This window comes from Nyctibius grandis, chromosome 1 (assembly GCF_013368605.1).
Source record: "Nyctibius grandis isolate bNycGra1 chromosome 1, bNycGra1.pri, whole genome shotgun sequence".
NCBI lineage: Eukaryota > Metazoa > Chordata > Aves > Nyctibiiformes > Nyctibiidae > Nyctibius > Nyctibius grandis.
Window position 1 is genome coordinate 86,285,693 of NC_090658.1, and position 144,179 is coordinate 86,429,871.

A 144,179-nucleotide genomic window follows, 5' to 3' on the forward strand; every position below is an offset into this window, starting at 1 on the left:
AGACAGAGGCAAAGAAGGCATTCAGTAACTCCGCCTTCTTTTTATCCTCTGTCTCCAGGACCCCCACCTCATTCATCAGTGGGCCTACATTGCCTCTAGTGTTGGCTTTACCTGCAATGTATTTGAAGAAGCCCTTTCTGTTGTCCTTGACCTCTCTTGCAAGGTTTAATTCCAAGGAGGCCTTAGCTTTCCTAGTTGCCTCCCTACATCCTCTGACAACAGACTTATATTCCTCCCAAGTGGCCAGCCCCTCCTTCCACAATCTGTACACCCTCTTCTTCCACTTGAGTTTGCCCAGCAGTTCCCTGTTCAACCATGCAGGTCTCCTGGTACCCTTCCTTGACTTCCTACCTGTTGGGATGCTCTGATCTTGAGCTCGGAAGAAGCAGTCCTTGAACGCTAACCAACTATCTTGGGCCCCCTTACCTTCTAGTACCCTGTCCCATGGGATTTCCCCTAGCAATTGCTTGAAAAGGCCAAAGTTGGCCCTCCTGAAGTTCAGGGTTGTGATTCTGCTAGCTATTCTGTTCCTGCCACATGAGATCCTGAACTCTACCATCTCATGGTCACTACAACCAAGGCTGCCCTCAACCTTCACCTCTTCAACCAGACCCTCCTTGTTAGTGAGGATAAGATCCAGCAGCGCTCCTCTCCTAGTTGGCTCATCCACCATTTGCATCAGAAAGTTATCATCAATGCACTGGAGGAACCTCCTGGACTGGGGATGGCTGGCTGAGTAGGCCTCCCAGCAAATATCAGGGTAGTTGATCAGTTGATCATTGTTGAGCAGTTCATCACTGCTCAGCAGCAGCAGCAGCCATGTAATTTCCAGTTTCCAGTCCTGAGGAGTTTACTTGCCTTTGTTCTTGAATCAAATATAGTCTCTTGGCTTATAGTAGCTGTCTAATCCCCTCCATGATCTACAGTCCTCCAGAGACACACTGTTCCTTCTTGCAGCCCTTCTCTGCACCTATTCAAGTTGGATTTCATCTACCTAAGCATAGGTGACCAAATTGTGCAGAGTATTACTGTATTTATGTTTAGGCATTGGTAGCTGGTGAGAGACTAGGAAATATCAATCTGATGTCTAATATAACTTTTATTCAAACTATTTATAGCAGTCACATTTATTTCTTACTATTACCCTGAAGAGAAAATGCTCAGTTTCAGGTTTGACTGTAGTGTATTTACTGCAGGAGAAATAAATAATTCAGTTGGTATTTCTAAAAATATAATTAGTTGATGAGTCAGAGAAGGATTTAATTTTCCTAAATGTTAAAGCTGGAAGATTTGGATTATCATGATGAGTGTGTCTGACCTGTGAGTCTGTCATGTCTTAGGACTCTGCCTGGTAGTTCTTGCGTCAGTTTGTAATTAAGCTGGAAGATTGTTCAGACAAGACTGAATAAAGGGTCCAAACCACATTCTTGCAATTTGCTGAATGCTATTTCACACAACACAAACAAAAGGTGTGCCCCACAGACAAGCCTGCATCTGGTGATTCATCATTTTCATTTAAAAATTTAAGACAATTAACATTTACTAATGGTCTAATTTCTGATAACTCAGTGCACATTTTTAGAACATCATACATACCTGTGAACCACTATACGTGTGTGTATATATATATATATATACACACATATTTAAGGCAATGAAACATATTTCTATTCATGGGAATCTAAATCTTACCAAGAACCTGTATCAGCCATGTGAAATTTGAAAATAGAAAAGGAAGCAGCTGGGATAAAATGAAAAGGCATAAACTAATCAAACTCTAGACTACAATAAAAGCTGCCATGAAAGAAGAAACTGAAAACCAAAAATGAACACCACGTAGAGCAAAAGATCAATATTTTATTGACTGGAAAACAGACCACTATGTACTTGTTGGTCAGTCATTATCCGTATTGATTTTATGCCACTGCAGTTCAGCTCTGGCTTAGCTATGCACACATATTCTTTTTTTATCTTTTTCTTTTTTTCACTTTTCTACCTAAAGTAATGGCTGTCTTCAGTATGAATAAAGTTCACTCAAGTCAGCCAAATAACTCCATGCACTTAAGGTCAGAGTCTAAAGGAGAACGTATGAGTTAAAGATGTGTGAGTTGAGGACTAAAACAGTGCTGAGTGGTGCAGAATCTGCCATTCTTAATAGCACTGTAGCATTCACAACGGCTCTGTATAGACACTGTAACATGAATCAGGCCACTGTAAAGTACAGTATGGAAGAAGGAAGAAGAGAAATGCTTGTAACTCAGCTCTAGATGACCCTTAATAATAGGCCCTTGAGCGCTGAAGCTCAGCAAGCAGCTATAACCTTCTCAAAGCCAGCTACCTAGAAACTAATACCTGGTACTACAAGCAAGGACTGCCTAACTTGCAATAACATTGCCAGTTCTTGACATAATATTGGCAAATGCATGTGGCACATGGCAAAATGAATTGGGTATTGGTTCTGAAGAGCTTATAGCCTGCTATAGACAAGCAGGCATTTACAAGAAAAGGGGTGGACTGTGAATCAAAGACCTAGCAGGGTGGAAATGTTTAAGGCCATTAACAGTGCTTTGATTGCTGGCAAATGGGTTTTGATGGAAGGAAAACCGCAAGGTTAAAGGGACAAGTATGAGTTGGCTTTTGTGTCTACTAAAAAAAATATATATTTTATGTGTGTTTTTGAAGGTCTAGTGAAGACAATGTCCTAAGGCACATTAGCTATGGGAAAGTGTACATCAGCACTATCCAATCTTGGGCCATCCTCACCTCTTACAGTAGCTCAAAATATGGGTTTATTTATGTCCTAAAGCACTTATGCCTGAAAAATTAGGTACAGTTAACCAATTTTGGGAAAGGACCTGTCAGTTTTTTGGATGACTAAAGACTATGTTTCTGAGGAACAATCTCAGAAAGAAGAGGAAAATGACCTTTTTTTCCCTTTATCTGGCCCTGGAATGCGCCTATCTGGCTCCATGGCCCTCTGTGTAAAAGTACACCCTCCTCCCACTTTCTGCCTGCTTTGTCAGCAGCTTTTTTTCCCGAAGTATGGAGGAAGTTGATATTTACAAGTTGTTATCATCGATGTTATGGTCCAATAGAAAAATGCACATGCCCAGCTTTCCACACCAAGGTCTGCATCTGTGAAGCAGTGCTAATGCTTCATCATTACTCATATGCCATATAGACTTTTCACAATCCTCCTTGGTTCATGGGAGATGAAATGTAAATTTTTAAGCTTCTAACAGCAGAGTGCAGTGTGTTACAAGGAGAAACATACTGTAGTTAGATTTAAAATATATATGAATCTTTTCTGCATTATTTTCTTAACCAGTATGGGGCTGTTTAATTTTTTTTATAAGCCGTTCAGAACTATGATAGAATTAAACTGCTGTTGGAAAGTTACTTGAATGACTAAATAACTGTTATACCTTTTATATGGTTTTCTTACTGCAGAGTAAAGAAGTATATTGTTACAGAGCGAGAATAATGCAGCTGTACAGTTCTCCACAGAACTATGAAGCAGAGCCACATTCATGACAAAGGACATCATCCTGCCGAGTGATGAATCCGTGGCCCACCAGTGAGACAGAGCATTTCGCGCAGTTAAAGCATTCCCCATGCCACTGGCGCTCTTCAAAGGAGATAAATTTAGCACCTCCGAGAGCTGAAAGAGATTATGAGAAAGAAGATGTGAATCCAGTATTTCTGGACATGGTTCAGAAATGCAACAGATTGTTTTCTGATGTGTGATCAGGTTGTCATTTATATAGCAAACAAAGAAATGAACAAAAATACATAGTCTGAAATATCCTATGTTGGCTGAATTGCAAAAAACTTTAAAATTAAATACAGTGAGAAATATTTTACGCAAAGCCACAAGTCACTTGTTTTCCTATCCCATTATGAACTCTGAACAGAATGGGTTTATCAGAATGTCCATTCAGTTTTGCTGATCTTCCCAACAAACTCCCATGAAAATTATTTGCAATGTGTTGATACATAGAGTTTATATACAACACTGAGTGAAATGTAATTATTTCCACCTAAGTTTCTTCAAGATCGAGTCTTTCAGAAATTAACAGATCATGGAGTTCCTGGCATGAGTATCTGAAATAAAATATTGGGTTTTTTTGGGGGGTTGGAGTTTTTGTTTTGTTTTGTTTTTTTGGGGGGGAAAATCACGCCCATTTGATTGGGTGTTCATCATTTTGCATGCACCTATGAGCACGCACCTGTAACAATCAGCAATACTTTTCAACAGTTGAGTCCATACATAATAGAATTACAATGCAGAACATCAGCAAATGCTCTCAGAAAACTTCAGCTATCATAGACTAGTGACATATATGTCTAATTATAAATCATCTAAGTACACAAGGATGCATGCAATAGAGCTCTGTTGCATTTGGCAAGCTTTCTAATTTGACAGGTGTGCCTTATCAGCAGGCAGCTAATTGTGTCCAGTTTGATCACATTTGCATTTAAAAACAAAGCTGAAGAAATTAAAGACACAAGGGACTTGTGTGTACCATCCTGAGAAGAGCCAAAAAGCAGCTTTTCTTACGTTCTTAATGATGAATTTTAGTGCAGAAAGCACTAAATCAAACAATAGAGGAACTCCTTTTGGCACATAAAACAACTCCTCAGCAGTTAGGGAACACCTGTGATCAGTATATACTAGCAAGATACCTTACATGTGGTGGAGGGAGTGTCTCTCTAGTAGTTAACTCCTTCATTCTTTCATTATGATGGGACTATTTTTAATGCTATTTTCTAAAGTAAAGGTCTGCTTTGAGAGGAGAGTGATGATTCATCAGTGTCTAGTCCTCTCTAGAAGATGAGACTCACCTGTAATAGGTTTCTTGCAAGCAGCACACTTCTTAGCATACAATTTGCTGAAACAGTCTACACAATATGGATACTCGTCTTTGGAAATAAACCTTTGTCCAGACAGCTGGATTTTACACCCAGCACACACAAAGCATTCTTTATGCCAAGACTGGTCATGGTAGGTCACTCCCCCAGAAGTTATTACCTAATGTATTGACAAACAAGGACAGAACAATGAAACAAAGGTATGAATTGTGAAGGATTATCCAGTCCTTCATAAATCCTTCCACTTGTTCTCTCTCTTCCCATATGCACAAGAGAAGAGAGTGTGGTCACATCAACTTTTTCATCTGGAATATCAATTTGACTAACTGCAGTTGAGCTGAACATGCCACTGGTTTGTTATTCTCAATTTTCTATCACGGGATAACCTCATGGTTTGTAATACACAAGTTAGCTTCTTATGAAATTTTTCTATTATACATGTGGATAAAGGCTTAGCATCAGGCATGCTCTCAGAAGAGCAATTCTCAGTGATGGACAGTGGATGAGAGAACTGATGCTGAGATTATGGCTAATCTCCAACTGGAACTGGCATTTTGCTGTCTCACCACAGAAACTGTATTTTGAGTAGGAAGAAAGACAGTAAAGCAGCAGAAGTGAGACAGAAAGGAGATCTACACTGCCAGAAGAAATAAAAATGGTGTTTATCAGTGTCATCAGACTTCTCATTCCCTGTAACTCACTCACAGGTCTCCACTGGTTATTTCTGAAGAGAGAGATTTCCAGTTGCTCTATGGCTTCCATATGTGTAGTAAAGAGCTGGTTTCACAGAATTTGTGAGAGACTGTCCAGGGAAACTTACGTAGAGATAAATATGAGGTGTAAGTGTTTCTACTGTCATGTCACATGCATGACACTGAATGAATGAATGAATAAATACAGCTGGAACAGGAGGAGAAAAGTTGGAGAAACTTAATTAAATGAAAATAGTGGCACCATCGAATTTCCCTGGGGAACACAGTTTCAGGGAAATAAAGAATAATACTGGGTGAAGTCAGGCAACAAAAAAAAATTAAATCGTTCCCGATCCCCTTAGCATTCCAGTATTGGGCTACTTCTAACTCTCATTTGCTTTTCCATTAAAATCTCAAAATCTCCGGCACAAAATTCAAGACTCCAGTTTGGTAATTAAATCTCTTTGGGCTCAATTCTTATGTATGGGAACTGATGCAAGTTTAAGTAGTAAAATTGTTTTGGCTATTGTGTAGGGGGACTCTACATTCCTAGAATTTTTAAGAAGCAAATTCTGATTATTTCACATAAGTCCTGCTAACTTCAATGCCTCTAATACACATAGAGCAGAATTACTATATTTGCCATGTGATCATTTAATGCAAATTAAAGGCTAGAGGTAGAGACATGGGAATATATAAAAGTACTTTCTACAGTTTAACTACTAAAGAAAAAAAAAGCAGATTTTTCTTAAATTAAAAGCTTTTGTTAGAGGTAGAGGTTTACAGATAAACATTAAATAACTACAGAAATTGTAAATTATTTGATGAAGTGGAAAAAAAATTGGTTTTGCTTCCAGAGTGATACAGGTACTAAAGAATAAGTTAAATTCTGCCATAAAAAGCAGCTTAAAATGTTTCCCTAGAGAACAGTATCACACCAGAATAGTGTGATATTTCGAGTGTTTTCATCAACCAGAGACAATTTTAAAACATGAGAAATTGAGGGAGGCATGAATTGGTTTATTTGTATTTGGGGTAAAAAAGAAAAACTCATTTGAAATCAAGATTTCTGGTATCCACAGGGGAAGCATCATGTATTGAAACAGTGGGACTCTTGACTAATATTATCACAGTTGAATATACATCATCTGATTATTGCCTGATACGTTTCAGGCAAGACTGAATGCTTTGCTCAGCTTAGGTGGCTTATTATGCGTGTGAATATATCTGAAAAATGTTGGAAAGGGAAGCATGTTTATCAAGGCAAAATCAGAGATTATCAGGAAAGAAAGGTTTTACATAACTTCCAGTGACAAATTCAACCTTTGCTAAAAATCACAATCAATAATAAAAGAACCCCAAAGTATTTGTTTTGGTCAATAAGTTTATTGCAAATATAATCAGGCTTTGACTAATATTAACTAGAGGGGACAGCACACACTGTCGCAGTTGGCTTTCAGCGTCTGACGCCAAAAGGAAGACTCTGCTCTTACTCTTACTTCACCAGACATTTTATATGATCCAGCCCCTTCCCCCATGAACAATATTGCCTCATTAGGGCAATTTTTCCATTGTATGTTTAATTACCTTTTTGCAAGAGTAGCAATGGTGAGCAAATTGCTTCTCAAAACAGGGCACACAGTAATTCTCATTGTCTTTGGTGATCAGTGGTTTTGTTCCCAGTGGTTGTCGGCAATACTGGCAAACGAAACAGGATTCATGCCAGGAACTTCCCTTAAATTCCATTTTACGGGAACCTGCAAAAACCCAAAGCAAAGAAGCCCCCCACATATAGCTTTGTAATATAAGTTTTAAATGTCAGGAATACTTTTGTTTTTAATCTTCTCTCTCAGTATCAGATTACCTAAGAAAGCACTTACCCGCAATTTAATAGAGTTTTTAAGTACGTACTTGAAATTTCAAGTACACATTCAGCGTCGTATGATCACCTGGCAAAGGACGTGCTAAATTGCCTAAGCAGTGATTTTTAGAATCTGTCCTTATATGAATCTTTTAGGGTTACTTCTCTGTGATATGCTTCAGTTGCTCAGTGTCTCTCAGGCCAGCCAACTCAGTGATAATGTTCAGGTACACTGCACTTTTATAAATTAAAGGTAGATTTGTTGGATGTTTAGCACATCTGTTTATGTTCTGTCTTCTGTCTTCCTTGAACTAAGGCTCCTTCACTTATAAAGGCATTATTTATCTTATTCAGTTTAAGATGGCAATTTTTTTAGAAGTAAATATATTTTCTGTGATAAAGCACACTACACTACCTCTTCTTACAGCTCATCATTTCCGTCCTAGATCAGCAGTTCTTTTTATCATATTTAACTAGATGCTTTTGATACAGCTCAAGGACAGAAAGTTGCTCAGTTAAATGTCTGCCAGAGGAGTTTCAGAGCTCTTATCTCTGTGTACAGGTGCCCTGTACACCTTAATGTAGATGTGTAAGTCTAAGATATGCACATATATATGCGAATGATTTTTCCAGTGACTTTCCGCCATAACTTCCTCCCCTGCTGGTACCATCAGACTGCAGAGAGAGGTGCCAGGTGCTTTACCATCCTTTCCATATGAAGAAGAGAATTGCTGATATAACTGATTAGTCCCACAATACCTGTTTCCTGGACTGTGGGGCTAGTGGAGAGAGAAACTACTGGTTGTATTTAAACGTAAAATGTTTGCAGCTTCCTCCCAGTTGATCAGAAGGCTGACTTTGCTGTCTTTGCCTACTGGGTCTTTTCAACACAGAGCTAGCAAGCTGATGATAAAAAGAAGTTAATGATTTAGAAACTGGCTGGCATTCCCATGCCACTTCAGTTATCTGTTTGCACTGTTACTCCTACCCTCAGCACTTGCTGCAAAGATTTAGTCTCCTAGACTCTGGGACAAAATCTGCAAGGTGGATATACACCAGAGGGTAATAATGCAAACTTGAGTACATTCTGGTACTATTTTGATCACATCTAGTAAGGCGTGCCTATTAGACAACATATTTTTAAATTATATAAAATTTAAGCAGTATATCATCCTTAAATTGAACACAACTATACGGCTACAACATTTATTTCCACTAATACAGCTTTTACCCATAACGAAAAGGAAATAAACTGTAAAAATGCAAATCAATATTACAGGTTGAACCACGACACCAGTAACCTAGTATTTGTACTAAGACAATAATTCTGCACAGCCCAGGCCTTATTGTTTGGCATTAAGATCTACTGAAATATAAAATTCCTATGTCACTGCCAAATTTACTGATGTTCTTGGCCAAAGATTGCCAAACTACTAGTCATGATGCCATGGCAGATAGTTTGCAGCTCATATTTGGAGTTATACACGTGATCTGTAAAAAGGTTCAAGCATTGAGGGTAGTTCACTGTTCCAAAAGTTAGGGACCCACTTTCCTAAGCAAGCTGCTTCATTTTGCCACATATGGTGCTATGGCTTCTCTTAGACGCCTCTGAAGAGGCAGCTTTTAGGCAATCTCTCTCCTGTATGAGCTTTACTGGTGTGGCAGCAATGAAAGGCCTAGAGGATGCCCTGAACAGACACAGTCCACGATCAAAAGCTGAGAAGCAGTCTATGGGAAAGTGCATAATTTTCAAGGTTGCTAATGGCAGGAAATAAACCTATTGTACACGCAAATGTACTTGTATTCTTTTTAGTAAAAATGCTGATAATGATTTGAACACAGAAAGTCATGTTTTGACAATTTAAAAAAAATTTTTTTCTGAGTGAAAGAAATCATAGAATCATAGAATCATAGAACGTTAGGGGTTGGAAGGGACCTCTGGAGATCATCGAGTCCAACCCCCCCCTGCCAGAGCAGGACCCATCTAGGGCAGGTTACACAGGAATGCATCCAGATGGGTCTTGAAAGTCTGCAGAGAAGGAGACTCCACAACCTCTCTGGGGAGCTTGTTCCAGTGCTCTGTAACCCTTACGGTAAAGACGTTCTTCCTCATGTTGAGGTTGAACTTCCTGTGCTCTAGCTTGCATCCATTGCCCCTTGTCCTATCGCAGGGCACAAGTGAAATGAGGTTGCACCTTTCCTCTTGACACCCAGCCCTCATATATTTATACACATTAATCAGATCCCCTCTCAATCTTCTCTTCTCCAGACTAAAAAGCCCCAGGTCTCTCAACCTTTCCTCATAAGGCAGGTGTTCCAGTCCCTTAATCATCCTCGTAGCCCTCCATTGGACTCTCTCCAGTAGATCTCTGTCCTTCTTGAGCTGGGGAGCCAAGAACTGAACGCAATACTCCAGGTGAGGTCTCACCAGGGTACAGTAGAGGGGGAGGGAGGACCTCCCTCGATCTGCTGGACACACTCTTCTTAATGCAGGATACCATTGGCCTTCTTGGCCACAAGGGCACATTGCTGTCCCACGGATAACTTGTTGTCCACCAGGACTCCAAGGTTCTTCTCCACAGAGCTGCTCTCTAGCAGATCGTCTCCTAACCTGTACTGGTGCATTTTATTACTCCTTCCCAGGTGCAGGACTCTGCACTTATTCTCATTGAACCTCATTAGGTTCCTTTTTGCCCAGCTCTCCAGTCTGTCCAAATCACGCTGCATGGCCACACAGCCTTCAGGTGTATCAGCCAAACCTCCCAGCTTTGTATCATCAGCAAACTTGCTGAGAAGACACTCTGTTCCTTCATCAAGGTCATTGATGAAGATGTTGAACAGGACTGGACCCAGCACTGATCCTTGGGGGACTCCACTAGTTACAGGTCTCCAGCTGGACTTGGCACCATTGATTACCACTCTTTGGGCTCTATTGCGTAGCCAGTTCTTAATCCATCTCACTGTCTGTTTTTCTACCTCACACTTCCTGAGTGTGCTCATGAGGATGTCATGGGAAACTGTGTCAAATGCCTTGTTGAGGTCAAGGTAGACTACATCCACTGGTCTCCCTGCATCTACCCATTCAGTCACGACATCATAGAATGCTATCAGGTTAGTTAGAAATGGTATAAAGAAAGTGAGAGAGGTCTGATACTTAAGGTCTGGTCAATGTGACAGACAAAATGCAGAAGTCTTATCTAATTTGGCACTCGTGGTAATGATAGCTCTGTTTGTCTACCTACACTCACAGCAGGATATGCTTCCCAAGAACTGCAAGCAGAATCAAGGACTCAAGATGAGCACATTTTACCCTATCTTGAACTCTAATAGTCTTTATAAGGATTCATAAGCCCTGTCAGTGCTAGATCAGAGGTATCTGCCTGCCCTTTCTTCACTGCCGGGAGGGTAATACACACAAAGGAGAAGTAGTCATCTGAAAGCTGTCCTGAAAGTCAAGGACCTTGTAGCTCAGTTACTCAAGAACGTGCTTATAATTAAAAATGCAGTTCCATTTTTACCAAAGGGTCCCTGTTGTCTTACCAGGCATAATGGTCTTCTGGCAGTGGAAACACTTAGATGAATACTCATCAGAGTAGCATTCAGTACACAGCAAGAGCTCATCCTTGGCAGCAAACGGTTTCTCCACCAGCGAGCGACTGCATTTGGCACACTTGAAGCACCCCTCATGCCAGTGGCGGCCTTTGTAGGCCAGATCCTTGGAGAAAGTAAGTCCATGTTAATGGAGACATCTCCTTACAGTGTTTTTATCCCTCAGCTCCTCCCAGAAATAAAGTGAAAAATGGTGAGCATTGCAATGGTGAGTTGAAGACATGACATGTGCACCCGGCAGGAGGTGTGCTCAGAGGTGATATAAGTACATAATGTTACTGTGTCGGGATATTTTGTAGATCTCCTGCAGAGGCCATTAGGAGCTGCTTTGGCACGGGCAATAGTCCTTCCATGTAACTTCAGAGATATGTTTTTATTAGAAGAACTATTTTATATTTTATGGTTGGCCTTCAAGGGGAAACAAGTGATCAACATCTTTAATGTGAGCAGGCCACCTGACAGGAAGTGTGTTCTCTACAGACTTTGAAACGAACTTCATGTATTTTTTAACTTTACTACTTTTTCTTCTAGTTGACACTACATAACACTAAAGAAAGATCATATTATTGCAGAAAAACAGCAATTAAAATCTCATTGAGAACAAAACGATTCTTAGGAAGATTATTAAAAAATCATTGCTTTTGTTTACACCTAATATAACTCCTCCTAAAAACTTGGCAGAAAAATGTTTGTTTAAGACTCAGCAGGCTTAGGGGATGAAAAAGCTAACAGAATATGTATGAGACCTCCACTAAGAATTCCAAAAAAGAGCAAACAGCAGATTTTTTTTTTTCCAAGGTTAAAAAAACAAGGGAAAAATGCACAGTCAACTGTCCCCCCACCCCTGACCTTACAAAATAAACCAGACCCTTCCAGGTCTCCTTTATAAGTAAGAAGCACAAAAGGACACAAATCCAATCTCATTTTTCTCCTTTGTCAGATCCCCAACCTTTAAAGTGCTAAAAATGAAATACATACCATGCTTCATTTCAGGAGGTGCTGAGTGCTAACCACTTTCATTTGCTTCAGTTAGCACTTTGAACCTTTTAGAAAATAGACTATCGCCCGAGAGCAGCCTGAGGCAAAGACTGGATAAGATGGAGAGGAAGAGAGCCAAGCTTTAGCACTTTGGCAGAGGAAGGACAACCAGCTCTAGATCTCTGTGGGATAATTTTCTAGCTGGCTCTGTCCTGTTGCACCCCTTTCTTGTTACTCCTGCTTTTGTTCTCCCAATTTTTCCTTCCATTCAGTCCAAAGACATAATTTTTTGTTAATGATCTTTGACATCGGTGATCCTGCCACTTACTTAATTTTAAATTTTAAAAGTGTAATTACTGAGCTCAGAGCACATTCTCCAGGTGACTCTGACTGGAGCTATGTATGTAAGTTTGCTGTTGAAAAATGCTGATGAGTGTTTGAGAAGAGTCTTCATTCAAATCAGCAATTTCCTTGGATTATTCCTTTACAGTACTGAGCTGTACTCAGACAATGTGCTTTAAAACCATGAAGTGCTTTGGCCGGGGATGCCTATTGAGAGCCTTATTTTAATAACTTTTTGACCTTTTATTTCAAAAGAATGTAAGCAAAGTGAGCATGGGCAGAAGGTGAGTACTACATGCTGAACTTGGCAAAACAAAGACATTTTTACAGGCTTCATCTGAACCTACAATTCAAAGTCAAGTGTACAGGTTGTAAATTGAAGTATGGGGTACTGCAAACCCTGTCAAAGACCACAGAGGAACGCATATTATTAATTAATATTCTAAAAAAGGGGAGGGGTGAAAGGAAAGCCAAACCCAGAAACACTGCCACTAACATGCTGTCTGTGCAAGGTAAGCATGGAATTAAGTTAAAATTAAAATATACTTAATTTCCAAAAGACAGAGAGAATAATATACAAATTATGGTTTCTTTTCAGCTTGACATCGGCATGTCAACAACTGCAGTAAAAGCAATTATGCAAACCTCAAAATATTCTTTTCAATGGATATCTCTCAGAAATTCCAAAGTTCAATTCAACCTGATCCACTGAATTACACCAGCACCCTACCGTCCCTCAAGCCCTGTGCAGTCTCTGCAGCCAGTGAGTGACTGGCAGTGAAGGATGGAGTCTAGTTGTGGTCCACACATACACCACAGCCTTGCTGTACGTTTGAGGTATATCTATGTGCAGCTTTCCTAATCTTTGGCCCCAGAGCTTTCCTATTTTGGGAAAACAGCACTGTTTCTCTCTGCTGTGCGTGGATGTACAACAGCTATGCCTAGGTCTCTTCACCAGTACTGGGATATGCAGAGGGTTGGATATAGAATCTGCCATTAAAGAAATGGGATTCGTGTATAATTTAGCAAAGAACAAGAAGTGACAGCTAAATCTTTACCTTGGAATCACACTCAATAAGTTGTTTGCATTCTTCACAGGGGTTGGCAAACAGGCTGTCATAGCATGTAACACAATAGGCATTTTCTTCTCTTAATGCATACTTCCTTCCACGAAGAGACTGCAGGCAGTAATGACAGTCTGTGTGATTGCTGGCCATTCTGGTGTGGTTCTCCACTTGATCTGGAAAGAGGGAAAAATCGTGTAATTAGGTGGATGACCGTTTGCTTGCTCAAATAATAAGTAATGCTGCTTTATCTGTGCATGTTAGGACAGGTGTTTCTTGGTCATTTGCAGTGCCCTGGATTTCTAATGCTGGGCTGTTCCACAATAAAATGCTAGTCTTTAACAACATATACTATGTATTGTGTTACCTACATAATGGGGATCAAGATGGTTGCTTCAGCTTAATCTAATGGTACTTACACTGATATAGGTCAGATACCTGAAAATGAAGCTGTCTTCACATTCTCTACGTACAACTACCAGCATTATGAGCATTATGTACTGGATTGTGAGGCACGGTTTATCCAGAAATCAGGGAATGGAGATGGAAGCAATAGTTCAAAAATTAAACCAGCTGCGGAGTTAAAATGTCAAAGAGAAGTGGCAAGCACTTTGTAGTGTGTTCCGGCCTTTCTCTTGCCATTCCTGTCTGTCTTCTCATCCTTTTCTTTTCAAAATATCCCCACCTCTACCTGACGGAACAGAAGGAAGATAAGGGACTCCAAGCTATATGGCTGTTTTTTGCATAATCCCAGCTGTACTGCTAACATTTAGTGGCAAAGTAAGGTGACACAAATACTCCTGGATAGCAAAAGAGCAAAATATAAAGAAAAATAAACTAAATCGTAACTCTAACAAAATCATAACTCAGAGCAAGTTTCTCTTGTTGTTATTGGAAAAGATTGTCTTAGACATTTCTGTATTGCCAGGTTCCACGTTGGCAGTGCCAACATACTGTGAGATAGATTATATTTTTGTGCCAGCCAAGTGCAGGAAATACCACAAATCTATTGAGAGCCAATTATATGAGTTTCCCATCCTTCAGTTTTCCAGGCTAAAGAGGCTTGGATAAGCATACAAACCTCAGCTGCTTATAGATCTGCAATGCTGAACATTTCAAGGATTGTGGAGATGAAGACTTATTTCAGTCTTTTGGTTGCTGGTTGGATCATCAGCGCTTTGCTAAAAACGGGTCTTGATTCCTGGGAATGAAGCAAGAAGAATCCAGAAAGTCTGCAGTGAAGCAAACCCAGAAACATCTGCTGGACTCATCGGATTGCACTCTTCATTAAACTCATTGAGTGTCACTGCAGTCAGTGCCAGCAATCATAAATTTTAGAGGATTTTAGAACAACCAGGGAAGGTCTCCTAAAATATTTACGTATCAGTGACTTGAGCAGCTGAAATCTTTGCACTTTGAATAACATCTTAACCAGATGCAAAGCCTGAGAGTAAGGAAGAGAAGCATGTGAAGAACAAGATTCGAGGGAGTACTTGCCATCACAGAGCTTACATCTAGTCCATCCAGAATTACTCCCTCATAGCTGTTTTCATATATTCACTGCCTGTCTTATACCCATGGTTCAGTTTTAAAAAGGCATTTCATATTTTTGTGGGTTTCTGCTTTGTGAGATGTAATTCAAAATGATTGTTTGAACTATGAGAAAGAACAATTACTGCAGGTCTGCACTGGCACCGATGCATAAGGTCAGGCATTTATTAGTCTATTCCTGGAGGGATAGTAGTAAGATAGTGAAAAGGGTCAGGGAGAGAGGCGATAATGGTTATCTCAGACCAAAAGTAATTACTTATTTGTTTGGCACAAGCTATGGAAAACTTGTTCTTCCTGTAAATTGAAAATCTTTTGAGTTGAATTGATTTACTGTATTTCTGACTGCCCTAAATCTTTGTGCTAGCCAAGACAGGGTGTGGTAAGGAAGTCAAATAATCTGTAATCAGATCAGTGGGAAGCATGGTTGCTTAAAAATATTACAGATGTGTTTTATGTGACATACTTGGAATAATAGTATAACAGGGCTTGAACCTGGACTTTCATTTCCCTAATATCAGAGATTTGAATGTGAAACAAATGAACCTGTGTATAGGAGCAAATGACATCCATCAGCTTGTACATTTACACGACATGACATATAAAAACCAGACACAGCACAGTAATTCAGTGCACGATCACTACACAGTCATCACCAAAATCAAGGTTAAGGTTTTCTCATTTTCTTCTATATTGGGGAAGCAGTATAAACTGGTGGCTAGGGAGACAGTTAAGGGATGTTTGTGGTTAACTGGGCTCCATATTCGAGGTCATAGGACAGGCTTGAAACTGAGTTTCAGAGGAACGTTCCTTCATTTTTGTGGGAGGTGGAGTTATGAACTGCCTCTGAGGATAACCCTGAGCAGGCTACCTTTCTGATCTCCTCCCTGCTGAATCAGTACCTCAGCTTCCTAACACAGTTTCATCTCAACCTAATAGTGGTGACAGCAAAATCCTATCAGGGCATGCATAAAGAACTTATATTACTTACAGTGCTTTTTGTTGCACAAAGCTCACCAACAAATAGCTTCAGATATCTGCAGATACATCTTTTTTTTTTCATTCTCATGCAGGCCGATAGGTTTTTGAGCTATCGAAAACTCTGCATACTCAACAATTTTCTTTAAAAAGTGGTTCTCTTGATTTTTTTTTCCACAAGGAAGCCAGTCTGTTCCAGAAGCACAAGGTATGTGCACAGACAAGACCTGCTATTGCAATACCTCAGAACTTCTGAATTTGTAATGTAATTATCCTCCTAAAAACCTATATAGATATGGGAACAAAGTGCTATTATTACTCCTGTTGTACAGATGACAGTGGTTGCTTGAGAACATTTAAAAGAGTATTCTCAAGAACAGAGTCAAAGCCTGGGGGTGTCTTTGAGCTGCTCCTCTAGTAAAATGTTCACGTCACCCAAGGCTTTGCTTCAGAGAAAGTCTCCAGTGTTTGACCATGATGATATACGACCATATTTGGGAATGAAGCAGCGATGGTATGAAAAAGAATGATGATTTTTGTGAATCTCTTGGCAAAGGTCTGGGTAACCTTTGTGAACTACTTTTACCATTAGACAATGCAACAAAAAAAGTGAATCTCGTCTCTCCCAGCACCACTTACCCTCGCTCCAATAAATAAGTAATGGCATGAGCACCACGTAGTTAAGTAGAATGTTTTTCTTGTGCTTTGATCCTAATCTCTAGAGAAATATGTTTACTTCAAGTTTGCTGGAAGCTAGACTTTGTGTTTTGAAGGTCAGTTAAGAAATCCCTGGAGGTCTGATGCTATTCACTCTCATGGAATGAAACGCTGACTCCAGCATTCCAGCTGCTAACTCGTGTCCTAGGCACAGGGAAAGACAGTGCTGTCTTCATTCCTTGGGAAAAGAGGCTTTTGTTATCTAAACTGGAACAAAGCTAAATACCATTGATTTTTATGTACCTAGTAGACATGGATATGTGATACCATTTGTAGTGTTAGGATATTCCAAAGGGGTGCAGAGAGATGCTGCAAAGGATGTGAGGATATTGCAACTGGAGTCCCTGGGGTCAGATTCGAGAACGCGGCAGAATTATAAAGCAGATGATGAAAATAAAACAACAGAGCTGGCTAGTCAGCCCACTGTTCCAGCAGATTAAGATAGAATTTAGCTGCAACATATTAGGAGAGGGACTTTCTGTAGACTCAAATGGTTTCCTATAAAATGCAGAACACTAGAAAACTTACACTGAAGAAAGTCATAAGAAAATGGTTGCGAAGTTGTGAAACCTGATGAATGTGGAACCATGAGGAAAGGAATGCTTGTTTTCTCACTGGAGCTAAAAGCACAGCCACAATGTTAACATATCTTTTAATAATTTATCTTCACATTTTCTATAAATATATGTGAATTTCCCTTGTGATATGTAAGTATAAAAAGCCCAGAAACTTTAATACTACTTAGATGGGAATGAATATACATATGCATGTAGGTGTATATATATGTAAAAATATTGTATCTTTTGCTTTATGGCAATTCTAACAGACTATCTCCCTATCTAAACAAGCCTGCCATTGAACTGCATCATCTTTTTCCTTAAGGATACACAATGATTGGAATAAGGCTCTCTATTAGAGAGGCATTAAGAAAGAAAAAATGATGGCAAAATAAATCATTGCAACAACACTGAATGATAAGAAAAATGAATTGATCTATTATGAGGGGGACACCCCTTCAAGCTGTCCCAGGTACTTGTTCATTTTCAGTGAAGTACATGTTTTTATGTTGGAATATGGTTTTGCTTATTTGCATGAATTTTCTGATTTCATTTTCCCTATTTTGTTTTTTTTGGTGAGAGCTGATGAACAATTAATCACACACATACATTTGCAAAATACATTAGTGACTCAAGGTTACAAATGCATTGTAAAGCTAACAATATCGTTATAAGGAAAAATTTCCAGCAATACCACTATTTAATAAATAAAAGTTTCTAACAAGGTTCTGCAAGGAAATTTTTCCTCACTTCAGAGATCACAGTTTCTTGATTTCTCTGGATGCCTGCTATCCCCAGAAATCTGTTATTTTGTTATTGTGACCTAATAAAAGCCCTGATTCCTCAAAAAAAATGAACTCACAAGACACTTAAGCGTATGCTGTATTTTCAAAACACTGGCAATACCTTTGCTTTGTCTCTTCCCTCCCTTGGAGTAACTGCAATTTTCCCAGTGATACCTTTAAGTTATACTTGAGTGTTTAAGGATTTTTGCTCTTCTAAAAATGACTAGAGAAGCAACAAGAACCAGGGGCATATATTACAGATCAAGTTAAAACAAGTATCTACAGGAAAGTAGAGACACAGGTGCTAACTTTGAACAAGCCGTTTTATCTCCATGGTGCAGCAGAGTAATACAAAGTCAAGTCTTGGAAGCATCTGAATGGGTGCAGAGCTCTCGCTGATAAAGTTCTGCTGTAAGCAGCCAGGATGGATGACAACCAGGACTGTGCTGTAACAATCTGACTGTAATGCTTCAAGGTCCACAAGTGACATGGTTTTGGTGGACTGTCTAGGCAAAGCAGCTCATTTAGAGGCTGATCTGGTAACCGCACCGTAATGCATTGTACTGTTTTTACACCCACCCTTGACCGTGAGCGAAAAGGGCAAGAGCTCTGGCTTAACTAGGGGATCGAGCATCCCAGGAATTCTGTAATTTTCTCCTTAATTGGTATTGCTGTCTGCTTTGTTTACAGCATGCAAACTCAAACATTGGTGTAGTCATCTAAATTCTTCCTTTATCCCAGTACAGAATAATTTGCTGTTTACCTAAACTTCAAACTAGGACAAATTAGAGCAATGAATGCACCTCAACTAAGTGTTCGCAGTGGTGCAGACACACAGAAATGCTGGAAAAGATCTGACTAGCCTATGTCCCTCAAACTCTCTTTACTAGCTACAGAATGGGTTGGAATAGCCTAGCCCCATTGCCTCTACCGCAAGCTGGGTATTTGCTTTAATTCAGCCACAGAACTTTCACCAGCAGCATCCAGCTTGTCCAATACAACTTGGACTTGCTACCGAGGTCACCCTGAGCAATTTAGATGGTGAAATTCAAATTAATGGCTCTGTATGCATCTCTCCTAACAGATATTCTTCCTCTATCGTGAGCCTTTCTAGCAAAGCTCAAGAATTATCATCACAGTAAACCCACTGTACAGAGAAATTAGAGGTCAGAAATAAGCATGTCAAATGTAGTAGCTGAAAGCTGGTTTTTTGGAAGAGGCAGACAGAAAAGTTGCTAACTGGCCACAGAATTAAACCTAGATTATTTGCTGGATTTTTTTTTTTCTTTAACTAATCAACATGTGAGAGTCAGGGGTTGCAATTCATCATTTAATACAAGTACTGCAGCTGTGTCCAGAGATTCCAGTCCAGAATAACTGGCCCTGTTGTTCTGAACACAAGAAGCTCAGCTGATGAGCAGTATTGCTGCTCAGGAATGCAGCATCATGTTTAAGTAGGGACAAACTGTCTGTGGAGTGCTCCATATCGATTCAGGTCTCTCCCAAGCTATTACCCAAGAACACAAATCCTTTTCATCTGCTCATATTCCTGGGTGCTGTCAATATCTTCACCAGCAGTAGTACATGAAAAAAAGTAGAGTTAATGTTATGGCTTAGATAATTTATTTTATTTTTCTGAAATCATTCTTATCCACATTGTTAATAGGTTTTTCACATAGTCTGATAGAGCCAGAATTTTCTCCTGTGTTCATTATGGAGCTCATTCCTTCTGCCCACTGTCAGATTTATAGAATAAAATGAAGCCATGAAATATTTCATCTGTGTATTGGTGTACCTGTTCATGCAAAACCCTGTCAGTATTCTCAGTCATACTTTCTATATTCAACAACAAAACAGATTTGAGGATTGCATCTGGTGCAAAAGGGCCATGTGATACAGTGTACCCAAATTAGCTGTTGAGTTATATATTTAGAAGACACTTAGACAGCTTTGAACTGATTAGCTTCAGCTGCCCAAGTTCCAAAAGCAAAGCAGCCATGAGCCTAAGATGTGGATAAGAAATAATTAGTGAATCCTAGGTACAATGTTAAAGGAGATAATTTAAAGTAATGTCATTAGTGGTGTACCCCAGGGGCTGACACTGGGACCAATACTGTTCAACATCTTCATTAATGACCTGGAGATGGTACAGAGTACACCCACAGCAAGTTGGCAGATGACAAAACTAGGAGGAGTGGCTGATACACCAGATGGGTGTGCTGTCATGCAGAGGGACCTCACCAGGCTGGAGAAGTGGGGTGAGAGGAGTCTTATGAAGTTCAGCAAGGGGAGATGGAAAGTCCTGCCTCTAGGGAGGAATAAGTGCAGGTACCAACACATGCTGGGGGCCAACTAGATGGAAAGCAGCTTTGCAGAGAAGGACCCGGGAGTCGTGGTGGACACCAAGCTGAACATGAGCCAACAATGTGCCCTTGCGGGTAAAAGGGCCAACAGCATCCTGCGGGGCATTAGGAACAGCATTGCCAGCAGGTCGAGGCAGGTGATCCTTCCTTTCTACTCAGCATTGGTGAGACACATCTGGAGTGCTGGATCCAGTTCTGGGCTTCCCAGTACAAGAGAGATATGGAGCTACTGAAAAGAGTCCAGTGAAGGGCCAAAAGGTGATTAAGGAACTGGAGCATCTCTCCTATGAGGAAAGGCTGAGAGAGATGGGTCTGTTCAGCCTGGAGGAGAGAAGGCTCAGAGAGATTCTCATCAATGTGTACAAATACCTGAAGGAAGGGAATGAAGATCTGGAAGTCAAGCTCTTCTCAGTGGTGCCCACTGACAGGAGAAAACGCAATGGGCACAAACTGAAATACAAGGGATTCCATTTAAACAGAATAAAAAAAACCTTTCACTGTGAGAGTGGTTGAACACTGGCACAGGTTGCCCAGAGAGACTGTGTAGTCTCCATCCTTTGATATATTAAAAATCTGACTGGACATAGCCCTGGGCAATCGACTTTCAGTGGTCTTTCTTAAGCAGGACGTTGGACTAGACGATCTCCATGGGTCCCATGCCACCTTGACCATTCTATGATTCTGTGATGGACCGCAGAAAGGTTTATCACTGCTGAATGATAAAAGAGAGGGGATGAAAGAGCCCACAAAACCTCAGTATTGCCTTATGGGCATTTGAGCAGGAGTGGGATTATCCCCATAACAACAACACAGGTCTCCTGCAGATGATTTATTTTGAGTCCCCATCTAAGCTAGACATGCACATAGTCTAAATACGTGAGAAATGCCTTTGCTTTCAGCTGTAATATTTACATGCTTAAAGCTGAATGCACACCTTAGAGTTTTGCTGCCTATATCCTTGGAGCACAGATTTTGAAATATACTTCCAAAGATAATAAAAAAGTGGGATTTAGAAAAGCATATAAGCAATTAGGTTCTTCATTACAATTAATTTAAATGTTTTGTGATATTTCAAATCTGGTAAACATACTCTCTAAATCCTTCTCAATTGAAATACATTCAGTGGAATTGCACAAATTTGATTACAGAGGAAAGAGCAAAGGAAACCAGTGATTCTAGATAATTTCTGTCAAAGAAACAAACAGTTTCAGTAGACTCAGCATTTCCACAGTGAAAAAAACCCTTCCAACATTCCCAAGTCCCAGCCGTTAAGAGAGACACGTATTATTTTCTGTGTTGTCACTGAGTGTGAAACATGATCAGCGTGTCCTTAGTCAACCATTCTGATACTTGGATATGAGCACTGCCCAAAAGCTGGGCCCTTTTTGATGGAAGGGAGTTACTGGCTTGTCTGTGGTATCTGGTTTACCACAGTAAAGAAGATTTTGTTATTTTTTTGTTATTGCAGGCTGGTGCAAGTCAAAACTCCTTTTCTTCACTGATATTGTTTTAAATTTTAAGCCAGTGTTAATTGTTACAGACCAGGCTACAGAAGGGATGTGAAGGTCTGGATGCCTTCAGTAATTGTAACTATTATTTCGATGACTTGGCTCAGAAGGAAATGTAGGCAGTGCTCTGCTCTGCCGCTCAGTCACTGCCTTGTACAGACAATGAGGAATAAAGGAGTATTTGGGGCACTGACAGCTACACTGAATATACTCCTTACCAGGACTCAGCAGAGAAAGCAGATCTAACAATTATTTTGCTATAACTTAAATTGTGCGAAGGAAAATTACTATTACTGCACATATCTTTTTTTCAGTTCAGAAGGCAAAACCATCCTAAGGAAGGTGCAAGAAACCCTACAAGGGATGGCTAGGCAACAACCTACTCATGAGGAAAGTTTCCTAATCCCTTTTAGAGGATTAAATTCATGGTCTGAAACTTGAGCATTTATAAGCTTCCAAAACTAATATAAATTTTAAAAAAAGTTATTGCATCAGGGTATTTTTGGAAGAAAAAGGAGTTTTGTACTAAAAGTTGTCCAAAATGCTCTAACAAACACTTTTATTTTTAAAATTTTGATGTATTTTAATAGAAAACATTTGTGAATATGGAACATGTAAGTTTGTTCTAGAAAATCAGGATTCAGAAAAAGTGAAACGTGACTGAAAAATACTGGTCAAAAAAAGGATCTTAAATTCATAGCAGAAAAATTTCTAGTAAAAACTTAAATTTGATTTTTTATATAAAGTTAAAAATTTCTTTTGAAGAAGCAATTTTATAGCTAATTATGTTTTATTCTAGGAAAAAATATGGGAATCTGAGCTAGAGTGATCTCATTTTGAGAGAAGAACTTTAGTAGTAAAAGAATATTTATGCTGGGTTACAGTTTCTTCAGTTAAAATGGCAGTAATGTAGAGAATAACATATTGTACTTGCATGGAAATATTAATGTATTTTCCTTCTATCAACCTACAACCCAGCAAGTACTAAATGTCTTTGAAAGAGAAAAAGAAACACTAAATATTTGGAGCTGAACTGGTCAGGATGAGAACTGATCACTGAGGTCACAGCTAGTCTCTGGCAATGAATACAGTCTTGCCCACCACCCTTTCTGCCTGGCATTTCCAGTCTCCTTTCCTGTCTCCATCCTCGCCTACAATCCCCTAATCACGGAAAATACTTTTAAAAGTGCCTAAATAAAAAGGATATTACAGTTACAAATGAAGACATGTGCTGAAGTCCTGATCTGAGACTTTTACCAGTGAGTTCATCCCCAGTGTGCAAATCAGAGCAGCACTTCGGAGCCATCTCTGCTACAACAGTGTCTGCACATCAAACGTCTCCCTCCCAATCCCCCTCTATGCAATGCACTAAAGTCAAAATGCCTGCACAGCTGAGCAGAATTCCACCAGGGGAACAGCAGCACCTTAGCAATATACTAACAAACACTACTGAGCAGGGATACATCTACCTGAAAATGAAACAAGCTTGCCTCTGGGACTGAAAGCTTTCCTGGGGAAAACAACTGCAATAGGAAATGATGGCTGTGATACAGCGGGCAGCGAAGTGCTCACAGACAGTGAAACGAAACAGCCCTGCCCCTAACAAGAGGTAACAGAGCTTCAATAGGCAATGCTGATGCTGACTACAATTTTTAAGATCTTAAGAAAAAAACAGGTCATTTCTTGTCTTTGCAGATGCATCACCTGCAGAGACTGGATTTTCCCCACCCTTATATTTTACTTCCGAGACAGAAAGGTGGATGAAGAGTACTGTGGCACATGAGAATGGGTACATCACATGAATTAAAACCCTTTAAAAAAACCCCCAAAACTACAACTGACTATACAGTACAACTTTTTCTAGCTGGGTTCTTTAAAAGCCTGTGACCTACTTCAGAGCTGCTTTAAGAAATAAAATAAGCAACACGAAAAAGATGAGCAGCAACAGCAATGTTAGCAGCAAGCTAAAATTGGAAAGGATTTTCACTACCCAATTTTAAAAAGAAAGACCTCCTTCCCCCAAAACCAAACATAAAACCCCCAAGTGGTAATAAAGCTTTTGCTGCAGCAGCACAGCCTTTTCCTTTTCTCTCCCAACTGCACAATGCCAATCTGACCTAGTTTTCTGTGGAAGAAAACCCCCCGAGCCGCAGCATTTTGTAGTAAAAACATGACTCCTTACCAAAATGAACCAAATCTAAAGATTTCTGATGTCAGCTCAGTTAAAAGATTGTTGTGAGCTAGGTGGCATTAGAGCTTAGGAAAAGCAAAGGCTACTGCAAGGAGTATTGGTATGTAAGATCCCTACCTCAGTTATCATTGTTCCCAGATATTTAGATTTTTTAGGCCCAATGAATGGCCAGTTTTGCTGCTTGCAGAGCTCCATCAGTCTTACTGCCATCTTCTTACCAAACGTTACACTGAAAACAGAGATGACATGGTTCTGCAGACAAGCCTTGGATGGCTTATTATGTCCACAGGAATCATACTTTGTGAAGCCACTGCTGTGTGCAGTCTAAGAAATGCTAGCAACTGCAGATGTAGCACATATGCCCTCTCTTCACATGATATGTGAGCTCTTTAGGGTAACCACAGCTGTGGCAGTCTCCTTTCCGTGGAGAGAAACTCCATGATGTGCCTCCATGGACCTTCCCAAGGGAAAGCAGGCTTCAGGAAGGGTAGTCCTAAGGGGCACCATCAAATAGAGAAGGAATGGGCAGAAACATTGAGTAGAGCTAATAACAGTCTGATCTCAAAGACTACCTACGCACTCTGGATTTTTACTGACAATTAACACAGTAGGCATTGCTACAAGACCTAGTAGTGACGATCATCTGCAATTGCAATGTCTTTGAAATACAAGGATCTAATAATAACACAACCTTATTAAAATACATATGAATAGATTGCATCTGCTAGGTGGATAGACCATGAAAAGCCTAATCTGGTGGAGAAAACCTGAAAGATGTTGTACTCTTTGTATTCTACTGCTTTTATAGTAATGAACTGGTTATACAATATAACAGACAGAGGGCAAGAAAGTTTTCCAGGAAAGCGTGCAACAACCAGCCACCATGAAAATACACTGTGGGTGTTCTAAGGACATCTATTTAACTTCCTTCTGCTTCCCCCTACATGTTACATGAACAACTGCTTTGTCTTCTCTTAAAATAGGACCCCAGGAACACTTGCACATGTATGTAAATTAAAGTAGCTGAATAATTTCACTCAGTTCATGGATGTCAAATCAGGTGATTTAATATTTTCTGGGTTAGGTTTTTAACTTTGCATGTTAGGGCTGGTGTCCTCATATCTATTGGGAAGCGCTAGGCACAATTCACTTTCAAAGTCTCCACAACTGCACCAACGTTGTAGTAATGAACTAGTACAATTTGTTTGTGTGTGCATTTCACTAAAGATGTGGAATTATAGCAGGGTGACTTTTCTCTTTTATCCTTTGCCTTGTATCTGTTTTAAACACACTGTAAATCTGCAGAACCTTATTAGTTTAAATGTGCAGGTGCATCAACGGCTGGCTGCTGGTCTTTGGGCTGGGGGAAAAATGATGTAATACTCAGATATATACATTCTTTTATGACATGACATGTCATATATTCACTGTTGCTAGTAAACCAGCATATTTCATTCCAACACAGCAAAAGGATATATGACTCACAATGTAAAAACTCAGTTCTAGAAGAGAGCTGACAACAAGACTTTTGCAGGCAGTGAACCTCTTTAGGAGCGGGGTTGATAGGAGAAAAGGCAGGAAGTGGAGTTCTTCAGCTTCTTATTCATCCTCTACCAGGGAGGAAAAATAATGGACTGTTACTAGGACTGAGTATAGAAAAGAATGTCCGGTTTGGGTTTTTGTTTTGTTTTGGTTTTTTTTCTCCTTTTCTTTAAATATGTGGCTTTGTGCATCGTCCATTAACCAGAAAAAATGTTAATTGAAGACTTCTCGAGTCTTGAGCAGATGAGTAGATAATGGATTCTAACTTCAATCCTCATGTCCTGTGAGCAGCAACACCGACCAGTCCTTAGAGAGGCTCAGCCCTGGGTTCTGCTCATGACCTGACAGTGACCTTCGCCATGTACTTGAAATCTTTGTGCCTCTTATGTTACCTCTTCTGTCTACTTAGGAGATAAGGTCTGCTGAACAATTATGTGACTGGGTATCCTAACATTTCCCTTAAGCCTTAAAATCTCTGTGCCAGACATTAAACATCATATTTCTATTCTATTCTTCATCATATTTCATTCTATTTTAACATAGTCTATCTTCCTAAAAGTGGCTATGATTTAAAATTAGACCCTGCAATGAGCAGACCGTGGTATTCTGTCTTTCTTTATTATGATGTGAGGTTACTGACCCTTCAGTTACTGCCCTGCTGGGATTTTTGTAATGTCCTGGCACGTGAAAAGATCCTTTTCTTGGTTTTGGCATGATGACTTTCTGAGCAGATTTCTTTTTATGATTATAAATACATACTACCTAAAAGCTGGTTCCAGTGTAGGATTGCCTTCTGATTGAAGGAAAATTAAGGCTAAAGTTTATCCGAACACCCAAGACAGTCAACATTTGACTCAGGCAAATAAAAACCATCAGTAAAGTCTTAGAATTCTGGAAGAAATTTGGTAAGAATGAAGAAATTCCTTTCTAACATTTAGGAACATTTTAACAACATGCTCTTTAACTCAAGGATATTGTGGAACAATGACTCCACTGAAACCACTAAAGTCTATTCAAGTGATGATGTGAAGCCTGACACGTAGCAATCATCTTCGCAAACCTAGAATGGAACTGACGAGTTTCCATACGGGATGATGCTCACAGTCCATAACTCTGACGAGCTGTGAGGGATAAGGTCAGTTTGAGGAGCAGAAGAGTGGTAAGCAGCAGCAGAAACTGCATTAAGCAACAAAACCAGTTTGAGTCCTTTTTGGTAATTTATGTTAAATTTTGTAAATGTTTTCAGTAAAAAGTCTAAGCAAGTGATTAAACAAATCAAGAATTCTGCTACTGTATTAAAAAAAACAAAATGTTTTGAGATTTTAATTTGAAATGTTTGTCAATGCTCTTCAATTTTCAAGCATCAAACTAAACAAGGATTGATAATTAGAAGGCCAGCATGAAACAGTTTTTCCTCTAATCTTTTCCCCTTTTTTTCATGCAAATAGAATCCCAGACTCACAGAACTCTAATTATGCCACAATTTGGCATGTTATAATACAGAAATGAATCATGATGTGGCTGAATTTGAAACCTGAAGAGCTCACTTGAGGAAGGCTGGGCTCCTGATTGATAAACAGATTTACAGCCTAATACTGTTCTGGGCTTCTGACAGAATTACAATCTAATACTCTGAATTATTTTACAGCTTTCCTTTCAAAGGTTTCAGAATGCTTTTCTAACAACAACAACAAAATAATCCTAAAACACAGTTGTGAGTTACTTGTCTACAGAAAAGGTTAATACTTGTCAAAGCCAAGTAATTGACTTGCTCAAGGTCAGAGAGCAAACCTGGAGGAGTGGGAAGAAAAGGAGCCGGTCGCTATGCCTTTGCCATTAGAATGGTCTGCTCATTGGGCTGTATCCACAGCAGTGGCCCGGGATAGTTAAAAACACTGTATGAAGGTTGCCAGCTGGTCAACCTCCAGTGCTAGAGGTAGAAAGCACTTCTAAAATTAGCTGAAGCTATAAAATGTTCCAGTTGTGAACATTGCAATTGTCCTTAATTACTCTGAAGTTATGATTAATATTCTTATACAAAAAGTTCTGGGTGGAATTTTTCCAGTTTTGTGTCAAACCGCTTACAGAATCACTGAATCACAGAATGGTTAGGGTTGGAAGGGACCTCTGGAGATCATCTAGTCCAACCCCCTGCCAAAGCAGGTTCCCCTAGAGCACATTGCACAGGGTCGTGTCCAGGCGGGTTTTGAATATCTCCAGAGAAGGAGACTCCACAACCTCCCTGGGCAGCCTGTTCCAGTGCTCTGTCACCCTCAAACTAAAGAAGTTTTTCCTCATATTGAGATGGAACTTCCCATGTTTCTTGACAACTGCCCTTAAGGTATTCGTAAGCGTTGATAAGATCCCCTCTCAGTCTTCTCTTCTCCAGACTAAACAGACCCAGCTCCCTCAGCCTCTCCTCATAAGGGAGACGCTCCAGTCCTCTAATCATCTTTGTAGCCCTCCGCTGGACTCTCTCCAGTAGTTCCTTGTCTTTCTTTAACTGGGGGGCCCAGAATTGCACACAGTACTCCAGGTTTTCACTAGGGCTGTGTAGAGGGGGAGAATAACTTCCCTTGACCTGCTGGCCACACTCTTCCTAATGCAACCAGGACACCACTGGCCTTCTTGGCCACAAGGCCACATTGTTGGCTCATGGTGAACTTGTCCACCAGAACTCCCAGGTCTTTCTCCACAGAGCTGCTTTCTAGCAGGTCAACAGGTACAATGGTTGAGAGAGTTCCTAATTATGAAGGATTTTCCAGTCAATTTGGATTGTTTCAGACAGGTTTGGATAACATGGGTTTGACCTCATTTTTTTCTCCCCAGCGGAACAAACGCAGTTTACAGATGGGGAACTGAGGCACAGAACAACTTGCTGGAGGTCACTCTGGACTGAATTCTGGTCTTCTGCGTGTGTGCTCTGTCAACAACTACATCATGTTCTGTCACTAGGTCATTCTTTCTATCAATTCTGTTGTCTATGCACGAAGACACATTACAGGAAAATGAATATTTTTCTGAGTTATAAAGCATCCAAGTGTGAGGCCAGCAACGAACTAGCGCAGCCTGTTCAGAGCCATTATCCATAATATGCTGAGATGTGCAAGAATTTACCAGTCCTTACACACAGACTTAGAAAAATTCAAACTCAAATGCAACCATGGCTGAGAAGAAAAGTAACCTACTAGCATGAATGAAGTAGAATAAAAGAAAACTCTTAGTCTAAGAAAGGAAAACAAGAAGGGATGATAGCTGATGTACACTGTACAATATCAGAGAAGAATGGGGCTATTCACAAAAGCTAACACCTAAGCCTACAGAAGCTAAGTAACAAGGCACTTTCTATAGTTCAAAGAGAGAGAGAAAGTCCTCTCCAGGGTGATTTCTAGCAGAAACTTAATTTAGCCATCATTATAAAGGCAACCAAGGGAGATAAATTAGACTTTGTAACAGTCCTGTCCCTCCCTGTATCTCTGCTACAGAATTTTATGTCATGGGGTTTTATAATTTTTAATATATCAGTTCAGTGTTTTTGGAGTAATGTTTGCATATTTCTACAAAACCATCCTCATTTCATCCCTCTTACATTTTACAGGAAAATTCAAACGTACAGAACGAGGGGTTCACAGCCTCCTTCCTCACTAGAGCTGCACGCCCTGTTCCCAGAAGAATGAATTCTGCTGCGGGAGCGCAAGTGGAGCATCAGCAGCATTTCACCATGCCAACTTCCAAACTTGGGGCTCTAGAGATTTTAATAGAAAAGTTGAACTGGAAATGATTAATTTTACAAGCATCCTAGAATTAGACATAAGACATCATCTTACCCTTAACTGGCAGGGAAGCATGCAGAAAAACTCAAGTCAGTGTTGTTCCCCTGGTGATCTAACAGCCTGAACAGCATCTAGAGCTTGTTTAGTCGACAAAGGGCTGCTTATTCAAACAGGGTCAGAATTTCATCCTCTGATTTTGGGCTTGACATTTGGAAGCACGCTGGTTAAGATTTTCACATTTCTTTCTGTCTGTCCATGGTTAGGCAATACTAAAAGTTTTTAACTTTTTTTGAGAAGTAAAACTCAGATATAGAAAAAAATGAAGAAAGCCAGACTTACAGGTATATAGCCCACAGAACATATGTCTTACTAAGTCAAACAAAAATATACGCTTTGTAAAATATGACTGCCTCCAAATAACCTGTAGATACTATAGGTCACAACTGATCAGAATCTCTTTCAAGCAGCTTTTGATTTCATTTTGCTCTAATCCTACAAGAAGGTTAGTATGCCATCTTAAGTTTCTACCAATTACACAACTTTGAATCAAAATGACTCGTGTCATTGCAATAAAATGACACGGCAAGACCATCAGCAATCTGTTATAACATTAAGACATAAACTCCGTTACAGCCTGTTCCGCTAAAATACTCTAGAACTGTCAACTCATCACAGAAGCAGAAGAAAAATGGGTTAAAATATTAACCACAAACAAAAAAAGGCATCTGAAACTTGTTTCCTAAATATAAAAGATTTTGTGCCCAGCTCCAGACATAAAACCTGATCTCTTGAAAACAGGGACAGTTAAAGAAATATATTTTCCAACATTTATATTATTGAAATGGAAATTATATTTGATAGTTTTGTCCAAATTTAATTGTAACCTCATTATCAAAAAGACTGCTGTTACGAAATCAGGTAGCAGTACAATCAATATACACAGACCTTAATTAAGGAATATTTCCACCGTTACCCATACTTCTTTTTTAATTCTGCAATATAGGCACACATTTCCAGCACCATTTCAGTAAACAGTGGCATGTCCTTTCAATACTACTCTTTCTTTTCAAATTCTAAACCAAAATTATGATTCTAAAAATGTGCTAGCTAAAAGATAAAACAAAGTGTCTTATGGAGTGAGAATTTGGAGGTAATGCTTGATTTTTATAACAAGTTGAGATAGTGCTAGAAACACCAGCTTGGAAACCGGTTTTACTTCAAAAAAAAGCAAGAACAAACAACGTTAGGAGTTAAAATTAGTTGTGCCAGAAACAAGCATATTACCTTATCAGAAAAGACACTATGTAGTAAGTTTTCTTGCAATAGCAAATAGCTATGAAAGCTTGCTAAGAGATAAAAATGGTGATTCAAATGTCACAGGAAGCAGCATATACTTTTTTTGTTGGCTTGTTCTTTGGAGTAAACAAAATTAATACTCATCTCATTACAAAGGAAACTCCAAAAAATCTTCCCGTAAATTAATGAATGAGCCAATTAATGAAATTAAAACAATTGCATCCAAAAAAAGTGTGGTATTTGTTTTAGTACACAAAAGAAAAAATTTCTTATATATGTGTAGAATTCTGCATCTAATTTAATTAGCAGTTTTGTGTCTGAAGAAAAAAGTTCCTGCTTACTTGCTCAAAACATTAAATTAGGTACCTTGTATACCACCACATTTAAACATTATGAAATAAAGGAATAATGGAAAAGAGCCTCAATACTCACATTCGGTTTTAAACTGCTTCTCTTGGTAACTTGTGCAGCAAAATAAAGGAAGAAATAATTACACGTCTTCACAGAAACAAGCACTCATGAAGTCCAAAAGAAACAGAACACTTTGCCAGAGCTATTTGAGGGTCCCATCAGAATTTGGCTGGCTGGAGGAAGGCTGAGGGTCAGTTTGTTTCCCTTAGACCTCATGACATGCAAATAGCTGGCTGCCTCACCACTGAATCCAATCATTCCTTGACATACTGTGTTTACAAATTGCAAATACATACCATGTAGGAGGTTCTTAAAGGAACGTATTTCAGACAGTTGTCAAAAGGAAAAAGTCTCTTATTTTAAAAAACTAAAGAGTCAAAACCCCCAAGCCCTAAACTGTTTAGTACAAGGAAAAAGAAAAAAGAAAAAAAAAAAAAGAAAAAAAAAGAAGGATTATCATTCATCCCCAGATACACTTTGGTCCATGCATAATGAATCTGAAAGACCTCACGCAGGCTTGCAATTCAGAAAAGAAATAGAAAAATCGTGATGACTAAAGTCTGACTGCATACAGGAAAGGAGGGGCAGGGGGAAACACTCCTCCAAGTTCAGGCAAGACTTTTGGGGACCCAGCAGAACTCCTCTGACACTACTAAAACAATTTCTGGGCTGGAACAATTTGCCACTCTTCCAGCACGCAGGAACGTGGTCATATGGTGTTACCATCAGAGTTGCAGCAATGGCTCCCTCTAGGTTCTAGGTTGGGGGTTGGACTCGATGACCTTTAAAGGTCATTTCCAACCCAAACCATTCTATGATTCTATGATTCTCACTCAATATTTCTCAGTTCTTGCCTTCTTTGAATTGCAGTCATCTCTTCTACTTTTTGCTTGGACAGAACAGGGGCCAGCTAAATTTCACAGTCTACAGCATGTGTGGAGAATACAGAAATGCTTATACTTTGCATAAGATGCTATGCAGACCTTTAATCAGTTGCAGCTGAAAGTAAGGATATGGTGTCCACTTAAAAATGCAGTCTGAAATTAAGCAGAGTGAAAAAAAAGGATGGCTGCTCATGATATGAAACACGACTGACGTCCAGGCAGATTTTTCCACAACCAAGAGCCAATAGATCTGAATCATTTATCTATAATGTCAAGTGGGTGGGAACTGCTTCATATCACAGACAGAAGAAAGAAGGAAAAATTTAAATAGTTTAAAGATGTATTACATTATCTGAAGACTTTGGTAAAATCGCCAAATCTGGACAACGTGGTCCGGAGGTTATCTGTGTCTAGGTAGTATCTTGCAAGACACAACATCAGACTGATCATTATTGCCAAGAATTCATCATCTCTATTTGTAGCTGACTGGTTTATTAAATCTCTGCAGACACTTATTTTATCATCTACTCAAACTAGATCAAATTCTTTCCTCCTATTGTTATATCATAGAATCATAGAATGGTTTGGATTGGAAGGGACCTTAAAGATCTTCTAGTTCCAACACCCCTGCCACAGGCAGGGACACCTTTCCTCTAGACCAGGTTGCTCAAAGCCTCATCCAACCTGGCCTTAAACATGGCCAGGGAGGGGGCAGCCACAGCTTCTCTGGGCAACCTGTCCCAGTGTCTCACCACCCTCACAGTAAAGAATTTCTTCCTAATATCTAATCTAAATCTACCCTCTTTCAGTTTAAAACCATTCCCTCTCGTCCTGTCACCACTTGTCCTTGTAAAAAGCCCCTCTCCCACTTTCCTGTGGCCCCCTTCACGTACTGGAAGGCTGCTATAAAGTCTCCCCGGGGCCTTCTCTTCTCTAGGCTGAACAGCCCCAACTCTCTCAGCCTGTCTTCATAGGAGAGATGCTCCAGCCCTCTGATCATCTTCGTGGCCCTCCTCTGGACTCGCTCCAACAGCTCCATGTCCTTCTGATGTTGGGGGCCCCAGAGCTGAACACAGTACTCCAGGTGGGATCTCACGAGAACGGAGTAAAGGGGCAGAATCACCTCCCTCGACCTGATGGCCACGCTTCTTTTGATGCAGCCCAGGATGTGGTTGGCCTTCTGGGCTGCAAGTACACATTGGCGGCTCACGTTGAGCTTCTTGTCAACCATCACCCCCCAAGTCCTTCTCCTCAGGGCTGCTCTCAATCCATTCTCCACCCAGCCTGTATTTGTGCTTGGGATTGCCCCGACCCACATGCAGGACCTTGCACTTGGCCTTGTTGAACTTCATGCAATTTGCACAGGCCCAGCTCTCAAGCCTGTCAAGGTCCCTCTGGATGGCATCCCTTCCCTCCAGCGTGTCGACCACACCGCACAGCTTGGTGTCATCGGGAAAATTGCTGAGGGCGTGCTCAGTCCCACTGTCTATGTCACCGACAAAGATGTTAAACAGCACCAGTCCCAACACCAACCCCTGAGGAACCTCACTCGTCACTGGTCTCCACTTGGACATCGAGCTGTTGACTACAACTCTTTCAGTGCAATCATCCAGCCAATTCCTTATCCACTGAGTGGTCCATCCGTCAAGTCCATGTCTCTCCAATTTAGAGACAAGGATGTCGTGTGGGACAGTGTCAAATGCTTTGCACAAGTCCAGGTAGATGACATCAGTTGCTCTTCCCCTATCCACCAGTGCTGTAACCCCGTCGTAGAAGGCCACCACATTTGTCAGGCATGATTTGCTCTTAGTGAAGCCATGTTGGCTGTCACCAATCACCTCCTTGATTTCCGTGTGCCTCAGTATGGTTTCCAAGAGGATCTGCTCCATGATCTTGCCAGGCACAGAGGTGAGACTGTCTGGCCTGTAGTTCCCCGAGTCTTCCTTTTTCCCCTTCTTGAAGATGGGGGTCATGTTTCCCCTTTTCCAGACTGCCACGACTTCTCAAAAATGATGGATAGCAGTTTAGCAACTTCATCTGCCAGTTCCCTCAGGACCCATGGATGCACCTCATCAGGTCCCATGGACTTGTGCACTTTCAGGTTCCTTAGATGGTCTCGAACCTGATCTTCTCCTACAGTGGGTGGTTCTTCATCCTTCCAGTCCCTGCCTCTGCCTTCTGCGACTTGGGTGGTGAGGCTAGAGCTCTTGCTGGTGAAGACTGAGGCAAAAAAGGTGGTCCTTGAATACTAACCAGCTTTCTTGGGCTCCTCTTCCCTCCAGGGCTTTATCCCAAGGGACTTTCCCAAGCAGGTCCCTGAAGACGTCGAAGTCTGCTCTCCTGAAATCCAGGGTGGTGAGCTGGATGCACGCCCTCCTTGCTGCCCTATGGATCTTGAACTCCACCATTTCATGGTCGCTGCAGCCAAGGCTACCCTTGAGTTTCACGTCCCCCACCAGCCTCTCCTTGTTGGTGAGAACAAGGTCCAGCATGGCACCTGTCCTCATCCGCTTCTCTATCACTTGGAGAAGGAAGTTGTCATCCACGCATTCCTGGAACCTCCTGGATTGCTTGTGCCCAGCTGTGTTGTCCTTCCAACAGCTGTCAGGGTGCTTGAAGTCCCCCATGAGGACCAGGGCCTGTGAATGTGAGGCTGCATCTATCTCTGTCTGTGGAGGGCCTCATCCGCTTGGCCATCCTGGTCAGGTGGCCTGTAGCAGACGCCCACTATAATGTCTCCCGTCCCTGCCTGCCCTTTAATCCTGACCCATAAGCTCTCCGTCGGCTCCTCCTCCATCCCCAGACAGAGCTCCATGCACTCAAACTGATCATTGACATAGAGTGGAACACCCCCTCGTCGTCTCCCTGCCTGTCCTTCCTAAAAAGCCTGTATCCCTCCATTCCAACGCTCCAGTCGTCAGAGTCATCCCACCATGTCTCTGTGATGCCAATAAGGTTGTAGCCTTGCAGGTACGCGCACGTCTCTAGTTCCTCGTTTGTTCCCCATGCTCCGTGCGTTTGCATAGAGGCATTTCAGTTGGGCCCTGGATGAAGCTGCCTTGCGGCCTGAAATTAGTATCTGTGGCTCTTCTGGCGCTCTCTGTGCCATAAATATGCTTTATTTATACCAAGCACTTCTACGCTGATTTTTCAAACTTCTGATTTTTTTGAGATTGAGAAGAGAGAGGCCAAGTTAGGTCTGAATTTGAGTTCAAAATGAGAATCACTAATACTTTCCTCTTGCCTTCACTTCCAGAGAAAAAAATGAAAGTACAATTCTTGACGAAGAACCTTTTGAAGATGACAAGACAGAGCAAGACTGAAGGATTAACCAAATGGATTTGACAAAAGAGGTAATGACAATTAGAAATAGTTCTAAGACAGTACCTTCTTTCCAGAAAGGATGAGAAGTACAGACACCTCCTCTAGCATATCATCTTCCTTACACTTCAAAGATTATCCTTAATTTCGTCGAACTGTAGATAGAATTCATAACTATGTTACTAGAAGACATGCCTAGAGAAGCACTTAAAACAGAGTCAGTTTTTGCCAACAGGGGCAAATTGAGTACAACTGAGGAGGACAATAGAAACTCTGCTGCTTCTTCAGAACATCAGTTTGAGGATGTCTCATACAGCTCCTACATCTCTTGCTGACCTTCCTGAAACAGAAAGCACCTTATTTCATCTGTCCCCACACATGACCTGTCTTGACCTAGCTTCCTCTTCACATTGAGGATTTGGGAAATTCATCAACCAAATTATGTTTCTCTTTAAACTTGTCACTCTCCCTGCTTAATTTTTAAATGTAAAAAAGATGCCATTCCTTAACAACTCCTTAAAAATAATTCAATAACTAATTTGTTGTTTTCCTGAGAAAACATCTTTGGCATTTACTGAGTAAATGAGTATGTTCTGTTACTTGGGTCAGCAGAGAAATGAATTCTGCTCTCACAATATTCTGTTTATCCAAAAGCTTCAGATAATTACTGTTTTCTATGTTTAAAGTACAATCATTGTTCAAAAAGTCTGAGTAGCACATATTTGGAGGCTCAAAAAGCACTCAAGGGAAAAATCACTACATGCCTTGTTCTTATATTCCTCCCTAGGCATTCACTTTTGGCCCTTGATGGAGATACAATACTGGGCTACACAGACCTTCAATCTGACCCAGTACAGTCACTCTTGCGTTTTCTGCAAGAGTAATAAACTTCCTATTTAAAGAAAACCAAACAAATCTTCCCAGTTTTGTAGAAATTTCCATTTTCCTGGTCTAAGGAAAATGTAACTGTTATCAGAAAAAAAAATTCCAGGAGCCACCACTGCATCTGTAGCCTACTCATGAGGCTACACAGAGAACAGAAGTACTGTAGTTTTATCTGAACAAGCTGTAAAATGGATTTACACAGACACCAAATCCCAGTGCTATTACTTAGAAACTTGTGCCAAGTTTTTTTTTTTTTTAAGAAGCTGTGAAACAAGAGCATTGGAAAGAAGGCTGCAAGTTCTAACAGCGTAACAGTTTGCTTAATTTCCAGCAGACCTGCAAATAACCAGCTACCGAAGTCACATTTTGCCACTTAAAAACGGGGAAAGGAAAGGCTGTTGCCAAGAAAGGTATTATTCTAACCATGACTAATGCACCTCTTCCAATTTGCTGAGTAGCAGCAAATGAGCCTACAAGATGCATGTTTATAAATACTGGTGTATATATACATACAAGCATATATACACATCAGCTTTATGAGTCTATAAAAATATAATGGTGGTGTTTAAATACCATGGGTGAAGGGCATGAGAGGCTGACACTAAATAATTAAAACCAAGTAAAAGCTTTAATTTGTACACTTCGTATTGCCTTTCATTTTCCTAGATACTCCAAAGGGCAGTTTTGTTTTGTTAACTGAAACTCTGATTGCTAAGACAAGCTTTCTCTTTCTCCTGCATACATTCCTCCTAGGTAGTGGAAAAAAAACAGGAATTCACAAAATATTCAGGAAATTGTGAATATTCCTTTTCTTTCTCTTTCAAAATACTTCTATTTCATAAACTAAAGACTGATTTTCCACATCCTAGAGACAAACATATCTGGGAAGCTTTTCCAACCTGTCTCCTTGAATTGTTAGTAGTCAGAAGATATCTCTGAATTTTTGTTCCTCCCTTGTATCTACTTCAAAGAATATATTTTTTTTATCATTCTTATAACATTTGCTACAATATAGCAAGTCTCACACATGATATAGTAAATTTTATACTAAATATTCATTATTATTCCAGCATAAAACAGTACCAAACAAAAATACCCTCAGAATGGCATGTTAAATCAAATGGTGCATATTACCAATTGCTGTTTGAAAGCTGCAAGTTGCAAGATGATCAACCATTGGTTAAGTCAACAGAATGCATTTTAAATATTTCATCATTTAATGTTAATAAAATAATTTCATATTTGCATACAGAATGTCATATGGCATATTATTTACAAAATAGTTCAATGTCATACAAAATTGTTTACATTCAGTATAGGAACTTAATAATTATTCTGGCTAAATAACAAGAAATCACACCTATTCCCTCTATGCAAACTCTATTTCTTAAACAAAGTTAAACAGCCTGAACATTTTTCATCTCTTACTCCTCACTGTCCTTTACTGTCAGCTACGATAACCTCCCACCAAGGAAAGAGAAACAACTACCTTTGCTTCTGCATTACAACTGACAAACTGTTTTGCCTTAACAGTTGGTAAAAGATCTGCGTTGATGTGAACATTGTTAAACATTACTGCCTTTTATATATGCATAAAATTCAAGTCAACCTTGGTTAACTTGTTACTGAGCTTCCATACTTTGCCTCTTCAACTTCCATTTGTTACAATTTCAGGTTTGGGTATATTTATAATTAACCTTACAGAATATGTGAACTGTTTGAAAACAGAAATATTTGAACAGAGTAGGGCTTGCACAGAATTTGCTTTCTTTCAGCATCAAAGAATTTTGGCAAGAAAGGGTGAATGACATTTTTAGTGAAAAGAACTCTCTCGTCTTCCTACTCAAACTTGATTTTATGCAAAAACCTGAAATTACACATATGAAATCAATAGGCATTACTGAAGTAATACAGCTAAATTTTTTCCGGTTTGAAAATTATCTTCTCTTTAAAATAAGTTAGAAGTATATTTGACATACAAGAATTATGTCATTAATACTGGTAGAACTCTGTTTTACACATTTTTCTACTTCCTGAAGACGTAAAGTACCGCTCATGTAAAAATAAGGCTGGTAAAACACTTAAGGGAAACACTTTAGCCAATATTTAGGACTATAAAGTTCACGTAGAAAGGTCACAAACTAAATTCTTTTCAAGGAACTCAGGATAAACAGAATACCACAAGTTCTCTCAAGGAGCTGACAGAATGTAAGCAAGTGCTTCTAACTGCTATGGGAACTGGAGTAAGAACTCAAGAACTCCCCTGAATGAACATATAGCATGTAAAACATGGCAGGCGTAACAGAATTTATCCACTCCCAAAATACCAAAGCAAAATGGTATCACCTCCTCTGTCCCAATTACAAGTTTTAAATTAACTGCTATTACAGACATGAAGAGAATACATTAATAGCATGGGTGTGCCGATTTTCATAAGCTTTCAGTACATTTAGAAACTCACATTAGTATTGGATCACTTAAGTTTAGCAATATACACTTGTACTCAATGTTTTACTGTTGCAGTCCAGTGAACAGAAGCTGAAAACATCCACTAATGATATGAAAAAGTAAAGATGGCCTTTCATTTGTATACTATTAGGTATCATTATATGTTTCATAACTACTCTTTGAAATTAAGATATACAGGCTTATATACACTTATATGCAATCCTTAGATCACTATAAATCCAAATCAGAGAAGTAAAACTATAAGCCTGTGTGTATATGGAACAGAATACAGTTATCTGAAGAATAACCATTTCTTGAGGTGTTACATGAAGATGCCAATTAAAAACCACGACTTTCATACCCAAAGTGTCCACAGCTGTGCTCTGTTGCATCTACATTTAATGTGTGTTACACATACACTGTAGTAGTAGATAACAACACTCCATTTGCTACCATCACCCAACAACTGTGTTCCCTGGCTGTGATTTGCAATTGTTAGAAGTCAAATTTTAAAGTTTGTCAAGCATTTTCTGCTATCCTTCCCTTCAGGATAAAAAAAATAAAAATCTGACTGTATAATGGATGTGGATGCACTGAATAATTTTATTCCTCTGCTACAGAAGATTTCCTAGGTCTGAGAACAAGATCCTTGATAGAGGTAGTGACTTCCTGGAGCTCTTTTCGAATGGTGTCTGCTACTTCCTCTTCTTCCAGGTTATCTGCTGTGTCACTGTCTCCCTGTTCAGTTTTCTTAGTCTGGCTGATCAACTGTTTCACTACTAATCCCTGGTATTTGACTAACAGAGAATGCTGATCCTGAGGGGAAAAAACAGAACAAAACAAAGGAATGTCAATGTTACAGAGAAGGTACACAGACCTTTAATTAAAGATTAAATTTTTAAAAAAGCATTCTCCCATTCATTCCTAAAGAGGGTTAGTGATGCAAAATACCTTTATGGAAATATATTTCTGTAACTTAAATTCTGAGACACAAAGAGGCAGAAAAACGAAAGTGCATCCATGCTGCAAGAACAGGACAATTAACCAGTGAAGCAGGATAGCAACGAAGTTAGCAAACATCACCAGTTTTGGCAGTTTAGAATATAGATTTTCAACATTTTTACTTTTGAAGAGGTATATCTTTCCTTAAAACTGAATTAGAAAAGTTTTAAAAGCAACCATGCTCTAGCTGGGTGGAAAGAGAGTGTAAATATTTTCAGTTATAAGAATTATAACATCCCCCAATACACATCTGTCTCTATGGATAAAGGCAAATGCTACAGTACTAATAACAGATTGATTTTTAATTTTATTAAAAAATATTGAAGACAGATCCCTGAAATGATAGGTCTGAAATCCAGTACAGATCAGAGAAATTGTATATTCTGTACATAAAGTAATGATTAGACATGAAACACAAAGGTGACAGTCTTATGCAGCAGAAATAGCATAAGACACAACTTTTATGTTCTGCCATACAAAAAAGGTCCTTTCCCCTTAAAAAGCTAGAAAGGAATACCTCTGGGATCTTGCCACTTAGGAAATTAATGATCTGTGGTACTGATCTTCCTGGTGCATGAAGCATACAGTGGGTTGAAAACTGAAATAACAGTACTGATGTCAGGTGCAGAACAAGAGCTGGATCTTCTGTGACTTTTAGCTGTTCAATCAGAGCTTGTCTATGCTGAAACAGGATTTGCCTAAGGAACAGAAACATATTATATAAAAATGTTTCTTGTTCTGTTTTATAGCAGTTGATAACAGACTCTAAAACATACCTAACTTCAATTAATTTTAATTTTCTCCTCTGACTGACCCATTCTTTATGTGAAATTCCACATTAAAAAAAAAAGTGCTAGCGCTGGTGTAGCTCAGATTTTGAAAAGCCCCAAGAGAATTTACAAACTGATACACTGTAGTAAGCAGTGAGTCAAGCAAATTAGCTAAATATGAACCCTTCCCTGCTCCTTCTCCCATGGAATTAGGACTGCTTGGCTTTGTGTTTTTCAGTTTAACAGTCTGGAAAGAAAGACTGCCTCTCACTTACGCATTCTGTGTGACTGCTACCAAATTAACCATCTGACATTTATGCAGCAACAGAGCTACATTTCAGATACTGTGCATAGAATAAATAAAATTAAGGTACCTTTCCTTCTTTTTGTCTCCTTTTTTCACCATAATACCACAAATATCCACTGCAGAATCAAGGCATGAAAGAAAATCTTCTACACTCTATTAAAAATTATATAAATATTTAATCTGTGTTAGCAGATTATAAAAAAGGTTAACTACTGTTCACAATTAATTACACAAACAGATGACTGTGAACACATTTGGAATAAACTATGGAAGAAAAGAGAAAGTAAAAAGTATTTAGTAGAAATTAACTTTATTAATCTTCCAATAGTTCATTTACTTAAATACTAAAAAAAACTATAATCCATTAATCCTAAAAATGGAATAAAAAAAGGGATACATGTTCTACAATTATCTACAGATATATTTTTTCTTAAGAAACATATCAGTATGGCCTTTTGCATAAAATAATTAATAAATTACTTTCCTTTGTATTTCCACTGACATAATCCGAAGGGTTTTTTTTTAAATACCAAGGATTTTACTAGTTAAGAAATACACAGGAGAACAATCAGGAACTTCATGAACAAAATACAAGAAACATCAATCACTTTAAACTGCAGATTCTCTTTCAGCTTTCCTTTTCTCACCTGTACCTAAAGACACACTGGATTCCAGCTGGAAGCAAAGAGCTAGGTGACTATCAGTATCAAAATGTAAGATCGTCTTTTCATCTCTTAAAATCCACAGATACGAAAATGTACTTACTCTCACTGACTTACACAAATTCAAAAGATGACTTTGCCTTCATCCTTCACAGCAGCAGCAGTTATGTACTACACTATGTATGTCAGCTGTTTACTAGCATTCTATCAGCAGAATGGAACATCTGAACTCAAAGATTCTGGATCACTTTACCTTGCCATTCAGAGAAGTATGCAGTTTAGTTAAAGGACCTTTGGTGTCTTCTGGCAATTTACCTAAAATCTTGGCCCGGACCTGTATGAGACAAGAATGGAAATAATCCGTAATATTAATTACCATTTTAGCTGTACGCATATTTAAACAGAAGATAATTAAATATTAAATAAACATCACTGGTCTACTTGAGACTGTTAAAAAGGAACTGTTATCTGTGTACCTCACTTGTGATTGAAGAGTAATTTTCTGTTGTCATCATTGAATCAGATGCTAAGAAGTTGAAAATAAGATTTGTAATGTCTGTACAGACAGTCTTCAACAGGTGTTTGGCAAGGTTAGTCTGAATCTCATCTGTTAAAAGAAATAAGTGATTAAAAGTAATTTTAACAGCACTTGCTAAAACATGAACTCTATCAACCACGAGTAGTATGGAAAGTTATCCGGATACATGACGCTAACATCCCTCATTTGCAGTTGCTTATGGAACATTCTTCAGCGATAAATGTGAGCTTTCAGGTCTGTAAGCGCATTTTAACGCACTGTTAGTATTTCAAAGGTGTATCTATATAAGCAGTAAACCAGTCCCAGTACAATCCTCCTGAACCACTAATGAACAACCTCTGCTATCCATCAACAAGTAAAAAGTGTGTAAAGGAAAAGCCTACAGGATAAGCAGTTAAACAGAAGAGCAGGCACATGACTTAAGACTGAAACAGTAGGATTTTAGAAAAAAGAGGTTACAGAACACATATACAAGAACAGAGGCTAATGAGAAATAAATCCATTTATTCCTAAACATAGGAATATTGGGGGTTTTTGCTAGTGTTTCCTTTTGCTATAAGTTTTCCACAGGGAAAGTTCTAGAAGAAAGCTGAATACAGCAGAGAATCTCGGAAATGCCTACAATATTTTCCTAATGCTACTTTTCTGTCACAAAACATAGGTAGCTAAAGAAGACACCTTACAAAGTAACCCACTGCAAAATGAATCTACACCTTTGTGAAAAACTCCCTTGAGCAGCTACTTTCAGTATCAAACCCAAAAGAGTTTTTAACAGGGGCTTCTTAGAATCAGGTAGTATTCAATTCTTTCAGTAGTGGCACATGTGACAGAATGAAGTAAGCTTACTAGTTTTTTTCTTTTTTTTTCCCCCTGACAATATAAACTGGGAAGGGATGCAAATACTTTGGAAGGAAGGACAAGAACCCACAATTATCTTGACAGAAGACATAACAGACTATGGGTATGAAATAAAGGAAACATATTTCAGTAAGTGTGCAAAGCAATGCACTCCAGCATAAGGTCAGTGTTAGGCAGTGTAAACACATCTCTAAATTTTTCCTTTTAAAATTGTTGCTCTTCTTTGACCTTGAAGGTAGATTCTGGAATAAATTCAACATCCTTGAAGGAGCATATTCATTTTTTAAAGTATATATTTATTGTACCTTGGAAATGCTTTGTTCCCTTTTCAAATAACCGAATGTTGTTGTACAAGTTTGAGAATTCCTCCTGCAAGTCCTTCATAGTCTGTCTTCTGCTAGCTCCAGAGGAAGATGCTGAAGACGTAAAAACTGAACGCACAACTTCCTGATAAGTTTTTGTTAAAGGTCTTAGAACAGGGAAGAAGAAAGGAGAAAAAGGGAACATTAAGCAAAATGTTAAACTGTAGAAGGTTTTTCCAAATACATGAGCAATAGAGAAAGCTACCTATTGCACAGTAAATGAATGGGACGTGAATGCCACAGAATGGTGAGATAAATAAAAAGCAAATAATTGAAATCAGGAAAAAAGCACTAGGAAATTAAAACGTACTTTTGTAATTGCAGAAGTACTATTGGTTACAGTATGCACAGTATGTAAATGCTTGCCAAGGTTTTAACTCATAACAACTCCTTAATGGTAACAAGATGAAAGACAGAAAATATTTCCAGAAGCAACACTATTCACAAACATTTTCAGGGGTCTGTGGACAAATTTCAGATCAATGAGAGCTGTTAGAAGGGAAGACAAATTGCATTAAAATAGCACAGGCCCTTCTAAAGATGCAGTTATCATTGCACTCCAAGTTCATTCAAGCTTGGGCTGTTACAGTCCTGTCGTGTCCTTTTTGCCCTGAATGCACACATTCACATCCTCTCTCTTGTATGGAACATCTTTTAAAAGAAGTTAATAATCTGTGCTGAGACCAGATTGCTGACCTAGCTTACTATGCAGTTTGCACAGGTACCAGTGGAGCCACAAAAGACAGGGAACACGAACATATACCAAGGGCTGTACAGAAGACAGGACTGGTGAAGCCCCAACATGGATCAGTGTCAGGGAGTGCAAATACACCCATAAACCTGAAAATATGCTTGCTGACAAAGGATGCAGAACCACCTACTGCTAAGCAGAAGCATTTTTTCTCATTCCTGTGTCAGCATGGCCTTCCAATACATAAGCAAGTATGTAACATGGAGCTGCATAGAAAAAGAATATTGTGGTTCACTTCCATCAGCAAAACATTTTTTTCTAAGCAAGAAAACAGATTGAAGAGAAGATTCATCTGAAGTGAATCAGACTTTCTAACTCCAGTTGAATTACTGAAATTACCTTATCAGATGTTCAGCAAGTTCTGTAATAAGCTCTTCAGGGCAATCCTGCATGTGGGTCTTTAAAACATCCTGAGTTTCCTCTTGTGACATGAAAGGAAACTCCGGCTGCTTATTCCTACCTATAAGCATGAGCAACATGCATTGAGAAAACATTATATTTAGTTTTTCAGCAGTTACTCTGTGGCATGAGACATTGAAATGCCTCAAAGCCCAAACATCCACAGAAGAAATGCACTGCCAACAATGCAAAAAAAAGGGATGACTACATATGACAATTAAGTTTTACACATGAAAAACTGACAAAATTTCCTTTTGATCACTTAGAAGTTATTGTCTGTAACAGACAACTTAAGTAGTACATGACGACATGCATTTTTTGTAAGAGATTTCAAACTACCTGGCCCATGCATTAGTTTAGAAATGATGACATCACCAAGATCAAATAGTTTTTTTAAAATGCCAAAACTGAACAGAACATTCCTGTTTGAAGGATTTTGCAAGGTTGTTGTGTTTTTTTTAACCTCATTTAGTAAGGTACACAATCATGTAACAGAGAGTATCCTAAACTTGAGATTACAGTATGAAATTTGAGACAGGATAAAGCAAGAATATTAAACCAGACAAGAAGCTCCAGTAATAAAAATCAACTTACATGCTGCTTGCAAATGCATACAAATTACTGGATCTGTATTTTGGTTTTAGACAAAATATGAAGTTTGTTTGCATGCTGCAGAATTTCATTTTTACATCTAAGAATGAAATCAGGATGATGACAGGGAACCAGAAAAGGACAGGCATTCTGCGCTCCAGATGCAGCACAAAACACGTTTATTCTGCACATAAGGTAACTGAATGAATGGAAATTACTGATGCTCCTAGTTGTGCCACAGTAGCAACGACTAACATACAAGGCTATATAAACAGCTGGAAAGGCAGCTTAAATCAGGTTTTGGAAAGGTCTTATTTATATTTGAATGGTTACACCCAAATTTATCTTGGGATTTTGGTTCAATCCTTATTATAATGCAGCAATACAAGCAGCAGCAATCATAAAACATGAAAGGCTACATCAAAAAAAAGGTGATTTAACACTGTTTTACTCAGTAACTGAGCAGTCTTGAAAAATAACTTTATTTATATGAGAATTATAATAATCTATTAGAGTAGTATCATACAAAATTAAGATGCTGTACTTCACAACTTCAAGTATCATGTTTAGAAGTATTTTTCAGTCAGTATTTGAAGTCTACATACTATATATAAAATGGAAGTACACATTTCTGGTACTCCATCGAATAAAAAAAAAAACCCAAACAATTATGATGATTGTTTCATTTGCAACCACTGTTTGCTAAAAGTCTAACAATGTAGGCATTTACTTCTGAGGAATCCATCCATGCTCCTTCTCCTAACAGTAAAGGTAGAGAAATGGGCACCAATAGGGAGTGATTCAAACAGACTAGGTCTTCAAAGTACTTACCTTCCTCCATTACAAAATCAATAGTTATAAAGGTAGCTAGCTCACATGTAGAAGTCTCAGTTAAGAAAGATGAATCTTATTTAAAATACTAAAACTTTATTTTGACTGTATACTTTACCCTTAGGAGGAAAAACATTAACTACTGTTTCACTGCCATGATTTGTTTACTTGAGCTAATTAAGCTTTGGACCTGGATGAGGATGTCTCCATTTATCATATCCTATTCAGCAGGTGTTAAGAAACAAAGTATAATACTCATCCCAAAATCTAAGGCATTTGCTACATAAAATAAAATTTAAAAAAATAAAATGCTCTTATTTAATTTATTTAAATTTCTTTTTTTTAAGACTAAGTTATACTTTTCAATGAATATGGTATGTCCACTTCATTTAAATAGCAACATCATATCCATTGATAAAATTTAACCAAATGGTACTCTCATCTTTGATATTTTACCTGACCTTATCAATACGGTGTGGAAAAACAGAGATGTGGAAAAGCAAGTGATAAAAACTTGTCAGTATGAACAGATAGTTCCCAAAATAGAATGACAAACCTGCGCTAGTTGCTTGCAACTCTTCATCGCTGTCAGCATCCTTTCTTCCTTTTTTCTTGGTTTTCTTAATCTTGATCTCTCTAGCATTACCACCTCCTCCTCCTCTCGCGCTTCCACTGCCCTCTGGTGGAGAATTATGTGCTTAGTACACAGTAAAGTTCTAGCACTTGAAAAGTTTACAATATGGTAATTTATCTGCATTACTTGTTATTGCTGCATTAAAAAAACAAAACCTGATTCTAAACGTAACCTACAATACATCTTCCAGAATCTCAAGGCCATAAGTTTCATTCTTAAGGAAAAAAGCAGCTGAGTCAAGGCTTTGTTTAAGCTAGTGTCATTAACAAACACAAATACTAATCATATCAAATGTACATATCATTAAAAAAAAGAGCAATATCTTTTTGCAGCTGAAAACAGATGAGATACCCGTGTCCATAATGTACTGGGAGAATTTCTGTTGGCTGAAAATAGCATCTTAGCAAGCATTTAGCATTTTTATTCAGTGATGCTGAATAACCTAGCTACTCAAAAATATTCCAGATAATGTAACTTTGTTAACTTTCAGAGAAAGAATCCTACCTACTAAGCATTCTTGGAAGCATGCATTCAATTAACTAGAACACTAATTCTTTTTTTGACAATTCCTAGATGACTATAAAGCAATGAGATGTTCCAGTTCTGACAAACTAACAAATTATTTAGTTCACGGGTCCTGTAATCCATGTGTTCACACTGCAGACAGGATCTCAATTTGCAATACAGTCCCTTTCCACAAGCTAAGCTGCTCTGCTGTTTGTTCCCTTTATCACAGCTTGTTCCCTTCTTTTTTTCACTTGAAATAAATTTAAACTCCAGAATAATTAGTTCTATACAAGCACCAGGTCTTGACAAAGTAGATATTTTTCCATGGAAAAATAAGGACCAAGATTTCAAGTAACTACATTATGTAACAGTAGTATTATTTAAGAAAAGGAAATGCAAAGACAAGATGCTACTACTCACAAAGCTAACCGCACCTGTTATGTGCTATAGATGGATTTTTAAACATTACTTTGCAGGAACAGCAAACTAGTTCACTTGCAGCTAGCAGTGGATGGTGTACTTGTGAGACCTTCTGAGTTTGTGACCTCTCCAAAAAAAAAAAAAAAAGTGTTTTTCACAAGTTTATTTGAAATGTGACTGCATTCAGCTGAGCAGATACAAGCTGTTTGTGAACTGTGCAATATACTAGTTACACTGGAAACAAGCTCCCTTTGTTCTGTATTCCACTTTATAGCCATATAGAAAAAAGCTGCAATCTGCAGTCAAGATCTTATCCAGAGATATGAAGCAGGAGAGACTACTGCCAGAAAAGCCATCCTTTATGACAATAGGATACATGGACTGTAACATACACAAAGGATTACAAGAGTACATGCCTCTACAGATAGTTGTTTGTAACAGACTGTTGCAAATGGTATTATAAATAGATAATAGAGAATTTACCTTGAAAATTCTCATTAATCCAATACATGGCAAATGCATATTTATAATGAACTGCATTAACACTATGCCACGTTAGGTTGCACTTAAACAGTAGATACTGATACAATCATGTGCAGACCTTAAGACAGGAAACATGACATTGGCCACATTCTGCCATTATGCAGTAACAACATTTAATCCTTAAACTGTGATGTCGATTGTTTTAAGGTAATGCACCTAACAGTCCAATAAAAAAAACACTTTAGGGTAGTGCTTGCTGATGGTGCAGCCGACGTTAGCTGTGGATGTGAACGTGGCTAGACACGTAGTACATGCTCAGTAGAGCCTCACTCCACAGAGGGTTGGAAACTGAAGTCATTCTATTTATGACAGTTTAATTAAAGTTCAAGCTTCTCTGCTTCAGCTCTGGCCTAGAAAACTCTGCTGTCTCTTGTGACAAGAATAAGTTTAGATTCCGTGCCAACTCAGTCATGGCCTTTTTAAGAGTAGAACATAATGTTTTATTTTTCAGATGAGTATATTCAATTGAGCTAGATGCATCAGTGCTCTAATCCTGTTACTTTCGGTAGCACATAAAATTCTTCATGTGAGTTCAACATAGATTGTTCAGCTGTGCTGAGGCAACACAAGAGCCACATAAAGTTTTTGGGACTGAATATACAGTCTTTAGTCTGAATAATGTTTTAAAAAACAGAAAGATTTGAAAGGGTTAAACCCACACATTTTTATTCTTCCTCCGATTAAGACCTATTCCAAACAGCCACCATACAAATGGAGTAAGGCTTGGAATTAATCTAACCCAGAACATACTTTAAAGTAAACTGTGTGAATCTCCAAAAAACTGTTATGCGTGCAAACAACAGAAAATTGTCTGGATTGGGATTCTCAGAAAAGATGTGCAATATTCTCCCAAAACCTCCATCTTAATACCACATTTCTCAATTTAGAGTGCTTTTGGAAGTAACTTCTCCAGACTATTAAGAAATATTTTCATTTTCCTGCATCCCTGAAAAGTAGAGAGTAAGAATGTATTTATACTGTGCAATAAAAAACTGCTACAGAGATCCCCGAGCTAATAATGGTTTGGTCAGTCCTCATTGCACAACACAATCTTATGGGACCATACTGTATACACTAATAAATGAAAAGGGATTCCTTACTTCTAAAGCCAGCTGACTTGCGTTTGACTAACTCAAGATACCTTTATGGTACTTCCTCTGCACTTCTAAACGTGAAATTAGTTCTTATGGACATAGCTCAGATACACCTACACCTACAGTATAATGATGAGAAGTGGCTGGATTATTTCTCAAATATCTTCAGCAATGGACTGGAGGCAACTAATGGACTACAAAATACAGTAACTTTATATTTGAATATTTCCATGGCTAAACAAGCCTAATATTGATGCCTTACCTGTTGCTTTCTTTCTTCTTTCATCCTTTTTGTCTTTTTTATTAGCATATGAATTCTCTAAACCATAAGCCTGTTTTAAATCTTCTTCAGTGATTAAATTAACAGGGTTACTTTTCATTTCCTAAGAGGAAGAACATGCACTTCTTAGCAAAAAGATACACAAAGCAACAAAAGATACATATGGAAACATTTAAGCCATTTGGCAATTTTCTTAGTATATTAATCTAACACCATGTTTTCCAAGTGCAACGCATGAAGAGACATTTATTCTTCTCTTCAAAATTCAGCATCTGATCATACAGTTAGTGTCATGGTGTTCCCTGATGGAAACTGAAATATATTAAATTACACTGATTACATGTACAAACCTTTTCTTCATTTTTGCTCTCAAGCTGTATTTCACATGCAATGTAAAGAGACAGTAAGAGCAAATAGAAAGTCACATAAACTATACTCCAACACTCAATGCACATTGCATCTTGACTAATAAGAAAAACTGTACCTTTTCAGCTTTCTGTTGCATCATATCAGAAAAGAGATCAGCACAGCTGCTTAGAAATTTCTCACTAACCACAATGGTGTCACTGAAGACTAGACCTGAAGAATTTTTGTTTAAAGATCTCATCACTTGCTGAAGCAAAATCCCAGCGTCTTCTGCTGACAATGAACTGGGCAGAAGAGTCTAGGGTAAAGAAAATAAAAATAATTTACATACAATATTCTGTTCTAGAATGGACAGACATACTTGTATGTGGATAAAAAATCCACAGACACCCCATTTGACACCCATTAACTATTTAGAATATACTGCACTTTTAAAATTAAACTAGTAATTTAGAAGTTAACACTGTTTTAAATCTTCTAACATCCCAAATCAACATTGCTCCAGAATATGTTACCTCTGGGAAAACACACGGCAACATCTTCAAAATGCAGCTCAACAGATACAGAGTAACACCAAACACAAAACAACAGCAGGCCTCCTTACAAGTGACAAAGTAGTGCTCTGAGGCCTAAAATTAGGTTTTAGCCAGGATGAAATGGCTAATATCCGTCTGCTTACTGAAAATGTCGTAAGAGTTCAGTTTATACTTTTTTCCAAAAAAAAACCCCCACAGAAATATATTGCTCTCCAGCAGAATACATTAGCACTAATTTTGAAATGAATGTTAGTCTTAGGTACCTATCCACCGAATACCGATAGGTCCTTCCCCTGTTTCTGTTCAGACCAACTTAAAGGCAAATAATGCCTTTTTATTTGTTATTTTACTTAAACTAAATATTCTTCCTTGGCAACATAGAATTTTAATTATACATATGTGTAGTTTCAATAAAGTATCATTTGACACAAAAAGAAGACTAAATAAACAAATCCAACAACAACAACTGAAAGGATTGCTTACTGCTACGTCTATCCAGTTTCCAGAGCTGATGGCTTCCTCTACAGAGGCTTCGACTTGATCCACAATTTCTTGACCAACACAAGCTGCTCTCAGAAATAACAGTTGTGTGGACTTATATCTTTTTTTAATGTAGCCTGCTGGGTCGGGGATACCAAGTCTGTACAGCGCATCAAATTCTATAAAATAATTACATGTCTGTTATATTTAAGTACCTTCATATGCATACAGGATCTTATGTGGTAATTTTTTTTGAAAGCAGGAACCGAAGAATTACATATAGTTTTTATACAAGTAAATGTCACCTCAAGCTGATGCTGACTTAGTTCAGTACAAGCTACATCTGAACATAGTTACCAGAAATATGGAGATTAAATCATGGACATGACTTTGGTCTGAGTTTTGGAAAAAAAATGCTTTTTTCAGATTCTTATACCATTAAGTTTATCTTTGCAATTATAACTTTCTAAAGTATTATAATATAACATGAACAATATTTACAATATGTACAATGTCAAAATCTTTTGTTTTCAAAAGTTACTCCAATATACTCACAGAATTGTGCAATGCCTCACAAGCAAAGCATTTCAACTATTTGGCAGTTTACACTTAGACGTGCTCAAAATATTCAAAGACTTTGATAGATACTCTATCAGTCAAGCAATATTACAGAAACACTTACTACTACTACAGTAAATTATGCCGATCCTTTTCAAACTGCAAGACTAACTTATTTAGGGACTGGCCCTTTGGGACCATAAGGGTACATTCCTCTGTTTATTCAGGTCCACATTTTCCCATAGCTCCTGTTTTACAACACCATCATCCAGCACCACCCATCTTTAAGTTAGATAGACTTGTCTGGATTCAAATCAGGAGACTAGTGCTACCCACTTCAGTTATACAAATATTATTTTGGAAAAGGCTCATCCTGTGCACTGCACACTTGGCTATCTGGACTATTAGCAGCCAAAGTGTGATTGTAATCTGGACTCCTGGTCTGAAAATCCAACCATGATCATCTGAAAAGTCTACAATAAGCAGTCTAAGAAATATTTTCAGAACAGTAATAAAAGTAGCATTTCTAATTCTGTTTGTGAGAAATAAAGTTACTGTTTAGCAGTATGGTTCTCTCTGCTGAAATATGGTTCTTTGTGATAAAGCAACACATTATTATAAGCAAGACGCTCTTTTAACAAAGGAGTATCAACTACTGTATTGATTTCCATTTATTCTTGTGAGGCTTCACTCTAGACATCAGCTGTATTAGGGTAAGACCAATTACCTAAACTAGTTTTAGAAAGATATTTTATCTACCAGAATAACGATTAATTACCTAAGTAGCCATTCTGCTTGAAAAAAGAATCCACCCAGTTGCTCTGTGTTCTGGCATAGATGTCTGGAACAAACACAGCCTTATCCTGTCTCCCACCAACCACAGTGCCTTTTAGACGACCAGTGTTAACAAGTTCTTCTAGCACAGCTACAAGAAGAAAATAAATGAAGCAATATTTTCCACTTCAATATATCCATTAATCAAAACATTGCAATTATTTTCCCTGTTTAGTTTCTTCTTTTTTCCCACCTATTAGTTGTTTTTCTTTTTACTATTAATTGAAAGAAACTGAAGACCAAATGACAAGCACTCGTTCTAGTGAAACATTTCTGAGTTCTATCAAATTTTTTATCACTTACAAGAATGTCTTGATAAAAGCCCTGGAAATCATACAATGTTTCAAAAGAGTGAACCACAATGGCAGGATCAAAACACTTTTTATTGAACATATATCTGGATAGTTTGAGCTTTTAATCTAAAAAATATAGCCATAAAGGAATCTTTCTCTGGCCAGACAATAAAATTATGAGCATTTTATTAACAACGTTCTCTTTGAATTCACTGCTTGCGTGATAACCAAGACGGAAAAAAGAAGGATCTGAACACACTAAAATAACATGAAAAACTGCTACCTAAACTGCTAAGTGTGAGCACCTCCTACTGATGACCATCTTCATGGTTTACAATGTTCACACTTGCCAGTAATAACCTCCTGATAATGCACAAATATTGCTGACAAAAAGCGTATTGGTAACTGGTAGTATCAAAGTACTAAGCCTTTCTTGACACTAAATAAGGTATTTTCAATCTACTAAAGGTGCACGGGAATATCTGATTTGCCTTATATGTTCTACTTTTGCCTTTTCACTAGATACATTAAAAAAAATCAGTGACAACAACTGCCAAGCTCTGCTGACTTCCAGAGCTTTGTTAGATGGTCTTTTTTACCTTCAGTCTGTGTTGATTTCTACTTCATTAAAAGACAGATTTTACCCTGCAACAGAAAACTAGACGGTATCATATAGAAGTTTAGCCCACCTACACGGGAAAACCTGGTTCCAGAAGAAATACTACATTTTAAATCATGACTTTTTTTTGTCATATATGCCTATAGTGTAGATAAATCTCTATAAGCTAGCAGCTATTAAACACGACTGCCACTGACATAACTGAACAGTAGTTACACTGAAAAAATGTAGAAGTGAAACTAATTTAAAGAAGATTTTACGTAATCTAAGACAAGAGCTAGAAATTATGTTCTGCCATGGTTCAGTTACCTCATATGAAATGGAGCTTATAAGACAGATTCTAAAAATGAAATTAGATTTTTATACTTCCTAATAGTTTAGTTACCATAGAAAACAGAGTCAATATGCCTATTCTACTTAAAGGATTGTCAGCCAATAGAGTTTGCAATCTCAACTTGCTTTTATTCAAAGTTTTTGGGAAAAGAGTAAAACTTCTATAGGTATTTCAAATCATTTTGTGGGAGCACTAGCAATAAACCAGAGTCTCTATAGAGAAAGGGGCAGAAATAAAGATGCCAATTAATTTTTGTATTATTTCAAGTGCCAGTTCTAAAACTCCAGGGCAGAGAAGGTGCTTTCAGAGGAGGTTTCACAGCCCCCACTACAATTATGCCGACATAGTCTTTTGTTTTAAAAGAAAACAACAGGACCTTTGCAGAACTACTGTAATCTCACATGTATTTTTAAAGGTGATTTGAGTAGTCTGTAGTGTCCTACTGGGTCTCTGTCAAAGTCTGGCAAAGACAACAAGCATCCCTCCATGCCTGTCCTACGTCAGCAACACAATATTCAGAAATGAAGAAGCTTGGTGCTTTCATTATGCTTTGTAATTAGTGTTTTAGTTTCAAAAGTTTCTTATTTCTAAAAGTATTTATTTTCTATCATAAATTCATGTCAGCTTAACAAGAATAGCAGCAGAGCTACGTGACAGAACCAAAGACTATTGTTCATCTTGTCTAACACTAAGTGTTGATTAAATAATTAGCTGTTTGTAAATTACACAAACAGTGCACTGAACTTACTTTTTCTTTTTTTCTGGAAGAGACACAAAACTGGCAAAGACTACTTCAAAACACATTGCTAATTATGACAGACATAAAAAGCAAAGAGTATAAGTAACATAATTAAAAAGATATTTTTCAAGTTTCCAGCATTTGTGGATTTGAAATGGTATCTCCGAAAACGGATAGAATAAAGTCAAACACGCTCTGGCAGTGAGGAAAAAGCTCTTTGAAACTTAAGAAACTGCAGAAGAAATTAAATACACTAAGAAAAACTAAAGAAAAAGATGAACAAACTCACTGAAAAAAAAAAAAACAAAACAAGAAAAAGAAAGTACTAGAAATACACTTAGCCATCATGATGATTACTGGTGACAGGAAAACACCAGAACTTCAATTCACATTAACCCTGTACATGAGCAATACATGATCAGGTACTTGCAGGACCTGTTTGAAAAAGACTGTATCCGCATACTGAAAGTTGTTGGGTACTGCAACATTACTATAATGCAGTCTAGCAGACTTTCCTCTTAATCTATGAATACCTAGATGGTACATTCCAAAAAAAAGAAGAAACCTTAAATTGGTTATGTGAAAGCAGAGTGCTTATATGATTTTATTTAAATGCTAAGATTTTCATTTTCAATGAATAAGCTTGTCGCAAAGAACAAGAAGGTAAGCAGAGAGATACTATAGTGGAGCTAAAGGCAAAAAAGACACAGTCAAACAAAAGAGAAATATTAACTTTCATGAGAAGAGACATAAAACTATTAAAGGATTCTGAAGACCAGCAGCACTTGGTCAGCCAGCATACAAGACTAATGATGCTTGAAGCAGCATTTTGGACAGACGGGAGCGGGTTCCTGGTAGTAAAAGAAAAGCTGCAACATTAGAAGTGAGAAACAATTAAGTACCGTCTAAAAGTTTCAGCAATTGGATAGGAAATCTTTATGAATTTCTATTTTAAAAAGGAACTGCGGAAAATAAAAGCAAACAGTTTAAGGGTATGCTTTATCTCTCAGCACATAAAGACACTTAACCAAGCGCGTAACAGAAGCTCGGCCTCCACTATCACAGAAAGAAGTCAATAAATAAAATCCAGAGCAGTCAATGCCATTTGGCCACATAAAATCTGTCCCCTTTTGTGTGCCTCACTGATAAAACTGCCAGGAGCTAAGGGCAAATAACGAAACATGACAAAATGAGTACTGTACTTCTTGCATCATTCTGCCCCCAGGGGATTTCATCAACATATGCTTTCATTGCTTTAGATACAGAGAACATCTCTTCAGTTATGGATAGCACAGAAGGTTTAACACTTTTTACACCAGAGAGAAACCTGTTGTTCTTTACTCAGAATGAAGGCTATATACTAAAATGCTTCTTTGAAAGCATACTTCTAGTAATGAAGAATCTATGAATTAACCAACAAAAATACAAACCAGTCTGAACGAAACTCACAGTAAAGTAAATGTTCTTGAAATCCATACCGAGTGATCAAGTTACTTACAGGTGTAGGACTTGGAAAAAAAGAAAAGCAAAACAATATAAGTTAATGACCTGAAATTGATGTGGAGAATCTAGAAATAATACCTTAGCCCCAGGATGCTACACTGATGTTTAACACAGCTTACAAGGTTTTAATTTTGAATTACTACGAAGTCATATAACAGAGTTATGACATTTATTGTAAGAAAACTTTTGCTGTCCCAAGTTTTTATCTTCATACAAATTGACACAGAAGATTATCCATTTAATGAGAAAAAATCATCTATAATCACATGTAGTGGGTAGATACAAACATGTAATTGACTGGGAAGCAGTGAAATGACAAAGAGGATAGATAATCTCCAGACAAATAAAAGAACTGCTAATCAACATTTTCTTCAGCCAAACAACTTAAGTGTGTTGTATATGATATATTGCTATACTTCCCTTGTTCTCCTTTCAAAAGAAGGTCCCCATTTCAAAAAAGGGAGTCTAATATAACTAAGTATTTCACCCCAGGAACTGAACTACGCTTGAAGAAATCTATCCACAGGTCTTTCTTTAGTTTCTTTTTCAATTGCAAGTGAATTTGGTCCATAAAGACCTATGGTAAAAATACTTTAGTATGTGATTGCATGTGTTGCAATTTACCGCGTAATCGCAGTGAAGAGACCACGAATACGTGCTCGATGCCGGGACACAAAGGCTTCTGTAAAAATCACCCCACGGTTTTCCTGGTCCAGTTGTCCATGAACGATTCTACCCAAACGCCTGGATAAGGCCTGTAAATAGAAGCTGGGATCACTGTTGAAATTGTATATTAACAACGTTAAACAAAAATCAATCAAAAAATCTGTATTAAAAGATCAGCAAATTAGTTTTGCTAAGACAGACAAAATATTCAGAAATGAGGACTACAAGTGGAAATTATTATTTTAGGTGTATTGAGAACGTGTCTTACTACATGTAAGTTGATGCCATTATGGCCCACACTCCAAGGAATTCAGCTTTCCTAACAATGCCCTCTTCTATCAGATATTTATGTATCTAATGATGAAACAAAACTTTGCAAAAGAAATACCTATGGTTTGGAACCGCACAATGAAAACTAAGATTTAACCTTTGCATTAATTTTGTATGAAACAGTGGCAGAAGAATTCACTATCCATTTTTTCAAACAGTCAGACAAAAATTAGCAATAATAAACACAAAAGAAAGAGGTGCTAACAGTTTATAAATGTGCATCCCTGCAAAGTGAACTAAATCCAGGAAATATTGCCCAGGAAACAAAGAGAAACCATGTAATAATTTTTGTATGTTAGAAATGTTTTTGTGGAAGCTGATGCATGCAACAGATATTAGAGGAAATCTGTTCATAAATTGAGAGTCAACAAGGTTGTCTGTGGTACCCAATATGACTGCTCATAAAACATGCCACAGGATTACCCTTTGAAAAAAATATCTTCTAAACAAAATCCAACCTTGACTGAAAGTCAACGATGGTAAGAGAATTCTCCCTAATCCTTTTAAACACTACAGTAGTCACTAACAAAGGTAAATAGTTTTTTGTTTCTACTCTGAATGTCTGGCTTCAGCTTCTAGAAATGGATGTTTAATTTACCTTTTCTGAAAAAACCAAAAGGTCTCTACCATTGTATTTCTGCTTCCTGGGTAGCTAATGAGACTGGTAAAACTACCCCTACATGTTCTCTCTAATATTTCAAACACATTTTCAGATCTTCCAGTAATCTAACCGGTTCCTAACATTCGTAATCCTAATCTATTCCTAACAGCCATAAAGATTCTGAAGAAATTTTGCCCAAAAGTAAAAGGCAAACATCAACCTCAATCTGTGAATAGCTGTTACACTGCAACCTTTATGTATCTAATACTTTTCTGCTTAGAATGACGAGCAGCTCATCACAATTAAAGCCACGGATATTGCAAAGATGACAAAAGAAGGTGAACACAATCAATTCTACGTTTGCTAGGTTGGTGGCTTGCATCACCTGTATCAGGAAGTCTCCTGGAAGGTCGTATGCCTTGCAGAGTTCCGATATTGTCACCTGGCCAGTTTCCTGTAGTTTATCATTTATTTCTTCTGCTAATTGATCCAGGTAACTCCTTGTTTAAAAACAAGAAAAAAAATCCCAACACATTAAGTGTGAAATTCAAGATCAACCTGTTATCCACATGCTGAATTATTAATTGACCTGGTACTACACCTCTTTCTGTCACATCTTGACAAAAATAAACTGAAAGTTATTTTAAATGAATAAAGGAGAACTATGCCAGAGAAAATGTGGGGGTTTTTTAAAAGCCTGCTAACCAGGTAGCTAGTATTAAAATTGGTCATTTATCTGCTTGTATGAAACTGACAAAAAGCAAGACCAGGAAAACATTATATGTCAATGAGACTTAAAAAAGGGCTTTAGTGAGCCAGATAGGTCTTAATTATTTCAAGAGAGCCAGGAACTTCACATTCTTTGCCAAGAACAAATCCTGCAGTGCAATCAATAAGAGAGACAACCCCATAAGAGTATTACTTCAGTGGTTGTCAGCGTGCTGAATGCCATGGAATAACTTGCTCGTACATCTTAGGCTTGTGAGGTAAAGCAAGAGGTGGGAAAAAATGAGTGGGTTTGTCAATAGCTGAGGCAGACAGCAAAGCCACAGAGCAAATGAGATCTGACTGCTGTACACAAAGACACTGGGTAAAAAATGAAGCCTCTTAAGTGCAGGATACTGGGCAGAGACATCCAGTAAGGCCTTTGCTCCATGGATTCACTGGATGCTCTGCTGAGACAGGCCTCACTCGCCATTTGGAAAAGAAGCACTGATCACCAAGCAGCCCTAGTAGCAGCCAAGAAAAATGTATTTCACCTCAGAAGCAACAAAGGCTGGCCATCACTTTTAGTCTGCGTTTTAAAAAATAAAAGAAGTGTGAATTATCCATGATGCTCCTGAAAGTACTCACTCATTTATAAGCTGTCCCAGTACAAGCTGAATAGTTTTTTCTGATTTAACGATGTCGTTAGCTCTGTTTTCAATGTGCAGAAGGTCCACATTTATTACCTAAAAAAAACCCAACCAACAAAACCTCTTATCAGAACTTTAAATTGAAATTAATTCGCAAACATTGAGATATTATAGTTACACATTCCTATGCCTTGAGGAAATCTGCTTTTATTTTTTTCTACTATTGCATATATATGTAGTTAATTTGTTATTTGGAATAAAGCAGCAAATCTTTTGGGGGAAAAAACTCTCTTTGCAACTGTGACAAGGTTAAAAGAAACCTATATAATAAAAAATTCCAGGAAACTATTAACAGAAAATACTAAATTGTCTTTCAGAAAGGTTTTCTTATTCCAACTAATTTTACTCAAGCCAGAAGGGAAAATTAGTCCCAGAGGAAGACTACTGGAGGATAAAGATTAGTGGAGACAAGAGATTAATGAAGGAAAAGGGAAGATCCAAAGAAGCATGCAAAGTTAATTATGCATGCTCCTGCAGCTTTAAATTTAAATGGGAAACATATTTTCTGTTTGCCCCCCCTTAGTTTATAATGGAAAAATTCAGAAAGAAAATCTCTATATTTTAGTGGTGATTTCAGAGGTTGTAGATTATCATTAAGCAGAGAAGAGCTTTCAATAAAGCAGTAAATGGATGGATTAAGTAATCTGCAATACTCTGACATGAGCTACCAGCTTTTCATAAAGCCTGTTCTCTTTTAAAAAAACAACTTAGCTGGAGTATAGCTAATGAACTCCATATTGACAATATAAACGGTGAAAAAAAGAAAGAAGTATATAGTTCTTTATTACTAAAAAGTTACCTGTTGTAAGTCAACAATGTTTACTCGACCTTCAAAAAAAAGTACAATATACTTTTAGTATATAAAACATGTTTGAACAGATTTAGAATACAGCATAGTCCATTATGTACAAAATATTTCTTCATTACCTTTTTGTAGACCAATTAAACCACTTTCAGCTTTATATATCATCAGATCACAGAAATCACAGCTGGTCACTACAAGATATCCCATATTGTTCTACCCTATGGCCTTGCCGACAATCCAATACAATAACTCCACAAGTACAAATGACGGTTCAAACTCCCTCCCCATTAGTTTTTGCCTTGATGCTGATCTAGATTTGACCACTAGTCCATAAGTATCAAAACAGAGATCGCCAAAACTTTCTATCTTTGCACGATGTTACTAACAAAACCCAGCAACTTTAAATTCAATTCAAGCTATCATACTGATATGATACACAATGGCATAACACAAACTGAGGCATACTTGTGGTAATCGTAAGAAAATGACTAACCTGTACGAACAAAACAAGGAAGTTAATTTTCCAAACATACGAGGCCGTGAAATTCACCCTTAAATATAACTAAAAGTACAAGATACTGTCTTCTCATTGAAACAATTGACAAAAACCAGTTTGAAGCGTATTTGCTTCCTTAGATATCTAAGTCAGCTCTTACAAAGCAGATGGCTCTTCATACTGGTAAAATAAAAAAGACCTGTCAATGACAATTTAAGAATATTATTATTATTACTAATGATGTGAAAGGAGAATGATTTTGAAATTCTGAGTCAATACCAAACATCTGGGCCAGATACTTGATATTTGGCATACTAAAATGCCAAATTTTCTTCAAAAGGGTTCTTCGACCACTTCTACCTTAGAGATTCTGCGTGGGTGTAAATGAAACAAGTAACATATGTTGATATGCTTACCTAAAAGCTTAATACAGAACTGAAGTGAAAATAAAATAATAGTAGGTGAATTCATGTGTAGATGAAGCAATAGGAAGCAAGATCACTTTTTTTTTGCAAGATTAAGGGTACTGAAGAAAACTTTCAAATTCTTTCTGTAGTCTCTAAAATTAACTTCCAAATCCAGAGGAAGAAGGCGAATGCCACACTTACCACCACAAACGTGAAGCTCATCCCGGATCTCCCTACTAATCTGTGCTGGAGTGACATACTCTTTTCCATCAAGTGTGTGCACTACTTCCAACTGCTTTTCTGCAATCAGTTTAGTGACAATTTCTATACAGTTCCGTTCTGACAATCTATCAACAGCATAAAGAATAATGAGTTACTCTAAGTAAGTACTTGGTAAAATTATCTTTAAATTGATGTTTCAAAACCCCTAAATACAGGAAATAAAATGAAGATTACTTGCTCTTCTGTGAGTAAATTTTATGACAAAAAAATAATTTCAGGATCCTAGTTATTGCCCCTCAAATCATCCACATGGCTTCCCTTATGTGGGTCATCTCTGTAAAACTAAAAAAAAAAAAAAAAAAAAAGACTTTTACTCTTCTCCTGAACAGCTGTCAGCCCCTTTTGCTGCAAGACTACACCTGCCCCTCAATGGTTGTGCTTACAGTTTGTCTTTGATCCTTCCATGCTGCTTAATTTTAGTTTGGTGGGTTTTGTTAGGGGTTGGGTTTTTTTTTTAAATAAATAAAAACAAGTTCTGGGCAACAACCTTAACCGCTCAACACCACATAAGGAAGAAAGAGAACACTGGAGCCGTGGCGATGTGTAGCAGCTTGAACTGAACGGCGATTACACCCCCTGCACTTCCGTGGCCCTGCACACACTCTCTGGGGGCCCCAGACGCCCCTTCGGGGCTCACAAGCACTGACACACAGGTCAGCACTGCGGTGCTGCAGAAGGGCAGTGCCCGGTTGAACCCTCCGGGCTCCCGCCGTGTGTCAGGGCCGGGGGCCGCAGCACAGCCCGCCCTGGGGCCCTGCAGGCGGAGTCGGGGAGCGCAGGGCCGCCGGCGCGGAGAGCGGGCGCCGGCCGACGGTACGCAGCGACAGACGGCGGGGTCTGAAGGCCGCGGCGCGTACCGGCGCCGCCCTGCTCACCTGTGGGCCACCTCGGCAAACTGCGCCCGCTGGAAATCGGCCGCCAGGCGCCGAATCTCCTCCCAGGCGGCCGCCATCGCCGCCTCGCCGCTACACGTCAGCCCCGCCGGACGGGCGACGGGCAGCGAGCGGTGCCAAACCTTCTCGCTGCGCCCGTCGTCCGCAGCGCCATCTGTCGGGCGGGAGCCTCCACTGCACTGCTGGGCCTCGCCGCAGCCACGGTCATTGTAAAAAAAAAAAAAAACCAAGAAAGAGAAAAAAGCCGTTTCCCCAGGCGGGCCTGACTCCAGCGGCTGGAGCCCGGCGGACGTATCCGCGAGAGCAGGGAAACCGTGTTGTCAGCAGCGCGGCCCGGCGCGGCGCCGTCGCGGCTGGCAGGGCTGCGGGCTCAGGCCCGGGCAGGGTGCGTCACCCGCTGCCGCGGCGCTGCCAGCCTGAGGGCAGCTCCTCTGACAGGGCGAGGGCTGAAACTCGGTCGGAAATGTAAGCCGAGCTTTCAGTGTATTTGTGGAAATGCGAGCAACGTTAGAAGCTGACATTACTAAATATCGAAATAAAACTTGGTCTGAGTAGACATGGGGTATGAGGTACATGGTGTCGCCATTTCACGGCACTCTGATTATGCAGAGCTGCCGGATCAGAGGTGTATGTTAAAATACAGTTTTAAAGGCCTTTTCGGCTGTTAGATGGGCTTGGCTTGTCTGTGGTAGCTAACGACTGAGAGTCCCATGCACGGGAGTGCTCCCGGCCGAGTGAAGGAAGCACCAGCCACCAGCGCCCGTGACCTCCCACGAAACAGCAGCACGAGACTGTGGCTGCCCGACACGGGGAAGGTGACCCGTGCTGCTGAGGCTGTGCCGTTGGCCTGTATTTCTTACTGGTAAAATTCTCTGTGTGGGTATGGATCCAGCACAGCCACTGTTTTCACTGACGCTGTTTTTTCTGCCTTCCAAAAGTTATGGGAAAATGGCTCTGTCATAGTTCGTGTCATGCTGGGTGCAGTTGAAATAGCATGAACAAATACTTTGCAAGATACAGGCATAGTAAATTATAACAGTATATTTACAGCGGGTTCAGTGTGTGGCTTCAGTTTTACTGCTCATTTTCTTTGTGATGAGCAACTGGGGCAGGATTCGTTTAGCTTAGGCATCTGAAGTTAGCTGTTGAGGTCTAGTCTTGGAGCCCTTCACAGACAGTGAGACAGGCTCCTCAAATTGTTGTTCAGCTCTTCCTATAACATACATCTAAGACAAGTTAACTAATTACTCACTGGAGGTGCCTGTTTTTTTCCATTGCCAAAGAAGACAACAAGAAGATTCCTTAGCCAGATCCTTGATTAAGACAGTTATAAGCATATTGATATTTCTAAATTGCAGGTTCGATTTTGAGTCTGCAAAGAGATTTTATAAGGACCCTTTTCTTTCGAGATGTATGTACATGTGCATGACATGTGAGTTAATTTTTTCTATACCTAATTGTTATTCAAATAACAATTCAGGATTTTTTTAATGTGGAAATCAATGTTTTCTTTAGACGGTATATATATTAATTTAAATCTTCTGTTAAAGATATAGTAAATGATTCATGTTACTGTGCATGCCCCAACCTCTCACAGTTAACTGAACTCTGGTTTTATTAGCATCTATTTTATGCAATAAGTATGTTGCTTAAAAATAGAGTTGATACAATTTATTTTACTGCATTACTCCAAAGTTTACTAATTCCAGAGCCACCACAGTAACAGAAATGTTTTTGCTTCATTGTTGCAGGTATATAAACTAAGTGTGAAGGTAAAAACTATAGCTTTAATGATAGCAAAGCTTTAAATAAACCTTTACATAACAATTATAATATGGATTAGTGGCCACATTTCATTAACACAAAACAAAGCAAGTAATTTCTTATGAAGGCCATGTACAATATTGCACAGATTCATTCTGGGAGTATCAATTACCCTGTCTTAATTGGGAACAATGAAAGAAAATGGTAAGGTTATTAATCCTGTTGTAATGTATCAATGATGCCTGTTTGACATAAAATTATAAAAGTTAATATTGTAATATTCATACATGTTCATATGCACTATTCTGAACTCTCCTTGGGGAACGTGGAACTTCTACCAGTCTGCTGAAGGAGTATGAGTTAAAGGAATGGATTTTCAGTTCTGTGGTTGCTCCTACTTGCTGTTGCAATGCATTAACCACCAAAAGAGCAAAACTTGAAGAAATGGACTGAGTCACTGCTGGCTGCCAAGTATTACAGAAAGTTATATCGAATGGTTCCCCATTCCAGTCAGCTGAAGATACTGTCTTCCAGCTACAAGACCAATAAAGGTTCATACAGTCACTACAACATCTAGAGCAGGAGACAAACATGACACTCAAGTACACAAACTTCTGTCATTATTTGTGTAGAAACACCTAGTTCTGCTTCAGAATTGTGTCAAAAGACTCCAGACACGTGTATTTCCATACTCTGAGGCATTGGCTCCTTAGGCCGAACAGGAGTGTCCTTTAATTTTTTTGAGAACTCTCCTTTCGGCTCTAGAAGCTTTCCTGGAAGAAGGCAAGAGCTCTGAAAAATCTGTGGTTTTCTGTTTTTCATTGTGATCTCTGTGTGCCCACATACTTTGGTTGCGTATTTTATGGTATCTGTCTGTTGCAGATATAGCAATTATCCTGAAAAAGAAATTAATTAATAAAAAATTTGAAAGAAGGCATTGATACAATGTCTGTTTGAAGTGATTAGTGTTCCAGCAAAATGCCTGCTTTACTGTAGAGCAGACTCTTCAAACTTTGATGATCCTGTCTGAAATTGTTAGTATTTGTTTAGGAAAGAAGAGAATGGTGTAGTCAGGCCTCCCATTTTAAACTTGTCACAAAAAAAGTATTGTTATTAATGCCATTGAAATCTGAATAGCTAAGTATAATATGTTAAATGACTTCTGTGTCAGTCGAAGTAGCTCCTGTTCATCTCAAGATAGATTAGGTAATGAATCTATTGATAAAGGAAAATACACAGGATGAGAAGACAATGCTACAAGGTTAAATTAACAGAATAAGAATTATTCTTATACAATTAAGAATAAGTAATGCAAAATAGCCAACAACAAAGTTCCTAAGAGGTGTGGTTTATCAGAAAACTTTTTACTTGGCATAAAAAATGAATTAGAGGAATTGTGATATGCATAGCATATTTTCCTTTCACTCAGAGCAGTGCCACACCTTGTTCATCTAGGAATTGAATCAATCTGGTATTAACAGGGGAATAAAGTGTAAAGATGTAATTATTTGGTAGACTGGACTGTGCGTAGACTGTATGTTTTTGATATGGTGCGTTTTGTTAAGGTACCTGCAAAGACAGGAAATAACAGTATAACCACCGTAATGATGAAAAATTAGAAATGATGCAAGTGGAAATGAGTAAATACTTGTCCAACAAGATGTCTGAAAATAGTTTGTAAACTGGATGAAATGGAGTGTAAATTAGAATTTTAGTAAATGGTCTTTTCATTCCACATATGTCATGATATTATCTTCATCACTTGCTGGTCATCTTTTCTTACCAAACAGCAGAGTTTGTGAATTTAAAAGGTTTCACTGTCAAGTTTTGCTCATTCATGTTCTTACTTTGATTTTAGCATTTGAAAAGGTCGTGTCTCATTTGGTTTTCATTGTGCTGGTATACAATATTTAAGTAACAACTTTGATGTGGTGATTCAGAGGGATTAGTCTGATGACTAACAATCTCTTCCTTTATCAGAGCGAGCTGGCCAGATAAAGCACAAGATTTTTAAAAATGATAACTGGATATTCGACATATATTAGAAGGACAGGGTCTTCACCCTGGCTGTGTGTGGCATGAGCAACTTTGGCTTTTTTAATTTTCACAGTCCTTCTTTAATGCACAGTTATAAATAACATCATGTTTTGCTTTTCACCGTGTTCTTTTCACTTTTCCTGTCCCGTTGCACAGTGGCTGTGCTGTATGCTAATGGAAGGGTGCTTAGTTCAACCTCAGGCAGCCTTTTCTACATAATTGATTTATTTATGAAACACCATACTTTCAATTAATTAGTGTGATTACCCACCTAATTGCAGATAGGAGAAATTTGGTATTCATTTGGTTCTTCCTTTGCAGTGAATGTTCATATCAATAATAAAGCTTTCCCTGAGTAAAGTATTTATAGATGTACAGTGCATGAAACAGCACATGCATGTGGAAAATCCCACAAATGAAACTGAACACTAAATGCATCAGCAGCTGCCTTGTTCATACACTTATGCATGTAGTTCAGACATGTATTCAGAAAATTGTATTCATATAGATACCTTTTTTTTTTACTGTTTTAAGTAACTGTTTTCGTTTTGTTAGTATATGAAATTCCCTCAGCTTTAAAACATTAAGAACAGTTTATATGCTTGTTTGGCAAGGTTGTTTTCTCTATTTGGATTAGAAGACTAAATGTACTGAAGTGTTCAAATGAGCAAATTCCCACATTGTGTTTGACAAAGCCCCCTTTGAGGAATAGTTAAACATAATGTACAGAATTTAGAGTAACTGTTTGTTTCACCTGATCTTCGAACATAATGCAGAGTATTTAGGGGAAGAGAGACATATTTCTGCAGGTTTTCAGCTGTACGCCCAGTTAAAAATCAAATGTACTGCTGTATTTGTAGAACAAATTGAAAAGAACAAAAGCCACTGTAAATACCCAGATTTTGCCATTCAACTGAATATTTTGATTAATGCTAAATAGAAGACCAATTTGTCAGTAATAGCGTAGCATGTCATAGTGAGATACTGCAAACATCAAGTGTATCTTAATCTGATATACTGAGCTGACATGGAACAAAGCATTGAAGTAGCATATAAAATTTTTATTCATAGTAAACCAGAAGCACTTGTAAAATATTGCAAACAATATAAAATATATGCTGTTGCATAAATAAACAAGCATTTATGCTATCAAAGGCAACAGAGAAATTTTAAGAGGTCTGTCAAAAGAAATTCTCAAAATCCAATGCCAAGCAAAGACTTGTGTAGCAATTAAGACCAGACAAATAAAATAAAAGCAGTTAAAGATAAAAGGGAAGTACAGATTTATTTTTAATATAATTTCAAAATTAAATATTAACAAACATGTAAATAAAAAGAAAATCAGATATTTTTATCCTCAGAATACTTTTTTCACAGCAATATATTTTCAAATAGCTTTTTGTGATACTTTTTCTGTATTTAGCTTATGTTGCAGTTGAGATGTCATTGATCCCATCCTAAAGCAGCAGTGAAGTGAGGTTTTGCATATTCTTGGCAGGCACTGAAGCATCAGCAGAGGTGCCAGCTCAGAGCACAGTGTGGGTTCAAGTATTAAAGGTGCTGGAAGTCCACTGCCATAAAATGGAACAGTACTTCATACAAGTATAGCATTCTGTGTTTCACGTGGCAGGAGGGGAATTTTAATGGGAAGGGAAGAACCAGGTTCCAAGCCTGCCTGCCTCTGTGTCACCTCCTGACCTCTGAAATTGCCCCTTTGAATCATGTAGTTTCCATCACTTTACAAGGGAGCAGGCTTTTGACTGCAGTTCCTGTTTCTCTCCCATCCTTCTTCGTCTGCTTTCAACCCTGAGTGAGAATAGGGACTTTGGATCACTGGTTTGCCTTCTCTCACATCACTTCACAGATGACCACATTATTTTTCTCATTTCAAAGTATGAACAGTAATTGGGCTGTTCCCTCACACTCTCTTCCCTCTGGAAAGCTGTTTTGGAGTCAGTCTATCTAGATGATTAGAAATCATCTAATTTCCAGACTGAATTAATTAATGAGCATTAGTGTTTGTGTCACCATAGCACTTTCGTTGCATTAGTCAATCACAGAATCAGCGTGGCCTAAAAATGTGTGATATTTGTGAAAAGGATCAGTATGATGCAAGGGTGCTTGGGGTAGCATATTTCTGGTAGAGCTGGGAGTGTTAATGCCACAGTGAAACACACTGGTTATCAGAATCATGTACAGTTCTAAGTGTCCAAGTTAAAAAGAAAAAAAGCCTCATAAGATCTGTAGGTGCAATTTATGAGAACAGGGGAATGGAGGGTCTGTTTTACAAGAAGGATCTGTCTTGTCTAATTTAAGAAGGCTGAAATATGATTGAGCCTTTAATCAGAAGGTAAACAACTGATACATAGGGAAAAGCTATATTTAAGTTAGAGAAAAAATTGGCACAAAACCCCAGAACAATGAGTTCTGGAACTACCTCAAGATGTGAGTTATAAGGCAAACAACTGAACTGGTTGGAATTTTCTAAGGGAGAATTATGAGGCTCAGTTGTCTAAAATATCAAGGGTCTGGATCACTGTAGGAGATCTATCTCTTATATGTGGTCTTATGTGCGGTTAAGTGGTTTTGTAGGAAGAATGAATCACAAATGATTTGGAGCTAATATGATTCAGAGATCTCATAATTTTGTAAATGTGACTAAAGGAAAGTGAAGGTGATCAACACATTTCAAGATCTGATCTAATATGATTATTTGAAACGTATTGTGAATCTGAATTCCCTAGTAAATCAATCTAATGATATTAGTAAGTTACATAGCTTCATGCTATGTTTAAATCAGTTTCTGTGAGTAGAGACATAGTCAAAAAGCACGATAATATCCGTGGATGAATGTGCTCTGACGCTCCCCAACGGAAAGAAAGTAAACTCAGGGTTGGAACAACTGTTTGTTATGTTGCAATTGGGACAGGCTAGGAGCTTGCAGTGGTCAATCATCACATCTCAGCTAATGTGCGATAACTTGCCAAGTTGCAGTAGCCCAAATGCTTCTGGTTGTGTTCTTGCATTCTATTTACTAATCCATTTCCTGATTGGTCTTAGCAAAATTTCCTCTACATTTGTAAGTTAAATAAACAATCCTACACTTTGTCTTTTCTTTTATGAACTGAACAATAAAATTCTTTGAAAAAGTTAATTTTAACATCTTTCTAGAAAAGTAGTTAAATGGACTCAATGTAAAAATGTTTATGGAGAAAACATTCAAAGGGTTAATGTGAATTTTGTATGTTTGCTTTTTTGTTTCAACTCAGGCCTGCGCCAAGCCTCTGAAATTATAGGCATGCTCAAGCAGAACAACTGTGTTCTATTTTAGCTCAACATTAATCCATTCCATTCTGTATCATTTTGTTAGAGGGTGCCTTCATGTTGCACACACTGCAAATAGCACAGATGTGCTAGGAGAAAAAAACTCCAGTATCTTTCAGATGGATCTTTATGAAATGCCAGTGCATGCTGAGAAGCAAATTCATCCTTTTATTAGAAACAAACACAGCAAAAAAAGAAATAAAAGTAAATCCAAACTACCTTCTGCTAAATTTGCACCTGCAAATATTAGATTTAAGAAAAAAAATTCTTCCTAAGTGCTCAAATGATAACCACTGAAGTTAAAGAGTCAGATATTTAGGTAGAAAAATATCCCTTAGATTTTGGTCTTCTGCACAATATATTTATTATCGCACTGCTTTTTTTCAGGACTGATGTAAATGTTAAATCTCAGAAAATTAATATGTAGAGATTTTTCTCTTCTGTTTTCTCCACATGTCACATCCTCTCAGTATTTTGGATATTACATGATTAACTCTTTCCTTATAGAAGTCACCCTCTTTTAATATAGTGTCAGTCTAATGAAAGAGCACAAAGGAAACTGCTGCTGGAGAGTGATAGGATTAAAAGCCAAAAAAAAAGGGAAAAAAAATCTTAGAACTCATGAGTTCATCTTACCTATCCCTTTATTCTGGAGTGGAAAATCACATCAAGAGTAGTGGATTTTCCGGTACAAACTAGATAAAATTTACATTTTTTTTAAAAAAAAGTCTGTTTAACTCTGTGTCTTTGTTTCTGAGGTAGCTCTCTTAAAATTTACTTTAAAATAAACAAAAAGCTTTTAGATCAGTTTAGGAACTAAGAACTACTCATAGAAATTATATTTTCTTATAGAACTTAACGGTTAGATTGTCAGCATACAGAGAACACTTGGCGGTGTAAATCTGTGTTGTGGTTTCACTGTGCTTCCTCTATGTGCTAGCCAGTCTCCATCTATCTCCTGTCTTATTAATAGATTGCACATTCCCAGGGCAGAGGCTTGTCCTTTTGTTGGCTATATATATCACACAGTAAAATGGAGGCTCAGTTTGTGAAAAGAGTACTTAATAGCCGTGATGGTGCAAAGTAGCAAAACAATGTTACTCAGTTATTTAGAAATGGAGGAATGCACTCCTCTAAGGAAAAGCCAGCTATTACACTGACGTGCAACTGAAGCTCTGTGCATAACGTTGGCTCCCATAACACAAGTACAAATTTCGCTTTTCTTACTAGTAGCAACATAACGTTCTTCAATAATACCCTCAACTGAAAGTCCCTAAGCCTTCATGCTTTTTTTTTCTCTTCTAACAACCTTAATTTAAAGTATTAGATAAGGGAACTTGTGTGGGATTCAGTCTGAGATTAATGTACCTAAATTTGTCATCCGTGTGTGGTGTACTAGATGGCTGAACTGCTTCTATAGTGAATGGAGAGCTAGGGCTTGATTCAGCTACCTAAATAAGGGGGAGAAGAGCCATTTGAGATGCTATAAAGTATCCAGAATATCTGCATGGATCTGGTAAGTATGGGGAAAAGTCCTAAGGGAGGCCTTAGTATTTCTGGAAGTCACATGGAAGACCTTTAGGCACCTCAAATGGTATTTGGTTCTTTTGCTTAGGCAACTAAAATAAGCATCTGGTCAATATAGTCAGAGGAGTGGTTGCACAGATATTTAGTGCTATTTCAGATACTAAAGAGCTACCCTGCTGGCCTCCAGCCACCACTCCAGAAGGAAACTGGTCTTCTGGATACAAGTACTGTATCATGTTTGGCAGCCATGAGTCTTAAATACCTTATGACATCTGAAATAATACTAGGCGTCTACAGATGGGCAACTAAATCATGTCAGTATCTACTCAGTGACATGATGCTTCCTAGGCTCCTTTGATTATGCTGATTAGATCTTTATTGGTTGCAATCAGAGCTTAAGGAAACAGCATGCTTGTAGGCACCTACCTTTTGGAACGATTCAGTTGCATATATGTAGATTTCTAGTGTTATTTAGGCTCTGTGTGACATTTCCTTTGCTCTCTCACAGCCACTGTAGAAGCAAGTATCTTCCTCAAGCATTGTGTCATATTTACCAGCCCTATGCAGATGTTTTGAATAGCTGAAAGCATTGTATATGCACTACATGTCTGCACTTGGGCAACTGAATTGCTCTCGAGCTTTCTTAACCTCAAGCTGAATCCCAGCCATTATTTCTATTTTATATGCAGGGACAAGAAGAAAAACATTTCCTAAGATGGTCCCAAAATGTTGCAATCAGAAGTAAATTTCCAGTTCCTGTCAGCTTGCAGTGACAAAAAAAACTGGGGGGGGAAGTCCACCTTTTAACAGAAAGGGTAACACCAGTTAATTTAACATAACAAATTAACAACTTCAGTCTGAGGTGCTCATGAGCCAACTTCCTATTTCCATAACACCTCTGTGCTCTTTCGTTTTGTTACATGCTTATTCCCCCTCTCATGAGTATAGTATCAGTACTTTTGGCATTTGCTGTACAAGAAAACTGGAAAATTACCTTGTCTTACCTTGCATATGCAGAATTCCAAGCATGATGATACTAAAATGAGTAATGCTTTTTAAATAGTAAAACCACAAATAAATTGGGTGCTTTAAATTTAGAGTATGTGCTTTGTTTAATGTCTTTAACTACTGCAGCCGCATCAACAGCTCCTCTCCTTGGAAATTTATGTTCGCTCATTTTGCAGTGTCTGAAACAGGGTATTTGAAAAGTCCATTACCAGAATTCTGCAAAATTGTGCTTTTTTACTGAAGGCTCATATGTATTATATAGCACTATATAATGTCTTCAGACGCTAGTAACTACTGGCTATACAGTAGCTGTGCTGGATTCTGAAAGATTTACACCCAGAACCTGCCTGTCATTATGCAACCTGCTTTTCTAGGTGTGTCTGGACATATATTCCCAATGAAAATGCCTATGTAGATATCTGATATAACAGAGTTCAGATAATAGAAGTTTTATGCAACCTTTATCCTACCTGGCTTATAATCTTGGAAATTGTTTAAATTTAAACTCTTGAGTTTTGTAGTCAGTGAAATTAATAAAGTGTTTGCAGAGAGAGATTCATCTTGTCTAAAACACCAGATTTAGGATGAGATGAATTACCCTCTGGAAGTGTCTCATTCATTCCCTTGATACACATAGGGCTTAAGGTTACTCATTTTGAAGTAGTCAACGAACTTTCAGGTGACTGCAGTTGATGATATTAATCTTCCCTTTTGTAACTGGAATGTGCACAGCTGAGAATGTGTTAACAAGCTCTTGGGCTTTTCATCAAAGCTGCACTGACACTGAACGCTCAGATTTAGCTTACAGATGGTAGATATTTCTACTGGTCTGTTGGTATTGCCTCCAAAGCAGTATCACAGGAAATTATTCAAGTTTGTCCATTACTCAGCCATGAGAATCCATAACAAAGCTGCTTAGAACAGCTTAAATGCATTCTGGAAAAAGAAAATATATATTGTATTTGATTATTTGGCACTCACTGAGACTATCACACCAGGTAAAATTGAGAAGTGTCCATTCAATTTGTAACTGATATCTCTGCTCCTTTGAAATTCATTATTATTATACTTGAGTTTGCCCTTGGCCTTTTTTGCCATGAGGGTACATTGCTGGCTCACAGGCAGTTTGTTGTCCACCAGGAGCCCAAAATCCTTCTCTGCAGAGGTGTTTTCCAGCCATTCAGCCTTCAGCATGTACTGGTGCCTGGGATTATTCCTCCCCAGAGGCAAGACTTTGCATTTCCCCTTGTTGAGCTTCATGATACTCCTCTCAGCCCCATTTTCCAGCGTGTCAATGTCCGTCTGGATGGCAGCACACCCATCTGTTGTAGCAGCCACTCCTCTCAGTTTTGTGTCGTTTGCAAACTCGCTGCAATGCATTTCATCCCATACTCTAGGTCATTTATGAAGATGTTGAACAGTATTGGCCCCAGTATCAACCCCTAGGGTGCATCGCTAGTGATTTACCTCCAACTGCAGTTTATGCTCAGATCACAACCCTCTGGGTCCAGCTGTTCAGTCAGTTGTCAGTCCACCTCATTGTCCACTTATCTAATCTGTACTTCAGTTTGTCTATAAGAATGTTACAGGAGATTAAAGTGATGATAAACAATATCCGTTGCTCTCCCCTTGTCCACCAAGCCAGTCACTTCGTTGTAGAAGATTACCAGGTAGGTTAAGCATGATTTCACCTCTGTAAATCTGTGCTGATGGCTCCTGATCACCTTTGTGTCCTTCATGTTTTTAGAACTGTTTTCCTGGATTAGTTGCTCCACCACTGTCCTGGTTTTGCAGGGATAAAATTAATAGAATCAATTTTCTGTTACATTTTGTTTCAGTTTGTGGCCAGCCATGGTATGGTACTGAAGGCCATTAGCAGTTACATCCAGGGCAGCTGACCCAGGCTGGCCCACAGGTGTGTTCTATAACAGTAACGCCAGGTTCACTATAAATGGGAAAGCGGGGTGTGTGGGGGTGGGTGTGTGTGTGTGTGCGCTCTTCCCTCTCCTCTGGTTGTGATCCATGTAGGGATTTGCTACCATAATTTTGTGGGTTTTGTATTAGTGTTGATACGGGTTTTCTTATTTTATTAAATCTGTTTACATTTCAACCCCCAAGTCTCCCTACTTTTCCCAATTCCTTTTCTCAGTTGGGGAGGGGAGATTGGGTGATGGAACAACTGGTTATTGTTTAGCCCTGGGTGCAGACTAAATGGAGACAACCACCTACCCTGGGATTGAAGTGAGGCTGACTAGCCTGTAATTCCTCAGATCTTCCTTCCTGCCCTTGTTGAAGATAGGAGGGGCATTTGTGACATTTTTACAGTTGTCTTACACAAGTCACATCTGGAATAGTCCATCTTGGGTGAAGAGAGTGAGCAAGGTCCTCACTGTTTCTTTTTTCTATTCTATTCTTTATCCTCAGCTGCCTCACCATGTAGTAATAGGAAAAGCTTGTCAAGATAGCGCAAGATTCCCTGTAGTGTTGGTAGCAACTTTTCCTGTAGGAAAAAGAAATCTATGTGGAGGCAAAAGCCATCTTCTGGCAGAAATCTTAGGGAATGGAATTTAAAAAATGGAGGAAAAAAGTGAAGTGGATTTCACAGAAGCCTAGTTGTAGAGGCAAAATCTGATCTGTCACTTCAAGTGCACTATAACAAACCATCTGTTTGCTGCTGCTCTGAAATTTCAGAGATCAGCTGTGACTTCTTTAAACCTTTTTTTTTTTCTCCTTGTAACAAAGTTTATTTACTGAATTCAGGGACCCAGATATTTTTTAAGGCAGGCACTTTAGTTCCATATAGTAAAAAAAACCTCACGGCACAAAGTATGACATACCTAATGAAGAAAAATACGTGTGCCAATGGATTAAATATACTTTTATAAATTCTGGTTATTCTGCAGTGGGCTATGAGATGTGTAGGTTACATGACAAGAATGCAGCTTGCAGGTAGCTGAGGCAATAATCTTTTAAAAGACTGGAAAGTGTAGTACACAGAAATCAAAGGCGTGGTGTATAACCGTCCAACCGGTAGCAGGTTGGAAGGTTTATAAATGAGTTCCACTATTTTACTCCTGAATTTTGCACAGAAGAAAGCTGCAACTTAAATGCCAAGGAATTTGAGTAGCTGCAGCTCAACACTGATAGTATGGCTTTTCATCCCCAAACCTTTCAGAAACTCAAATACGTGTATTATAGAAAATAAATTCACAATAGAGAAGACTGCTTAAAAGTAGAGTAAAATTGACACCATTTATAAATTTATAAGTTAATTCTGAAATCAAGAGAGTTATCCACTTAAACACATTTGCTTTTCTGCATGACTAACATCAGCAAATTGGAGCCAAAGCTTGGATTCTCACATCCTATGAATCCAAATTGCATTGCTTATTTGTATAAAATGAAAGATCCTTGAGGCAGTGAACCTATTCCCTCTCAGGGTTCTTTTGCTGTTTTTATTTTTCTTATGTTTTCCATGGCTAACCACCTGCCTTAGTAGAATGACTTCAGAGGTGAGTAGTATGACTGCCAAATCAAATGGACTGACATTGCATAAGAGGAATGGAAAGGGAAATCTGAGACCACAGATGTTGGGCAAAATCATATGTTAATATGGGGATTTACATCCCCAGAGAGCAGATGAAAATTTTCTTAAATCTTTTAAAATGTGAGATCTATCATAGAAGTTCCTTTGGATCAAAAGTCAGAATTTGTAGATCCTGCAATGGTGTATTTTGTCCATGCTTCCCACTGGGAGTGAATTAGCCTGGATCATGCAGTCTACAATTACCCAAGATGTATAAGAGATGCTCTGCATGTAAGTGCTGTTTGTTTCCTGTTAGTACTGCATTGCCAGAAGTAGTAAAGCTCTGAGTGTTGAACAGGCACAACTGGCCTAGAGCAGAAATTTGGTCATCCTTTTCAGTTCTTGACAGAGTGCTTATCAGGAGTATTATCCTGGTCATCTCAGTTCCCCTTACGGCAAGCCCAAAAGGCAGTAACATTGTTCTGCTATTCTCCAGTTCTCTGTTGAATAAAGAATCAAAGTAAAGGTGAAGATGAAGAAAGAATAAGTACGCTAAAATCTTGTAACCTTTGCAGGTAGCTGGTATGTGAGGTAAAGAGCAATTTAAATGCTTTAAATAAGGACGTGTTTAGAAAACAGCCCTTTTTGTTGTAGTTAGTATAAATATGCATATGCATGCCCACATTAAGTACAGTCTTACAGGTGTAGACTTGCTGGGGAGCTAATGGCTCTGTAAACCCAGAGTAGGATTTGCCTCTGCTTTTCTAGCCACGTGGGCAGTGAAGCCCTTTCCTTGAGGGTAGGGTGCAGAGGGAGCGTGTGTCCATGAAATGTCTTCACTCACATAGCGTGTTAATTATCTTTCTGAAGAAAACACAGTGATGTTTTATCTTGTATGCCTGCAATCCCACTGAAATTGCTTTCCAATCCCATGAAAAATGCTCTCTGCCTCACCCTATTAACTGGAAGTCAGATGTCTTTCAGCTTCATTGAATCAAGGGTAAGTTCCAAAGGCTAACTGCTGAAAAACCCCAGCCGTGCATCCAGACAAACACACCAAAGCGGCTGTTGGTTTAGCTGATTTCAACTGCTGGTGAAAAATATGAAAACAGCACCGGCTTTTAACCACACAGGGAATTATAGATCAAAACTGTTGTCTAGAAGAGCACTAAAAAATGATACACTGAAATAAATATGGGCCATATGAGTTTCTAAAGAACTTTGTTATACTGCAACATGGAATATAGCTGCACTGGCATTGCTCAGTGGAAGGAGACAAGAGTTTCTGGGAACACAGACCCAATACTCTCTTCTCTGATCCTGTAAGATGAAGGGAAATTAATATCCCTTCCAGTATGCAATCTTAGAAATACTTTCTATTTTCTTTAAACAAATAAACAAAATCCCAAACCCCCCAAATCCTGCCCCCCCAAAAAAAACCCACTGAAAACTTTAATGTACTCTGATTTAAAGCATTAAAGTTTGTCTGCATGTTTTGAGAATTTACCACTGCTCTTAACTGCTGGCATTTAATTCTCCCAGGCAGCTACCTTTTGGATTTTACATGTTAGTTCTATTACTGTGTGAATCCCATCGTATTTATACTTCCCTGTTTCTTAGTTTTAACTCTGGAGAAAAGGATTGTATATGAAGCATCTGTTATAAACAGTATTGCAACATAAATTAAAGTTTTAGGAAAATGCTAAATAGGAAATATGAGTTTGGGAAGGTGATGGAGAGGAAGGGGAGTGGAAGAGTGGTCCCTTTCAAAACTGTTCCCTTGGCTCCACTGCCTCACATCTTTCCCTGATAGTGTGTCAGTGCTAAGACAGACAGCTTAGTTTAAATTGAATGGAAGAATCGCACAGGCCATTTAAGGCATTCTCTATCAGTCTGCTGGTTGCTTGAGTTGCTCTCAACTTATTTGCCACACTACATATCAGACACTCAGGCTTGCTTCTGATCTGTGAGTCTTTGACATCCTTCTTCTGGAGGGTTTCCGTGAGTGGTCAGCAGGATGCAGAGAGGGCTAGAAGGAGGTTAGGAAGTTGGGCAGAATGGAGGATTCAGTTTCAGACATAAGGGAAATACCCTCTGAAGGAAATGCCCTCAGTGATATCATCTGGTCTAATACCCCTATATTTAACTGAAACTTGTATTTCTTATGGCCTCTGACAATTGTCTGAAGTACCTCTAACATCATGTGCTTTGTGATCCTGGAAAATGGCATACAGGTGCGTGCTTTTCAGAAACACACCTTTATCTTTTAAAATTTATTTCCCCTATGGGCTGAGTTTCAGGATAAGTTAAACTTATCACTCTCTCTTGTCACTGCAACTCATCAGCCTTTGTCCTCCTATTCTCTCATTTGCTGAAGTAATCAGAGACATCTCTGGGATGTAGTTAGTTCCTTCCTGCCACAGTTAATGATAATTCCTCATGTGAACCTGCTGTGAGGCTTTGGAAATGTTACCCATGTGTCTCACTTTCTCTTGTCTTTCTTTCCTCAGTTGGCTTTTCATTTCTCTGCCTATACTCTAAATAATCCACCTTTTTTTCCTAATGTTTTTCTGTACATTTCAAAGAATGAAATGTACACTCAGACTAGGACTCCATCAAACAAAGCATTAGGAAGAGACTGGGTGATTAGTCCAGGCTAAGCAACTGCATATTTTTATGCTGTTCTTGTAGAAAAGGGGTTTGATCTTAGTAGTCTGCTCAATTCCGTGGGTTGGTAATAGCTACCCAGAACACTGGTGCAAAGAGGCAGCAGATCTTCCCCTACTCTACAGGATATAAATAAAATAGTGATGAACATACTGTAAATAGTGAACAGAAATATGTGAATGGAATGAATGGGCAGAATTTGTCATATTTCCTTTTAAATTCATCTGGTCTAGAAGACTGTTTGCTTTCCTCTGCAGAAGAGAAAGCTGGCCTGAATATTATGGCGGATGCAACAAAATTGCCAATCCGTCGCCCCATTTGGCAAAAATATAACTAGTGCATTGCCTGTGAAGCATTTCCATACTGTTAGTGCCAGTGTGTTGGCAATGTGTGCAAATGCCGTTTTCCAGTATAGTGCAACTGATGCAGACTAGTTCTGTAGGTTGGAATAGAGTCTGAGCATGTGCAAATCCATCAACTGATTATGCCATGACCAGGCCAGGTGTCTATGTAATAATAAACATCGCCAACATAGGAGGAAAATAGATAACTCTACCCAGATATGTGCATTAATCATTGCTCAGTCAAACCTGTTTTTATTCACTTTGTCTCCTCCGCGTTCTCTGGGGCCCTATTATTTAGAATGAAGAGTCTGCTAAAGTAAGACTCTCTGCCATGTCCTTTGAAGTTTCTTGTGTGTATTTATACACTTTATAAGGAAGGATATTATACAGTTAGCTGTTCACCATCAGGTAGTGAGGAGAAGAGTGGTTCAGGTAAGTGACATAACTGAGCAGACACATCTGTTGCGTTTCAGGGTTTACGGACCCCTCAAAGTGGGATGTGACTATCTGAAATGGCAGTGGCAATATCGGTTTTGTCAGGAGTATAAGCATATATATATATACATTTTCGTATATCAGCCTGTGTGATTTCTTACATTTAGTAGTCTTAAAGAGCTTAAGTTTTCAAGAGATTAGGAGGAATGGAGAAAGATAAAGGAATAGCTGCTATCTCTGACACCTCATCTTCACTCAGGTCCCATAAGGAATATATCAGGTAATTTTTTGACAGTTTATTAGCATAAACACCTACCCTCCTTGTCCCTAGCAACCCCTGGAGGATATTGTATGGGACTGAATGGATTTCCTAACAGCATGCCTGTAAAACATATCTTAGAAACTTACTCTCTTGCCTGTCACAAGTTATTATTATTTGTATCAGTAATGGCTATTTATAAAGCCCCTAGAAGGAAAGGCGCAGAATAATCTGCTTTGCCTTGTTCTCACCTTCTCCATTCAGCGTTCCTATTTTTTCACAGGAGGAATCAGAGCACTTAAACCACAGTTAACAAACAATATTTCTTAACAAAGGAACATAATCCTATTCAGAAACAGTTGTATACCTACTTTCAATGCTGCCTTAAGTTCCTGTTCTCTGAGGACACAAAACTGCTCAAGACCAGGGCACAGATCCAAACAAAGTCCAGCACTGTTAACACTCTTTCTAGCATGAGTTTGGCCCGTGTCAGGTAACAGCTTCTCAGGCTTCCTGGACGTGGTCTGGAGACAGTACAGGCCAGGGAGTGTTTCCATTTTGAATGAGGCCAACCTGTTTGGTGGAAAGAAAATTTAGCTGCATGGTTGCAAGTTGTACTTTGGCACATGCCTCTGTGACAGGAGTCTCTCTCTAGTGCAGTCAACAGAGGTTTGAGTCCACCCATTAGAAGAGAGCTGACCACAATCCATACTGTAAACCCTCAATTTTACAGTAAGGGGTCAAACCAGTCCAAGCTATAGAGCTTCCTGGAGAAGAGAGAACCCGAGTGTGAGTGGTTCTACAAAATGACTCTTTTAGGTGCAGTCTGACAGTAGGTATAATTGAGGTTTAATCACCTATTGAGCAGGAAATACTGGGAGTTGGCTCTTCACCTACCACCAGCAGTGAGGATCATGGGGCTCAGTGAACAGACACTTTCCTCTCAAGCCTATTCTTCACCGCGCAGTGTAGACAGAAGCCCAGGTAAGGGAGTGGTGGCTAGTTCAGTCAAGCAGTACCCCAGCATGGAAACAGCCTGGAAACAATTGGCTTAAACCTCCTGGCTCAGCAATCAAATATAGTAAAGATCTAGTCACTGTCATTCACTAGCAGGCAGAAGAGTTACATATCAGCCTGTTGGGAGCATGGCCACGTTTAGAGCTCAGGGGAACTAGAGGCCATCGCTTTGACAACAGGCTAGCAAAGGAAAAGGAAAGAAAGATAGGTTATGTTGGCAAAAAAATAGTACTTGAGTATGAAGAAGCAGTAACAATGTTGTGGAGGGGAGAAGGAAATAGGAGACTTTTCCGTCACATGCCTATTTCTTACCCCAATTCAGCTTGTTAAAACATGCATGAAAAAGTATTACCTTGTAATGATTGTTGGTTATTACTAATTGAAATCTATAATCCCATTACAAGTGCATCCGGACACATTTAATCAAACCATATCCTGTTGTGCAAATTCACATCCAAGTTCGTAGCTCATTTCTAAACAAATTGCACACAGTATGAGAGTCCAGGCACTGAATTAGGCATCTTGTAGCAAAAGTTGCCAGCTCCTTCAGGTTAACTGAGAAACTGGGTTGCTGCTGTTTGTAATTTCTAAAGCATAGCAGGATAACTCATTTTCCAGGCTGCCTTGGATTTCCAGTCAGGCTACCTCATGGGGATATTTTGTCTTCTGCAATATTCTACTGGAGGAGAGAGAGAAGCTTAAATATAATTTTTTTAAGACTTTCTTGAAAACCGGCAGGCTTTTTCATCAAAATTGAAGGCAAGGCTGCTCAACTAGAGCATCTCTTAGTCTGCTGACCATTATTTTGCAGACCTGGAAATTGAACTGGAAATAAATATGTTTTTAAAGTATTCTGATAAACATACAGAATAGCAGCTCTGACTTGCTTTCCTGTTCTAAGTTCCACCGTTCCACCTTTCAGTGTAAGATCTGAATTTGTCAATTACAGATTTTGTAAGGAAGACACTTAAAAAAATTCAAGTTTAAGATTATCATAGAATCACAGAATAGTTTGGGTTGGAAGGTCATCTAGTCCAACCCTCCTGCAGTAAGCAGGGACATCTGCAACTAGATAGGTTTCTCAGAGCCCTGTCCAACCTGACCTTGAATGTTTCCAGGGATGGGGCATCTACCACCTCTCTGGGCAACTTGTTCCAGTGTTTCAACACCCTCATTGTAAAAAAGTTCTTCCTTACATCTAGTCTAAATCTATCTTCTTTTAGTTTAAAACCACCACCCCTTGTCCTATTGGACCAAGCCCTGCTAAAAGGTTTGTCCCCATCTTTGTTATAGGCCCCTTTTGAGTACTCAAAGGCCACAGTAAGGTCTCCCCGGAGCCCTCTCTTCTCCAGGCTGAACAACCCCCACTCTCTCAGCCTGTCTTCATAGCAGAGGTGTTCCATCCCTTTGATCATTTTTGTGGCCCTCATCTGGACCTGTTCCAACAGGTCCGTGTCTTTCTTGTGCTGAGGATTCCAGAGCTGGATGTAATACTCCAGGTGGGGTCTCATGTGGAGTAGGGAGGGAGAATCACCTCCCTTGACCTGCTGGTCGCACTTCTTTTGATGCAGCCCGAGATATGGCTGGCCTTCTGGGCTACCTGCTGCTTGCTTGTCTGCTATTTCACCTTTTCCTGATACATGCTCCCCTGAATATGAACATCTCCACCTTTCTCTACTTCTTAAAATAACCACACAAATACAATAATTTTTCTTGAACGTCTATTATCCGTGTTTCCATAATGTCATGCTGTTGGACTCTAGGTGGCAGCATATGTGAGTGAATATTAGATGTTTGTGCTAAACTGATTTCAAACATACCTCAACTGATAACCATTGTAGACTAGTCTTCCTTAAAAACACTTATTGTTTACTCCCCTTAGACTTTATTTTCATCCTGTAAAGCCTAGTAATGTACTTGATGTACAAGTGTTGAAAGAGTTCAGATTGGTGTGTTAGCAGAGCTTTCATGATGGTTCAGAGCAGACTCCTGTTCTTTACCGTAGCTTGAGGCACAGATGAGGGAGAGCAGCACAGGGTACTCAACCATCCTAGTCCTTAACAGAATGGACAACACGTGGGTAGAAAATGTGTATTTTTACTGCTGTCATAGAAGGTAAGGTGCACCTCTGTGCCTTGGCTCTTCAGTAGCTGCCTATGCTGTAACAGACGATGCCTTGTCGGGGTTATAAAAGGCTGGGGGCATATCGACGCAAGTCTTTTCTGACACAAAAACAAATTCTCAGGGACTTTTCTAGCTATTCCTGTTTAAGTGTACTGGAAGTGAAGGAGGGTTAGAGAATGTCTGTGGACTATTTTTTGCACAATATAAGCCACATTTACGTCCTGATGTCAGGTTAGGCAGGTCAATATTGATCTCCTCTAAGAAAGAGCTTTAGGGAATATGTAAAGAATTAAGCTGATGATTGGCACTACAGAAACAGGGATCTCATTCTGTGCTCATTCTTTCCTCTCAATATGCAAAGCTTTTTCTGGGATGGGAAGAAAGTCTTCATTTCTTCTTAGCTCTCACCAAGTATTTGGCTAATCTGGTGTAGAACCAGGTCTGTCTAGTGAAAAGTATACTGGGGTATCAGCCGCTAACAAACAAGGACAGAAACATTTTTAAAGGCACAGGGTGAAACTGAAACAGTAGCAATGTCTTATGCTTGTGGTACGTAACCTTCCCTTTCTGCCTGCGGTGGGTCGACCCCAGCCAGCAGCTCAGCACTCATCCAGTCACTCACTCCTCTCCTCTAGGATCTGGGATAACATCGGAAGGGTGAGCATAACAGCAGATAAAAGTGTTAGATACTAGAAATTTATTTTGTCTAAAATAATTTTAGATCTACTATGAAAAAGACTGATGTAGTACAGTCAGGGAATAACAAGAGAAAACAAGCTAGGAACAACAGTGCAAAGAGGGGCAGCATCTGTTCCAACAGAGGCACAGACCTGACAAGTGTAGGGATGGTGACGATTAGAAGACCCATGTGCAATCTAGTGACGAGCTGAGATACACAAAGCAAGAAGCCAAAACAAGCCAGCAACAGAACTGAGCATGAGCACAAACATACCTACAGCGTAATTCAGGCAGGGAGCTTAACTGCAGTTCCTGGGCTAATGGACATGAGTGGAGGTCAAAGTAATTAAAACCTATTGATGCACTGAGGGCCGTGACAATTAATTATCTAATTCAGACTGTTAGACTACTAAAACTTTGACTGGAATAAAAATAGCTGCTTAGCTTCATTTATATGGTATGTTCCTTTTGCTCATAACAAGAGTTTGAGTGTAACAGCATCTCTTTTAATCCAGCAGCTACAGCTCTAATTATAGCCCTGTTGCCATAGGGCAAATACACGGACAAGCCTGTGCCCTGATATAATATAAATGTGACCACTCTCGCTACCTGGGTAAATCTCTTTTGGGCTGTTTCCAGTGATACTGCGTAGTGATTAAATCGCTTCTTTAGAGCATTTGTACAGATATTGCCTTAGGCCTGGAAATTGGATCCCTGGGTGCAATGAGCACAGCCCCAAAATAGTTTTTTCTGTAGCAATCTGGTGTTACAATACTACACAGCACTATTGGCACTCAGGAAAAAAGAAATGAAAAAATATGTAGATAGGACACCAGTCCAAACCCTTAGCCACACGTGTACACACACATATACAGCCACATATAATAAAACAGATGATTAAATTTACTTGCTTGATGTTCCAGAATGGGTACTGAGAAGGGAGTGAGCTTGATATGTGAGTAAAATCTGTTAAACCGTGGTTACCCTCAGCCAACACTCCTGTTCACCTACCTCCATATCTGTGTAAATAGAAAGTTACTCTCTGTAACCTATAAAATATGAAATACAGCATTTGCTAAAATTCATATTTGTCCTTAAATATTTAATTTGTCTCAGGAGATATCTCTACTTCTCATTAATATCAAACAGGCAAGGACTTGAAAATGGTGCAGATACTTTTTTTCCGGCTGTTAATATCTGTTTAGAATTTCCATTGTGATACTCTTGCTTCTGTGATTAGCACATGGCTGGGTTTGCATAGATTTACAGACTAGAATCCTCAGGATTCCTGTGCAGGAAGAACAGCAAAATATACCACATACCTACGTTTGCCTCAGTCTTATGGTCTAGGCAATAAGCAAGCAATATCTGAGGAACTTTTCAATATCATCTAGCTGAATGCTGCAGTATCATGTTTTCTTGTTCTGTAATATCTTCATTGTAATGATCAGTGATATGCCCAGTGATACTGTTCAGTTTTGTAGGATTTATTTTGTACGTGGAGCACAGTGCATATACATTATGCTTTCATTTGAATATATATAGTATTGAATATAAGGATGTTAAATATTGTGTATACACATATGCATATATTTAAATAAGAATGAAAAGATGTTAAATGTGCAGATTAACAGTAATTTCTTGGGAAATAACAACCTCATATACTTTACTCAAAATATTGCTTTCAAGATCTAAAGAATTGTCATGCAGAAGGGGGAAGAGGATTTCAAGTGATGCCTGATGCAGAATGCAAAACAGCGGTCTGAATTCTGACTTGGTAAATGGATGCTAAGCTCAAGGAAGCAGTAAGCAACATCATAGGCATACACCGGGTCAGCTTCATGGGAAGAAGTTAGTCCAAAGAAGGAAACTAAATATGAGCTGTCAGTGCGATACTCTTATGATTATTCCCATAACCATTACTGACATAACCATCCTTATTTACGTCAGAGCCTTTCAGAGAGGCTCCTTATTTCGCTTACAGATTTGCTCATACCTAGACAAGAGGGTGAGATAGGTCTCAGTCAAACCCTAGTATGAATGCACTAACCTGTTTGGTCATTTTTGGATGTGGGTTGCTGTTGCTCCTAACGAACTAAACTAAAAAACAGAATGTGAGCTCCCTTGAGTTATGAAAATGAGATTCTGGTTCTTACTGACGAGAGCCTAAGGCATAAGCCTCTCCCTGAGAAAGGAGGTTTTTATTACAAAAGACCTCCTAAATAGACACACTCAGGCTAGCAATGCTCAGTCATCCTCAATTTGCTTATGGAAGATTATCCATGCAGCCAGAAGCAACATAAAATTTATAGTTATGTTCTCTCAAATATAAGCTATGTTGTGTGTGCTAAACTTACAGTCCTAAAGCTGTTGGTTTGATGCTTTGCTTAACATATAGCACACGTAAACACATAGATACTGTGATGATGAGCATAAGTGAAATTATACAATTAAATAGTTATGGAGAATAATTATATAGAATTTATTTCTTTCCTTGAAAGTCACTGAAAACACATTCAGTTGCTTCTAACCACCAGGTGGTTCTAAGGCTTTTTGGTTGCTGCAGATCTCAACAGAAAATTCTGGAGCAGACTTGTGTGTGTGTGAGCATGCACATAATGCAACAGAGGGTCAGGAAAACAGTATCATACAAAACAAGAACATGTAGGCTTTTCATTGTTAAAATAATACTAACAAGATGAAAGTATTTGCTGCTGTCTGTTTGAAAATGGAAAAAAAATGTCCATTCCTTTACAAAGGACCTTGTAACTTTGTTCTCCACACTTTTTACCCTTAGCCTAAGTGAATAAATGCCTACTCTGTGAGTTTGTGGCTAGCACAAGGAATCTTTACTGTTGGTACCATGCAAGCACATGAATGCATCATTACTCTGCAAGTTATTTAAGGCTAGTAAAAATGTACGCATGGAAGCATCTTACATGTTCAAACAAATTATTATGTTTCTTTCAACACAAATCTTAATGCAAGATGAGCCTCAGAAAAGGCGGAAGTGCCAGCCCAGTCATGACAAAAAGTTCCTCACAGGAGAATTTCAGTTTCTTTTGGCAGTCCATTCCCAGTCCCCCTGCAAGTATCATTCTGAAGTGTTTTTCTCTCAGCCCTAGCCTTAGGCAATAACTCTAGTTTGATCTATAGGACAGGGCTAACATTCCAACCAAAAAGAATCAATATTCCCAAGAAAAGAATTTTCACATTAGTCTTAAATTTAAAAGATGCCTCCAAAGTGTCATTCTAGGATTTCTTTCTCACAACAGTAACCAAAGCCCTATAACCAAATCCTACACCTCAGCTGAGTGTCATAAAAGGCCAGATGGATTTTAACTATACTGAAAATTGGCCCAAAGAATTCTTTTTTGGAACTCCCAGTTCCCTTCGGCAGCCCCTTTCCAGACCTCATCCCCCTGAAGCTCTGGGCTGCTTCTTTTCCTCAACAAACCTAACCTTAACTGTGTACATTAAGCCTAGAATGAGCCATAGGAGATAAAACCCTCTCCATTCAGAAATATGCTTGGATAAATACAATGCAATTCTCCAGTTGTAGCACCAGCTCTTACTTAACAGTGGAAGGTACGTTGCAGGCCCACTACAACTTCATGTCTGGGTTCCCTTTGTCTCTAAACCTCCTCTAGCTCTAACACAAATGCTTGGCTTGATACATATGCCGAAGATGGTGCTCCATGCAGAGATTCAATGTTCTTCTCAGGAGGATGTTAGAGTATACCCATGGGTTTCATTGTCAGCTGCTCTCCAGATGCAATCAAACTTAGCTGTGGACTTCCAGTCAAAAATAACCTTAACCCAAACCCTAAAATGAACCTTAGAAAAAACATGTTAGTGAAAAAGCAAAATTCCTAAGGAAACAATTATTTTTGCACCACTCAGTTCCTTTAACAGCTCTCTAATGATTGAGAGAAAGAGCCTAGAGCTACAGCTTGAGTGGTGCAGGAGAAGGGCTGTCTGAAAAGAAAATCCTGTAGGCTAGATTTCCCCCTTGAGTAAATGCTTTTCTAGGTAACATGAAGGAGGGCAGTGTCTAGGCTTATTTTATGGTTGTAATTGTATTTAGGAATAAAAGTACAGTTAAGAGAAAAATACAAACTGTGGGATAACTATGTTTAGAAGTCTAGAAAATCCTCTAAGAAAAGGAACAGTTGATTTCCTCTCAGGAGTGTGAGGCCTCTGATAGGAGCAGGAACCAGGACCAAGGCAGTCAGCCTATCACTTGGGATTCTTAGGGTTCAAGAATAAATAACCACAGAAATTCAGTTGGAATGCAGCTGCAGAGGGACTGCCACAAGAAAGATGTAGGCTGCAGAAAGACTTGTCCCCTAGAAAACGTTTTCATCTGGGCTGTGGCACTGGTTCTCGGGGCGGGGCTCAGCCAAGACAAGGGCCAAGGCCAAGGGTTTGGAAAGCAAGAAAGCTGCAATTGGAGTGCAGCTGCAAAGAGGCTGCCCAAGGAAGGTGTAGTCTTCAAACAGAGTTGTCCTCTGGGAGTCTGTTCACCTGAGCCCTGGCTCTGTGTGTTGGGATATGATCCAGGCAAGTCTTAGGTCAACATTAAACCTTAGGATTATGGTTAAGAAATAGAGAAAGCCTAGCGCTGCGGTTGGAGTGGTGCAGGAGGGCTGCCAAAGGAAGGTGTGGGCTGGCAAAAAAGTTGTCCCAGAGAACTTTTGCATCTTCGGGATCTTTGGCAAAGGCTCTGCTCATACTAGGATTAAGGCTAGGAAAGAGACAAATGATAAAATAAACCATCAAAGTTAAGATGAACCCTATGCCAAGATCCAGGGCCATGACCCGGATGAACACGTTCTCTAGGGAGAATTTTTTTTGCAGCATACATCTGCAGACCCACTGCAAGTGCAGCTGAAGGCTTTGTCTCTTTTCTAGCCCAAACCTTAACCCTAACTCTAGGCTTTGGCCCCATGACCCACATTAACAACATGTGAGGGGGGAATTTCTTCTGCAACCTATGTGTTCCTGGGCAGCCTCTCTGCAGCCCCACTCCAGCTCCAGCTATAGGACTGCTCTCTTTCCTCACTGTAACCCTCTGCCTTGGCCTAGGTCTTGTCCTTGGCTGAATCCTAGCTCAAGGCCCAGTGCCGCAACAGGGATGAGCAAGTCCTGAGGGGACAGTTCTTTTGGCAGCCGTGTTTTGTCAATCCCTCTGCAGTCCCTCTCTAAGCACAGCTGTAGGCTTTGTCCCTTTCCTAACCAATACACTAAACTCTGACAACTCAGCCTCAGCTGAGCCTTTGTCCAAGACCCAGTGCCCTGGCCCAGATGAACGAGTTCTTAGTGTACAATTCTTTTTACAGCTTTCCCCTCACTTTTTCAGCATGTTTGCAGTCCCAGTCCAACTGGAGCTCTAGGCTTTCTCTTTCCCCTACCCCTATGGGAATCCTAATCCAAATCCTAACCGAGGCACATGCTGTACTTTGTATTGATATTCCCAGACAAGGCTGAGCTGAGAAAATTTTCAGGGAATGTACTAATTGTTTTACTCACCCTTTCTCACCGCCCCCCTCTTTGTTTTGGCTTTACTTTGTAGCCCTATTACAACCAGAGCTCTAGGTTTTCTCTCTTTCTTAGACCTAACCCCTAACCATTGCACTTGGTGATGGTATCAGCTTTCTCAGAAGTCATAACCTTACCACGTTCTGACCTTTTTGCCACTGTTTCCACTCCCATTCCAGACTCAACTATTTCCATACCAGAATTCTTGCATCAACCTGTCCTTTTTAGTTTGCTGGAACTTCTCCAGAGCCCTTAAAGCTGTGCCTCTGTGGTTTCCTTTTCTCTCTTTCTTTACTTTTATGGACATAGACACCAGTCCCTTCACAGGTGCTGTATTCATCTGAGGACTGTTCTGTCTATTCAGCCTCAGCTTTTACTTTCCATTGTAGGATATTATTCTTGCCAATATAACTTTGAGTTTTCTCTTTGTCTCAACTTCAGCCATAACTCTAAGAACAGAGGGAGCTTATGGCAAGGAAATTCAACCCTTGTCCAGACAAAATTTTCTCAGTACAAAAATCTTTCTGCAGATCATACTTCTCTTTGTCAGCCCCTTTCCAGATCCCTTCCATTGGAACTCTGTATTTTATTTTATATTTTATATTCTTTTATGTGCACCAATTTGTTAACCTGCCCTACCAGCTAGCCAGTGTGTGTGCTCTGTCCCAGTGTGCAGTGTTTGTATGTATGAATTCTATGTGTTCATAATTTCTTTCTCCAGCCCTATCATCCTACAGTTGTATCTCTAAGTCTTCTTTCTTTCTTCCAACATGTTGCTTCCATTTTAAATGTTATCACTGTTGCATTATGATAGCATTGTATGTCATTAATAAAACTAAATGATAAAGAAACATTTGAGGGAGAAGCATGGATTTTTTTTCAGGTTTGGCATCTTTGCCCCTAGGGAAAGGGAGGCACAGAATTCCACTATAGGCTGCAATCTGGATCATGCATGTGGGAATTTTGGGAGCCCTCAACAGCTCCAGCCAGGAGCCTTAAATCAGTCAGATATAAGGTCAGCATGCTGCAGTACTCAGGTATAAGGACTGTCTTTGAGATATGGAAAGTGATGCTGGTTTTTGGGTAATATTAACACTACTTGCTGCCTTGATATATAGGTAGAGATGTAAGCAAAACACTTTTTCTTACAATAAAAATCCTGTTCTTTTCTTTTTGCTTCTTTTGTTATCTTCTTAAGAGTGATTTTCCATTGCTAAATTACTGGCTAATAGCACTTTTCATTTAACTCCCAGCAAGATACATTCACATCTGTAGGAAAGTCCAGACCTGTAGGACTGTCAGTACAGGACAAAATTACGCATCCATAAATTTGAATCTATGATATTTTCAATTTGACTTGAGGGTATAATTTTTTGACGGAGTAAAGAACCACACAAATATTTTTTTTCTTTCTGAGTTGCATAGAAATAATGTTATACAAAACATTTTTCTCTGCTCAGACACTTCATTGTTAGTATTTGCATTTTTTTTTATTCTTTTGCTACATAACTAACTAGAATGTCATGTTTTGTTTAAATGGCTTGACTATTTTGAAGCTTAGGAGAGAATTATGGGTTGGACTGTGGCTGTTGGCAGTGCTAGATGGTGTATTTGAAGAAGCTTTCCTTTTAACCATTAGATAAAGTCAGTTGCAGGAATAAAATTCTGTTAAAAGTTTACTGAAGGAAGGGTATAGTTTTATCTGTGTTTGAGTCTTCAGTAATGCCAGTGGGAGTTTTGTTCAAAACACTTAAGAGAATATAGCTAATTAAAGAAAGAATATTTTCCCTTTTCCTGCCCCCCTTCCCCATCTCTTCCCCATCCCTTCAGATTCCTTCAAAATATAATCTTCCTATCTGGAAGTACAGTAGTCAACTGCCATATTTGTAAGGAACTCAACATTTCAGCAACAGTGAGGTGACTTCTAAATGGTAAATTAGTTGTCATTTCACCTGCCTAAGCTTGCATAACTTGTTCAGATACCTGCCTATCTTCGTGCATGTTATTCCTCCCAGGTGGTGTTAGCTTCCTGTCAGAGATGATTATTTTGAGCAAGCAGGTGGTTTTTCTGAATTATGTAGGTCCTTGCAAGTACTATACACTGTGTGCAATTTCTCAGCTATGACGAGACAAGAGTTGATTTTTCTTTGTTAGCAGGTACATGAAAATATGGAAAAATATTTCAACGTTTATCTGAAGAAAGCTAGTTCAAGGATGCAAAAGAAGCCTGGAATTTTGTAATTGGAAACTGGGAATGCCGTGTATCTTTCCTCCATGTTACATTTCCGTACAATCTTATTTAAGGATTCTCAAATTAAAATAAAATCTAACTTAACATAAAATGCATATATCTGTGTCCTTTATTGTCTCAAAGTTTTCCTTTATTTATAAGCTGGATCAAGCACTTGAGAAACAAGTAGGACAATCTGAAGCTTTCACCAAGAGAACTTTTACTGTGATACTTTTAATATTAGTTGTGATTTAATCACAAAATAGATATAACTCAATGAAAACTTACTGTGTATTGAATCATTGTTCAGGGAAGCAAACTACAACTGTATATTGTTTCCCCTTACAAAATGTTTCAAGATTTTAATGAATGTTCCATATCACTGTGGCATATTCATTCACTTGATATCAAAGATTTACACTATGAATTTCATGCAGTGTCTGGAGAGGAAAACTTAAGCTGCTTTAGATTGGCAATGGTTCCACTCAGGAAAACTTACTTTTTACACAGGTTACTATTGTAATTTTAAAGTAATGTGACAAAAGGGGATTTCAGCCTTCTCTACATTCCATTTTGAACCTCAGCTGTTCCCAAAGATCTGTGCAACTTTATACATTTGAATTACCTATATTCTGCAACTTCTGTTAATACAAAAGGGTTAGTAATCAAATTGATGTAGATTCTTAATTTCTAGCATAATATAGAGGATGATTATTGCACTAATTATGCTCATATAGTGATGTGATATATACTGTGCTATATAACTTCTCATGGCCTGAAATATTAATTAGAACTTATTCACACATAAGATGACTCATATTCTTAAATGGTTTCAGATAACAGATGTCCAATAAAACCGCTGTATCTATTAAAAATATACTTCCCCTTCAAGGGCTATATTTGCAAAGAGTGCACGTAAAGAATTTTTTATCACAGGCTTTGGCATAAATTCATATCTCCTGTTACAGAAGTATGTATTGTATGTCTGTATGGTGTACACATATGAACATACATACATTTGAGCAACGATAATGTCTTTTTTGTTACTTACCTAGTTATTTCACAGGAAGCGTTCATGAATTACTTCTGTTACTAAAACTGACTGGAGAACTGTCCTAAAAAAGGACCTTGCATGAGCATGTGGGAGCACTGTCTGTTAATGGTGTTAAGTTGTGCACGTAATTCTCCTAGGTCAAGTTACCTCTCCTTGAATATGAAAGAATGGCCACTGCAGCCCTTTAAACCCAAACTTGTCAAAGGTATTTACAATTTTCTGCTTCCACAGCAACATACCTTATGCTCTTTAAATCTTTAATTTAATTTCAAAAGCTCTTGTTTTTTTTATGAACTCCTTCAAGTTTGTCGGCATCTCTTTTAGTAAAGTCCTGGGAGATGAGCATGGAGTACACCGTAAGCTATCAAAATCTTGTACCTTGTTCCATAATGTGCTGCATTGTGAATACAACCCTAAATTGTATAAATCTGTTTTGCAGCCGTATAACATTGCCAGCTGCTGTCTCATTCACTTTCAGCTTTCACCCTTGGGACTTCTATACCATTAATCTTACCCAGACCTCTCCACCAGACTGAGTATTTTTGTATCCGTTTTTAATTGGATTTCCACAGGTATATTAGGTTGCTTTTTTTTTGAAAGAGGGAACTCATTTTGTCCTTTTGGTACAGATTTCTAATCTCTCTAGGTCTCTTTGTGTCATGTCATCTAACTCATAGCTTTTCACAGCTCCATTCAACAAGACTGTTTTTAAATTACTGTCCTGTTCACTCTATCCACCTGATCAACCCTGAAGAGCTAATTGAAACCAGCACTAACTGATCTCCAAAGCCAATCAGTAGGCCATTACCTTTTTTACGCTACCCAATTTGAATGACGACTCAAAGCAATTTCAGTTTAACTTTTTTTCCCCCATATTCTTTCTTATTTCCAAGTATGAAGGAAGCCATTCCATATTTGCCGAAATCAGCAGCATGCCTCTAACTGTCTTCCAACATGGGCTGTGGACAGTGTAGAGTACATTTCAGTTTCATCACTGATAGTTTTATATGTGTTCCGGCTTCCACACCTGGTTTGCAAGTGTGTATCTGAAAGACAGGGAGATGAGTACGATAATGAAAACCTACAATGGAAGTTAGCAATCATGAATTTATCATCTTCATTATTAGTTTATGACCAGAAGTGATGATGAAATTGCTGAGTTTTGCAGTACTAAAGTGTCTTCTGTGTCCAGAGTATCTATTATGCTATACATTTGTAGTTATTCCTGGGTGATTAAAATACAAACGGGGAGGAAATAACCTGATTTGCATAATAACATGAATGACTGATTGTTGGTTTTGGTATATCTGTGAATGGCAATGGGTTTTTATTTATTATTAAAAATTCATTTTTTCCTGACATTTAAGTGAGACAAAGGTTGAATACAAAATGATTCTCATGCTCCTCAGCTGGAACACCTACAATATAAAGAACTTATTAGAAGGAGGAAAAATGTGGAAGATTTATTTGATTGAATAATTCAAAGCTTTTATCTGATTAATATTAATTGCTCATTTTAATTGGATACATAGAAAGAGGTGAATAAAATCAGGTGAGATTTGAACTAATAAAAGGTATCTGTCCTGTAAAGTCAAATTTTAATTAATCTGTTAGTGTACCAACCTTTTCATAGTAATATTCTGCAGCTCTGGAGTTATTAATTTTATCCAAAAGCCGTATAGGCTGCTTTTCATCTGTAAGTGCTCCAAATCTGCAACATATCACTTGGTACTAGCATTCTTCAGTTTAATTCCTGCCCTGGAACGAAAAACCACAAAATGTCCCATTGTGCTACACAATAATATGGAAATTATATCAGATGCTATAAGCAATTTCTTTTTGTCTTTTTTTTTTTTTTCATCTTTAGAGGCATGGTTTGGGTTCTGACCTGCTGCAAGGCTGTGTGATGCCTTGTTGCCATGCAGACAGTGATTATAGTGAAGACAGGTCACAATTACATTGAACTAGAATGCCCATATTAACTTTTGGTTATTATCTGCATGTGGAGTGTTTTCATTAACTACATGCTGGAAACATCCTGTCTGAAATAAGCATCTTCTGCTATTTGATTTGTGTCTATGTATGTGTGTATGTGTAATGATTACTGCGGTACTTAGAGGAATGCCCCAATAGCATGTACTCAAATGTAAAATTCACCTCAGGGAAATGATATACTGCCAAAGAAATCAGTTTCTACAAAACCTTTTAATTGCCAAGTAGTCAGAAAGAAACCATCAAAACATCCATAGCAACCGCTGTCAGGGTGGCTGACCAAGTGAAGAAGTCTGCTGGGAGCTCTGTTACTATGGATATATATGAAATACATGCAGGAGTTCCTAGTTAAGTTTAATTTTTTATAAATTCCAGACCTTTGGCATGTTGTTTATAGGCAAAATGAAGAGCCAGATCTTTGATTGTCGCATCTGTCTCATTCATCAGCTGCACAAAGCCAACAAAAAGGCACTGAAACGGAGTAGTTGACAGTTCCCAGGGAGAGGGGAATTCTCCATTAGGACGTGGTTTGGAAAGATATGGAAGGGAATAGGAAGAAAATCAAAGGTGTGTGATAGGCAGAAGCAGAGCAAGACCTCGGATGAAAGTAAAAAATGGATACCTGTATGGCATTGCTGGAGGATTGAGACACGTGTCCCCCTTAAACACAGTACAATTGTACTCTTCACACCTGTGTGGTACCATATGTGAGAATACGTCTCAGGTTCATACCATGTATGGAGGAGCAAACTGGTCTGCTTTTGATGACAGGAGGCTTATGAACACTGAAGAATCTGTCCTTTGGGAAGTAAATTTACAAAGAAGTCCTCCTACAACCAGCTGCCTGCTGCAAATAACCTTACATAGTTCTGTCATCTCTGTAGTATATGGAGAGTCTCACAATTTTTGCAAGGTACTGTACAGATATATCAGGCTTTTGTGTTATGAGGTGGCTGGAAAATACTGGATGTATTAATGATTTATATTTTCTCATCTCTGAGTTCAGTGTGTGAAACACTAATGCATTAGCAATATTTATGGATGGTAATAAAGAAGATTAATTCACTTGTAACGACCACTGATGAGCTGTTTTTCCTTACTGCTTCCTTTTTTATAAGAAGATTTAAATACCTAATACTTTGTATTCCATGGAGAAAACACAAGGACTTTACTCTCTTCTTGTATTATTCAATATGGGCATGAAGGAAGGCTAATGGCATTCTGTGCTGCAGTAGACAGAGCATTGCCAGCAGGTCAAGGGAGGTGATCCTTCCCCTCTACTCAGCACTGGTGAGGCCACATCTGGAGTACTGCAGCCAGTTCTGGGCTTCCCATTAGAAGAGAGACATGGACATACTGGAGAATCCAGTGATGGGCTACAAATATGATTATGGGATTGAAGCATCTCTTCTATGAGGAAAGCCTGAGAGAGCAGGGACTGTTCAGCCTGGAGCAGAGAAGGCTCAGGGGGGATCTCATCAATGTATAGAAATACCTGAAGAGAGGCTGCATAGAGGACAGAGCCAGATTCTTTTCAGTGGTGCCCAGTGACAGGACCAGAGGCAATGGACACAAACTGAAACACAGGAGGTTCCCCCTGAACATCAGGAAACACTTTTTTCCACTGTAAGGATGAACAAGCACTGGCACAGGTTGCCCAGAGAGGTTGTGGTGTCTCCATCCTTGGAGATATTCAGAAGCTCTCTGAACACGATACTAGGCAACCAGCTCTAGGTGTCTGGGCTTGAGCAGGGGGGTTGGACAAGATGACCTCAGGAGGTCCCTTCCAACCTCAGCCATTCTGTGATTCTGTGGTTAAGCTAGAGAGGTATTGGTGAGGATGGGATTTCGGAAGAGTTAGAACAGGCTTCTACCCAGAAATTATCAATGTACATGCTGAAATTCCTCTAATGGGACATGGTATATGGCTTCTGCTCCTCTAAAAAGAAAGTCACAAATACTTCAAAGAATAAAACGTTAGGTGTGTCTTTGTATGTTAAATATTTGTAGGAAATGAGGAATTTCCAGTATGTGTGAAAAGTCTTGTAGATCCCATTAATTCAATGAATTTTACCAGAAGTATTCATTTATGTTATGTCCTCTTACTAAGAGAAAATCTTCTATTTACTTTCTTCTGTTTCACCAACCAAAGAATGAAAAGTAGAAACCCCCAAAACAGGTCACCTGCTTTCTATTAAAAATAGACTCAACCCTCAACCACCTGCTGTGTCCAGCTGATAGAAGTGGCAATCTTCTATTAAGATTTGCCCCTTGTTTCTTTTCCTTCATAAATCCTGCCCAGAACATTCATATAGTAGTCAGTAGCCAGACAAAACCAGTTCATACAAGAATAGCTTTATCGCTGTTTGTCCTGGTTTGGCCTAAAATAGACCAATTTTCCTTTCAGTGATTTTTACTTTCAGCTAAGTTTCTTCTAAGTAACTGCACTTGCTGAAACTAACTGCATGTTTTGCAGACAGTGTCTGCTTCTAGGACTGATAACGCTTGAAGTTTATAGTTATCACTGAGGCACCGGTAGGGATGTTATGTAGAAAGGCTCTTGCTGTACTTATTCTTAGAGAAACCAAGGTCACTGCTAAATTCCTCACTGCTTACAAGTGAAGAGCCGAAGGGGGGTCACACCTGCAGGGAGGAGCGGACAGGGCAGGTGACCCAAAATTGACCAGCGAAGGTATTCCATCCCATGCACGTCATTCTCAGTATAAAGCGGGTGGATCACGAGGGTCTCGTCCCTTCTGCTATGGCCGGTGTCCGAAGAGGACTCTGTTTTCCTGCTGCCCCCGATCCCGATCCGTGCATCCCTGAATCCAGTTCCCGTCCGTCGCTGGGCCCAGTCTGGGCCTTCCCGGAGCCTGCCCTGCAGTGCTGGTGGTGACGTGGCCGACATCAGGGGAGCTCGATCTTGGTTTTGTATATATTTGTATATATATAATTATTTCTATTATTATTATTATTATACTCTTTTTCATTATTAGAGTTTATTAAAACTGTTTTAACTTTCCAACCTGTAAGTCTCTCTCCCTTTTCTCTTTCCCTTCCCCTTCTGGGTGGGGGGGGTTAACAGAAAGCATCTGCCACCAATTTAATAGCCAGCCCAGCCTTAAACCCTGACACTGTTCATATGTTGAAAGCTTTAAGAAGCTGAAAGGATGCCCAAGTATAGATGTAGCTCACACTAAGAACTCATATAGTAGCCAAAACAAAGGACTGGCTGGCTGGAGTCCTGTTTCTGCTGTCCAGTAGTGTATGACTAAAGAAAAAAGTTACTAGCGACTGTTCCTTCTTCATGTTTTCTCTGAGTCAGTACTGCTGCAAGCTTCCTGAGCTGCAAATTCCATCCAATTCAATGACTTTAACAGCTGCAGTGAGTTGAATATCCTTTAACCTCAGTATGTTGTAAAAGAAACTAGTTTGCTGAGAGCCCTTGCAGAAAATTACTTGTTCAACTATTGTGGATGATTTGATAGCCAAAAATATGGCTGGATTCCTGATCATCTTTGCATAAGTTGGAGCAATTTTTATCAGGAGCACAAGACCAGTAAATAAAAACTCATACTTCTGCCTCACTTGCACCACATTTATATTTTACATTGCTAAATGAATGCATACAAAATGTCTGCTTGATTGTAAGGGTTCAGCATGCTCCACACGGGCATATGTGGTGGTAATGGAACTAGCCTTTGATGAGTTACTGATGTTACAGAAGGCAGCCAACTGTCTAGTACTCCTCGCTAATCTGCCCTGAGAAAGGCATATAATTTAATAAAGGTTACTAACTCATTTAAAGCTAACTCTGGATCTGAAGGGTCCTACCTATTATGTTTCGGTACAAAGCCCTCTCAATTCAGACAGAAGAAAGTGTCTCCTTGAGACAGGTTTGTAAGGACAAAGATGCAGGTTCTGACAACTTGAATGCCACTTCAGTCTCATTGTACAGTGCTTCCTATTAGCCACTTGTCCCTTAGGACTTACCAGCTGGGAACAGAAAATGCTGGGCAGGAGGATTTGAATGTAATTTATGCCACCAGAATCTGTGCTCATGCAAAAGTCGTAATGCCTACTGTAACTTTCAGAAGTCCTAAAAGACATAAAAACCAAAGCCAACAAAGTAGAAAATCAGTCATGGGAGAGATGCATGATAGGATAAGACTATCTTAGGATAAATACTTGCCACATTTGTTAAAAGATCATTTCTCTTCGAGAAAGAATATCAGACAAAAAGTTTACTTCTGAGGGGAAGAAAGGAAGACAGAAACATCATTAGCAATCTATGTTTGTGATTTGTGGGTTGCTGGAGGCAAAAAGCAATATTTTTAAGGAAAGACATATGATGTGACAATCTTATGACAAAAAATAGAGTAAAGAGAAACAGAACAAACAATACATCTTGATTTTTTTCTAAAACCTATGTCTCAGGCTCTGTTTCTGTCACTAGCGCTAATAAGTTTGGTGGTCCTTGTTGAACAAAGGTCATTGTTGTGGTTTCACTTACAGAACAAAAAATATCATTGTTGAGCAAACCTAAAGAGAACAAAGACAGAAAGAAAAGAGATAGGGCAAGGTCTTGCCACTCCCTCTGCTCTGCCCATCTTCAGACAGGGAAGTGTGTAAAGTTGAGGAATGGAAAAGAAGCCAAATATTTTTTTACTTCTGGACATGAAAGAATTGCAAGGCTTCCACTAGTTTGAAAACAAGATCTCAGAGAAGGACCATCAGTGGGTTATCCTAGCTGAGGAGCTGACTTGCTGCATTACTGTTTTCAAAGTTGGCAAACAATTTAAAGATGTGTATTACTGTCTCACAGCTGTACACCTAAATGGGTGGCATCAGCTTGAGAAGCAGTACTGAAGTGCTGAAGCAGTGATTTGCACATATGACTGCTTTGTGCATTCAGTGAAACGTCTTTTGCCAATGGGAGTTCCACATTCCTCCTAACTGTGAGTACAATTTTATGAGCTCAAATTAGATCCTACCTTTGAAAAAACCAATAGTCTTATTGGGCAATTCTTAGTATTTTACCTTCTTCCACTCCCCTCTGCTACTATTGTGGTTTTATACTACTAATCATTTGTGCTTACTGTTTGTATTCTTCAGGTATCCAAAATATACTTTGTTTTGTCAGTTTGAGACAGGGACTGAGAAAGTACTGAAGATGCTTTGCACTTATTCATAGTGCCTTGAGGTACTTTGCATTTATTAGTTAACACTGCAAATAGTAAAGGTTCAAGTGTTAGCAGTTTCAAACACTCGTACAATAATTAATTACCTTACAACCTCACAAGTGTTCGCTGTAATCATAAATCATTGTATTCTTATGTCTTCTGCTAGTTTCGCAATTTCGAGTCATTTTATGAATCAGTCCATATTATGTGTGTCCCAAGTGCAAAGATAGCAAGAGAAATTGTAAATCCACTAAATGATATTGAGAGATTGATTTGTGGTAGAACCTCATATTATAAATTTCATGGATGTCTTATTTTGGAGTTTCACAGTTCCAAATGAGTTTGTGGCATTTCCAGGAAGGTTCAATGAAATTTTTCCTATCAGCTGCTATTCAGCTGCTACTACAGAGGGGAAATCATGTACCGGTAATATGCAGGGGATTGCTAAATTATTGGTCCATAAGGAGAAACAAAGCTACTGAACACTGGCAACACCACTGCTTGCTTGTTTACCCTCTAGTAAACTTTGCATTAGTTAAAAATTCTGGAAAATTCTTAGAGAAAGAAACCGTCCAGCTTTCAGAAACAAACTGTTGAGAGGGAGACTGAGAAGCCAATGTGTGGCTAGATTTCTGGCTACAGTTGCAGAGTATCTCTAAGTCTTAATAAACAGACAATGGGCCATCAGAAAAAAAAAGGATCTTCTTATACATTACCTAAAATGTGATGCAAGAAAAACAGTAGCAATATTCAGTTTTGTGATATTCATGCTGAGGAAAATACTGTGATGAACAGCTCAACACTACAGTCCTGAGGAAAAAAACAGCTTCAGGCTGAACCACCAAATGTTTACACATAAAAGCAGTGAATATAAGAGTTGAGTCTGTATACAGAGCTCCCCATGATAAAGATTTTAAAAAATTGAGATAATACCTTTTAAATATTTTGATGAGAGAAAAAAGAAAGCAAATAAATGGGACACCGTTGTTAGAAATGGTGTCTGAACACAGGAGAGAGCAATTTGATGAGTTCTGAGACAAAAGCTACAGATCAAAAGATGTTCCAAAAACTTGCACAGTTAAGAATTTTTCCATTCCCATATGATTTGAGAGAAAGGAATCCCTAATCAAAGGCTGAATCTTTTATGGAGTATGGAATCCAGCTTACTAGGGAGATTTATGAGAGGAGCAGCTTTATCTCTATAAAGATGCCTCCTATTGAATTTCAGGGAGAGCACTGAAGTAAAATAGCCATCAGTTTGGAACAAGTGTATCAAGCTAAAGGAAGACAAGAAATAAGACAAAGATAGAATAATGGAGAAAATAGCCCTCATAGGCTAGCATGCTGGAAAGAGCAACAAAAAATTCAGGAAGAAAAAGGACTATCCTTTGGGCTATCACACAGAGGAGAGAGGGAAACAAATCCAAATGAAATCCTAAACTGCAGCTAGCCCAAGGATAAAAAATTCTCTGTGTACACTAACTGAAAATGTGGAGCTTTATAATGCACAGAAGTGCATGTCTAGCAGATCTATACGTTCTCAGTGCACAGACTTTGCTGCCAGCAATTCTACTGACATATTTAAGAGCAGTTCAGTGATCAGTTAGATTCTTGCTGGATAGTTCAGTTAGCTGTAACATCATCTCAACGATAATGGTAAGTGGTAATGTTAGCTTAGAAAAATATGATGGAGTGGTGTTGATATTTACAAAGCACTGTTCTCTGGACAAATAAAGATATCAATAAGAATCTCATAGAATAAAGCAAAATTTGCTAGACTTTGAGAAAACCTTTTTATTCAAATTTCCTTACAATATAAATTTGTTCAAAAATTTTGCATTTCAAGTACCTTAAAATATGCTGAAGCTTTTCTTTTAGATGTAAAAATAAAAAAGAAATTAAAAATCAAACTTTTTATGTTCAATATGATTTCTATGGAAAAAAACTTGGCATCATACAATACATGCATGTTTGTGTGTTAATATGGCCTTTGGGGTTCTGCTCTTCTCCGTACAGTTGATGATGATTAGCATTCAGAATCAAGTCTCCTCAACTGAAAACTCGTAATGTGTTTATCTTTTCACTCGTAGCAAAGAAGTGCTCTTAAAACAGCTGGCTAAATTCCCTGTAGAGTTAAGGCAAAGGAGTAGGTACCTTTAGAGATCTCTGTGAGGAGAGATCTTGATGACCGTATTTTAGGCATGAAAGTTGGACAATAAGTGCTTCTAAAAGCCTTCAGAAACACCTACTTCTTTCCATTCAGTGATTATTGTGCTAAAGCACTTAAACAACATCACTAGGTACCTAAAACTGAGGTACAAATGACAGGCTTGAATTTGCTTGACTAGACTGCAAGCTAGTTCTCCAGTTGCATGAAAATAGGTGGATAAGTGAAGGAAAAGTACTTTGCATATGCAATACTTGAAGCAAAAGCACGTCTGGGAGCTCACCCAGTGGAGCCACTGGACAATCCCTGTGGGAAGGAGACTGAATATCCAGCTGGAGTTAGCATTTTTTTACATACCAAAGACTATGATATAGGTTAAAAGTTCATGGGAAGCCAGGCCTCCTCAGTGCTGGAACCTGTGGAACGACATGCTTGTTTGGAGTGATTTTTTTCTTTGTCATTAGACTGATCCATAATGTAGTCGACACCGATGATGGAGTATGGCAGAATTACACATATCTGTAATGGGAAAGTACCTACCCTGTGGAGCAGTTTGAGGTGCTACATTTTTCACTTGAACTGACTGCTGAAGTACGATATACTTGAAATGTCTGATACACCTCAAAGAACTGGACCTCACCAAACCTTCTGTATTTTACAAACTAATACATTTCATTTTGCTGGAAATGTTGAAGGCTAATAACTTGTTTTTAGCTATGTCAGTGGTTCCCAGGCTACAGTATTGCAATCCAAGATGAGACCATGAACACAGAAGCACTGTTACCTAAGAAAACTCTGGAAATTGTTGAACTGAAACATTATTTCAGATATATAACATCAAGTCTTCACTTGAAGAGAGCGCGGGAAGAAGAATTCACTATTTCCCTGTTGTTTAGATTGTTACAAATCTAAGACTTATTCCAATTTCAATGCGACTGGCTTTTTCTGTTAGATTTGAGAGATCTTTAGTAATCAGTAACATTCAAAAACACACCTGCTGAAATTGTCACCTGCTGTCTGAACAGGGTCTTCATCAACCCTCTGCTGCAGTAGTTGAATTAGACAGTGGGTATCCTAAGCCCTGTTCACAGCTGCTGTGTCCACAAAATAGTCCCTCTTTCTGTAGTATATATATTGTACCTCCTACACATTTTAGTGTAACGTATCCTGCCTGAATGGACTCAGTTTACTGAGCAATTTACCAAGTGTGTTGGTGTTTCTTCATCATTATTTAGCATTCAACTCATCTTTGCATCATTTGATATGATTTTATCAGCAGTGGTTTTATGTTATTTCCATACCATTGAAGAAGATACTGATTAGTGTCAGCTGTATTGTCACACCCTGCAGAATTTCCATAGAAAATAGGCCTAGGCCAGTATTTTTAAAGGTCTTTTTCACTGGTTTATATCAATATGATGGAATTAATAATATGCTGGTTTCAATTAAAATTTTACAGAAAGACTTCTCAGATTCAGAAATGTGTAATGAAAACTAAAGATAAGAGAATTCCCTCCCAGAATAATGAGAAATACACCTCTTAAGAATTTGGAAAGTCCAAGTACAGATTTCTCTTTTTCTTGATTCGGCCTAAGGATTGGATTTCAACATAGATTACTCACGTCCCAAATGAAATCTCTTACCATACTATAGTCGTTCTTAGAAGGGTCTCAACACCTCTTCTTTATATGTATAGCTAAATATTCACTGGGTGAGAGGGACAAAGTTCTCTCTGGTGAAAAGTTCTGTCTGATTTTGTAACAGTTTCTACCACAAAATGCTGATGTTTTTTACATTGCAATTGTCAGAGACAGAAAAGCCTTTTCTAGTCTGTTCCAGTAGAAGCACTAAGTGATGATCTCCACTGACTTTTGGCGGTTTGTCAATTGGACGATTCTTAATTCATTGATCATACAGACGGGTAGTTTTTAAATCAGAATTTTAGATGTCAGTACTTAACTATTCAATTATACGTCTGCAGTTATCTTCATCAATCAAACACGTAATCTCAGCCAAAATGAAACCTTATTTGTTTGACAAGACCTATTTTCCTTCTAGCCACACCAAGTGATATTAAATGTACTCTTATCCTTTAATTCTTTCTTACCTTCAACTTGTTCCAACCTTTTCGTAGCAGCAAGAGCAAGGGGCATGATTAAGAAATGATGAGTTACTTTATTACATCAAATAGGAAACATGATGTAATAGAGGAAGAAATTGCCAAGAACAGAATACGGTGTAATGAAAGAGACATGACTCTCACATTCTCCTCCACATTTTCCAAAACAAAAAAAAAAACCACCATAAGCAAGAAAAATATCCTGTATATTTTTTTTATAATTAGAACATTGATGTAAGTTTTCCAGGAATCATCTCATTTTTGAGAAAGAACTCTGGTGTTGAAGAAGCAAATGCATAGGATATGTATCAAAGAGCATAAGAAGACCTCTCATCTCCAGTTTTCATATTGAACTGATTAGAAGATTATCTTTCTTTGCCTTTTTTGTTAAGCAGGGATAAAGCATAAAGCAACACCCTTGGTTCTCAACACACCCTCAATTTTATTATGCTTTGATATGTAATAGTTCTTTGCTGATGTGATTCTGTATAGCTCAGATAAATTGATTGCTCAGATGAATTACCTGCTTTAAATCAGTTAGTAATCTAGCCTGAATCAGATCATTCCAATTACAGAGTTATCAAGCATCAGAATACTCCAGCCATGTTGCCTTACATCCTGCCATCTGAGTTTTTTTAATAGACCAGCTATTAATGCCCATCCTGCCTTTCTGAGGCAGTGCCTCATGTAGAGACTCTACATAATTATTTCCTGACAGAATCAAAGGGAACAAGTTATTCCATTCTTTATAACTATCTCCCATTCTCATGCATAGTCTAAAATCATCAACTTGCATCACACCAAGAGATGGCCAGAAAATTTTTGTTTTGTTTCTTTTAGGTAGATGAAACCAACTTCTACACAACATAAACCTATAAAACTATGTTTTTATGTTGGTGATGTAAAAAAAAATCCATTAGGAATACCTAAACACTCCTTTTTGCCAAATTCGACATGTTAGCTTCAGTTCAGCATTAACCTGGATCTCCTCCTGTCACTGAAATTTCATAACATCTGTAGATTAGGTGCTTAGAGTCCTGCCTCTAGACAGTCTGTAATCTATGTTCCCCAGATGGATTATAACTCTCATGATGCCATATAGTAGCCTTTTGATTGAAACATGATTCATAAGTGTCAGTGCATTGTGAAAGATGAAGTACTAACACTGAGCACTGCTTATGAAGTAGGTTATGAGCTGGTGATGATACAGCTCTTGTGAGACCATGTGGGATGACAGATAATCCAATTTAATGTCAAACTGACTCACAACACAATATTTAGCTATTTCTGAAACAGAGTTTTTCTGAACTTTTTGATGAGAAAAAAAATCAATATTTTGACATTGATTTGGAATGAGAAGATACTTTTCCAAAGGATTAGAAATTCAGACTTTTGCTTATATTATTTTTGCAGTATAATGTGATACTCCAAGGGCTACAAAATCCCACTGAAAGGGCAACCTGACTTACAGACTCCCTTAGATCATCTTATTCCCTCCTTCTCCATCATCTCACTAAATCTTTTTTTTTTCATTGTCTTCCTCCTACTACTTAAGTAATGAATTTTGCAGGCATCAGGAGTAATGCCTTTCTTTCTTTCTTTCCTTCTTCCCTTTACAAAAAAAGCTTTGGTCCGTGAAAGTAACAAAGCCATATATGAAACACTGTTAAAGGAAACTACCAGTCTAGATGGAGAATTATCCTGGTTTTGTGGGGATAAAATTATAGAATCAATTTTCTGTTACATTTTGTTTCAGTTTGTGGCCAGCCATGGTGTGGTGATCAAGGCCATTAGCAGTGAAAGCCAGGGCAGCTGACCCAGGCTGGCCCACAGGTGTAGTCTGTAACATTAAAGTCACGTTCACTATAAATGGGAAAGATTGGTGGGGATGGAGGGGGTTCTTTTCTACTTGGTTACTATCCCTAGAGGGACTTGCCACCATTCTATGGGTTGAGTATAATTTTGTGTCTTTTGTATTAGTATTGATATTGGTTTTCTTATTTTATTAAATCTGTTTAAATTTCAACCCATGAGTCTCCCTCTTTTTCCCAATTCCCTTTCTAGGCTAGGGAGGGGAGACTGAGTGATAGAACAACTGGTTATTGTATAGCCCTGGGTGCAGGCTAAATAGAGAGAAGAATATAATTTTTTTCCTATTTGAAAGACATGATGGACGAAAGAATTCAAAACTACTATTTCCCTTTTGCTTCCTAACCAGTAACTCTTAGTGGGAAATGGGCATCTGTGGTAATTCCCAACTGAAATGATAAATGAGCTACTGCAAACAGAAAAATTTAGTACAGCATAATCTCAGAGAAAGGATCCAAAAAGGTCTGAAGAGCCTTGCTGCAGGATGACTGTCATATAGTGATAACTCTTGCTGTCAACAAATAACATTAACAGCTCCTGTTTAATGAATAGTAACATGAACTAGAGTGCGACACTGCAGAGATTAAAAAGCTCAATGCTTGCGCAGTCTACATTTCTGTTTTTGTAACTCGACTGCAATCTGCAGTTTTGACTGTTGGATCAGGCTTTAAGTTAAAAAGATAAAGGTTTCTAACAACAGTAACTTTCTATGGTTTGGGTTAAGAAAGGGGAAAAAAAGCCCTTTAAAATGAATGTGCCGTTGGGGCTTTACTCAAAAGTTTCAGGCATCAAATAAAAGAAATTTTATTTTCGTATGGAAATTGAAGCATTTGGATTTTTTTCCTGATGTTATTTTTTAAAAAAAATAGAATTTAGTTAATTCCATCATCTAGCATATGTAAAGCTTTAGAGTTCCTGAGAGTATTATGTATTTTTAGATGTTTCTATCCAGGTTCCACACAGAATCAGCTGCTCTTGGCCTCCCCCACAAAAAAATTGTAATCCCTGTGGCCAATTTTAACTAAATTTGACAGATAAAGGTCTGAAAGATTTGTTTCCTGTAATTGTCATTAAATAGAAGGATAAGAAGAAAGTGAACCAGAGTTAGTTCTCCACTAAAGGACAGGGTGAAGCCAAAGATGAACTTTATTAAAGAAACCAAATGATCTGCATGGGAGAGGGAGGTAGGAATTAACTGCAGGAGAAGCTTTTACCAAAATTCACGTTTTTCAGTACATGTTGGCTCATCCAAGGAAAGGGCACAGAGCCACAAGAAACCACCCTGCTCAGACCTACCCCTTCTGGCTTCAGGTTGGTTGTGACATGGAAAGAGCCAGAAAATTTTTACTCAGGCTTCTGGGACAGCACTTGCTGTATAAAGATATCCTGGTTTGTTTTGCAGTTCTCCAGGGCTGAGGAGCGAGGCAGGAAGCGTTTTGCAGTGTGTCCTGGTCAGTGGCTGGGTATTACTGGGGGAGAGAGGGAAGGAGGGAGGAGCGGGTCTTCATGACCAGAGCACCATACTGCAAGGAGTCCCCATGGTTACGAACAACTTTCTCATGCCTGTTGTTTTAAAATGCTGATTAAACCTGAGACATTTCACACCAGCTGCCCGAGAGGATGACAGTTGCTCAGCAGCTGTGGTCTCAGGCACCGAGAGCTGAGTTTCCAAGGCTCATTGTAAAAGCATCAACATAAAAGTGAAAAGCTTTCAAGGTGTTTTATCCCATCTATATTACCTTATCTATTGTCTTTGCACATGACACATCTCTATGGCACCAAGCAGTGGATATATAATTCCTAAATCAAGCATCACAAATGGAAATAGAGTTGAAATTAAAGCTCTCCTCCAAAAAAACTGCAACTGCCTCCAGATATCCATAAGGAGTGGGAGTGCATATCCTCATTTTGAAAAAGACCCCACCACATGAATTCCTATATATCACATTCTTCCAGTCTCCTGTCTGTGCGTTCCCATATGGAAAGCAAGGTACGTTAGGCTTCTCTCTCTGGTATTTTATGTAAAATATTTGGGACTCCATCTAGTAAGAAGCACATTTTAGTGGAGGTTTAAAACACTCACTAACTCAGTGAATCAGGTCTTTGGTTCTGCTTCTACCTTTTACTCTGGGAAAGTGCAACAGGAAAATTATTTAATAATCTTTTCACCTAGCTCTGTTAAAAAGGAAGTCTTGGAAAATGAAATTATCAAGAGATAGACTGATTTTTTTTTAAATTTGCACCTATTCTCACATTTTTCACCTGTGTAACTAAACTGAGACTTTATCACACAGTACTGTTTTACTATTTTTCTGTCTCCCTACCCCCCCCTTCAGGTTTACATTAAGGAAGTGACAGAGCTCAGACTGGGCAGGCAATATTTTACCAGTTTGTTCTGATTTCTTTTCCTTCTTGGCATTTTCTGTAAGAGGTGAGAAGTCCTGACGCATAAAGAGACTTAACTCTATAGTTTTTAACAGTATGATAATTATCTGCACGTGGTCAGACAGCATCTTCCCTCTCAAGTACTTAATATTCTGAGATATATAATGCAGCCTTATGAGTGATTTTCATGTCTAATGTTGTTTTACATGCTAATGCTTTGATGGGATATGCAAAGTCCTGCACCTGAGGAGGAATAACCCCATGCCCCAGTATATGCTGGAGGTTGACCAGCTGGAAAGCAGCTATGCAGAGAAGGACTTGGGGGTCCTGGTGCACAACAGCTTGAACATGAGATGGCAATGTGCCCTTGCAGCAAAGAGGGCCAACAGCCACTACATTGCCAGCAGGGTGAGGGAGACAATCCTACCCCTCTGCTCAGCACTGGTGAAACACATCTGGAGTGCTGGGTCCAGGTGTGGACTCCCCAGTACAAGGGACAGACAGTAGAAACTCCAGCAAAGGGTCACAAAAACAATTAAGAGAGTGAAGCACCTTTCCAATGGGGAGAGGCTGAGAGAGCTGAGATTGTTCAGCCTGAGGAAGCGAAGGCTTGGGGGGATCTGATCAATGTGTATAAATACATTGGGATAGTGTAAGAAGGCAAAGCCAGACTTTTCTTTGTGGTGCTCAATGACAGGACAGGTCCAGAGGGCACAAACTGAAACAGAAAAGGTTCCATTTAAATGTAAGAAAAATCTTTTTTACTGTACCTCTGAGTGTGACTGGCAATCAAAGAGTACCACTCTTTTATCTATACCTCTTGACTATTGTCACGGTTTAAAGCTGGGCCGGCTATTAACCCAGTGGCAGACGCTCTCTGTTAACCCTCTCCCCCCCCCCACCCTAAGGGAAAGGGAAAAGGGAGAGAGACTTACGGGTTGGAAAATTAAAACAGTTTTAATAAACTATAGTAATGAAACAGAGTATAATAAGAATAATAGAAATAATCAAATATATACAAATATATACAAAACCAAGATCGAGAGCTTGGAAATCCTCCTCAGGCAGCGTTGCTCCCCCCAGCACAGGCAGAAGGGAAAATGCAGTAGCTCCCCCTGCCATCACACCTGCAGGCTTTTAACTGGAGAATTGGCAAAGCTGGTACCAATCAGTGGGAGACAGGAGGGCCCCTCCCTCCTGGGCCCCACCTCCAGGAGGCAGTGGGTTAGTGATAAATAGGAAAGTGAGAATGACGTGTATGGGACGGAATACCTTGTTGGTCAATCTTGGGTCACCTGCCCTGTCTGCTCCTCCCTGCAGGTGCAACCCCCCCTTCGGCTCTTCACTCATAAGCAGTGAGGAATTTAGCAGTGACCTTGGTTTCTCTAAGACTAATTGGCCTGGTTTGGGCCAAACCAGGACAACTATGCAGATAGAGCACAAGGAACTATTAGCTGTTACAGGGGTTTCTTTGGGAAAGACCTCAGTTGTACAACCAGAAGCATGGCTATGTTAATGACAGGAAAAGGATAAGATACCCTTGAAGAAAAATCTGTGATGGAAAACAATTATTCTCCAAACATGATTAGTGGACATGAACACTGCTTAGCATAATTGTTTGTGTACCTAATATTGCCCTTACATGTTGTATGTTCTTTTTCTCTGTTGCATTTAGCTGTGTTGGAACATGCTCTCAGGAAATGCTTCCACCAGAACTTAAACTGGCCATAGTAGGGATGCCAAGGTCCCATCTTCTGCCCGCAGTCAGGTAGTTCCCACATTCCCTTCTGTTGCCACTGGTGCTTGGGAAGCTATGGGGAAAACTGAATATATAGCTGGTTTGCCCCCACCATGTATACCTGTATAAACATAGGCTGAGTTAGATCGGCTCAGTGATCCAGCTCCTTGGTTTCATGAATGCCAGTGTAAGGGTTGAGGAGACAACAGGTTGGGGAATCAGGGGTGCTGCAACTCCCTGATTTAAATCAGTGGGAACTGCACTTGAATACAATGCCATAACCCTTTAAAGTCATGTTCAGTTGTCTGTCAGTCTGAACAATAAGATTTTGACACCAATAAAGACTGAGCAGGCAGGAAAGTTGACACATGATGTAAAGCCAGTCAGTCCTTCTTACAAACTGTCATTGCATGCTGGTATGGGGAATGAACCAAGTCTCATTTTTCTTCAGCTGCCTCTGACCTCTCCCTGCCTTTCTCTTGAGGATTTTCCAGCCCATAGTTCTCTCACAGGACCTGTAGCTAAGCCATTGCTTGCATATATATAAAAATGAACTGTAATGTAATGAAATACACAATTTTATTGCTGTTTTCTAAAATACATTACTCACAGATATGTTTTTTTTATATTGTTTGATTAGTACTAGCCAGGAGATGTTAGCTCACAAAGGAATAAGTGGTGAACTCATTTATCTTCCAGCCACTTCTTTATTTTGTATCATTTTCTATATCTTCATAAAACAAAATCCTGCCTACTCTAAAGCAGGCTGGACTTGAATTTTACTGTAGGGTCTTTGTTTTTTGCAGAATCCATGCTCTGAGATTCCTGTTGCTGAAGCTGGCAAATACAAACAAAGGTTTTACTACCACGAAGAGAAAGGCTGTAATCTCTCATATCTCTTTTGTTATGTACTCAGTGCTAAATTGTCATAGCCCCCACAGTGAAGAAAATTAGTTTTCTTTTTCTGGTGACAGAAGCTTCCCTCATGAGAGCAGAGCCATGATTTCCTATGGGTTTCTTTGTTTTGACGTCTCATAGTGGGTGAACATCGTTGCAGTAGAGACACAAATGGGAGATGTCTCCTCTACTTGGCTTGTTCTCAACCCCACCCCCAAGCATGTCAGAAGTGAGTATCTTTGAGCTTTTACTTCTTTGTCAAGTTTGGTAGAAGCTGAGTTCAAATACTTTCAAGCATAGATACATAGATCAACACAAGGAGACAAGATCACATAAGCCTCTTTTCCTCTGAAAATAAAGCTGAAAAATGGACGAATCTTGGTGCAAAGGAAAAACTCACTCTTAGAGACTGATCATTAGGACTGTGATAATCCTAACAGCAACGTGACGATTATCATGAGAGCTTTGACAGGAAGGAACTGATAGTACCTGCTTAAAGAGGTGAAATCTGATGGGATAGTCCAGGTTGCAAAGCATGCTGTGAGAAAAATGCAAATGAGAAGTGGATGAAAGTATAATTTCCTTCATTCTTTGGTAGACTTTCACAGAAAGACAAAGCATAGTGAGAGAGACTGTTCTGAGGCTGGATCTCTCCCACTCTTTCCTTCCTGGGAAGAAAATGAAAATGCCACTTGCTCTATTCACAGTCTTCTCAAACCACTTCAGATTTTTGTGTGTGTATGTGTGTGTGTGTGGTGTGTGTGTGTGCGCCCACTCGTGCTGATATACGCATGTGCACAGTCAGACTTGCATACAAGTGTGTGGTATGTTTTTCTATGCCAAATATTACCAGTGACAGATTGCCATTAAAGACTGACGAGGCAAAATAATGATTAACAGCAACAATTAATATGTTGGCTCATTCTCTTTAAAGCTGAAGTGTTTGATGTTTTGCAAATTTTCAGTTTGTCATTTTATTGAATTTTTCATTGCTAATAACACTAAATTCAATACAGTTTTCAAGTACATATTTAATAAGATATCCTAGTGATGTTCTCACTATAGTGTCAAGCATGGTATGAACTAAAGAACCTTATTTGCCATTCATGATTAGAGGAAGCACAATGGTGAGATGAATCCTTATCCCTAATATATTTAGCTTAAGTTATATGCCTTCATCTGGATTCTGTTTAAGTTTTCTTGAAAACAGCTTTCCAGATGTTTAAACAGATGAGCATCTGTAATTCCAGGGACAGAAAAGTCAAATTTTTAAAGCTTCATAATCTGATAGTTTAATATAAAATAGAAAGATGCACTTAACATTTTCCATACAAGGTTAGCACGCATTATTCTTCATACGGAATCATTAGTGCTACTAGGAGACTGTCTCACACCCTCTCTGTCTGTTTTCTTTCTTTCTTTTTACCGTGGACGATAAGATCATTCCTCCTTGGCATCTAATTCACTCTCTGTTCTTTCAAATTCTGACCCAGAAACTATGCTTTATTGCCAGATTATGGGTTTAGTGTGATGTTGGCCTCTTGTATTTGTGGTAAACAGTTGAAAAAAGAACCTATTCAAGATAAGGATCAGATGGAAATTTTTGGACATTACATGCTGGTTTGGTGAAATCTAAATGTTTCTCAAACATAGTTCTTTTTATTGAAGTTCTAATGAAACTATGGGATAGATCTAACGAGCCCTTCTTGACAGATAGCCTTCAGCTGGAAATTTGCCAGAGTTTTTGCTAGTTTACTTACATAATGGACTCCAGCTCTCAAGCTCCTTGGCTTTGGAGCACAATTCCTCCAAAATAATGGACTACTGTGAAGCTGAGGATCTGTTCCTGCTTGTAGCAAGTTGTGAATTTTCTTTTCCAAGAGGGGAAAAAAGCGTCATTTGAAATAACTCTAAATTCTCTTTTGTGCTTTTGTGCTCTGTTAAGCCTATTGAGACCTTCTCAGACTGATGTCAACTTGTGTCTTTAAACTTAGAAGTCCCTGTTTCTGGTATACAATGAATAAATCCAAAGTAAATGTTTATATAAAAAGAAGAAACACATATATAAACTTCTGTTTTGTCTTGTTGGTGTCAGGGTGCAATGAGGGAGAGCTGCTCCCTAAAGAACATGGAGCTGAGGGTGACACCAGCCCAAGCAGTGTCCTCACTGATAGGGCTCCGTCTCACAGGATCTGAGCATGGTGGGGTGGGTGCTGGTAACAGGGTCCATCGAGAGCCCCCAACATGGCAAACAGTGAACCAGGTCCAGGGTCCAGCCAGGAAGTCCAGTCAGGAACAGAAGGAGACAGGGCCAGAGTCAGGACTGGTGACACAGCTACAAAATACAGCTGAAGGGACCAACCCAGAAGCAAGTTGCCTACAACACAGGGCCTGGGTTCATCCAGAGGGCTGGGACAGACACAGGGGTGGAGACTGGTACTCCTGTGGCATTGCTGGAACAAGAGCTGACAACTCCAGCTGAGTGGGAATGGGGCTCCTGGGCCTGTGGGCAGGGAATACATTTCCCCTGGATCTATGTTAGAAGACTATGCAACCTATTAGGATCAGATCTGTAGAGCTGGTGCCCAGAACCCAATGTCCAAACTGTTTACGTACCAGGTGATTTCACATCAGACTAGGTGTAGTCTGGTTGTGTGGACTGACTCTGCTTTAGTGGCCAGAGAGCATGTCCTGCACTTATGGACCTCATCTCCCAATTTAATGTCATCTGAAAGAAGTCTTGTTCCTGTATTTTGAGTCTGCTCGGCGTTGTGGACTGGAGCATGGTAAGTGGGGACAGTCTGGAGATTTGCTTTAAAAATACACTCCTGATCTGAACTAAAATGCTAAAGTAGACCACCCAAAATCCTTCCTTGGCTTTCTCCCACCAGAGTTCTATCTCTGACAATTTCCTCATGGAGGAGAATGGATAAGGCTTTGAGCAGATTCTCTAGCTTCTCTTATCTCCAGATTAGATCTATTATTTGAACTTCAGAAATACCATAGAAAAGCACCCAGAAAACTGATGCTTAAATCATACTTATGAAATCTCTGAGACATCTTGTGCTGCCCTGACAATGTTAGGTTGAAAAACAGTTCCCTTCGGTGTAAATATCTCCAACAGGCAGACCAATTAGAAACCACAGAAGGAAGCAGAAATACTTACTTAACAATGATGCAATCAGGTAACGGCAGGGAGAGACATAAGTGGTGTCTATTCCTTGCTAAAGGTCGGAACTGCTGCCACCTTTGAACCTTTTAGCTCAGACTTCAAACTTAAAAAGTTAGGAGATGCGAACAATGGCCCTCAGAGGGTTTTAAATTCTGTGGATCTCCTGAAGTTCATGCTGAACTTCACAGGCGGAGGTCAGGTGTCATCCTGCTTACTTGGCATGTCTCTGCCAGACCTCCAGTCCGACAGTGATCCATCTGGGTGGGTTGTTTTGCAGGCAGAGTGACTAACTTATCTTTTCCATCCCTATGTAGTTTATCTGAGTCAGAATGAACTTTATGAGTTTGGCCCAGAAACAAGGCAAAGATTTGGGCCAGCTTCTTCTGCTGCAGGGGGTGGCTCACCTCTACTCGTTTGCAACCTATGAATTTATTAATGGATCCAAATATAGCCAGTGACCTTCTGTGACAGATGGTGAATCATGTCTTACTTCTAGTGCATAAATTAACATTTTAAAAGGTTTTTTAAGATACTGTTGACTTTAGTGAGTGAAACATAATAACAAGGATTTGCTGAAGTCTGATGCCGTAAGTTTGGATACGCTGAAAATTCATTATCTGAGGAAAAATCTAGTATTAGTGTGCCATTAACAAGGACATTGCAAGCTGCCATTTGTTTTAGAATGATGTATGGTTTATGATGCTGAAACTGCCATCTCAGACAAGTCACGATGATTTGCCTTGAAGATGATTTATGAATCATGACTCTAGAGGAAACAATTTCTCTCACATAGCTTGTTGGAAGTCAGTTCCCTTGGCATTTGCTTTTATCAGGAAGGGTATCTCATGGCCCTCAAAATTTTGATCTAGAAGCTCCTAAATCCCACCCTTCTGATTTAATAAAAAAGTAATTTTCACATTGATTTGGACGTAAAGGGGTTAGTTATGCTTTCTTTTAGCCATTTTTTTAGCCCATTTTTTTTCATACCATGTTTATGCAGTATTACCAAAACATGGTAACACACAATGACCTAGATAAGATGTAGATAACTGAGAGGACCTTAAGTTGCATATCTGACCATTAGTGTGAAGTAGAGGATCCAGTAAATAAATATAAATGTAAATGCCTTGCAGTTTTCTCTCCCCCTGAAAAGAGTTGCATTTGCACAGTAAGAACAATACACACAGACTGAGCCTTAAGCAACTATTCAGACCAAAGGGCACAAGTGTTATACACAGCTACTATAGTTTCATTATGTCTTTTCTTCATTTATATCATATGTGGGATAATGCCTGTCATTGCCATCTCTCATACTGGAACAACAGCCTGCTAATTTTGAATGCCAGTGAGAACAGAGAACAACCAAATGCACATTCTTGCCCTTCCCTCACTCCTCTTCCAGCTGCAGGTGGGAGGATCTTTCTCTTGGATATGGAGATGCTGCCTGATGAGATTTGGATTCTTTTTCTTCAACTTAACTACTTCTTTGTCTGAGTCACTGAGATGATACTTTGATGAACTCGTGATATGTGAAGCCTGGAGGAAACACGGAGGATGTTAAGTATTGTTCTATCTAAATACAAGCAACTCAGACAAAAAATGTATTTGGATGGATGCAAAACTATTCAGCCCCTCTCTTCATCCTACATCCAAAATTAGAAAATTCAAAATCTGACAATGAGCTTGGAGATCTCATTACATTGCAAAGCAAGAAATCCCTGTAGGACCAGAGTACATTGTACATTGTATATAAGGTGTGGAGCCCCTGAGAAATCCTCATAAATTCCTGCACTCCTTTTCCTCTGTAAAAGAAATGCACCTATGCCAAGGTGTCAGAATGCTGAAGAGGAAAGGACAAGATCTGACCTAAGGCAGTTTGGCGCTGTTATGAGTAAACATGAAGTAATGACAGAATATGTACAGAGTTTTGAGGATTATCGTGTGATTACACTAAGCAGATCTTAAAGTAATTAACTAGTAAGCTGCAGTGCTGTTTAGAAGACAGAAAAGTCATATATTTATCTCATAATCACACGGATGCCACATGAAAATTAATTACCATGTAATTATATGATCAGTATTTACCATATTCAAATCATATTTGTGTTCCTTTAATTTGAAGTGCCACTTTAATTTTAAATTATTAAATTACTAAGCCTCTTGTGGCTGTGATCTAAATCTAGAGTAGTAATCGTTGTGTGTGGTAAAGCATGTAAGAAAAAAGTCACTGAATGTTGAATGACCCAGTTCACTTTCTACATGTGCAAGGAAAAAAAAATTCTTGCTGAAGGAATTTCACTGAGTGTCCTTCTTTTGGATTATTTTTTTCATGTGCTCTTTAAAATATTTCTGTTTTGACAGACCTAGAAGTTTAATCTAGCCTAGTTCAAGACAGCAATTAAGCATATGCTCAAACCCAGCTAATCTGCTTGAAGAGAGGAGCTTTAGAATGTACTTTAAGGTCAGGGCAGGATTCAGTGCTGTGTTGCCCAGGAGTAAGTCATGGCTCTGTGCTTATATTTTCTCAGAGGCAGCACAGCAATTTTCAGCAGTCTTGGCAAAATTTAATATGCTGCTCTAAAAAAGGTGGTTCAGGTTTTGACCGACCCTGGGATATTCCTGCCAGAGGAGCAGGAGGAACAGAAGAAAGGGGACAGAGATGGATGAGGAGCTAAGGGAGAAATCCTGGGGAAAACGGCTTGCTGTTTTAGTTGCAACAAGAGGGATGGCAACAGCAGAGCACAGGGTTTGAAGCTTTTATGGGGGTCAAAGCACCAAGCAGTGGCCTTCACCTTTCAGCCTCTCCTGGGTGGCAGCAGCAAAGCAAGCTGATTTTTCAGGGCTCTGAAACAGTTATTGTGAGCAGTGAGCCATATCCAGCTCATCCTCCTCAGCAGTGTCCTGCCCAGGGCATTTGCCTGTGTTGCCTGTGCCTTGGGTCTGCTCTGTTTTCTTGAAGTGAGAGGTATTTTTGCTTCACATTGGTACAGTAAGTTGCTTTGTACATGGGGTCCTGGGTGATGGCCTGTTACCCTGTGTTGACTTTGGAAAACAGAGGCTGATTTTGTGATTGAGAGGAAAAACTAGTCTCTGTTGTTTTCAGTTGTCACTGAAATTTAATTGCTGTGGGAATGAGTTTATGATGAGACTATCTGCCCTCTGAGACCATCAGCTATCACTGATACTTGCAAGGTGATAATATGCAATCATTCATCAACACTTTAGGTGATAGGACAGAAAGACTTCGCCTGCCCTGAAGAAAACCTTGAAAATTAATACAATAGCAGCACAGAGAAAATCACTGATTTGGATAAAATAAAAACTAATGAACTAAAGTGGAAAAGTCTATAACACACTGTCTGAATCTTTATAAGACTTCCTCCTGCTCCCTGACTTGTTTTTAATACCTAGTTACAAGTGGTATGTTACATTGCACACAACGTAAGGCTGCAGAGAATGAGGAGGATGCCTTTCCAGAATCCTGAAGCAGAAATGCAGAGATCTTCATCACTGATTGTTCCTCTAAGGGAATATATTGTTGCTGACCTCTCTCCAAAATCTACATCATCCAGAGCTACTGGAGAGCACGTATGAGAAAATATGTACAGAAAATCCAAATCTAGATCTGTATGATATGGCTTGCTACTCCTAAACTCTCTTGATCTTTGGGAACTGAAATTCCAGGTCTTGATCTGAAATCTTCTACTTTCAATAGCTGCAAAACCAAACGCTAGAGAGGACTGTCATTTTCTAGAGCCAGCTAGAAGTGATATCATCCCTGAAGCTCCATTTTGCTCTTTTTAACTTGTATTTTTCTGAATTGTCTCTTTTTCTTGGGCACATCTTTTGAGCTTTTTTTCCAGTTTAGTTGTAGTATATGGAAGTAGCTATGTGAATGGTATTATTCATTATCCTTTGAGTAGCTTCTGGAGACATCTATTCAAACACATGGGTAGGTCATAATTTTTGTGCTGACAGCATGAAAGGAGATACAGTGCTGGGCAAGAAAGCTAAACTTTGTATGGGTATCCATGATTTCATGTTTTTTTAAAAAAAGAATGAAAGACCACCCCTCCTCAAGCAATTCTGAATGTATGAATACAGAGTGTCTTTCACCCCTTACTTTTTCAACTCAGTTTTGCAACCTCCACATTCAGCACTCTCCTTTCAAATGTGATTCATTTTTCATGCTGGCAACTAACAAGTATGGTGGATCAAATCCTTGTATAAAATCAATAACTTTACTCAAGTTAGACCAAAATTAATTTATTTCACTTACTGCTTGTGGTCCCAAACTCTCCTATCTCTCAGTGGGGGATTTGTTTAAATAAAGCTTGTTGTGTGCCCTCTCCTTTGCTTTTCACCATTTTAGTTATTCTCTGCTCTGAAAATCTAAGTTATTAAGCCACTAATTTCTACTGCCTTTCTACACTGGACTAAAGAATGTTATGTTTAAAAAACCGAAATGCCACTCGTTAATCATCAATAGAGTGAGAAAGGGGCTTCCAATTACCTCTAACTATGAGCAATGAGTGGGATAGAAAGAATTCTTTGAAATCACATTGTGGCTTTAAATATAAACAAACACTTGTTTACTCAGAAAGTACTTTGGGATTAATCAGAATGACAGTTTCTTCAGGAGTCCTTGCGCTTGGGAAATTATTTGTTCACTTTGTTCTATTTATCACAAACTGATCAAGTGGTAGAAGCTGTCCACAGTTTTTTTTTCTGATTGAAGTTTTGGAGGACCATATCAAATATTCAGTTAGAGTGGCCATGTTTGTCCTTTAGTTGTACTGATACAAACCCAAAGGGATTGCTGATTGAGGAGTTACTGTAGATTTACAGCAGTACAAAGAGCAGAACGGAGGGTAGGATGGTGCATCTGTATTTGGGAAGGCATTTATCAAATGGTGTACAGTATGAACTGGCATATTCACACACTGATAATGAAGTAACAGATGTGGGCCTCTTGCTACTTTTAAGTCTTTTGATGTTTATCACAGCTCAGCTCAGTTGCTCATCTTTGAATATTAGAAAAAAGAATAATTTTGAAGCATATATCCAGTTTTAAATTATCAGTTAAAAATGAAAGATGATTAAGCATATAGGTTGGGACAAGTTAAAAATGAAGGCAGGCATATATTTTATTATTCTTGATTGATTAAATCCATACTTGTGAAGGTGAAATAATCTGATAGGATCTGTTGTTCATACAGTAAAATGACCATACTATATGGAATAGATGTGGGATGCTGAAAACACTTGCTGGAACCCAGCCTTGTAAAAGGTGAGCAGGAGGAAGTGACGTGCTTTTTCAGGCTCTTATGCTGGCTTTTGTTTTGCAGTAACACACAAAACTTTTTCCCTTCAAGTTCTTTTGCCTGTGTTCTCTAATACTCACTAAAGTATCTATGTAAACTGGCTCCAGATGAAGCTGGACTTTAAGGGCAATTACTATTACTGAGTATCTCTGAAAACCGGGACACTTATATAATTCCATAATTCTTAATGTCAAGGCTAATATTAAGAGTGAAAACTTTGGTTACAGTCTTTAGGAATTCTTCAGATTGAGAATTATGTTCCCAGTTTTATTTGGTTTTTATTTTCTCATTTAGGCTTCCTGAACGTAGGAACTGCAGGTCATAAAAATACCATCTGCTGGGACAAAGAGCCAGCCTACATACATAATTTCTGAGAAGATGGTTGTGGTGGGTTAACCCTGGATGGACGCCCTGTGCCCACCAAGCTGCTCTATCACTCCCTTCCTCAGTGGGACAAGGCAGGAGAAAATAAGATGGGAAAAAAACTCGTGGGTCAAGGTAAAGGCAGTTTAATAAAGCAAAAAGCAACGGCTGCATGTGGAAGTAAAGGAAAATTAAAGATTTATTCTCTACTTCCCGTCAACAGGCAATGTCCAACCACTTCTCGGGAAGCAGGGCTTCAGTACGTGTAGTGGTTGCTCCAGAAGACAAATGTTGTAAATAACGAATGCCCCCACTGCCTTCTTCTTTCTCTTAGCTTTTATTGCCAAGCAGACATCATATGGTATGGAATATCCCCTTGGTCAGTTTGGGTCAGCTGTCCTGGCTGTTTCCACTCCCAAGATCTTGCCCACCCCCAGCCTACTGGTGAGGGGCAGAGGGAATGTTGGAGAGACAGCCTTGATGCTGTGCGAGCACTGCTCAGCAGTAGCCAAGACGCTGGTGTGTTATCAACACCTTTCTAGCTACCAATGCGAAGCACAGCACTATGAAGGCTGCTCTGGGGAAAATTAATTCTATCTCAGCCAGACCCAATACAATGGCGCAGCTACTGCCAGTACTGCAGCTGTCTTGCACTGTGTAATGTGTTGCAATTCAGGATATGTGTTTCAAAATGCTATATAGCTTTCTGGTGGCTTTTCCACAGAGACAGCTTTTACGTACAATTACAGAAAGTTTTTCACTTAAAGTGGTTTTGGAGACTTCTGTTTCTAGAGCTGAAAGGCATCAGAGTTACATTCATTGTATGTTCTTGACACTGATTTTATGTGCCCTTATTTTGACGCTTCTTAAAAATTTAAACAAAAGCACAGCAACAGAATTAAATCACACAGGAAGGTAATATTCATACTAGGGAAAAATATGTATGCAGGATGATATTGTTGCCAAAGATTGTGTTTTCACTTGTAACAGCAGCATCACACATTTATTAACCTAATAATAACATTAAGGACTGTATCAGCAGAGCACTTTGACACTCAAAACTTTGTCCTTGTGGGACATACTGCTCCACAGAAACCAAATGTACAACACTTTTATGGAGTAGCAGAAGGAATCAGTGTGAGACTGCACCTTTCATCTCCAAAACATTTCATAAACAATAACAGACACTGTAAATATCATTGCCCTCATTTCTATAGATGAGGAGAATATAATTTACTTTCACACTGTCATGAGTCATTCTGAGAAATTTCAGGACTGCTCAGTTTCGTTTTTTGTGCTTTTGACAAAAATAACATAGTGATGAACAGACTAATATTACAGCCTCCCAAACAATTATTTCAAGCTACACTCTATTTACATTGGACAATGTGAGGTATGTGTATACAAAAAACTGAGAAGGTAAGACAGCATGTAGTATGTGATAGTCATGCACATGTAAAACTGAGGGAGATTGAATTAGATATGTAAATTATTTATTCTTTATCAGAAGCTTAAAATTTCATACTCACAATGTTAGTTATGTAATCCAGATGTTTAGCGCTATGGTTGTACAAACTGTTAATTTTAACTTCATATTTATTTAGTCAATCATAATTAAAAATAATTAGTGATATGAGGCATATAGCATTTAAAATCTAGTGCAAATAACATGGTTACTGCCCTAATAAAAATGCACAGATGATATCACAGCAGAAAAACTGACTCTTACAAAAGACATTAATAGCTTACTTTATTATTTATTGACATATATATGTATGATCTTTTATGGCATTGTCTTTCCAGAACATGGTCAATGTAATGTATCCTGCACTTCAATACACTTTTTATGTTAAAAAGCTGGAAAACCAGGAATACATTTATGCTATCATTTTGTATGGTAATTAGTTCAGGTTTTCTAATAATGAATTGTGCAAGCACTATTAGTTGAACAGCGACTATTAGTAAATCTAATATTAGATGAACTTATTGAGCTAGCCAAACACATAACAGCTCGATTAAAAATTTTGATCTGATACAATATCTGTTACTATTTTTTTTTCAGATCAGTGGAAATTACCGTAACGTAAAGTTCCTCTTGAAAAATCTGTTGACTTTACTTGCTTTATTCCAGGCCACTTCTATTCCATTATTCATAGAATCATAGAATCATAGAATTACTTTGGTTGGATAGGACCTTTAAGATCATCAAGTCCAACCATTAACCTAGCACTGCCAAGTCCACCACTAAACCATGTCCCTAAGCACCACATCTACACGTCTTTTAAATACCTCCAGGGATGGTGACTCCACCACTTCCCTGAACAGCCTGTTCCAATGCTTGGTAAACCTTTTGGTGAAGAAATTTTCCCTGATATCCAATCTAAACCTCCCCTGGCACAACTTGAGGCCATTTCCTCTTGTCCTATCATTTGTTACTTGGGAGAAGAGACTGACACCCACCTCGCTACAACCTCCTTTCAGGTAGTTGTAGAGTGTGATAAGGTTTCCCCTGAGCCTCCTTTTCTCTAGACTAAACAACCCCAGTTCCCTCAGCTGCTCCTCATAGGGTAATTTACCTCATAAGGTAAATTCATAGGGTAATTTCCAAAACTTGATTTAAGGCTGGGTTGAAAGTGGGGATACTCTGCTTTATCTGGATTTATTACAATTAAATTACTTTTTTTTAGAATTTACTTGATTTCAGAAGAACGTTTACTGCAATAACAAGTTGACTGTATTTTGAGTAGAAAGAAAAATGTCTGAAAAAGCCTGTAATACCTGTTGAGCTTGAGCATAGTTAAATATTTTGCTGGGTAAAAGTGGAGCGCTTCATAAGCAGGAGAGGCTGAGGGTGACTTCATTTAGCCACAGTCAGAATTCATGACAGGTTCACTGTAAAACACCAGATCTCTGATGGCAGTTCTGGCTTCATTCTGGGTCTCAATTCCCTTTTAACAAAGGCATAATACCTGTCATGGCTCGATGAGGAAAGGAAAAGTTTTAACAACATGACTGCTTGACACGGCTACAAGTGATGGGTTGTTTTAATCTTTGAAAGGTTTTTTCTTACATTTAGATCAGAACAAAGTGTGTAAGGAGACTACACTGTAGCATGATGAGGTCTAAAGGTTTTAGCAACATTAGTGTTGGAAGCCCACATGAGTAATCAGACTAAAAGTCAATCATTCAGGTCACGCTGTGACCTGATACACCAGACAAAGAAAAGAAAACTTCAAAGATTTTGAGAAGTTCTAAGACTTATGGGTGCCGTTTTTATAGCTATCTTCACATTCAAGCCATCCAAATTAATCATTCAGAAAGAAACTGGAAAAAAAAAAGGAAAATGATCAAAAGCAGCACTTACACTCTTAGACATATAATAACCTTGCGTGTTTCATCAATGAAGTTTTAATAACTTTTTTTTTTTAAAGTATTCTTGCATGTTGGAGAGCAAGTGTGAGCAAAAGGGCCAGGAAATGTGAATCACTGTAACCAATGAAGAATTCTCTGAATATTTAGATCTAGAGGTTATTGTAAGTTTGTTTTTTCTGTCTTCCTGCCAGTCTAATACAGTTGCTTTCATTTCACAGAATCACAGAATCACAGAATGTTAGGGATTGGAAGGGACCTCGAAAGATCATCTAGTCCAATCCCCCTGCCGGGGCAGGATTACCTAGACCATATCACACAGGAACGCGTCCAGGCGGGTTTGGAATGTCTCCAGAGAAGGAGACTCCACAACCTCTCTGGGCAGCCTGTTCCAGTGTTCAGTCACCCTCACCGTAAAGAAGTTTTTCCTCAAATTTAAGTGGAACCTCCTGTGTTCCAGCTTGCACCCATTGCCCCTTGTCCTGTCAAGGGATGTCACTGAGAAGAGCCTGGCTCCATCCTCTTGACACTTGCCCTTTACATATTTATAAACATTAATGAGGTCACCCCTCAGTCTCCTCTTCTCCAAGCTAAAGAGACCCAGCTCCCTCAGCCTCTCCTCATAAGGGAGATGTTCCACTCCCTTCATCATCTTCGTGGCTCTGCGCTGGACTCTCTCTAGCAGTTCCCTGTCCTTCTTGAACTGAGGGGCCCAGACCTGGACACAATACTCCAGATGCAGCCTCACCAGGGCAGAGTAGAGGGGGAGGAGAACCTCTCTCGACCTACTGACCACACCCCTTCTAATACAGCCCAGGATGCCATTGGCCTTCTTGGCCACAAGGGCACACTGCTGGCTCATGGTCATCCTGTTGTCCACTAGGACCCCCAGGTCCCTTTCCCCTACGCTGGTCTCCAACAGCTCTGCCCCCAACTTGTACTGGTACATGGGGTTGTTCTTGCCCAGATACAGGACTCTACACTTGCCCTTGTTATATTTCATTAAATTTCTCCCCGCCCAACTCTCCAGCCTGTCCAGGTCTCTCTGAATGGCTGCGCAGCCTTCCGGCGCGTCAGCCACTCCTCCCAGTTTTGTGTCATGAGCGAACTTGCTGACAGTGCACTCTAATCCCTCATCCAAGTCATTAATGAATATATTGAATAGAACTGGTCCCAGAACCGATCCCTGCGGGACTCCGCTAGACACAGACCTCCAACTGGACTCTGTCCCACTGACCACTACTCTCTGGCTTCTTTCCTTCAGCCAGTTCACAATCCACCTCACTACCCGATCATCCAGACCACACTTCCTCAGTTTAGCTGCGAGGATGCTGTGGGAGACCGTGTCAAACGCCTTACTGAAATCGAGATAGACCACATCCACAGCTTTACCATCATCTATCCACCGGGTAACATCCTCATAAAAGGCTATCAAGTTGGTTGAGCAAGACTTCCCGTTGGTGAAGCCATGCTGAGTGCCCCTAATGATCCCCCTATCCTTGATGTGCCTAGAGACAGCACCAAGAACAAGTTGCTCCATCACCTTTCCGGGGATGGAGGTGAGGCTGACCCGTCTATAGTTACCCGGGTCCTCCTTCTTGCCCTTTTTGAAGACTGGAGTGACATTCGCTTTCCTCCAGTCCTCAGGCACATCTCCCGTTGCCCACGACTTAGTAAAGATGATGGAGAGTGGCCTAGCAATGACTTCCGTCAGCTCCCTCAGCACCCGCGGATGCATCCCATCAGGGCCCATGGATTTATGGACGTCCAGGTTGCTTAATTGGTCCCTGACCCAGCCCTCATCAACCAAGACAGATTCCTCCTCTATCCTGACTTCTTCTGGGGCCTCAGGGGTCCAGGGCTCCTCAGGACAGCCTCCAACAGTATAGACAGAGGCAAAGAAGGCATTCAGTAACTCCGCCTTCTTTTTATCCTCTGTCTCCAGGACCCCCACCTCATTCATCAGTGGGCCTACATTGCCTCTAGTGTTGGCTTTACCTGCAATGTATTTGAAGAAGCCCTTTCTGTTGTCCTTGACCTCTCTTGCAAGGTTTAATTCCAAGGAGGCCTTAGCTTTCCTAGTTGCCTCCCTACATCCTGTGACAACAGACTTATATTCCTCCCAAGTGGCCAGCCCCTCCTTCCACGATCTGTACACCCTCTTCTTCCACTTGAGTTTGCCCAGCAGTTCCCTGTTCAACCATGCAGGTCTCCTGGTACCCTTCCTTGACTTCCTACCTGTTGGGATGCTCTGATCTTGAGCTTGGAAGAAGCAGTCCTTGAATGCTAACCAACTATCTTGGGTCCCCTTACCTTCTAGTACCCTGTCCCATGGGATTTCCCCTAGCAATTGCTTGAAAAGGCCAAAGTTGGCCCTCCTGAAGTTCAGGGTTGTGATTCTGCTAGCTATTGTGTTCCTGCCACATGAGATCCTGAACTCTACCATCTCATGGTCACTACAACCAAGGCTGCCCTCAACCTTCACCTCTTCAACCAGACCCTCCTTGTTAGTGAGGATCAGATCCAGCAGCGCTCCTCTCCTAGTTGGCTCATCCACCATTTGCATCAGAAAGTTATCATCAACGCACTGGAGGAACCTCCTGGACTGAGGATGGCTGGCTGAGTAGGCCTCCCAGCAAATATCAGGGTAGTTGAAATCCCCCACGACAACCAGGCCCTGTAATTGCGAGACTGCTCTCAGCTGCCTGTAGAAGGCCTCATCACCCTCCTCATCCTGATCCGGTGGCCTGTAATAGACACCCACAACAGTATCACCCCTGCCAGCCTGCCCCTTAATTCGCACCCACAAACTCTCAACTCGCTCCTGATCCGCCTCTGGACAGAGCTCAATACATTCTAGCTGCTCACTCACATAAAGAGCAACTCCACCACCTCTCCTTAGCGGCCTGTCTTTCCTGAACAGGACATAGCCATCCATGACCACATTCCAGTCATGCGAGGCGTCCCACCAAGTCTCTGTAATTGCCACTAGATCATAGCCCCCCGACCGAACACGGATTTCTAACTCCTCCTGCTTATTCCCCATGCTGCGTGCATTGGTGTACAGGCATTTCAGGGAGCGAGCTGGGCACACCGGTTTCATCCCAGATTCACCCCCTGAATTCACCCCAGGGGGATGGGAGGCCTCCTGGTCTACCTCAACACTAGAGCATTGCCCCAGTGGTATAAGCCCAGCTACCCTCCCATCCCCCTTCGAATCTAGTTTAAAGCTCTCCGAATGAGCCCTGCTAATTCCTGTCCCAGAACCCTTTTGCCCCTACGACATAAACCTTTCCCATGTATCACTGTCACGCCTGGTGTCTTATAAAACCAGCCATTATCAAAGAACCCAAAGCCCTGCCTGTAGCACCAGTCTCGTAGCCAGGCATTTATAGAGAGAATCCTACTATTCCATCCCACGTCATCACCTGAAAATGGAAGGAGGGAGGAGAAAACGACTTGTGCCCCAGACTCTTTCACCAACCGTCCTAGCGCCTTGTAGTCTTTCTTCATCCCCCTCAGACTATGGGATGCAGCTTCTTCCCCACCTGTCTGGAAGATCAGCAGGGGGTAGTAGTCTGTGGCCTTCACCAGGTTGGGGAGTTGCCTGGTGATATCCCTGATTCGGGCTCCAGGCAGGCTGCAGACCTCCCTGTGATGGGGGTCAGCTCTGCATATTGGGCCCTCAGATCCCTTTAGGAAGGAGTCTCCAACCACTAAAACTCTTCTCTTCTTCCTTGTGGAGGAGGTAGCTATACGCCCATCAGGTTTTTCTGACTGTGGTGGGACCTCTGATATAGGTTGCCTCTCCACCACATCCCCATTGGACTGGCTGTATTCCACTAGGGCTTCATATCTATTGCTCAGAGGCACCTGTGGAGGCAAGGTAGGCAAGGAGGACACTCGCCTTTTGCCACGGCCATAGACTTGCCTCCACTCACTCCTCTCCTCTAGGTTATCGTTTTCCACCTGAGAGGGGCAGAGTACAGGGGTCCCTCGATCCTGGGAGCTCTCCGGCACGTGCTCCCATTTTTGTTGCAGGGAGGGCAGAGCCTGGCTCCACCAGTCTATCTCCATTTCAGCCTCCCGAATGCTCCTAAGCCTTTCTACTTCGGCTTGAAGCCTTTCAACCTGGCTTTGCAGCTGTGCCGCTCGGCGAAGCAGATCATCTACTTGCTCACAGCGCACACAGCCCCCTGACACCACAGAGACGCTGTAGCATTCCCTGCAGCCCGCAACCTGCACCATCGCCTCCTTCCGTGGGAGCTCTGTCTGGGTTCCCACATCCATTTTGGTCTTCTTCCACCGGGTAGATACCATTGTTCTTCCACTGAACTGGGAAATACCTGTTCGTGGCACCCCTGGTTCACAGCTCCTTGGCACCTTCCTCGCCTTGTGCACTGGGAGGGAGTCAGTGCCCTCCCCAACGAGCTGCAAACAACTGCAGCCTCTCCTGCCCTGGGACACACCCAGTCACTGCAGATTCACACAGGCACTGCTGAGTCTCCCTCTCCCCCTCCCTTCTGGGCAGGGACTAGTCCCTGTCCTCCAGGAGGCTCTTTATCAACGATAACAGGGGGTGGAGCGTTTAAATCGCCCGCGGTGCCTCCGCGGTGCCTCCGGCTACGCCCCCTCCTCTCCTGATTCGTTGCCGGGAACCTCCGGGTCCGGGTCCGGGGTCAGAGGGAAGCAGCTCGGGGCTGATGCTCGCGGGGGGCTCGGGGGGGGCCCAGAGTATGAAAAACCGCCCGGTTAAGCCCGATGTCGCCCTCGCCCCCGCACTAACCTCAAGTCGCTGCCGCCGCTTTCGCTGCTGCCGCCGCTGTCAGCTGTTTGTTCTGGTTTCACCGCGTTTAAATCGATTAAATTTGAGTAGAAAGCTTTAAATGTAAAGATATATTATAAAATACCACTAAAATTTTGAACCATATCACAAATATATACACGTGTTATATATAAAATATTCCATTAATACTGCAGCAGATTGTTTTCAAGAGAGGTTTTTGTATCTCTATAGAAGCTTCATAAGAACCATAATTAACGTATAGCAAGTTATAAGAAATTCTGCAGTAGCCCTTTAGTCTTCCAATCTGGATATGTCATAGTGAAATAGAAATACCTGTTAAGAATACAAGATTTACATGTTAGTCTACAGTAGAACATAGAAGCTGACATAGCGACCAGATCAGCAATCCGTCCGCCCAATCCATTGGCCTATGTCAATGGAGACCAGAGCCGCAAGGTCCACGCAGATACTAAATAAATCTGTGCCATCTTTTGGAAATTCTCCTGCTTCCTGTGGTACTTCCTGCAAAACCACTGCATGAATGCTCCTGTAGGCAAGGAATATGGATGAATGCAAATGTGGCCATCAGCCTGGCAGTGTAGAGACAGCCATTGTACTCAGACAGAATACATACTAAGTAGACACCGATTTTGTTTTTGTTTTTGTGGGGAAATTTGTCTGCAGTACAAGTTCTGCAATTGCATGAGTAATGCTCCATATGACAGCTATAGCCCTGAACTTGAGCCTCAGGTAGGATTTTAAAATATCAGTAGAAGGCTGCATCCTGACATCCTGCTTACAGTCTTAGACTATAAATATTGCTATATATACTTTTACAGACATATTTTTATACTTTTACAGACACTTGTTCCACCTGTGCTTTGAGAGCCAATAGATACTAACCAGCTTTAAACTGAAGGCACCATCCTTGGAGTAATATAGTAAGCCTTGCTCAGAGCAAAGTGCTGCCTAATGAAGCTGCGTGGTTTCTGGATGAGACCTTGCTTGCATCCAGCCAGGTCTGACTACAAGCAGAACAAGCTCAGGGCTGTCTGCAAAAAATCTGGCAGATCCTGAAATGAGGAAAATTACAAGCTCTTCACTGAAAACTTGAGTAATGGCTAACTCCCCAGTTTTGAGACAAAGGGTAAGACCAAACTGTATCTGAGAAATAGTAACCCTAAACCAATATTTTCACATTAATTGTGGAGTGCTTGTGTGTAGGTCTAGTGCTGTATCCTGTTGTGTGAATGCAGCACAGATATAATTGAGGGCGATGAACAGACTTCGTCTTAAAAAACACAACTTTTGAATTATTTTTGAATTGTTTAGACGGCCCGATTGTTTTAATGTGGAAGGTCTTTGGGGGCAACAATATGGAAGCAATATATATCTGTCTTTGTGTGCATGTCTAATGCATCCATATATTTGTACTTCTCTGTGCGTATATTTGTTCTTATTCATAGATGGTTCAGGAGAAAAATAACGAATACATTAGAATAACAGAGGGCAAGCTAACACAGACACTGGGGGCAGAAGGCAGAATGCTTTTAGGAGTGTCAGGTGAAAGTAAAGCTAACTTCCTGATGTAAATTCTGATGAATAGTCCATCGTTTGTTTTTCAGTGTTCATGCTTGCATCATTCATCAGATATTCTCTTACCGCAGGCAGAAATCATGTGGGAAGAAATCCTGAAATCCTTATGTTTTAGCCAAGCAAAACTGTCAGAGAGATCAATTATTCCTGAGTGGATTCAGACCAGCAAAACATGCTTGTTATCTGCTGTTTTCCACAAATTCCATAGGATATTAATATGCTGAATGCGGATTTTGGACACGATTAGGTCTTGCCATGCAGAGAAGTGCAGCAGAGGGGGTTAGACTTTTCGATGCCTGAGGCCTCATCTCTTCATGCCTCTCTCCTCTCCACACTGCATTAGCGTAGCACAGCTGATGGAAGGGGAAGGGAGAGTCTCTGTGACTAAAGTGCTGATTTGGTTGTTTTGTCCCAAAGCAAGGCAACCACCAAGGATTGAATTCTCATTCTCTGAGTCTCAAGATTCAGACCGCTGTGCTCCTGGGGCTGTACAACTACATGCTGCCAGCTACTCAGGGCTTGTCATAAATTGACAGTCTTGCCCTTAAAAAATGCTGGATTTTCTTAAAGTGAGAAAAATACCATTGGAGAGAAAAGGGACACATTTCAAAGTGCTGTAAATAGTTTAGCTCTGTTAAACTTGGTGGAATTTGACTACTAACATCAGTTCAGGATTTTGATAATATTTTGGCAGAAATGAGCCTTGAGGTTCAGCCATAGTGAGTTCATTGTGGCTGTTATTTTCTCTCTAGGTTTCACAGCAGGGAGAAATGAAATGAGTGTGAAATCTTGTTAGCTATCTGAAGACCATCTGTATTTTCTTAATGAATGCTGCACTCCTCTTGGAACCATGAAATATGCAATATAGTATGTTGATGCTAAAATAAATTGTGTGGAATTTAGTCTTTACAGATACACCGAACTTTCCTTTATTTAGCAGATTCTCCTGTGAAATCTACCAATGTGATATTAATCATTTAGCAGCTGCTACAAGAAAGAGCTCTTAGAAGGCTTGGCTTAATGTCTTATATTGGAGTAATTACTTTGTGGCTATAGGCATTTGTTTCTGTCCAGTAAGGAATTCTGAATTTTAGCTCATTACTTTTTATGACAACTATGTCCTTTAGTGTAAACCTTTAATTGGTTGTAAGCAACCTATCCGTACTACAGCTATAAAACACAAGGACGGAGGAGGAAGAAGTATACATGCAGCCTATCAGAAATCCTTTGAAATCCTTTGAGGAAACCTTCAAATAGTACCAAATGTTAATGCAGAATAGCAGTAAAATATTCAGCTGAGTTTCACAAATGAAGGTGGGTATTTCATAAGTGTCCCAGAAGACCTATGAAATGTCAGAGTTTATAAGCCATTAAGTATTAGGCTGCTTGGGATCTGAATTCAGAATTGGCGTGGTTTAATTTTTGCATTATCATTAACAAAATTATGCAATATATTGAGGTTTCACAGAACCTTTTAAAATCCAAGATGGCATGAAATGTGGTTAGGGGATAAGAGACAGGCTGTGCCAGAGGATCTCCACTGCTCTCACTTACCAAAATAATTGACACTTCATTATGTGAATATTGTGGTATCCGGGACAGCTTTGCAGCTCCTAAGAGCAGATGCACATTGAAGCCGCAACCTCACTCCCTGTTGGAAAAGGCAACAGGCATGAACCGCCTCTACACAGCTGCCTGACACTGGTTTCCATGAAAAGAAAGTTTGTACTACTGAGTGGCATAAGACCCCGGTGCACTTTCCCACATTATCCAGTTTGAACAATGAGGGCTCAGGGCTGAGAAAGGTGCTGCAAAACATACCTGCACTGTGAGCTAGGTGGTCAGGGAGACAGAGAACTTTGATAGGTTCAATTAAATTCTTTGCTGTATGTACCTAACACTTGCTTGACCTAGTCCACTCATTACTTGAAGAAACAGGATAGAACAGTTTGGCTTTATAATCTATAAATTGCTGAGTTTATAAGAAACCACCAGCTATAAATCATGTATGGGAAAGAAAAACATATAAAATAAGATTATAATAAAAACTGTCAGGGACCATTAACTTTAGGCATTGTTACTGCTCTATGAATATTGCAATTAAGCATCTGCTTGACTTTGAAATATTAAATGGTCCCAGATTAAATGAACTAACTACTTGCATATACACCACTAAGTCTGATTGTAAAAAATTTGCAAAACCAGTACCACAATGGTGGATGTAGACAGCTGCTTTTGGCTATAACTTCTTCTTATGTGATTAAGTGAAACTTTTCCTATTCATTTGTATTCCTGGACATGGGACCATACCTTGGAGGAACTGCCACATCTGCATCTACGTAAGTAGAAGCTATGGAGATTAGGACTTCCTACAACACCTCTGTGTAATAGGACATTTAATTCTTGAAGAGACCTTACCATCTGAGCCTTGAAAAACAGAGGTCCAGCTGAGGAAGCTCCACAGTGATGTTCCTAAAGCATCACAGAGAATAAAAAAGGAAAGGAGCCAGGGATTCCCTGCTTAGCTGTTTGACACGGCTAATCAACAAAGCAATAAACAAAACTGTGGCAAGAAATAAATAATGTGTGCTGACTTTTATTTGCCTTTGTTGTCATAGTCCCTTGTCTTTGTAGGACTAAGGACTGTTTCCTAGTAATATTGTTGAGAATTTTATTGTAATGGCAAATAGAAATTAGATGTATATAAGGATTTTTGGACTGAGATGGGTTTGGGGGACTCCTAAATTTTGTATTTTTCAAAAGAAACCTTGATATGTGCTTGTACAATAAAGGACCTATTAAATACTGACTTGTGATATACATGCATTCCACAAAGAAAGCTAGTGCGTTTTGGAAATGTAGGTGAAGAATTTGGATATGTTCAAATGAACTGCTACATTTGTTAATTACAACTGTTGAACTCTCTGCTTGGGCTGTGCGAATAATTGATTCTTTGGTTCAGTAGCCAAACTGAAAAATTAAAAGTTAGAAGAAAAGGAGGAGGAAAAGAAGATGCATGTGGGTTTAACTAAAATGAGCATGTTTTCTTGTTTCTCACTGAAAAAAAAAGCCAATGCAAACTTCACGTTTGATGCCAAATGAGAGATTTAGTTTCCTAGTTGTGTCATATTTGATAAAAACAAGTCAAAAGAAATGTCAGGTAAGAATTAGGTACCAGGCAAAAGCTCTACTTGGTGTGGTGGCATTCCTTTTACCGAATACAGTAATCTTCTGTTGTTCCTGTTCTCATGCTTGATCTCTTCAGTGTGATGAAATGGGTTTGGGAGTGGGGAGGGGAAAAAGAAGCATCTCACATTTGAGCGAGCAACTCCCTCAATGCCTGGCAGTTCCTTTTCCTTCCCCCTGTTTGGCCTGGAAATTCTCCATCACAGAAGTCGTTCACTGAACAAAGGAGTGCATGAAAATCAGACAGAAACCCTCAGGTCCCCTGCCACACAGCACACAGCACACATTTTCAGAAAAGGACAGGATGGAGGGTTTGAGGACAAAGTGATGAACTTTTTTGTCAGGGAATGGAGACGTTACTTGGTGGGAGGAGTGGGTGAGAGGAATCTGTGGAAGATTTCTTTTTTGGTGAGCAGAAAAGTTATATGAGAATATGCATGTTAGGGATAGCATCCTGCCTCACCTCTGTGCCCATTGTCTCCAGGCACAACCTGAATGTTGGGCAGCAACGCAGCTGGGCCTCTCACCTGGAAGCTGGGAGCCAAAATCTGAAGCTGACTTTAATTCAGAGCAGGGTGTGCCCAGCAACTCTCTAGCTGCTGATTGTACTATCCAATGTGGCTGCAGCAGAGAGGAGAGGCCTCACCACAGCTCTGGTAGGTGTGTATGCCTCTGTGGTGACTTTACCTGAAAAGAAAACTGCTGCATTAGACAGAAATGGATTTCCCCTGTTGGGCAGCCCCTGGCTTGCTCTGATACACAACTTTCCAATTAGCTGTGATGATGTTTTCAGAATTGGGAACCATTTCACTCTGTGTCTCCCTGGAATTTCCTGCCACTACTTAAGAGGAGCATTTGCAAAGAAACTCTGAATGCTTTCTGTGGCTTGACTTTTCATCACATACTCCAATGTGCAGGGATTAATCTCTTAAGTGAAATCCTGTGTAGACAGGAGTTCTGTTTAGACTTACCCACAATGTATATGACATTGTCATATATATAAGCTGGGGAACTGTGTCATGGAATGCTGTTTACACCATACATCCATTTCTTCTAATATATGCATTGTTAAATTCAATAATAATAGTTGCTTGAGGGTAGATAGGATTAGTTGCAGTCTCTGTGCAAGCAGGAAGCAGCCACTTAGGATATATGTGTGTGGGTACTGAAAGTGAAATGAAAAGCAACAACTGGTAATGACAGTAGTTCACACTGAACCAGAAAATAATATCAAATGAGGCCTTGTTGAGTTTTCTGTTTGAATTAGCCTTTCCTTTTCACTGTTTGGACCTTGCCATGGGGTTTGGACGTATTGATGCAGACCTGATGATAGTCTCTGCATGACCATACCAGAGGTCCCTGTGAAGTGGGGTTTTGTGCCTCATATTGGCTCCATATTCTTTCTGTAGAGTTCTGAAATCCTGAGCCTTCAGTACAGCTTATTGCAACCTGCACCTTTGCCCGCCCCCACAGGCACACGTGTAGCAGAGTGATGGAGAGATTTATTTCTACATGCTAGCAAGGATTTCATCTTGTGAGCTGTTGGATATCTATATCTCATCTTGAAGTCAGTCAAAACTGAGGGCACTCAGGCTCCTCCAAGATCAAATAAATAAAACCCACAATGTCTTCCAGGAAGGGAAAAGAAATGAAACTCTGTATTAGCTCTAATACTGCTCTGTTTCTAGAGTTAGCAAATCCTTTGAAAGAGCACTGGTTCTGTTTTTGTAATTTCTAATTTACAATAACTTTTTATCACTTGCCCTCCTAACAATCCATTTGTAACTACTTTGACTAACAATATACTATTTAAAAATAAATGGGACCATGAAAAGTCACTCTATTTAAACCTGAAGGCTAGGAATCAAAACTGTCCATGTTCTGAATGCTACCCCTACAGTTAAGGTGATTCAGATGTTAAACCAGCTGTTATGCTTCTGCCCATAAAAAGTCAGGTGAAATTCTGACATACTGATTATTTTGTTATTTTTGCTTTTCATTCACAACACTGCAAAGCCAGGCTGTTTTCAGAACTCCAATGTTTTATTCACAAATCCACCTTTAAAATAACAATAAATATTAAATGCTGCTAAAGCAAAAATCATTTAAGTTAGAAGCAGCTATATAACTACTTCCTTTCAACCAAAAGAATTAAATAGGGATTATAGTATTATTTATCTTAACATAGTTGGAATGATTGCTTTCCCATATACAGGGTTTCCCAACTGATTACCTTTAAGTTCAAGAGAAAACAAGAAGCAAAAATAAAAATCAAGTGCCCATCACACAGCATAGCTTCGCATAGACTTCAGAGCACAGAGAATGAAATGGAAGCCATCTCTGCAGGAAGAGTGCTTTATAATTTAAAAGTAAAGCACACAAAAATCAACTGCTATGTGTTTACTGCCTCATATGCCGTATGAAGGATGATATCACTCATACTTTTTAAATAGCTCTTCAAAATGGGCTTGTTCTGCACAGCTTGCAGCTTTTTGCGTTTTTATAAGTCTGGAGGAAATGTACAAATTGTGGATGGATTTGCACCTGTTTGGCTTTGTATGTCAAATATTTTTTAGATATAAGGCCAATATAAAAACAATTCAGCAAGGAAAACCAAGCTTGGACAGATGACTTTGCCTCGCAGAAATGGTACAGTAAGACAGCTTGGTTTCATCACCATTAATTTTTCTGAATGTAAGTTAGTTCTGAAAACTCAGAGGTTATTGATAAGAATATAAACACAGAAGTTTGATAATAACATCAGGTTGGCTTTTATCACTGATGATATAGGAAAGGCAGAACTCAGTGCAGGTCCTGGAAGAGATACTTAACTGGTTCCAGACACCAGAAGGAGTGTATTTTAGCTAGCACAATGCCTTCCTGCGGCTATTTTACTCTATCTAGTAATAGCACACCTTGGCTTTCAAATCCCATGCTGCATTTGTCTGAGATCCAAAGTGAAACCCTAACCCCATTTTACTTAGAAGACGTGATACAATGTCAAGGTGAAACACACCTAAAATGCTTTGGTTCACAATATCTTCTCAGACTGCAGCCTCTTCTTAAACTTTATAATGGTAATTGTGGATTCTCTTAGTTTCCAAATAGCCCTCAGGTACAACTACTCATTTCACTTTTACGCTTCAAAACTAACAAGCAGAGAGCTGTTTGCATCTTGATGCTGCCCCTTGCTCCAGAAAATTAACATTCCCACAGAAAATCTTCCTCTCCAATTACTCTCTGTTTTACTCACATCATAATCTTTTCCCTCCCCTTCCACTCATTAATCCTCTCTGCACACTACAACAGTTCTTTGATCATTCACCACTGAAAAGTCCGTGCAAATCAAGATGATGTTATTTCATGCTGGACTTTTAAGATAGGATTTGCTTCATCTAATTTAACTGCCCAGAATTTATATATTTAGACTTTCAGCCATTCATCTAAACTTCATTTACAGTCAGTGGAAAGAGACAGGCATCTTCAAGTAGATATTCATCCTACATATCTAAAATACATATCTTATTAATCATTCCTTGGAGATATTTGAAAGGAGAAAGCCTAGGGAACAGGACTTAGATGTAAAGCTACATGCCCAACCTTAAGACAGCTGAAGTTAAGTGAGATGAAGCAACTTTACCAAAAATCTAGTTGGTTCTTAACTACTCATTACAGTTGGGAGGCCACTGTTCCCTATACATTTCCAAATTACTTCCTCTTTTTTTCTTTTCTTCTAAGCCAAATCAGTTTGTATGTTGATATTTCCAGCCAACTCTGTTGCTGACTATTGAGATGAGAGGCAGTCAAATTCACATCAGATAACGTAACTGAGGATGTACTATAATAGTTAGCTTCTTAGTAAGCAATAACATAGGAAAGTAGAAATAATTTCAGAATAAGTGATCTCTTCAAGGTTGCTCGGATCTGTTCACCTGTTGAGTATTTACATTGTTTATGACATAGGTTTTCTTTAAGATCTTTGATTTCAGTGATAGTTGATGTTTAAATACCCCTGGAAATTTTGTGTGCAGAAGAAATGCAGGAAACAGCATAACAGGTACCAGCCCTGTATTATTTATTCCTTTAAAAGAAACGGAAATAATTTAATAAAAATGCAAGAGTTGTGTTTGAACAGCACAATACAAAACAGTAAAAGCATTCCTTTTTTTTTTTTCCTTTTGAAACATTTCTTTCTTTTATTTAATTTCTTTTTTTTTTTTCCTAGCTGAACGGATAATTTGACCATGGCAAATTTTGTGGATCATGAATTGTAATTTCTAAGAAATCACAGAATCACAGAATCACAGAATGTTAGGGATTGGAAGGGACCTCGAAAGATCATCTAGTCCAATCCCCCTGCCGGGGCAGGATTACCTAGACCATATCACACAGGAACGCGTCCAGGCGGGTTTTGAATGTCTCCAGAGAAGGAGACTCCACAACCTCTCTGGGCAGCCTGTTCCAGTGTTCAGTCACCCTCACCGTAAAGAAGTTTTTCCTCAAATTTAAGTGGAACCTCCTGTGTTCCAGCTTGCACCCATTGCCCCTTGTCCTGTCAAGGGATGTCACTGAGAAGAGCCTGGCTCCATCCTCTTGACACTTGCCCTTTACATATTTATAAACATTAATGAGGTCACCCCTCAGTCTCCTCTTCTCCAAGCTAAAGAGACCCAGCTCCCTCAGCCTCTCCTCATAAGGGAGATGTTCCACTCCCTTCATCATCTTCGTGGCTCTGCGCTGGACTCTCTCTAGCAGTTCCCTGTCCTTCTTGAACTGAGGGGCCCAGAACTGGACACAATACTCCAGATGCGGCCTCACCAGGGCAGAGTAGAGGGGGAGGAGAACCTCTCTCGACCTACTGACCACACCCCTTCTAATACAGCCCAGGATGCCATTGGCCTTCTTGGCCACAAGGGCACACTGCTGGCTCATGGTCATCCTGCTGTCCATTAGGACCCCCAGGTCCCTTTCCCCTACGCTGGTCTCCAACAGCTCTGCCCCCAACTTGTACTGGTACATGGGGTTGTTCTTGCCCAGATGCAGGACTCTACACTTGCCCTTGTTATATTTCATTAAATTTCTCCCCGCCCAACTCTCCAGCCTGTCCAGGTCTCTCTGAATGGCTGCGCAGCCTTCCGGCGCGTCAGCCACTCCTCCCAGTTTTGTGTCATGAGCGAACTTGCTGACAGTGCACTCTAATCCCTCATCCAAGTCATTAATGAATATACTGAATAGAACTGGTCCCAGAACCGACCCTTGCGGAACTCCGCTAGACACAGACCTCCAACTGGACTCTGTCCCACTGACCACTACTCTCTGGCTTCTTTCCTTCAGCCAGTTCACAATCCACCTCACTACCCGATCATCCAGACCACACTTCCTCAGTTTAGCTGCGAGGATGCTGTGGGAGACCATGTCAAACGCTTTACTGAAATCGAGATAGACCACATCCACAGCTTTACCATCATCTATCCACCGGGTAACATCCTCATAAAAGGCTATCAAGTTGGTTGAGCAAGACTTCCCGTTGGTGAAGCCATGCTGAGTGCCCCTAATGATCCCCCTATCCTTGATGTGCCTAGAGACAGCACCAAGGACAAGTTGCTCCATCACCTTTCCGGGGATGGAGGTGAGGCTGACCGGTCTATAGTTACCCGGGTCCTCCTTCCTGCCCTTTTTGAAGACTGGAGTGACATTCGCTTTCCTCCAGTCCTCAGGCACCTCTCCATTTGCCCACGACTGAGCAAAGATGATGGAGAGTGGCCTAGCAATGACTTCCGTCAGCTCCCTCAGCACCCGCGGGTGCATCCCATCAGGGCCCATGGATTTATGGACGTCCAGGTTGCTTAATTGGTCCCTGACCCAGCCCTCATCAACCAAGACAGATTCCTCCTCTATCCTGACTTCTTCTGGGGCCTCAGGGGTCCAGGGCTCCTCAGGACAGCCTCCAACAGTATAGACAGAGGCAAAGAAGGCATTCAGTAACTCCGCCTTCTTTTTATCCTCTGTCTCCAGGACCCCCACCTCATTCATCAGTGGGCCTACATTGCCTCTAGTGTTGGCTTTACCTGCAATGTATTTGAAGAAGCCCTTTCTGTTGTCCTTGACCTCTCTTGCAAGGTTTAATTCCAAGGAGGCCTTAGCTTTCCTAGTTGCCTCCCTACATCCTCTGACAACAGACTTATATTCCTCCCAAGTGGCCAGCCCCTCCTTCCACGATCTGTACACCCTCTTCTTCCACTTGAGTTTGCCCAGCAGTTCCCTGTTTAACCATGCAGGTCTCCTGGTACCCTTCCTTGACTTCCTACCTGTTGGGATGCTCTGATCTTGAGCTCGGAAGAAGCAGTCCTTGAATGCTAACCAACTATCTTGGGTCCCCTTACCTTCTAGTACCCTGTCCCATGGGATTTCCCCTAGCAATTGCTTGAAAAGGCCAAAGTTGGCCCTCCTGAAGTTCAGGGTTGTGATTCTGCTAGCTATTGTGTTCCTGCCACATGAGATCCTGAACTCTACCATCTCATGGTCACTACAACCAAGGCTGCCCTCAACCTTCACCTCTTCAACCAGACCCTCCTTGTTAGTGAGGATCAGATCCAGCAGCACTCCTCTCCTAGTTGGCTCATCCACCATTTGCATCAGAAAGTTATCATCAACGCACTGGAGGAACCTCCTGGACTGGGGATGGCTGGCTGAGTAGGCCTCCCAGCAAATATCAGGGTAGTTGAAATCCCCCACGACAACCAGGCCCTGTAATTGCGAGACTGCTCTCAGCTGCCTGTAGAAGGCCTCATCACCCTTCTCATCCTGATCCGGTGGCCTGTAACAGAGACCCACAACAGTATCACCCCTGCCAGCCTGCCCCCTAATTCGTACCCACAAACTCTCAACTCGCTCCTGATCCACCCCTGGACAGAACTCAATACATTCTAGCTGCTCACTCACATAAAGAGCAACTCCACCACCTCTCCTTAGCGGCCTGTCTTTCCTGAACAGGACATAGCCATCCATGACCACATTCCAGTCATGCGAGGCGTCCCACCAAGTCTCTGTAATTGCCACTAGATCATAGCCCCCCGACCGAACACGGATTTCTAACTCCTCCTGCTTATTCCCCATGCTGCATGCATTGGTGTACAGGCATTTCAGGGAGCGAGCTGGGCACACTGATTTCACCCCAGGGGGATGGGGGGCCTCCTGGTCTACCTCAACACTAGAGCGTTGCCCCAGTGGTGCAAGCCCAGCTACCCTCCCATCCCCCTTCGAATCTAGTTTAAAGCTCTCCGAATGAACCCTGCTAATTCCTGTCCCAGAACCCTTTTGCCATTACGACATAAACCTTTCCCATGTATCACTGTCACGCCTGGTGTCTTATAAAACCAGCCATTATCAAAGAACCCAAAGCCCTGCCTGTAGCACCAGTCTCGTAGCCAGGCGTTAATAGAGAGAATCCTACTATTCCATCCCACGTCATCACCTGAAAATGGAAGGAGGGAGGAGAAAACAACTTGTGCTCCAGACTCTTTCAACAACCATCCTAGCGCCTTGTAGTCTTTCTTCATCCCCCTCAGACTATGGGATGCAGCTTCTTCCCCACCTGTCTGGAAGATCAGCAGGGGGTAGTAGTCTGTGGCCTTCACCAGGTTGGGGAGTTGCCTGGTGATATCCCTGATTCGGGCTCCAGGCAGGCTGCAGACCTCCCTGTGATGGGGGTCAGCTCTGCATATTGGGCCCTCAGATCCCTTTAGGAAGGAGTCTCCAACCACTAAAACTCTTCTCTTCTTCCTTGTGGAGGAGGTAGCTATACGCCCATCAGGTTTTTCTGACTGTGGTGGGACCTCTGATATAGGTTGCCTCTCCACCACATCCCCATTGGACTGGCTGTATTCCACTAGGGCTTCATATCTATTGCTCAGAGGCACCTGTGGAGGCAAGGTAGGCAAGGAGGGCACTTGCCTTTTGCCACGGCCATAGACTTGCCTCCACTCACTCCTCTCCTCTAGGTTATTGTTTTCCACCTGAGAGGGGCAGAGTACAGGGGTCCCTCGATCCTGGGAGCTCTCCGGCAGGTGCTCCCATTTTTGTTGCAGGGAGGGCAGAGCCTGGCTCCACCAGTCTATCTCCATTTCAGCCTCCCGAATGCTCCTAAGCCTTTCTACTTCGGCTTGAAGCCTTTCAACCCGGCTTTGCAGCTGTGCCGCTCGGCGAAGCAGATCATCTACTTGCTCACAGCGCACACAGCCCCCTGACACCACAGAGACACTGTAGTATTCCCTGCAGCCTGTGACCTGCACCATCGCCTCCTTCCGTGGGAGCTCTGTCTGGGTTCCCACATCCATTTTGGTCTTCTTCCACCAGGTAGATACCATTGTTCTTCCACTGAACTGGGAAATACCTGTTCGTGGCACCCCTGGTTCACAGCTCCTTGGCACCTTCCTCGCCTTGTGCACTGGGAGGGAGTCAGTGCCCTCCCCAACGAGCTGCAAACAACTGCAGCCTCTCCTGCCCTGGGACACACCCAGTCACTGCTGACTCACACAGGCACTGCTGACTCTCCCCCTCCCTTCTGGGCAGGGACTAGTCCCTGTTCTCCAGGAGGCTTTTTATCACCCGATAACAGGGGGTGGAGCGTTTAAATCGCCCGCGGTGCCTCCGCGGTGCCTCCGGCTACGCCCCCTCCTCTCCTGATTCGTTGCCGGGAACCTCCGGGTCCGGGTCCGGGATCAGGAGGAAGCAGCTCGGGGCTGATGCTCGCGGGGGGGCTCAGGGGGGGCCCAGAGTACGAAAAACCGCCCGGTTAAGCCCGATGTCGCCCTCGCCCCCGCACTAACCTCAAGTCGCTGCCGCCTCTTTCGCTGCTGCCGCCGCTGTCAGCTCTTAGTTGTTTTACACTACCCTGTTAGATGCTTCTGTTTGAACTTGGCTGGCTTCTATAACTTTAAATCAATTTCACTCCAATCTTCCACCCAATAAATCTCAATTCCCAGTGTTGCTTCCTTCTACTTGTAGTTCTTCTACACCAGCAATGAAATTCCATGAAACTGTCCCATTTCCTGCTTTGCTGCTCTGATACTGCAATTGCTGTGTTCGCAGTCCAGAGCTATGCCTTTTTTCCTGTGCAAGAGGCAGGCAGCTGGTGATGAGCTGTGGTGCTGCAGGAAGAGGTACCTCCTCTCTAGCTACAGCTGTGCATCATAACCCCACAAGGTCAAGGGAGGATGTGGTAGGTGGGATGGTGGGACATTAGGAGAGATAATTCTATGTTACTTTACATAGTTGCAGTCATTCAATCTTATTCCAATTTCTGCTACAAGTACACTTTTGAAAACTACATGGGCTTTGGGTTTAGGCCCATGTGCTTCCTGAGCTATAATGCTTCCTTTCCTGGAGCAAACTGACAGGTGATGGGTGACGATTCTGTTTCACCCCTCCTACCACACAGAGTTACTAAATTCATATTCCCATCTCCTGGGCTGAATCAGGGCCAGAATAGTCATCACCTCATAGGACAAATCCTTTGATGAATGTACATAATGAATACAGCATCCAGTCCAGCTCACCATATTATCAGACGAAGAACTTCGAAGAGAAAGTCATGGTGTAGTTTTCCAGTTTTTGCTGCTTTTGAATTCTATCAGTGAAACTCTGCTGAATTTACAGCAATAAATAATAATATAACCAAGGGCAGAGGCCAGATTGCATTGACTTTTGTCTGTCCTAGCTACTAAGTTTTGTGGAGCAGCCCGTTAATTTTACACTGTGGTGCTGCATATTTAATTGTGAAGCCTTCACTACATCAAACGATACAGAAACACAACATAGAGGGTGGGATTTTTAGTCTGGGAGGACAGTTCAGGTGGGGTTCCTCAGCCTTTTTCTGATGCTGTTAAAATATCCTCATTAATGATCTGTATAACAGAATAAAGAATAAATTTATTAAAATTTTAAATAATGCCAAGCTGGATGATTTGAAAGCACTTTGGAAGAATCAGAAAGATCAGAATTAAAAGGTTCTTGATAAATTGAAGAAATAATCTAAAATCAAGGAGACAAAATTCACTGAATACAAGTGTATAGTTCAATATTTAGGAAGGAAAAATCAAAGGTGTAAGTACAAAATGAGTAATAACTGAGTTGTCAGTGACATTACAGTGAAGGCTGTGAGAGTTGTGCAGATCACAAATGAAACATGAATCCCTGTTGGGGTGTTATAATAAAAAAAACCCCGTGTATCTAATTCTGTGATATTTTAGCAAGAATGGTGTATAACGGAAACAATTACTTCCTCTGTTAAGTGCTGGTGAAAAACTGGAACTTGGGCAACACATTTAAAGAAGGAACTTTAAAATACTAGAGGAAGATCACTGAAATGAAAGAAAAAAGCACTTCTGAAGCAGCTGGGCTTATTTAATCTAGAAAAGAGAACAGATGGAAACTTGGCAGCAGGCTGTGGCTACTAAAACATTTGTATAAGGATATTCTCCATAGTTATTAGAGGCAAGAGAAAAGTTAATTTGCAGCAAGGAAGATTCGAGGCAACTACTCAGGGGAAAACCAGGTTTATCCCTACTTTGGATTGTGGGAAGGTCCTTCTTCGGTGGTTTCTGGCATTCCATTTGGCAGAGGTAACGTTGTTAAAATCAGTTTACCTCCAGATACCGCATTCAGTTCTTAAATTCCCTCCCTGACAAAAATGCTTTTGATTCTATAACATAATCTGTGAAACCAGTCAGCCTTTAAGAACAGTGGCTGTTTTATTTATTTACTGTGAAAAATGTTTTAAAACAGATTAATATAGATTGTCCTAACTTGAGAGACAATGCAAGTACATACAGAAATACATGGAAGCTTATTTATTCTACTCATAATTTACTGTGGGATCTTGCCAAGGTGAATTACTTCTTCCAAAATATTTAGTTAAAGGATGAAACAGACGGGCAGGGAATTTTTCTTGCTATGTGTCTATTAAATGATAATTTATGCCTACCAGACTATGAGCTTTGTCTAACAGGGCACGCATACATTTGCAGATTCAGTTCTACTCATAGATTATATGCTTAATAGATAAGTAGGTGGATATCAATTGAAAATCAACACAAAAGAACTTAGAAAACAAAAACTAAGACCAAAAGGTATGCTGACATTATCTTAGAACAAAAGAAAAAAAATCTTTGGAACCAAAATAGATTTTCTCCAGCAGACTTGTTGTTGAGCCACATGGATCCTGTGGTGTTGCAAGGTAATCTAGTATGTTGTAACAATATGCCCTACTAGCGATGTTAATCAGCGAATAAACCGAGTATTTACCTAAAACGGCTGCTTGGCCACAACATCTTGGACAAAAAATTCTGTTTGAAGGTATTGACAGTGGACTCAGAGGCATACTATACCTGGGAACTGAACTTGACGAAATACAAAAAAAGGGACCAAGTAGAGTATTTTCCTTGATGAATCGAGAGAAATTAAAAAGTAAGTAAGCTGAATTACAGTAATCAATTATCCCCCAGCCTTGCCTGAAGTTGTATGAGAGTTTAATATTATGCAGAGGTATAATCCTGTTGCAGTCAAATAAGGTCCATTCAGGAAAAAAGGTAAGTGAACACATCCCTGTACTCAGCATCTCCTCAAAGCTTATGAGTGGTGTGGGCACAACTGAATGTTGCCATCCCAAGAATGAAATAGAAGGACCTTGCCATAGTATTGAGGTTTCTGCCAGAAAAGTGAGGAAGAAAGGTGGGATCTGAGGCAGAGACAAAAAGTAGCTTAAAGAAAATTCTCAAAATATATGCCTTTCATTCACACTGTGCTAGACGGTATCGTCTTGCTGGCGTGAGGCTGATTCAGAACAGTTTGGGATACTGAACGTAAATTCAGCTCAGCATAATCTGATATTTTTGTAAGAGCCGTTGTTCTTCTAGCCAGCTCTAACCAACTGTCATATATACGTGGCAGTGTTGTTGTGATGCAGATTTCTTTTAGTGAGTTTTGGTGATGAAGTCATAACCCATTACAACTTTTGAGAAGAATGTTGTGCCAGTGAAGAGTTTTGGATGGAGGATCTTATTTTTTTGTACTGTAGTGAAAATTAGAAAATAAGAAAGTAGTAGTGGGGTCATAAACATATTAGCACTGCATTTTCTTGTGTGGGTAACTTTTAGATCTTAACTTCTAGTTCTACTAGGTGTCATACTCCTTACTCAAAACTGCAAAAAAACAAAACAAAATAATGTGTGTTAAACTATTACATAATACTAATTACTAATACTGTTGTAATCTGTAGTTGTCAGGATTTTTGTCTGAAAGGTGTGACATTTTTGAAGCACCTTTACTGAGCTAACTAATTAATTTCCTAACTTCCTTTTTAAAAGTGAAGTGCAATATATGAAATAATAGGTGAATTTGGAAGCACTCTGAACTTCCATTCAGTTATGTTTGCAAACTTGCAAATGTTCATTTGATTCATTAAAATCTTTTAATGCAGGGCCTCCAACCTGCCATGGTGCATCCTTCTCCTATGCTTCTATAAACATATTCAGTCCCCATTTGAGTCATTAAAAAATGTGTCCCTAGATTCAAGGAATTTCAGCAGATGCTTATCAAAAGAGCAGAATTTCTTCTGCTCGCTTTTGTTATTTCCCTTGCCTGTCATTTCCAGTTCTATGCAGCCCATAATTTGAAATATGAACAGAATCTTGCCTTCTATTTCAATTATATGAAAACTATCCTTTTTGAGGAGGAAAAAAAATCTATCCCTGAATAGATATTGTTTGCTGGGGTATAATGAATGAACTCTTTAATCAAGAGCTATCTATTCTCCAAATATCTGAAAAAGATTGAATTCACTCTTACACAGTTGAACTCTGCAGGAGGACTTTCATAGTAATCAAGGGAGCACAAAATTTAGACATAAATTAGGTCACATTTTATGTAATATCAGTTGTAAAATTTTGTTTCCATTAAGAAGAAATTGCCACTAAAAAGGGGGTAAATTCACATTAGATACAGGAGTGTGAATTGTCAGAATGCTGTCAAATTGATCATGCACTGAACTGTAACAGCAAAAGATTTTTCCTAAATGAGTTTATAGCTCTTTCAGCATAGCATGATTACTATCCCCAGAGAATATGACAATGCCTTTTGCAGGTGGTGGGATGTGATACTGTTTTAGTT

At 39.7% G+C, this 144,179-nt stretch overlaps 2 protein-coding genes across 2 annotated transcripts; both read right to left on the minus strand.

The window, feature by feature from the left end:
* Positions 1–1,899: 1,899 nt before the first annotated feature.
* On the minus strand, positions 1,900–31,197 carry FHL5 (four and a half LIM domains 5). Its single transcript, XM_068405489.1, has 6 exons — positions 31,109–31,197; positions 13,413–13,594; positions 10,966–11,140; positions 7,152–7,321; positions 4,846–5,032; positions 1,900–3,661 (listed from the first exon to the last, which is right to left on the minus strand). Exons 2-6 carry the CDS (start codon positions 13,569–13,571, stop codon positions 3,510–3,512), a joined length of 843 nt encoding a protein of 280 aa, XP_068261590.1. The 5' UTR covers positions 13,572–13,594; positions 31,109–31,197; the 3' UTR covers positions 1,900–3,509.
* A 6,174-nt stretch (positions 31,198–37,371) lies between these two features.
* UFL1 (UFM1 specific ligase 1) lies at positions 37,372–61,466 on the minus strand. Its single transcript, XM_068398270.1, has 19 exons — positions 61,314–61,466; positions 60,358–60,503; positions 59,248–59,276; positions 58,387–58,484; positions 57,419–57,533; positions 56,061–56,191; positions 55,383–55,441; positions 51,893–52,039; positions 50,560–50,735; positions 49,659–49,838; positions 49,157–49,277; positions 46,253–46,375; positions 44,215–44,335; positions 43,068–43,231; positions 41,843–41,973; positions 41,620–41,700; positions 40,772–40,857; positions 40,145–40,325; positions 37,372–39,441 (listed from the first exon to the last, which is right to left on the minus strand). Exons 1-19 carry the CDS (start codon positions 61,388–61,390, stop codon positions 39,229–39,231), a joined length of 2,379 nt encoding a protein of 792 aa, XP_068254371.1. The 5' UTR covers positions 61,391–61,466; the 3' UTR covers positions 37,372–39,228.
* Between the last annotated feature and the right edge of the window lie 82,713 nt (positions 61,467–144,179).

Bases quoted from the DNA above. Each gene is read 5' to 3' on its own strand.
- UFL1 (XM_068398270.1), bottom strand. From the start codon at position 61,390: ATGGCGGCCGCCTGGGAGGAGATTCGGCGCCTGGCGGCCGATTTCCAG. The intron at 59,277-60,357 runs GTAAGTGTGGCA...TTTTTTTTGAAG, and splicing joins TGAGCTTCACGTTTGTGGTG to GTCGAGTAAACATTGTTGAC. The intron at 40,326-40,771 runs GTACCTTAATTT...TCTGTTCCTTAG, and splicing joins GGAGACAAAAAGAAGGAAAG to GCAAATCCTGTTTCAGCATA.
- FHL5 (XM_068405489.1), bottom strand. From the start codon at position 13,571: ATGGCCAGCAATCACACAGACTGTCATTACTGCCTGCAGTCTCTTCGT. The intron at 7,322-10,965 runs GTAAGACAACAG...GGGTTTTTGCAG, and splicing joins CCAGAAGACCATTATGCCTG to GTTCCCGTAAAATGGAATTT. The intron at 5,033-7,151 runs GTAATTAAACAT...TCAATACATTAG, and splicing joins ATTGCTACTCTTGCAAAAAG to GTAATAACTTCTGGGGGAGT.